This window comes from Pleurodeles waltl, chromosome 1_2 (genome assembly GCF_031143425.1).
Source record: "Pleurodeles waltl isolate 20211129_DDA chromosome 1_2, aPleWal1.hap1.20221129, whole genome shotgun sequence".
Lineage (NCBI taxonomy): Eukaryota > Metazoa > Chordata > Amphibia > Caudata > Salamandridae > Pleurodeles > Pleurodeles waltl.
Genome location: NC_090437.1, coordinates 1,078,719,063 through 1,078,861,992, shown reverse-complemented (window position 1 = coordinate 1,078,861,992; position 142,930 = coordinate 1,078,719,063).

The following is a 142,930-nucleotide window of genomic DNA, read 5'->3' as shown; positions in this document are numbered from 1 at the left end:
TTGGATGTGTCCACGTTGCGCTTTGGGGCATTCCCTGTCGCGGGCGCTAGGCCTACCCACACAAGTGAGGTATCATTTTTATCGGGAGACTTGGGGGAACGCTGGGTGGAAGGAAAATCGTGGCTCCTCTCAGATTCCAGAACTTTCTGCCACAGAAATGTGAGGAACATGTGTTTTTTAGCCAAATTTTGAGGTTTGCAAAGGATTCTGGGTAACAGAACCTGGTTCGAGCCACACAAGTCACCCCATCCTGGGTTCCCCTAGGTCTCTAGTTTTCAGAAATGCACAGGTTTGGTAGGTTTCCCTAGGTGGCGGCTGAGCTAGTGGCCAAAATCTACAGGTAAGCACTTTGCAAAAAACACCTCTGTTTTCTTTCAAAAATTTGGATGTGTCCACGTTGCGATTTGGGGCGTTTCCTGTCGCGGGCGCTAGGCCTACCCACACAAGTGAGGTATTATTTTTATCGGGAGACGTGGGGGAACGCTGGGTGGAAGGAAATTTGTGGCTCCTCTCAGATTCCACAACTTTCTGCCACAGAAATGTGAGGAACTTGTGTTTTTTTAGCCAAATTTTGAGGTTTGCAAAGGATTCTGGGTAACAGAACCTGGTCCGAGCCACACAAGTCACCCCATCTTGGATTCCCCTAGGTCTCTAGTTTTCAGAAATGCACAGGTTTGGTAGGTTTCCCTAGGTGCCGGCTGAGTTACAGGCCAAAATCTACAGGTAGGCACTTTGCAAAAAACACCTCTGTTTTCTTTCAAAAATTTGGATGTGTCCACGTTGCGCTTTGGGGCATTCCCTGTCGCAGGCGCTAGGCCTACCCACACAAGTGAGGTATCATTTTTATCGGGAGACTTGGGGGAACGCTGGGTGGAAGGACATTTGTGGCTCCTCTCAGATTCCAGAACTTTCTGACACAGAAATGTGAGGAACATGTGTTTTTTTAGCCACATTTTGAGGTTTGCAAAGGATTCTGGGTAACAGAACCTGGTCCGAGCCACACAAGTCACCCCATCCTGGGTTCCCCTAGGTCTCTAGTTTTCAGAAATGCACAGGTTTGGTAGGTTTCCCTAGGTGGCGGCTGAGCTAGTGGCCAAAATCTACATGTAAGCACTTTGCAAAAAACACCACTGTTTTCTTTCAAAAATTTGGATGTGTCCACGTTGCGCTTTGGGGTGTTTCCTGTCGCGGGCGCTAGGCCTACCCACACAAGTGAGGTATTATTTTTATCGGGTGACGTGGGGGAACGCTGGGTGGAAGGAAATTTGTAGCTCCTTTCAGATTCCAGAACTTTCTGCCACAGAAATGTGAGGAACATTTGTTTTTTTAGCCAAATTTTGAGGTTTGCAAAGGATTCTGGGTAACAGAACCTGGTCCGAGCCACACAAGTCACCCCATCCTGGATTCCCCATGGTCTCTAGTTTTCAGAAATGCACAGGTTTGGTAGGTTTCCATAGGTGCCGGCTGAGCTACAGGCCAAAATCTACAGGTAGGCACTTTGCAAAAAACACCTCTGTTTTCTTTAAAAAATGAGGATGTGTCCACGTTGCGCTTTGGGGGTGTTTCCTGTCGCGGGCGCTATGCCTACCCACACAAGTGAGATATCATTTTTATCGGGAGACTTGGGGGAACGCCGGGTGGAAGGAAATTTGTGGCTCCTCTCAGATTCCAGAACTTTCTGCCACAGACATGTGAGGAACATGTGTTTTTTAGCCAAATTTTGAGGTTTGCAAAGGATTCTGGGTAAGAGAACCTGGTCCGAGCCACACAAGTCACCCCATCTTGGATTCCCCTAGGTATCTAGTTTTCAGAAATGCACAGGATTGGAAGGTTTCCCTAGGTGCCGGCTGAGCTAGAGGCCAAAATCTACAGGTAGACACTTTGCAAAAAACACCTCTGTTTTCTTTCAAAAATTTGGATGTGTCCACGTTGCGCGTTGGGGCGTTTCCTGTTGCGGGCGCTAGGACTACCCACACAAGTGAGGTATCATTTTTATTGGGAGACGTGGGGGAACGCTGCTTGGAAGGAAATTTGTGGCTCCTCCCAGATTCCAGAACTTTCTGCCACAGAAATGTGAGGAACATGTGTTTTTTTAGCCAAATTTTGAGGTTTGCAAAGGATTCTGGGTAACAGAACCTGGTCCGAGCCACACAAGTCACCCCATCTTGGATTCCCCTAGGTCTCTAGTTTTCATAAATGCACAGGTTTGGTAGGTTTCCCTAGGTGCCGGCTGAGCTACAGGCCAAAATCTACAGGTAGGCACTTTGCAAAAAACACCTCTGTTTTCTTTCAAAAATTTTGATGTGTCCACGTTGCGCTTTGGGGCGTTTCCTGTTGTGGGCGCTAGGCTTACCCACACAAGTGAGGTATCATTTTTATCGGGAGACGTGGGGGAACGCTGGGTGGAAGGAAATTTGTGGCTCCTCTCAGATTCCAGAACTTTCTGCAACAGAAATGTGAGGAACATGTGTTTTTTTAGCCAAATTTTGAGGTTTGCAAAGGATTCTGGGTAACAGAACCTGGTCCGAGCCACACAAGTCACCCCATCCTGGGTTCCCCTAGGTCTCTAGTTTTCAGAAATGCACAGGTTTGGTAGGTTTCCCTAGGTGGCGGCTGAGCTAGTGGTCAAAATCTACAGGTAAGCACTTTGCAAAAAACACCACTGTTTTCTTTCAAAAATTTGGATGTGTCCACGTTGCGCTTTGGGGCGTTTCCTGTCGCGGGCGCTAGGCCTACCCACACAAGTGAGGTATTATTTTTATCTGGTGACTTGGGGGAACGCTGGGTGGAAGGAAATTTGTGGCTCCTCTCAGATTCCAGAACTTTCTGCCACAGAAATGTGAGGAACATGTGTTTTTTTAGCCAAATTTTGAGGTTTGCAAAGGATTCTAGGTAACAGAACCTGGTCCGAGCCACACAAGTCACCCCATCTTGGATTCCCCTAGGTCTGTAGTTTTCAGAAATGCACAGGTTTGGTAGGTTTCCCTAGGTGCCGGCTGAGCTACAGGCCAAAATCTACAGGTAGGCACTTTGCAAAAAACACCTCTGTTTTCTTTCAAAAATGTGGATGTGTCCACGTTGCGCTTTGGGGGTGTTTCCTGTCGCGGGCGCTAGGCCTACCCACACAAGTGAGATATCATTTTTATCGGGAGACGTGGGGGAACGCTGGGTGGAAGGAAATTTGTGGCTCCTCTCAGATTCCAGAACTTTCTGCCACAGAAATGTGAGGAACATGTGTTTTTTAGCCAAATTTTGAGGTTTACAAAGGATTCTGGGTAACAGAACCTGGTCCGAGCCACACAAGTCACCCCATCTTGGATTCCCCTAGGTCTCTAGTTTTCAGAAATGCACAGGTTTGGAAGGTTTCCCTAGGTGCCGGCTGAGCTACAGGCCAAAATCTACAGGTAGGCACTTTGCAAAAAACACCTCTGTTTTCTTTCAAAAATGTTGATGTGTCCACGTTGCGCTTTTGGCCGTTCCCTGTCGCGGGCGCTAGGCCTACCCACACAAGTGAGGTATCATTTTTATAGGGAGATGTGGGGGAACGCTGGGTGGAAGGAAATTTGTGGTTCCTCTCAGATTCCAGAACTTTCTGCCACAGAAATGTGAGGAACATGTGTTTTTTAGCCAAATTTTGAGGTTTGCAAAGGATTCTGGGTAACAGAACCTGGTCCGAGCCACACAAGTCACCCCATCTTGGATTCCTTATGGTCTCTAGTTTTCAGAAATGCACAGGTTTGGTAGGTTTCCCTAGGTGCCGGCTGAGCTACAGGCCAAAATCTACAGGAAGGCACTTTGCAAAAAACACCTCTGTTTTCTTTCAAAAATTTGGATGTGTCCACGTTGCGCTTTTGGGCGTTCCCTGTCGCGGGCGCTAGGCCTACCCACACAAGTGAGGTATCATTTTTATCGGGAGACGTGGGGGAACGCTGGGTGGAAGGACATTTGTGGTTCCTCTCAGATTCCAGAACTTTCTGCCACAGAAATGTGAGGAACATGTGTTTTTTTAGCCAAATTTTGAGGTTTGCAAAGGATTCTAGGTAACAGAACCTGGTCCGAGCCACACAAGTCACCCCATCTTGGATTCCCCATGGTCTCTAGTTTTCAGAAATTCACAGGTTTGGTAGGTTTCCCCAGGTGGCGGCTGAGCTAGAGGCCAAAATCTACAGGAAGGCACTTTGCAAAAAACACCTCTGTTTTCTTTCAAAAATTTGGATGTGTCCACGTTGCACTTTGGGGCGTTTCCTGTTGCGGGCGCTAGGACTACCCACACAAGTGAGGTATTATTTTTATCGGGTGACGTGGGGAAACGCTGGGTGGAAGGAAATTTGTAGCTCCTCTCAGATTCCAGAACTTTCTGCCACAGAAATGTGAGGAACATTTGTTTTTTTAGCCAAATTTTGAGGTTTGCAAAGGATTCTGGGTAACAGAACCTGGTCCGAGCCACACAAGTCACCCCATCCTGGATTCCCCATGGTCTCTAGTTTTCAGAAATGCACAGGTTTGGTAGGTTTCCGTAGGTGCCGGCTGAGCTACAGGCCAAAATCTACAGTTAGGCACTTTGCAAAAAACACCTCTGTTTTCTTTCAAAAATGTGGATGTGTCCACGTTGCGCTTTGGGGGTGCTTCCTGTCGCGGGCGCTAGGCCTACCCACACAAGTGAGATATCATTTTTATCGAGAGACTTGGGGGAACGCTGGGTGGAAGGAAATTTGTGGCTCCTCTCAGATTCCAGAACTTTCTGCCACAGAAATGTGAGGAACATGTGTTTTTTAGCCAAATTTTGAGGTTTGCAAAGGATTCTGGGTAACAGAACCTGGTCCGAGCCACACAAGTCACCCCATCTTGAATTCCCCTAGGTCTCTAGTTTTCAGAAATGCACAGGTTTGGAAGGTTTCCCTAGGTGCCGGCTGAGCTACAGGCCAAAATCTACAGGTAGGCACTTTGCAAAAAACACCTCTGTTTTCTTTCAAAAATTTGGATGTGTCCACGTTGCGCTTTTGGGCGTTCCCTGTCGCGGGCGCTAGGCCTACCCACACAAGTGAGGTATCATTTTTATCGGGAGACGTGGGGGAACGCTGGGTGGAAGGACATTTGTGGTTCCTCTCAGATTCCAGAACTTTCTGCCACAGAAATGTTAGGAACATGTGTTTTTTTAGCCAAATTTTGAGGTTTGCAAAGGATTCTGGGTAACAGAACCTGGTCCGAGCCACACAAGTCACCCCATCTTGGATTCCCCATGGTCTCTAGTTTTCAGAAATTCACAGGTTTGGTAGGTTTCCCCAGGTGGCGGCTGAGCTAGAGGCCAAAATCTACAGGAAGGCACTTTGCAAAAAACACCTCTGTTTTCTTTCAAAAATTTGGATGTGTCCACGTTGCACTTTGGGGCGTTTCCTGGTGCGGGCGCTAGGACTACCCACACAAGTGAGGTATTATTTTTATCGGGTGACGTGGGGGAACGCTGGGTGGAAGGAAATTTGTAGCTCCTCTCAGATTCCAGAACTTTCTTCCACAGAAATGTGAGGAACATTTGTTTTTTTAGCCAAATTTTGAGGTTTGCAAAGGATTCTGGGTAACAGAACCTGGTCCGAGCCACACAAGTCACCCATCCTGGATTCCCCATGGTCTCTAGTTTTCAGAAATGGACAGGTTTGGTAGGTTTCCGTAGGTGCCGGCTGAGCTACAGGCCAAAATCTACAGGTAGGCACTTTGCAAAAAACACCTCTGTTTTCTTTCAAAAATGTGGATGTGTCCACGTTGCGCTTTGGGGGTGTTTCCTGTCGCGGGCGCTAGGCCTACCCACACAAGTGAGATATCATTTTTATCGGGAGACTTGGGGGAACGCTGGGTGGAAGGAAATTTGTGGCTCCTCTCAGATTCCAGAACTTTCTGCCACAGAAATGTGAGGAACATGTGTTTTTTAGCCAAATTTTGAGGTTTGCAAAGGATTCTGGGTAACAGAACCTGGTCCGAGCCACACAAGTCACCCCATCTTGGATTCCCCTAGGTCTCTAGTTTTCAGAAATGCACAGGTTTGGAAGGTTTCCCTTGGTGCCGGCTGAGCTACAGGCCAAAATCTACAGGTAGGCACTTTGCAAAAAACACCTCTGTTTTCTTTCAAAAATTTGGATGTGTCCACGTTGCGCTTTTGGGCGTTCCCTGTCGCGGGCGCTAGGCCTACCCACACAAGTGAGGTATCATTTTTATCGGGAGACGTGGGGGAACGCTGGGTGGAAGGAAATTTGTGGTTCCTCTCAGATTCCAGAACTTTCTGCCACAGAAATGTGAGGAACATGTGTTTTTTAGCCAAATTTTGAGGTTTGCAAAGGATTCTGGGTAACAGAACCTGGTCCGAGCCACACAAGTCACCCCATCTTGGATTCCTTATGGTCTCTACTTTTCAGAAATGCACAGGTTTGGTAGGTTTCCCTAGGTGCTGGCTGAGCTACAGGCCAAAATCTACAGGAAGGCACTTTGCAAAAAACACCTCTGTTTTCTTTCAAAAATTTGGATGTGTCCACGTTGCGCTTTTGGGCATTCCCTGTCGCGAGCGCTAGGCCTACCCACACAAGTGAGGTATCATTTTTATCGGGAGACGTGGGGGAACGCTGGGTGGAAGGACATTTGTGGTTCCTCTCAGATTCCAGAACTTTCTGCCACAGAAATGTTAGGAACATGTGTTTTTTTAGCCAAATTTTGAGGTTTGCAAAGGATTCTGGGTAACAGAACCTGGTCCGAGCCACACAAGTCACCCCATCTTGGATTCCCCTAGGTCTCTAGTTTTCAGAAATGCACAGGTTTGGAAGGTTTCCCAAGGTGCCGGCTGAGCTACAGGCCAAAATCTACAGGTAGGCACTTTGCAAAAAACACCTCTGTTTTCTTCCAAAAATGTTGATGTGTCCATGTTGCGCTTTTGGGCGTTCCCTGTCGCGGGCGCTAGGCCTACCCACACAAGTGAGGTATCATTTTTATAGGGAGATGTGGGGGAACGCTGGGTGGAAGGAAATTTGTGGTTCCTCTCAGATTCCAGAACTTTCTGCCACAGAAATGTGAGGAACATGTGTTTTTTAGCCAAATTTTGAGGTTTGCAAAGGATTCTGGGTAATAGAACCTGGTCCGAGACACACAAGTCACCCCATCTTGGATTCCTTATGGTCTCTAGTTTTCAGAAATGCACAGGTTTGGTAGGTTTCCCTAGGTGCCGGCTGAGCTACAGGCCAAAATCTACAGGAAGTCACTTTGCAAAAAACACCTCTGTTTTCTTTCAAAAATTTGGATGTGTCCACGTTGCACTTTGGGGCGTTTCCTGTTGCGGGCGCTAGGACTACCCACACAAGTGAGGTATCATTTTTATTGGGAGACGTGGGGGAACGCTGCGTGGAAGGAAATTTGTGGCTCCTCCCAGATTCCAGAACTTTCTGCCACAGAAATGTGAGGAACATGTGTTTTTTTAGCCAAATTTTGAGGTTTGCAAAGGAATCTAGGTAACAGACCCTGGTCCGAGCCACACAAGTCACCCCATCTTGGATTCCCCTAGGTCTCTAGTTTTCATAAATGCACAGGTTTGGTAGGTTTCCCTAGGTGCCGTCTGAGCTACAGGCCAAAATCTACAGGTAGGCACTTTGCAAAAAACACCTCTGTTTTCTTTCAAAAATTTTGATGTGTCCACGTTGCGCTTTGGGGCGTTTCCTGTTGTGGGCGCTAGGCCTACCCACACAAGTGAGGTATCATTTTTATCGGGTGACGTGGGGGAACGCTGCGTGGAAGGAAATTTGTGGCTCCTCTCAGATTCCAGAACTTTCTGCCACAGAAATGTGAGGAACATGTGTTTTTTAGCCAAATTTTGAGGTTTGCAAAGGATTCTGGGTAACAGAACCTGGTCCGAGCCACACAAGTCACCCCATCTTGGATTCCCCTAGGTCTCTAGTTTTCAGAAATGCACAGGTTTGGTAGGTTTCCCTAGGTGCCGGCTGAGCTACAGGCCAAAATCTACAGGTAGGCACTTTGCAAAAAACACCTCTGTTTTCTTTCAAAAATGTGGATGTGTCCACGTTGCGCTTTGGGGGTGTTTCCTGTCGCGGGCGCTAGGCCTACCCACACAAGTGAGATATCATTTTTATCGGGAGACGTGGGGAAACGCTGGGTGGAAGGAAATTTGTGGCTCCTCTCAGATTCCAGAACTTTCTGCCACAGAAATGTGAGGAACATGTGTTTTTTAGCCAAATTTTGAGGTTTACAAAGGATTCTGGGTAACAGAACCTGGTCCGAGCCACACAAGTCACCCCATCTTGGATTCCCCTAGGTCTCTAGTTTTCAGAAATGCACAGGTTTGGAAGGTTTCCCTAGGTGCCGGCTGAGCTACAGGCCAAAATCTACAGGTAGGCACTTTGCAAAAAACACCTCTGTTTTCTTTCAAAAATGTTGATGTGTCCACGTTGCGCTTTTGGGCGTTCCCTGTCGCGGGCGCTAGGCCTACCCACACAAGTGAGGTATCATTTTTATAGGGAGATGTGGGGGAATGCTGGGTGGAAGGAAATTTGTGGTTCCTCTCAGATTCCAGAACTTTCTGCCACAGAAATGTGAGGAACATGTGTTTTTTAGCCAAATTTTGAGGTTTGCAAAGGATTCTGGGTAACAGAACCTGGTCCGAGCCACACAAGTCACCCCATATTGGATTCCTTATGGTCTCTAGTTTTCAGAAATGCACAGGTTTGGTAGGTTTCCCTAGGTGCCGGCTGAGCTACAGGCCAAAATCTACAGGAAGGCACTTTGCAAAAAACACCTCTGTTTTCTTTCAAAAATTTGGATGTGTCCACGTTGCGCTTTTGGGCGTTCCCTGTCGCGGGCGCTAGGCCTACCCACACAAGTGAGGTATCATTTTTATCGGGAGACGTGGGGGAACGCTGGGTGGAAGGACATTTGTGGTTCCTCTCAGATTTCAGAACTTTCTGCCACAGAAATGTTAGGAACATGTGTTTTGTTAGCCAAATTTTGAGGTTGCAAAGGATTCTGGGTAACAGAACCTGGTCCGAGCCACACAAGTCACCCCATCTTGGATTCCCCATGGTCTCTAGTTTTCAGAAATTCACAGGTTTGGTAGGTTTCCCCAGGTGGCGGCTGAGCTAGAGGCCAAAATCTACAGGAAGGCACTTTGCAAAAAACATCTCTGTTTTCTTTCAAAAATTTGGATGTGTCCACGTTGCACTTTGGGGCGTTTCCTGTTGCGGGCGCTAGGACTACCCACACAAGTGAGGTATTATTTTTATCGGGTGACGTGGGGGAACGCTGGGTGGAAGGAAATTTGTAGCTCCTCTCAGATTCCAGAACTTTCTGCCACAGAAATGTGAGGAACATTTGTTTTTTTAGCCAAATTTTGAGGTTTGCAAAGGATTCTGGGTAACAGAACCTGGTCCGAGCCACACAAGTCACCCCATCCTGGATTCCCCATGGTCTCTAGTTTTCAGAAATGCACAGGTTTGGTAGGTTTCCGTAGGTGCCGGCTGAGCTACAGGCCAAAATCTACAGGTAGGCACTTTGCAAAAAACACCTCTGTTTTCTTTCAAAAATGTGGATGTGTCCACGTTGCGCTTTGGGGGTGTTTCCTGTCGCGGGCGCTAGGCCTACCCACACAAGTGAGATATCATTTTTATCGGGAGACTTGGGGGAACGCTGGGTGGAAGGAAATTTGTGGCTCCTCTCAGATTCCAGAACTTTCTGCCACAGAAATGTGAGGAACATGTGTTTTTTAGCCAAATTTTGAGGTTTGCAAAGGATTCTGGGTAACAGAACCTGGTCCGAGCCACACAAGTCACCCCATCTTGGATTCCCCTAGGTCTCTAGTTTTCAGAAATGCACAGGTTTGGAAGGTTTCCCTAGGTGCCGGCTGAGCTACAGGCCAAAATCTACAGGTAGGCACTTTGCAAAAAACACCTCTGTTTTCTTTAAAAAATTTTGATGTGTCCACGTTGCGCTTTTGGGCGTTCTCTGTCGCGGGCGCTAGACCTACCCACACAAGTGAGATATCATTTTTATCGGGAGACGTGGGGGAACGCTGGGTGGAAGGAAATTTGTGGCTCCTCTCAGATTCTAGAACTTTCTGCCACAGAAATGTGAGGAACATGTGTGTTTTTAGCCAAATTTTGAGGTTTGCAAAGGATTCTGGGTAACAGAACCTGGTCCGAGCCACACAAGTCACCCCATCTTGGATTCCCCTAGGTCTCTAGTTTTCAGAAATGCACAGGTTTGGAAGGTTTCCCTAGGTGGCGGCTGAGCTACAGGCCAAAATCTACAGGTAGGCACTTTGCAAAAAACACCTCTGTTTTCTTTCAAAAAATTGGATGTGTCCACGTTGCGCTTTGGGGCGTTTCCTGTCGCGGGCGCTAGACCTACCCACACAAGTGAGATATCATTTTTATCGGGAGACGTGGGGGAACGCTGGGTGGAAGGAAATTTGTGGCTCCTCTCAGATTCTAGAACTTTCTGCCACAGAAATGTGAGGAACATGTGTGTTTTTAGCCAAATTTAGAGGTTTGCAAAGGATTCTGGGTAACAGAACCTGGTCCGAGCCACACAAGTCACCCCATCTTGGATTCCCCATGGTCTCTAGTTTTCAGAAATGCACAGGTTTGGTAGGTTTCCCTAGGTGGCGGCTGAGCTACAGGCCAAAATCTACAGGTAGGCACTTGGCAAAAAACACCTCTGTTTTCTTTCAAAAAATTGGATGTGTCCACGTTGCGCTTTGGGGCGTTTCCTGTCATGGGCGCTAGACCTACCCACACAAGTGAGATATCATTTTTATCGGGAGACGTGGGCGAAGGCAGGGTGGAAGGAAATTTGTGGCTCCTCTCAGATTCCAAAACTTTCTGCCACAGAAATGTGAGGAACATGTGTTTTTGTAGCCAAATTTTGAGGTTTGCAAAGGATTCTGGGTAACAGAACCTGGTCCGAGCCACACAAGTCACCCCATCTTGGATTCCCCTAGGTATCTCGTTTTCAGAAATGCACAGGTTTGGTAGGTTTCCCTAGGTGCCGGCTGAGCTACAGGCCAAAATCTACAGGTAGGCACTTTGCAAAAAACACCTCTGTTTTCTTTCAAAAATTTGGATGTGTCCACGTTGTGCTTTTGGGCGTTCCCTGTCGCGGGCGCTAGGCCTACCCACACAAGTGAGGTATCATTTTTATCGGGAGACGTGGGGGAACGCTGGGTGGAAGGAAATTTGTGGTTCCTCTCAGATTCCAGAACTTTCTGCCACAGAAATGTGAGGAACATGTGTTTTTTAGCCAAATTTTGAGGTTTGCAAAGGATTCTGGGTAACAGAACCTGGTCCGAGCCACACAAGTCACCCCATCCTGGATTCCCCATGGTCTCTAGTTTTCAGAAATGCACAGGTTTGGTAGGTTTCCGTAGGTGCCTGCTGAGCTACAGGCCAAAATCTACAGGTAGGCACTTTGCAAAAAACACCTGTTTTCTTTCAAAAATGTGGATGTGTCCACGTTGCGCTTTGGGGGTGTTTCCTGTCGCGGGCGCTAGGCCTACCCACACAAGTGAGATATCATTTTTATCGGGAGACTTGGGGGAACGCTGGGTGGAAGGAAATTTGTGGCTCCTCTCAGATTCCAGAACTTTCTGCCACAGAAATGTGAGGAACATGTGTTTTTTAGCCAAATTTTGAGATTTGCAAAGGATTCTGGGTAACAGAACCTGGTCCGAGCCACACAAGTCACCCCATCTTGGATTCCCCTAGGTCTCTAGTTTTCAGAAATGCACAGGTTTGGAAGGTTTCCCTAGGTGCCGGCTGAGCTACAGGCCAAAATCTACAGGTAGGCACTTTGCAAAAAACACCTCTGTTTTCTTTAAAAGATTTTGATGTGTCCACGTTGCGCTTTTGGGCGTTCCCTGTCGCGGGCGCTAGGCCTACCCACACAAGTGAGGTATCATTTTTATCGGGAGACGTGGGGGAACGCTGGGTGGAAGGAAATTTGTGGTTCCTCTCAGATTCCAGAACTTTCTGCCACAGAAATGTGAGGAACATGTGTTTTTTAGCCAAATTTTGAGGTTTGCAAAGGATTCTGGGTAACAGAACCTGGTCCGAGCCACACAAGTCACCCCATCTTGGATTCCTTATGGTCTCTAGTTTTCAGAAATGCACAGGTTTGGTAGGTTTCCCTAGGTGCCGGCTGAGCTACAGGCCAAAATCTACAGGAAGGCACTTTGCAAAAAACACCTCTGTTTTCTTTCAAAAATTTGGATGTGTCCACGTTGCGCTTTTGGGCGTTCCCTGTCGCGGGCGCTAGGCCTACCCACACAAGTGAGGTATCATTTTTATCGGGAGACGTGGGGGAACGCTGGGTGGAAAGACATTTGTGGTTCCTCTCAGATTCCAGAACTTTCTGCCACAGAAATGTTAGGAACATGTGTTTTTTTAGCCAAATTTTGAGGTTTGCAAAGGATTCTGGGTAACAGAACCTGGTCCGAGCCACACAAGTCACCCCATCTTGGATTCCCCATGGTCTCTAGTTTTCAGAAATTCACAGGTTTGGTAGGTTTCCCCAGGTGGCGGCTGAGCTAGAGGCCAAAATCTACAGGAAGGCACTTTGCAAAAAACACCTCTGTTTTCTTTCAAAAATTTGGATGTGTCCACGTTGCACTTTGGGGCGTTTCCTGTTGCGGGCGCTAGGACTACCCACACAAGTGAGGTATTATTTTTATCGGGTGATGTGGGGGAACGCTGGGTGGAAGGAAATTTGTAGCTCCTCTCAGATTCCAGAACTTTGTGCCACAGAAATGTGAGGAACATTTGTTTTTTTAGCCAAATTTTGAGGTTTGGAAAGGATTCTGGGTAACAGAACATGGTCCGAGCCACACAAGTCACCCCATCCTGGATTCCCCATGGTCTCTAGTTTTCAGAAATGCACAGGTTTGGTAGGTTTCCGTAGGTGCCGGCTGAGCTACAGGCCAAAATCTACAGGTAGGCACTTTGCTAAAAACACCTCTGTTTTCTTTCAAAAATGTGGATGTGTCCACGTTGCGCTTTGGGGGTGTTTCCTGTCGCGGGCGCTAGGCCTACCCACACAAGTGAGATATCATTTTTATCGGGAGACTTGGGGGAACGCTGGGTGAAGGAAATTTGTGGCTCCTCTCAGATTCCAGAACTTTCTGCCACAGAAATGTGAGGAACATGTGTTTTTTAGCCAAATTTTGAGGTTTGCAAAGGATTCTGGGTAACAGAACCTGGTCCGAGCCACACAAGTCACCCCATCTTGGATTCCCCTAGGTCTCTAGTTTTCAGAAATGCACAGGTTTGGAAGGTTTCCCTAGGTGCCGGCTGAGCTACAGGCCAAAATCTACAGGTAGGCACTTTGCAAAAAACACCTCTGTTTTCTTTAAAAAAAATTGATGTGTCCACGTTGCGCTTTTGGGCGTTCCCTGTCGCGGGCGCTAGGCCTACCGACACAAGTGAGGTATCATTTTTATCGGGAGACGTGGGGGAACCCTGGGTGGAAGGACATTTGTGGTTCCTCTCAGATTCCAGAACTTTCTGCCACAGAAATGTGAGGAACATGTGTTTTTTAGCCAAATTTTGAGGTTTGCAAAGGATTCTGGGTAACAGAACCTGGTCCGAGCCACACAAGTCACCCCATCTTGGATTCCCCATGGTCTCTAGTTTTCAGAAATTCACAGGTTTGGTAGGTTTCCCCAGGTGGCGGCTGAGCTAGAGGCCAAAATCTACAGGAAGGCACTTTGCAAAAAACACCTCTGTTTTCTTTCAAAAATTTGGATGTGTCCACGTTGCACTTTGGGGCGTTTCCTGTTGCGGGCGCTAGGACTACCCACACAAGTGAGGTATCATTTTTATCGAGAGACGTGGGGGAACGCTGCGTGGAAGGAAATTTGTGGCTCCTCCCAGATTCCAGAACTTTCTGCCACAGAAATGTGAGGAACATGTGTTTTTTTAGCCAAATTTTGAGGTTTGCAAAGGATTCTAGGTAACAGACCCTGGTGCGAGCCACACAAGTCACCCCATCTTGGATTCCCCTTGGTCTCTAGTTTTCATAAATGCACAGGTTTGGTAGGTTTCCCTAGGTGCCGTCTGAGCTACAGGCCAAAATCTACAGGTAGGCACTTTGCAAAAAACACCTCTGTTTTCTTTCAAAAATTTTGATGTGTCCACGTTACGCTTTGGGGCGTTTCCTGTTGTGGGCGCTAGGCCTACCCACACAAGTGAGGTATAATTTTTATCGGGAGACGTGGGGGAACGCTGGGTGGAAGGAAATTTGTGGCTCCTCTCAGATTCCAGAACTTTCTGCCACAGAAATGTGAGGAACATGTGTTTTTTTAGCCAAATTTTGAGGTTTGCAAAGGATTCTGGGTAACAGAACCTGGTCCGAGCCACACAAGTCACCCCATCCTGGGTTCCCCTAGGTCTCTAGTTTTCAGAAATGCACAGGTTTGGTAGGTTTCCCTAGGTGGCGGCTGAGCTAGTGGCCAAAATCTACAGGTAAGCACTTTGCAAAAAACACCACTGTTTTCTTTCAAAAATTTGGATGTGTCCACGCTGCGCTTTGGGGCGCTTCCTGTCGCGGGCGCTAGGCCTACCCACACAAGTGAGGTATTATTTTTATTGGGTGACGTGGGGGAGCGCTGGGTGGAAGGAAATTTGTGGCTCCTCTCAGATTCCAGAACTTTCTGCCACAGAAATGTGAGGAACATGTGTTTTTTTTGCCAAATTTTGAGGTTTGCAAAGGATTCTAGGTAACAGAACCTGGTCCGAGCCACACAAGTCACCCCATCTTGGATTCCCCTAGGTCTCTAGTTTTCAGAAATGCACAGGTTTGGTAGGTTTCCCTAGGTGCCGGCTGAGCTACAGGACAAAATCTACAGGTAGGCACTTTGCAAAAAACACCTCTGTTTTCTTTCAAAAATTTGGATGTGTCCACGTTGCGCTTTGGGGGTGTTTCCTGTCGCGGGCGCTAGGCCTACCCACACAAGTGAGGTATCATTTTTATCGGGATACTTGGGGGAACGCTGGGTGGAAGGAAATTTGTGGCTCCTCTCAGATTCCAGAACTTTCTGCCACAGAAATGTGAGGAACATGTGTTTTTTAGCCAAATTTTGAGGTTTGCAAAGGATTCTGGGTAACAGAACCTGGTCGGAGCCACACAAGTCACCCCATCTTGGATTCCCCTAGGTCTCTAGTTTTCAGAAATGCACAGGTTTGGAAGGTTTCCCTAGGTGCCGGCTGAGCTACAGGCCAAAATCTACAGGTAGGCACTTTGCAAAAAACACCTCTGTTTTCTTTCAAAAATTTGGATGTGTCCACGTTGCGCTTTGGGGCATTCCCTGTCGCGGGCGCTAGGCCTACCCACACAAGTGAGGTATCATTTTTATCGGGAGACTTGGGGGAACGCTGGGTGGAAGGAAAATCGTGGCTCCTCTCAGATTCCAGAACTTTCTGCCACAGAAATTTGAGGAACATGTGTTTTTTAGCCAAATTTTGAGGTTTGCAAAGGATTCTGGGTAACAGAACCTGGTTCGAGCCACACAAGTCACCCCATCCTGGGTTCCCCTAGGTCTCTAGTTTTCAGAAATGCACAGGTTTGGTAGGTTTCCCTAGGTGGCGGCTGAGCTAGTGGCCAAAATCTACAGGTAAGCACTTTGCAAAAAACACCTCTGTTTTCTTTCAAAAATTTGGATGTGTCCACGTTGCGATTTGGGGCGTTTCCTGTCGCGGGCGCTAGGCCTACCCACACAATTGAGGTATTATTTTTATCGGGAGACGTGGGGGAACGCTGGGTGGAAGGAAATTTGTGGCTCCTCTCAGATTCCACAACTTTCTGCCACAGAAATGTGAGGAACTTGTGTTTTTTTAGCCAAATTTTGAGGTTTGCAAAGGATTCTGGGTAACAGAACCTGGTCCGAGCCACACAAGTCACCCCACCTTGGATTCCCCTAGGTCTCTAGTTTTCAGAAATGCACAGGTTTGGTAGGTTTCCCTAGGTGCCGGCTGAGTTACAGGCCAAAATCTACAGGTAGGCACTTTGCAAAAAACACCTCTGTTTTCTTTCAAAAATTTGGATGTGTCCACGTTGCGCTTTGGGGCATTCCCTGTCGCAGGCGCTAGGCCTACCCACACAAGTGAGGTATCATTTTTATCGGGAGACTTGGGGGAACGCTGGGTGGAAGGACATTTGTGGCTCCTCTCAGATTCCAGAACTTTCTGACACAGAAATGTGAGGAACATGTGTTTTTTTAGCCACATTTTGAGGTTTGCAAAGGATTCTGGGTAACAGAACCTGGTCCGAGCCACACAAGTCACCCCATCCTGGGTTCCCCTAGGTCTCTAGTTTTCAGAAATGCACAGGTTTGGTAGGTTTCCCTAGGTGGCGGCTGAGCTAGTGGCCAAAATCTACAGGTAAGCACTTTGCAAAAAACACCACTGTTTTCTTTCAAAAATTTGGATGTGTCCACGTTGCGCTTTGGGGTGTTTCCTGTCGCGGGCGCTAGGCCTACCCACACAAGTGAGGTATTATTTTTATCGGGTGACGTGGGGGAACGCTGGGTGGAAGGAAATTTGTAGCTCCTCTCAGATTCCAGAACTTTCTGCCACAGAAATGTGAGGAACATTTGTTTTTTTAGCCAAATTTTGAGGTTTGCAAAGGATTCTGGGTAACAGAACCTGGTCCGAGCCACACAAGTCACCCCATCCTGGATTCCCCATGGTCTCTAGTTTTCAGAAATGCACAGGTTTGGTAGGTTTCCATAGGTGCCGGCTGAGCTACAGGCCAAAATCTACAGGTAGGCACTTTGCAAAAAACACCTCTGTTTTCTTTAAAAAATGTGGATGTGTCCACGTTGCGCTTTGGGGGTGTTTCCTGTCGCGGGCGCTATGCCTACCCACACAAGTGAGATATCATTTTTATCGGGAGACTTGGGGGAACGCCGGGTGGAAGGAAATTTGTGGCTCCTCTCAGATTCCAGAACTTTCTGCCACAGACATGTGAGGAACATGTGTTTTTTAGCCAAATTTTGAGGTTTGCAAAGGATTCTGGGTAAGAGAACCTGGTCCGAGCCACACAAGTCACCCCATCTTGGATTCCCCTAGGTATCTAGTTTTCAGAAATGCACAGGATTGGAAGGTTTCCCTAGGTGCCGGCTGAGCTAGAGGCCAAAATCTACAGGTAGACACTTTGCAAAAAACACCTCTGTTTTCTTTCAAAAATTTGGATGTGTCCACGTTGCGCGTTGGGGCGTTTCCTGTTGCGGGCGCTAGGACTACCCACACAAGTGAGGTATCATTTTTATTGGGAGACGTGGGGGAACGCTGCTTGGAAGGAAATTTGTGGCTCCTCCCAGATTCCAGAACTTTCTGCCACAGAAATGTGAGGAACATGTGTTTTTTTAGCCAAATTTTGAGGTTTGCAAAGGATTCTGGGTAACAGAACCTGGTCCGAGCCACACAAGTCACCCCATCTTGGATTCCCCTAGGTCTCTAGTTTTCAGAAATGCACAGGTTTGGAAGGTTTCCCTAGGTGCCGGCTGAGCTACAGGCCAAAATCTACAGGTAGGCACTTTGCAAAAAACACCTCTGTTTTCTTTAAAAGATTTTGATGTGTCCACGTTGCGCTTTTGGGCGTTCCCTGTCGCGGGCGCTAGGCCTACCCACACAAGTGAGGTATCATTTTTATCGGGAGACGTGGGGGAACGCTGGGTGGAAGGAAATTTGTGGTTCCTCTCAGATTCCAGAACTTTCTGCCACAGAAATGTGAGGAACATGTGTTTTTTAGCCAAATTTTGAGGTTTGCAAAGGATTCTGGGTAACAGAACCTGGTCCGAGCCACACAAGTCACCCCATCTTGGATTCCTTATGGTCTCTAGTTTTCATAAATGCACAGGTTTGGTAGGTTTCCCTAGGTGCCGGCTGAGCTACAGGCCAAAATCTACAGGTAGGCACTTTGCAAAAAACACCTCTGTTTTCTTTCAAAAATTTTGATGTGTCCACGTTGCGCTTTGGGGCGTTTCCTGTTGTGGGCGCTAGGCTTACCCACACAAGTGAGATATCATTTTTATCGGGAGACGTGGGGGAACGCTGGGTGGAAGGAAATTTGTGGCTCCTCTCAGATTCCAGAACTTTCTGCCACAGAAATGTGAGGAACATGTGTTTTTTTAGCCAAATTTTGAGGTTTGCAAAGGATTCTGGGTAACAGAACCTGGTCCGAGCCACACAAGTCACCCCATCCTGGGTTCCCCTAGGTCTCTAGTTTTCAGAAATGCACAGGTTTGGTAGGTTTCCCTAGGTGGCGGCTGAGCTAGTGGTCAAAATCTACAGGTAAGCACTTTGCAAAAAACACCACTGTTTTCTTTCAAAAATTTGGATGTGTCCACGTTGCGCTTTGGGGCGTTTCCTGTCGCGGGCGCTAGGCCTACCCACACAAGTGAGGTATTATTTTTATCTGGTGACGTGGGGGAACGCTGGGTGGAAGGAAATTTGTGGCTCCTCTCAGATTCCAGAACTTTCTGCCACAGAAATGTGAGGAACATGTGTTTTTTTAGCCAAATTTTGAGGTTTGCAAAGGATTCTAGGTAACAGAACCTGGTCCGAGCCACACAAGTCACCCCATCTTGGATTCCCCTAGGTCTCTAGTTTTCAGAAATGCACAGGTTTGGTAGGTTTCCCTAGGTGCCGGCTGAGCTACAGGCCAAAATCTACAGGTAGGCACTTTGCAAAAAACACCTCTGTTTTCTTTCAAAAATGTGGATGTGTCCACGTTGCGCTTTGGGGGTGTTTCCTGTCGCGGGCGCTAGGCCTACCCACACAAGTGAGATATCATTTTTATCGGGAGACGTGGGGGAACGCTGGGTGGAAGGAAATTTGTGGCTCCTCTCAGATTCCAGAACTTTCTGCCACAGAAATGTGAGGAACATGTGTTTTTTAGCCAAATTTTGAGGTTTACAAAGGATTCTGGGTAACAGAACCTGGTCCGAGCCACACAAGTCACCCCATCTTGGATTCCCCTAGGTCTCTAGTTTTCAGAAATGCACAGGTTTGGAAGGTTTCCCTAGGTGCCGGCTGAGCTACAGGCCAAAATCTACAGGTAGGCACTTTGCAAAAAACACCTCTGTTTTCTTTCAAAAATGTTGATGTGTCCACGTTGCGCTTTTGGCCGTTCCCTGTCGCGGGCGCTAGGCCTACCCACACAAGTGAGGTATCATTTTTATAGGGAGATGTGGGGGAACGCTGGGTGGAAGGAAATTTGTGGTTCCTCTCAGATTCCAGAATTTTCTGCCACAGAAATGTGAGGAACATGTGTTTTTTAGCCAAATTTTGAGGTTTGCAAAGGATTCTGGGTAACAGAACCTGGTCCGAGCCACACAAGTCACCCCATCTTGGATTCCTTATGGTCTCTAGTTTTCAGAAATGCACAGGTTTGGTAGGTTTCCCTAGGTGCCGGCTGAGCTACAGGCCAAAATCTACAGGAAGGCACTTTGCAAAAAACACCTCTGTTTTCTTTCAAAAATTTGGATGTGTCCACGTTGCGCTTTTGGGCGTTCCCTGTCGCGGGCGCTAGGCCTACCCACACAAGTGAGGTATCATTTTTATCGGGAGACGTGGGGGAACGCTGGGTGGAAGGACATTTGTGGTTCCTCTCAGATTCCAGAACTTTCTGCCACAGAAATGTTAGGAACATGTGTTTTTTTAGCCAAATTTTGAGGTTTGCAAAGGATTCTAGGTAACAGAACCTGGTCCGAGCCACACAAGTCACCCCATCTTGGATTCCCCATGGTCTCTAGTTTTCAGAAATTCACAGGTTTGGTAGGTTTCCCCAGGTGGCGGCTGAGCTAGAGGCCAAAATCTACAGGAAGGCACTTTGCAAAAAACACCTCTGTTTTCTTTAAAAAATTTGGATGTGTCCACGTTGCACTTTGGGGCGTTTCCTGTTGCGGGCGCTAGGACTACCCACACAAGTGAGGTATTATTTTTATCGGGTGACGTGGGGAAACGCTGGGTGGAAGGAAATTTGTAGCTCCTCTCAGATTCCAGAACTTTCTGCCACAGAAATGTGAGGAACATTTGTTTTTTTAGCCAAATTTTGAGGTTTGCAAAGGATTCTGGGTAACAGAACCTGGTCCGAGCCACACAAGTCACCCCATCCTGGATTCCCCATGGTCTCTAGTTTTCAGAAATGCACAGGTTTGGTAGGTTTCCGTAGGTGCCGGCTGAGCTACAGGCCAAAATCTACAGTTAGGCACTTTGCAAAAAACACCTCTGTTTTCTTTCAAAAATGTGGATGTGTCCACGTTGCGCTTTGGGGGTGCTTCCTGTCGCGGGCGCTAGGCCTACCCACACAAGTGAGATATCATTTTTATCGGGAGACTTGGGGGAACGCTGGGTGGAAGGAAATTTGTGGCTCCTCTCAGATTCCAGAACTTTCTGCCACAGAAATGTGAGGAACATGTGTTTTTTAGCCAAATTTTGAGGTTTGCAAAGGATTCTGGGTAACAGAACCTGGTCCGAGCCACACAAGTCACCCCATCTTGGATTCCCCTAGGTCTCTAGTTTTCAGAAATGCACAGGTTTGGAAGGTTTCCCTAGGTGCCGGCTGAGCTACAGGCCAAAATCTACAGGTAGGCACTTTGCAAAAAACACCTCTGTTTTCTTTAAAAAATTTTGATGTGTCCACGTTGCGCTTTTGGGCGTTCCCTGTCGCGGGCGCTAGGCCTACCCACACAAGTGAGGTATCATTTTTATCGGGAGACGTGGGGGAACGCTGGGTGGAAGGAAATTTGTGGTTCCTCTCAGATTCCAGAACTTTCTGCCACAGAAATGTGAGGAACATGTGTTTTTTAGCCAAATTTTGAGGTTTGCAAAGGATTCTGGGTAACAGAACCTGGTCCGAGCCACACAAGTCACCCCATCTTGGATTCCTTATGGTCTCTAGTTTTCAGAAATGCACAGGTTTGGTAGGTTTCCCTAGGTGCCGGCTGAGCTACAGGCCAAAATCTACAGGAAGGCACTTTGCAAAAAACACCTCTGTTTTCTTTAAAAAATTTGGATGTGTCCACGTTGCGCTTTTGGGCGTTCCCTGTCGCGGGCGAAAGGCCTACCCACACAAGTGAGGTATCATTTTTATCGGGAGACGTGGGGGAACGCTGGGTGGAAGGACATTTGTGGTTCCTCTCAGATTCCAGAACTTTCTGCCACAGAAATGTTAGGAACATGTGTTTTTTTAGCCAAATTTTGAGGTTTGCAAAGGATTCTGGGTAACAGAACCTGGTCCGAGCCACACAAGTCACCCCATCTTGGATTCCTTATGGTCTCTAGTTTTCAGAAATGCACAGGTTTGGTAGGTTTCCCTAGGTGCCGGCTGAGCTACAGGCCAAAATCTACAGGAAGGCACTTTGCAAAAAACACCTCTGTTTTCTTTCAAAAATTTGGATGTGTCCACGTTGCGCTTTTGGGCGTTCCCTGTCGCGGGCGCTAGGCCTACCCACACAAGTGAGGTATCATTTTTATCGGGAGACGTGGGGGAACGCTGGGTGGAAAGACATTTGTGGTTCCTCTCAGATTCCAGAACTTTCTGCCACAGAAATGTTAGGAACATGTGTTTTTTTAGCCAAATTTTGAGGTTTGCAAAGGATTCTGGGTAACAGAACCTGGTCCGAGCCACACAAGTCACCCCATCTTGGATTCCCCATGGTCTCTAGTTTTCAGAAATTCACAGGTTTGGTAGGTTTCCCCAGGTGGCGGCTGAGCTAGAGGCCAAAATCTACAGGAAGGCACTTTGCAAAAAACACCTCTGTTTTCTTTCAAAAATTTGGATGTGTCCACGTTGCACTTTGGGGCGTTTCCTGTTGCGGGCGCTAGGACTACCCACACAAGTGAGGTATTATTTTTATCGGGTGATGTGGGGGAACGCTGGGTGGAAGGAAATTTGTAGCTCCTCTCAGATTCCAGAACTTTGTGCCACAGAAATGTGAGGAACATTTGTTTTTTTAGCCAAATTTTGAGGTTTGGAAAGGATTCTGGGTAACAGAACATGGTCCGAGCCACACAAGTCACCCCATCCTGGATTCCCCATGGTCTCTAGTTTTCAGAAATGCACAGGTTTGGTAGGTTTCCGTAGGTGCCGGCTGAGCTACAGGCCAAAATCTACAGGTAGGCACTTTGCTAAAAACACCTCTGTTTTCTTTCAAAAATGTGGATGTGTCCACGTTGCGCTTTGGGGGTGTTTCCTGTCGCGGGCGCTAGGCCTACCCACACAAGTGAGATATCATTTTTATCGGGAGACTTGGGGGAACGCTGGGTGGAAGGAAATTTGTGGCTCCTCTCAGATTCCAGAACTTTCTGCCACAGAAATGTGAGGAACATGTGTTTTTTAGCCAAATTTTGAGGTTTGCAAAGGATTCTGGGTAACAGAACCTGGTCCGAGCCACACAAGTCACCCCATCTTGGATTCCCCTAGGTCTCTAGTTTTCAGAAATGCACAGGTTTGGAAGGTTTCCCTAGGTGCCGGCTGAGCTACAGGCCAAAATCTACAGGTAGGCACTTTGCAAAAAACACCTCTGTTTTCTTTAAAAAAAATTGATGTGTCCACGTTGCGCTTTTGGGCGTTCCCTGTCGCGGGCGCTAGGCCTACGGACACAAGTGAGGTATCATTTTTATCGGGAGACGTGGGGGAACCCTGGGTGGAAGGACATTTGTGGTTCCTCTCAGATTCCAGAACTTTCTGCCACAGAAATGTGAGGAACATGTGTTTTTTAGCCAAATTTTGAGGTTTGCAAAGGATTCTGGGTAACAGAACCTGGTCCGAGCCACACAAGTCACCCCATCTTGGATTCCCCATGGTCTCTAGTTTTCAGAAATTCACAGGTTTGGTAGGTTTCCCCAGGTGGCGGCTGAGCTAGAGGCCAAAATCTACAGGAAGGCACTTTGCAAAAAACACCTCTGTTTTCTTTCAAAAATTTGGATGTGTCCACGTTGCACTTTGGGGCGTTTCCTGTTGCGGGCGCTAGGACTACCCACACAAGTGAGGTATCATTTTTATCGAGAGACGTGGGGGAACGCTGCGTGGAAGGAAATTTGTGGCTCCTCCCAGATTCCAGAACTTTCTGCCACAGAAATGTGAGGAACATGTGTTTTTTTAGCCAAATTTTGAGGTTTGCAAAGGATTCTAGGTAACAGACCCTGGTGCGAGCCACACAAGTCACCCCATCTTGGATTCCCCTTGGTCTCTAGTTTTCATAAATGCACAGGTTTGGTAGGTTTCCCTAGGTGCCGTCTGAGCTACAGGCCAAAATCTACAGGTAGGCACTTTGCAAAAAACACCTCTGTTTTCTTTCAAAAATTTTGATGTGTCCACGTTACGCTTTGGGGCGTTTCCTGTTGTGGGCGCTAGGCCTACCCACACAAGTGAGGTATAATTTTTATCGGGAGACGTGGGGGAACGCTGGGTGGAAGGAAATTTGTGGCTCCTCTCAGATTCCAGAACTTTCTGCCACAGAAATGTGAGGAACATGTGTTTTTTTAGCCAAATTTTGAGGTTTGCAAAGGATTCTGGGTAACAGAACCTGGTCCGAGCCACACAAGTCACCCCATCCTGGGTTCCCCTAGGTCTCTAGTTTTCAGAAATGCACAGGTTTGGTAGGTTTCCCTAGGTGGCGGCTGAGCTAGTGGCCAAAATCTACAGGTAAGCACTTTGCAAAAAACACCACTGTTTTCTTTCAAAAATTTGGATGTGTCCACGCTGCGCTTTGGGGCGCTTCCTGTCGCGGGCGCTAGGCCTACCCACACAAGTGAGGTATTATTTTTATTGGGTGACGTGGGGGAGCGCTGGGTGGAAGGAAATTTGTGGCTCCTCTCAGATTCCAGAACTTTCTGCCACAGAAATGTGAGGAACATGTGTTTTTTTTGCCAAATTTTGAGGTTTGCAAAGGATTCTAGGTAACAGAACCTGGTCCGAGCCACACAAGTCACCCCATCTTGGATTCCCCTAGGTCTCTAGTTTTCAGAAATGCACAGGTTTGGTAGGTTTCCCTAGGTGCCGGCTGAGCTACAGGACAAAATCTACAGGTAGGCACTTTGCAAAAAACACCTCTGTTTTCTTTCAAAAATTTGGATGTGTCCACGTTGCGCTTTGGGGGTGTTTCCTGTCGCGGGCGCTAGGCCTACCCACACAAGTGAGGTATCATTTTTATCGGGATACTTGGGGGAACGCTGGGTGGAAGGAAATTTGTGGCTCCTCTCAGATTCCAGAACTTTCTGCCACAGAAATGTGAGGAACATGTGTTTTTTAGCCAAATTTTGAGGTTTGCAAAGGATTCTGGGTAACAGAACCTGGTCGGAGCCACACAAGTCACCCCATCTTGGATTCCCCTAGGTCTCTAGTTTTCAGAAATGCACAGGTTTGGAAGGTTTCCCTAGGTGCCGGCTGAGCTACAGGCCAAAATCTACAGGTAGGCACTTTGCAAAAAACACCTCTGTTTTCTTTCAAAAATTTGGATGTGTCCACGTTGCGCTTTGGGGCATTCCCTGTCGCGGGCGCTAGGCCTACCCACACAAGTGAGGTATCATTTTTATCGGGAGACTTGGGGGAACGCTGGGTGGAAGGAAAATCGTGGCTCCTCTCAGATTCCAGAACTTTCTGCCACAGAAATTTGAGGAACATGTGTTTTTTAGCCAAATTTTGAGGTTTGCAAAGGATTCTGGGTAACAGAACCTGGTTCGAGCCACACAAGTCACCCCATCCTGGGTTCCCCTAGGTCTCTAGTTTTCAGAAATGCACAGGTTTGGTAGGTTTCCCTAGGTGGCGGCTGAGCTAGTGGCCAAAATCTACAGGTAAGCACTTTGCAAAAAACACCTCTGTTTTCTTTCAAAAATTTGGATGTGTCCACGTTGCGATTTGGGGCGTTTCCTGTCGCGGGCGCTAGGCCTACCCACACAATTGAGGTATTATTTTTATCGGGAGACGTGGGGGAACGCTGGGTGGAAGGAAATTTGTGGCTCCTCTCAGATTCCACAACTTTCTGCCACAGAAATGTGAGGAACTTGTGTTTTTTTAGCCAAATTTTGAGGTTTGCAAAGGATTCTGGGTAACAGAACCTGGTCCGAGCCACACAAGTCACCCCACCTTGGATTCCCCTAGGTCTCTAGTTTTCAGAAATGCACAGGTTTGGTAGGTTTCCCTAGGTGCCGGCTGAGTTACAGGCCAAAATCTACAGGTAGGCACTTTGCAAAAAACACCTCTGTTTTCTTTCAAAAATTTGGATGTGTCCACGTTGCGCTTTGGGGCATTCCCTGTCGCAGGCGCTAGGCCTACCCACACAAGTGAGGTATCATTTTTATCGGGAGACTTGGGGGAACGCTGGGTGGAAGGACATTTGTGGCTCCTCTCAGATTCCAGAACTTTCTGACACAGAAATGTGAGGAACATGTGTTTTTTTAGCCACATTTTGAGGTTTGCAAAGGATTCTGGGTAACAGAACCTGGTCCGAGCCACACAAGTCACCCCATCCTGGGTTCCCCTAGGTCTCTAGTTTTCAGAAATGCACAGGTTTGGTAGGTTTCCCTAGGTGGCGGCTGAGCTAGTGGCCAAAATCTACAGGTAAGCACTTTGCAAAAAACACCACTGTTTTCTTTCAAAAATTTGGATGTGTCCACGTTGCGCTTTGGGGTGTTTCCTGTCGCGGGCGCTAGGCCTACCCACACAAGTGAGGTATTATTTTTATCGGGTGACGTGGGGGAACGCTGGGTGGAAGGAAATTTGTAGCTCCTCTCAGATTCCAGAACTTTCTGCCACAGAAATGTGAGGAACATTTGTTTTTTTAGCCAAATTTTGAGGTTTGCAAAGGATTCTGGGTAACAGAACCTGGTCCGAGCCACACAAGTCACCCCATCCTGGATTCCCCATGGTCTCTAGTTTTCAGAAATGCACAGGTTTGGTAGGTTTCCATAGGTGCCGGCTGAGCTACAGGCCAAAATCTACAGGTAGGCACTTTGCAAAAAACACCTCTGTTTTCTTTAAAAAATGTGGATGTGTCCACGTTGCGCTTTGGGGGTGTTTCCTGTCGCGGGCGCTATGCCTACCCACACAAGTGAGATATCATTTTTATCGGGAGACTTGGGGGAACGCCGGGTGGAAGGAAATTTGTGGCTCCTCTCAGATTCCAGAACTTTCTGCCACAGACATGTGAGGAACATGTGTTTTTTAGCCAAATTTTGAGGTTTGCAAAGGATTCTGGGTAAGAGAACCTGGTCCGAGCCACACAAGTCACCCCATCTTGGATTCCCCTAGGTATCTAGTTTTCAGAAATGCACAGGATTGGAAGGTTTCCCTAGGTGCCGGCTGAGCTAGAGGCCAAAATCTACAGGTAGACACTTTGCAAAAAACACCTCTGTTTTCTTTCAAAAATTTGGATGTGTCCACGTTGCGCGTTGGGGCGTTTCCTGTTGCGGGCGCTAGGACTACCCACACAAGTGAGGTATCATTTTTATTGGGAGACGTGGGGGAACGCTGCTTGGAAGGAAATTTGTGGCTCCTCCCAGATTCCAGAACTTTCTGCCACAGAAATGTGAGGAACATGTGTTTTTTTAGCCAAATTTTGAGGTTTGCAAAGGATTCTGGGTAACAGAACCTGGTCCGAGCCACACAAGTCACCCCATCTTGGATTCCCCTAGGTCTCTAGTTTTCAGAAATGCACAGGTTTGGAAGGTTTCCCTAGGTGCCGGCTGAGCTACAGGCCAAAATCTACAGGTAGGCACTTTGCAAAAAACACCTCTGTTTTCTTTAAAAGATTTTGATGTGTCCACGTTGCGCTTTTGGGCGTTCCCTGTCGCGGGCGCTAGGCCTACCCACACAAGTGAGGTATCATTTTTATCGGGAGACGTGGGGGAACGCTGGGTGGAAGGAAATTTGTGGTTCCTCTCAGATTCCAGAACTTTCTGCCACAGAAATGTGAGGAACATGTGTTTTTTAGCCAAATTTTGAGGTTTGCAAAGGATTCTGGGTAACAGAACCTGGTCCGAGCCACACAAGTCACCCCATCTTGGATTCCTTATGGTCTCTAGTTTTCATAAATGCACAGGTTTGGTAGGTTTCCCTAGGTGCCGGCTGAGCTACAGGCCAAAATCTACAGGTAGGCACTTTGCAAAAAACACCTCTGTTTTCTTTCAAAAATTTTGATGTGTCCACGTTGCGCTTTGGGGCGTTTCCTGTTGTGGGCGCTAGGCTTACCCACACAAGTGAGATATCATTTTTATCGGGAGACGTGGGGGAACGCTGGGTGGAAGGAAATTTGTGGCTCCTCTCAGATTCCAGAACTTTCTGCCACAGAAATGTGAGGAACATGTGTTTTTTTAGCCAAATTTTGAGGTTTGCAAAGGATTCTGGGTAACAGAACCTGGTCCGAGCCACACAAGTCACCCCATCCTGGGTTCCCCTAGGTCTCTAGTTTTCAGAAATGCACAGGTTTGGTAGGTTTCCCTAGGTGGCGGCTGAGCTAGTGGTCAAAATCTACAGGTAAGCACTTTGCAAAAAACACCACTGTTTTCTTTCAAAAATTTGGATGTGTCCACGTTGCGCTTTGGGGCGTTTCCTGTCGCGGGCGCTAGGCCTACCCACACAAGTGAGGTATTATTTTTATCTGGTGACGTGGGGGAACGCTGGGTGGAAGGAAATTTGTGGCTCCTCTCAGATTCCAGAACTTTCTGCCACAGAAATGTGAGGAACATGTGTTTTTTTAGCCAAATTTTGAGGTTTGCAAAGGATTCTAGGTAACAGAACCTGGTCCGAGCCACACAAGTCACCCCATCTTGGATTCCCCTAGGTCTCTAGTTTTCAGAAATGCACAGGTTTGGTAGGTTTCCCTAGGTGCCGGCTGAGCTACAGGCCAAAATCTACAGGTAGGCACTTTGCAAAAAACACCTCTGTTTTCTTTCAAAAATGTGGATGTGTCCACGTTGCGCTTTGGGGGTGTTTCCTGTCGCGGGCGCTAGGCCTACCCACACAAGTGAGATATCATTTTTATCGGGAGACGTGGGGGAACGCTGGGTGGAAGGAAATTTGTGGCTCCTCTCAGATTCCAGAACTTTCTGCCACAGAAATGTGAGGAACATGTGTTTTTTAGCCAAATTTTGAGGTTTACAAAGGATTCTGGGTAACAGAACCTGGTCCGAGCCACACAAGTCACCCCATCTTGGATTCCCCTAGGTCTCTAGTTTTCAGAAATGCACAGGTTTGGAAGGTTTCCCTAGGTGCCGGCTGAGCTACAGGCCAAAATCTACAGGTAGGCACTTTGCAAAAAACACCTCTGTTTTCTTTCAAAAATGTTGATGTGTCCACGTTGCGCTTTTGGCCGTTCCCTGTCGCGGGCGCTAGGCCTACCCACACAAGTGAGGTATCATTTTTATAGGGAGATGTGGGGGAACGCTGGGTGGAAGGAAATTTGTGGTTCCTCTCAGATTCCAGAATTTTCTGCCACAGAAATGTGAGGAACATGTGTTTTTTAGCCAAATTTTGAGGTTTGCAAAGGATTCTGGGTAACAGAACCTGGTCCGAGCCACACAAGTCACCCCATCTTGGATTCCTTATGGTCTCTAGTTTTCAGAAATGCACAGGTTTGGTAGGTTTCCCTAGGTGCCGGCTGAGCTACAGGCCAAAATCTACAGGAAGGCACTTTGCAAAAAACACCTCTGTTTTCTTTCAAAAATTTGGATGTGTCCACGTTGCGCTTTTGGGCGTTCCCTGTCGCGGGCGCTAGGCCTACCCACACAAGTGAGGTATCATTTTTATCGGGAGACGTGGGGGAACGCTGGGTGGAAGGACATTTGTGGTTCCTCTCAGATTCCAGAACTTTCTGCCACAGAAATGTTAGGAACATGTGTTTTTTTAGCCAAATTTTGAGGTTTGCAAAGGATTCTAGGTAACAGAACCTGGTCCGAGCCACACAAGTCACCCCATCTTGGATTCCCCATGGTCTCTAGTTTTCAGAAATTCACAGGTTTGGTAGGTTTCCCCAGGTGGCGGCTGAGCTAGAGGCCAAAATCTACAGGAAGGCACTTTGCAAAAAACACCTCTGTTTTCTTTCAAAAATTTGGATGTGTCCACGTTGCACTTTGGGGCGTTTCCTGTTGCGGGCGCTAGGACTACCCACACAAGTGAGGTATTATTTTTATCGGGTGACGTGGGGAAACGCTGGGTGGAAGGAAATTTGTAGCTCCTCTCAGATTCCAGAACTTTCTGCCACAGAAATGTGAGGAACATTTGTTTTTTTAGCCAAATTTTGAGGTTTGCAAAGGATTCTGGGTAACAGAACCTGGTCCGAGCCACACAAGTCACCCCATCCTGGATTCCCCATGGTCTCTAGTTTTCAGAAATGCACAGGTTTGGTAGGTTTCCGTAGGTGCCGGCTGAGCTACAGGCCAAAATCTACAGTTAGGCACTTTGCAAAAAACACCTCTGTTTTCTTTCAAAAATGTGGATGTGTCCACGTTGCGCTTTGGGGGTGCTTCCTGTCGCGGGCGCTAGGCCTACCCACACAAGTGAGATATCATTTTTATCGGGAGACTTGGGGGAACGCTGGGTGGAAGGAAATTTGTGGCTCCTCTCAGATTCCAGAACTTTCTGCCACAGAAATGTGAGGAACATGTGTTTTTTAGCCAAATTTTGAGGTTTGCAAAGGATTCTGGGTAACAGAACCTGGTCCGAGCCACACAAGTCACCCCATCTTGGATTCCCCTAGGTCTCTAGTTTTCAGAAATGCACAGGTTTGGAAGGTTTCCCTAGGTGCCGGCTGAGCTACAGGCCAAAATCTACAGGTAGGCACTTTGCAAAAAACACCTCTGTTTTCTTTAAAAAATTTTGATGTGTCCACGTTGCGCTTTTGGGCGTTCCCTGTCGCGGGCGCTAGGCCTACCCACACAAGTGAGGTATCATTTTTATCGGGAGACGTGGGGGAACGCTGGGTGGAAGGAAATTTGTGGTTCCTCTCAGATTCCAGAACTTTCTGCCACAGAAATGTGAGGAACATGTGTTTTTTAGCCAAATTTTGAGGTTTGCAAAGGATTCTGGGTAACAGAACCTGGTCCGAGCCACACAAGTCACCCCATCTTGGATTCCTTATGGTCTCTAGTTTTCAGAAATGCACAGGTTTGGTAGGTTTCCCTAGGTGCCGGCTGAGCTACAGGCCAAAATCTACAGGAAGGCACTTTGCAAAAAACACCTCTGTTTTCTTTAAAAAATTTGGATGTGTCCACGTTGCGCTTTTGGGCGTTCCCTGTCGCGGGCGAAAGGCCTACCCACACAAGTGAGGTATCATTTTTATCGGGAGACGTGGGGGAACGCTGGGTGGAAGGACATTTGTGGTTCCTCTCAGATTCCAGAACTTTCTGCCACAGAAATGTTAGGAACATGTGTTTTTTTAGCCAAATTTTGAGGTTTGCAAAGGATTCTGGGTAACAGAACCTGGTCCGAGCCACACAAGTCACCCCATCTTGGATTCCCCATGGTCTCTAGTTTTCAGAAATTCACAGGTTTGGTAGGTTTCCCCAGGTGGCGGCTGAGCTAGAAGCCAAAATCTACAGGAAGGCACTTTGCAAAAAAACACCTCTGTTTTCTTTCAAAAATTTGGATGTGTCCACGTTGCACTTTGGGGCGTTTCCTGTTGCGGGCGCTAGGACTACCCACACAAGTGAGGTATCATTTTTATTGGGAGACGTGGGGGAACGCTGCGTGAAAGGAAATTTGTGGCTCCTCCCAGATTCCAGAACTTTCTGCCACAGAAATGTGAGGAACATGTGTTTTTTTAGCCAAATTTTGAGGTTTGCAAAGGATTCTAGGTAACAGACCCTGGTCCGAGCCACACAAGTCACCCCATCTTGGATTCCCCTAGGTCTCTAGTTTTCATAAATGCACAGGTTTGGTAGGTTTCCCTAGGTGCCGTCTGAGCTACAGGCCAAAATCTACAGGTAGGCACTTTGCAAAAAACACCTCTGTTTTCTTTCAAAAATTTTGATGTGTCCACGTTGCGCTTTGGGGCGTTTCCTGTTGTGGGCGCTAGGCCTACCCACACAAGTGAGGTATCATTTTTATCGGGTGACGTGGGGGAACGCTGCGTGGAAGGACATTTGTGGTTCCTCTCAGATTCCAGAACTTTCTGCCACAGAAATGTTAGGAACATGTGTTTTTTTAGCCAAATTTTGAGGTTTGCAAAGGATTCTGGGTAACAGAACCTGGTCCGAGCCACACATGTCACCCCATCTTGGATTCCCCATGGTCTCTAGTTTTCAGAAATTCACAGGTTTGGTAGGTTTCCCCAGGTGGCGGCTGAGCTAGAGGCTAAAATCTACAGGAAGGCACTTTGCAAAAAACACCTCTGTTTTCTTTCAAAAATTTGGATGTGTCCACGTTGCACTTTGGGGCGTTTCCTGTTGCGGGCGCTAGGACTACCCACACAAGTGAGGTATCATTTTTATTGGGAGACGTGGGGGAACGCTGCGTGGAAGGAAATTTGTGGCTCCTCCCAGATTCCAGAACTTTCTGCCACAGAAATGTGAGGAACATGTGTTTTTTAGCCAAATTTTGAGGTTTGCAAAGGATTCTGGATAACAGAACCTGGTCCGAGCCACACAAGTCACCCATCTTGGATTCCCCTAGGTCTCTAGTTTTCAGAAATGCACAGGTTTGGAAGGTTTCCCTAGGTGCCGGCTGAGCTACAGGCCAAAATCTACAGGTAGGCACTTTGCAAAAAACACCTCTGTTTTCTTTAAAACATATTGATGTGTCCACGTTGCGCTTTTGGGCATTCCCTGTCGCGGGCGCTAGGCCTACCCACACAAGTGAGGTATCATTTTTATCGGGAGACGTGGGGGAACGCTGGGTGGAAGGAAATTTGTGGTTCCTCTCAGATTCCAGAACTTTCTGCCACAGAAATGTGAGGAACATGTGTTTTTTAGCCAAATTTTGAGGTTTGCAAAGGATTCTGGGTAACAGAACCTGGTCCGAGCCACACAAGTCACCCCATCTTGGATTCCTTATGGTCTCTAGTTTTCAGAAATGTACAGGTTTGGTAGGTTTCCCTAGGTGCCGGCTGAGCTACAGGCCAAAATCTACAGGAAGGCACTTTGCAAAAAACACCTCTGTTTTCTTTCAAAAATTTGGATGTGTCCACGTTGCGCTTTTGGGCGTTCCCTGTCGCGGGCGCTAGGCCTACCCACACAAGTGAGGTATCATTTTTATCGGGAGACGTGGGGGAACGCTGGGTGGAAGGACATTTGTGGTTCCTCTCAGATTCCAGAACTTTCTGCCACAGAAATGTTAGGAACATGTGTTTTTTTTAGCCAAATTTTGAGGTTTGCAAAGGATTCTGGGTAACAGAACCTGGTCCGAGCCACACAAGTCACCCCATCTTGGATTCCCCATGGTCTCTAGTTTTCAGAAATTCACAGGTTTGGTAGGTTTCCCCAGGTGGCGGCTGAGCTAGAGGCCAAAATCTACAGGAAGGCACTTTGCAAAAAACACCTCTGTTTTCTTCCAAAAATTTTGATGTGTCCACGTTGCACTTTGGGGCGTTTCCTGTTGCGGGCGCTAGGACTACCCACACAAGTGAGGTATTATTTTTATCGGGTGACGTGGGGGAACGCTGGGTGGAAGGAAATTTGTGGCTCCTCTCAGATTCCAGAACTTTCTGCCACAGAAATGTGAGGAACATGTGTTTTTTAGCCAAATTTTGAGGTTTGCAAAGGATTCTGGGTAACAGAACCTGGTCCGAGCCACACAAGTCACCCCATCTTGGATTCCCCTAGGTCTCTAGTTTTCAGAAATGCACAGGATTGGAAGGTTTCCCTAGGTGCCGGCTGAGCTAGAGGCCAAAATCTACAGGTAGACACTTTGCAAAAAACACCTCTGTTTTCTTTCAGAAATTTGGATGTGTCCACGTTGCGCGTTGGGGCGTTTCCTGTTGCGGGCGCTAGGACTACCCACACAAGTGAGGTATCATTTTTATTGGGAGACGTGGGGGAACGCTGCTTGGAAGGAAATTTGTGGCTCCTCCCAGATTCCAGAACTTTCTGCCACAGAAATATGAGGAACATGTGTTTTTTTAGCCAAATTTTGAGGTTTGCAAAGGATTCTGGGTAACAGAACCTGGTCCGAGCCACACAAGTCACCCCATCTTGGATTCCCCTAGGTCTCTAGTTTTCATAAATGCACAGGTTTGGTAGGTTTCCCTAGGTGCCGGCTGAGCTACAGGCCAAAATCTACAGGTAGGCACTTTGCAAAAAACACCTCTGTTTTCTTTCAAAAATTTTGATGTGTCCACGTTGCGCTTTGGGGCGTTTCCTGTTGTGGGCGCTAGGCTTACCCACACAAGTGAGGTATCATTTTTATCGGGAGACGTGGGGGAACGCTGGGTGGAAGGAAATTTGTGGCTCCTCTCAGATTCCAGAACTTTCTGCCACAGAAATGTGAGGAACATGTGTTTTTTTAGCCAAATTTTGAGGTTTGCAAAGGATTCTGGGTAACAGAACCTGGTCTGAGCCACACAAGTCACCCCATCCTGGGTTCCCCTAGGTCTCTAGTTTTCAGAAATGCACAGGTTTGGTAGGTTTCCCTAGGTGGCGGCTGAGCTAGTGGCCAAAATCTACAGGTAAGCACTTTGCAAAAAACACCACTGTTTTCTTTCAAAAATTTGGATGTGTCCACGTTGCGCTTTGGGGCGTTTCCTGTCGCGGGCGCTAGGCCTACCCACACAAGTGAGGTATTATTTTTATCTGGTGACGTGGGGGAACGCTGGGTGGAAGGAAATTTGTGGCTCCTCTCAGATTCCAGAACTTTCTGCCACAGAAATGTGAGGAACATGTGTTTTTTTAGCCAAATTTTGAGGTTTGCAAAGGATTCTAGGTAACAGAACCTGGTCCGAGCCACACAAGTCACCCCATCTTGGATTCCCCTAGGTCTCTAGTTTTCAGAAATGCACAGGTTTGGTAGGTTTCCCTAGGTGCCGGCTGAGCTACAGGCCAAAATCTACAGGAAGGCACTTTGCAAAAAACACCTCTGTTTTCTTTCAAAAATGTGGATGTGTCCACGTTGCGCTTTGGGGGTGTTTCCTGTCGCGGGCGCTAGGCCTACCCACACAAGTGAGATTTCATTTTTATCGGGAGACGTGGGGGAACGCTGGGTGGAAGGAAATTTGTTGCTCCTCTCAGATTCCAGAACTTTCTGCCACAGAAATGTGAGGAACATGTGTTTTTTAGCCAAATTTTGAGGTTTACAAAGGATTCTGGGTAACAGAACCTGGTCCGAGCCACACAAGTCACCCCATCTTGGATTCCCCTAGGTCTCTAGTTTTCAGAAATGCACAGGTTTGGAAGGTTTCCCTAGGTGCCGGCTGAGCTACAGGCCAAAATCTACAGGTAGGCACTTTGCAAAAAACACCTCTGTTTTCTTTCAAAAATGTTGATGTGTCCACGTTGCGCTTTTGGCCGTTCCCTGTCGCGGGCGCTAGGCCTACCCACACAAGTGAGGTATAATTTTTATAGGGAGATGTGGGGGAACGCTGGGTGGAAGGAAATTTGTGGTTCCTCTCAGATTCCAGAACTTTCTGCCACAGAAATGTGAGGAACATGTGTTTTTTAGCCAAATTTTGAGGTTTGCAAAGGATTCTGGGTAACAGAACCTGGTCCGAGCCACACAAGTCACCCCATCTTGGATTCCTTATGGTCTCTAGTTTTCAGAAATGCACAGGTTTGGTAGGTTTCCCTAGGTGCCGGCTGAGCTACAGGCCAAAATCTACAGGAAGGCATTTTGCAAAAAACACCTCTGTTTTCTTTCAAAAATTTGGATGTGTCCACGTTGCGCTTTTGAGCGTTCCCTGTCGCGGGCGCTAGGCCTACCCACACAAGTGAGGTATCATTTTTATCGGGAGACGTGGGGGAACGCTGGGTGGAAGGACATTTGTGGTTCCTCTCAGATTCCAGAACTTTCTGCCACAGAAATGTTAGGAACATGTATTTTTTTAGCCAAATTTTGAGGTTTGCAAAGGATTCTGGGTAACAGAACCTGGTCCGAGCCACACAAGTCACCCCATCTTGGATTCCCCATGGTCTCTAGTTTTCAGAAATTCACAGGTTTGGTAGGTTTCCCCAGGTGGCGGCTGAGCTACAGGCCAAAATCTACAGGAAGGCACTTTGCAAAAAACACCTCTGTTTTCTTTCAAAAATTTGGATGTGTCCACGTTGTACTTTGGGGCGTTTCCTGTTGCGGGCGCTAGGACTACCCACACAAGTGAGGTATTATTTTTATCGGGTGACGTGGGGGAATGCTGGGTGGAAGGAAATTTGTAGCTCCTCTCAGATTCCAGAACTTTCTGCCACAGAAATGTGAGGAACATTTGTTTTTTTAGCCAAATTTTGAGGTTTGCAAAGGATTCTGGGTAACAGAACCTGGTCCGAGCCACACAAGTCACCCCATCCTGGATTCCCCATGGTCTCTAGTTTTCAGAAATACACAGGTTTGGTAGGTTTCCGTAGGTGCCGGCTGAGCTACAGGCCAAAATCTACAGGTAGGCACTTTGCAAAAAACACCTCTGTTTTCTTTCAAAAATGTGGATGTGTCCACGTTGCGCTTTGGGGGTGTTTCCTGTCGCGGGCGCTAGGCCTACCCACACAAGTGAGATATCATTTTTATCGGGAGACTTGGGGGAACGCTGGGTGGAAGGTAATTTGTGGCTCCTCTCAGATTCCAGAACTTTCTGCCACAGAAATGTGAGGAACATGTGTTTTTTAGCCAAATTTTGAGGTTTGCAAAGGATTCTGGGTAACAGAACCTGGTCCGAGCCACACAAGTCACCCCATCTTGGATTCCCCTAGGTCTCTAGTTTTCAGAAATGCACAGGTTTGGAAGGTTTCCCTAGGTGCCGGCTGAGCTACAGGCCAAAATCTACAGGCAGGCATTTTGCAAAAAACACCTCTGTTTTCTTTCAAAAATTTGGATGTGTCCACGTTGCGCTTTTGGGCGTTCCCTGTCGCGGGCGCTAGGCCTACCCACACAAGTGAGGTATCATTTTTATCGGGAGACGTGGGGGAACGCTGGGTGGAAGGACATTTGTGGTTCCTCTCAGATTCCAGAACTTTCTGCCACAGAAATGTTAGGAACATGTGTTTTTTTAGCCAAATTTTGAGGTTTGCAAAGGATTCTGGGTAACAGAACCTGGTCCGAGCCACACAAGTCACCCCATCTTGGATTCCCCATGGTCTCTAGTTTTCAGAAATTCACAGGTTTGGTAGGTTTCCCCAGGTGGCGGCTGAGCTAGAGGCCAAAATCTACAGGAAGGCACTTTGCAAAAAACACCTCTGTTTTCTTCCAAAAATTTTGATGTGTCCACGTTGCACTTTGGGGCGTTTCCTGTTGCGGGCGCTAGGACTACCCACACAAGTGAGGTATTATTTTTATCGGGTGACGTGGGGGAACGCTGGGTGGATGGAAATTTGTGGCTCCTCTCAGATTCCAGAACTTTCTGCCACAGAAATGTGAGGAACATGTGTTTTTTAGTCAAATTTTGAGGTTTGCAAAGGATTCTGGGTAACAGAACCTGGTCCGAGCCACACAAGTCACCCCATCTTGGATTCCCCTAGGTCTCTAGTTTTCAGAAATGCACAGGATTGGAAGGTTTCCCTAGGTGCCGGCTGAGCTAGAGGCCAAAATCTACAGGTAGACACTTTGCAAAAAACACCTCTGTTTTCTTTCAGAAATTTGGATGTGTCCACGTTGCGCGTTGGGGCGTTTCCTGTTGCGGGCGCTAGGACTACCCACACAAGTGAGGTATCATTTTTATTGGGAGACGTGGGGGAACGCTGCTTGGAAGGAAATTTGTGGCTCCTCCCAGATTCCAGAACTTTCTGCCACAGAAATGTGAGGAACATGTGTTTTTTTAGCCAAATTTTGAGGTTTGCAAAGGATTCTGGGTAACAGAACCTGGTCCGAGCCACACAAGTCACCCCATCTTGGATTCCCCTAGGTCTCTAGTTTTCATAAATGCACAGGTTTGGTAGGTTTCCCTAGGTGCCGGCTGAGCTACAGGCCAAAATCTACAGGTAGGCACTTTGCAAAAAACACCTCTGTTTTCTTTCAAAAATTTTGATGTGTCCACGTTGCGCTTTGGGGCGTTTCCTGTTGTGGGCGCTAGGCTTACCCACACAAGTGAGGTATCATTTTTATCGGGAGACGTGGGGGAACGCTGGGTGGAAGGAAATTTGTGGCTCCTCTCAGATTCCAGAACTTTCTGCCACAGAAATGTGAGGAACATGTGTTTTTTTAGCCAAATTTTGAGGTTTGCAAAGGATTCTGGGTAACAGAACCTGGTCTGAGCCACACAAGTCACCCCATCCTGGGTTCCCCTAGGTCTCTAGTTTTCAGAAATGCACAGGTTTGGTAGGTTTCCCTAGGTGGCGGCTGAGCTAGTGGCCAAAATCTACAGGTAAGCACTTTGCAAAAAACACCACTGTTTTCTTTCAAAAATTTGGATGTGTCCACGTTGCGCTTTGGGGCGTTTCCTGTCGCGGGCGCTAGGCCTACCCACACAAGTGAGGTATTATTTTTATCTGGTGACGTGGGGGAACGCTGGGTGGAAGGAAATTTGTGGCTCCTCTCAGATTCCAGAACTTTCTGCCACAGAAATGTGAGGAACATGTGTTTTTTTAGCCAAATTTTGAGGTTTGCAAAGGATTCTAGGTAACAGAACCTGGTCCGAGCCACACAAGTCACCCCATCTTGGATTCCCCTAGGTCTCTAGTTTTCATAAATGCACAGGTTTGGTAGGTTTCCCTAGGTGCCGGCTGAGCTACAGGCCAAAATCTACAGGTAGGCACTTTGCAAAAAACACCTCTGTTTTCTTTCAAAAATGTGGATGTGTCCACTTTGCGCTTTGGGGGTGTTTCCTGTCGCGGGCGCTAGGCCTACCCACACAAGTGAGATTTCATTTTTATCGGGAGACGTGGGGGAACGCTGGGTGGAAGGAAATTTGTGGCTCCTCTCAGATTCCAGAACTTTCTGCCACAGAAATGTGAGGAACATGTGTTTTTTAGCCAAATTTTGAGGTTTACAAAGGATTCTGGGTAACAGAACCTGGTCCGAGCCACACAAGTCACCCCATCTTGGATTCCCCTAGGTCTCTAGTTTTCAGAAATGCACAGGTTTGGAAGGTTTCCCTAGGTGCCGGCTGAGCTACAGGCCAAAATCTACAGGTAGGCACTTTGCAAAAAACACCTCTGTTTTCTTTCAAAAATGTTGATGTGTCCACGTTGCGCTTTTGGCCGTTCCCTGTCGCGGGCGCTAGGCCTACCCACACAAGTGAGGTATCATTTTTATAGGGAGATGTGGGGGAACGCTGGGTGGAAGGAAATTTGTGGTTCCTCTCAGATTCCAGAACTTTCTGCCACAGAAATGTGAGGAACATGTGTTTTTTAGCCAAATTTTGAGGTTTGCAAAGGATTCTGGGTAACAGAACCTGGTCCGAGCCACACAAGTCACCCCATCTTGGATTCCTTATGGTCTCTAGTTTTCAGAAATGCACAGGTTTGGTAGGTTTCCCTAGGTGCCGGCTGAGCTACAGGCCAAAATCTACAGGAAGGCATTTTGCAAAAAACACCTCTGTTTTCTTTCAAAAATTTGGATGTGTCCACGTTGCGCTTTTGAGCGTTCCCTGTCGCGGGCGCTAGGCCTACCCACACAAGTGAGGTATCATTTTTATCGGGAGACGTGGGGGAACGCTGGGTGGAAGGACATTTGTGGTTCCTCTCAGATTCCAGAACTTTCTGCCACAGAAATGTTAGGAACATGTGTTTTTTTAGCCAAATTTTGAGGTTTGCAAAGGATTCTGGGTAACAGAACCTGGTCCGAGCCACACAAGTCACCCCATCTTGGATTCCCCATGGTCTCTAGTTTTCAGAAATTCGCAGGTTTGGTAGGTTTCCCCAGGTGGCGGCTGAGCAACAGGCCAAAATCTACAGTTAGGCACTTTGCAAAAAACACCTCTGTTTTCTTTCAAAAATTTGGATGTGTCCACGTTGCACTTTGGGGCGTTTCCTGTTGCGGGCGCTAGGACTACCCACACAAGTGAGGTATTATTTTTATCGGGTGACGTGGGGGAACGCTGGGTGGAAGGAAATTTGAAGCTCCTCTCAGATTCCAGAACTTTCTGCCACAGAAATGTGAGGAACATTTGTTTTTTTAGCCAAATTTTGAGGTTTGCAAAGGATTCTGGGTAACAGAACCTGGTCCGAGCCACACAAGTCACCCCATCCTGGATTCCCCATGGTCTCTAGTTTTCAGAAATGCACAGGTTTGGTAGGTTTCCGTAGGTGCCGGCTGAGCTACAGGCCAAAATCTACAGGTAGGCACTTTGCAAAAAACACCTCTGTTTTCTTTCAAAAATGTGGATGTGTCCACGTTGCGCTTTGGGGGTGTTTCCTGTCGCGGGCGCTAGGCCTACCCACACAAGTGAGATATCATTTTTATCGGGAGACTTGGGGGAACGCTGGGTGGAAGGAAATTTGTGGCTCCTCTCAGATTCCAGAACTTTCTGCCACAGAAATGTGAGGAACATGTGTTTTTTAGCCAAATTTTGAGGTTTGCAAAGGATTCTGGGTAACAGAACCTGGTCCGAGCCACACAAGTCACCCCATCTTGGATTCCCCTAGGTCTCTAGTTTTCAGAAATGCACAGGTTTGGAAGGTTTCCCTAGGTGCCGGCTGAGCTACAGGCCAAAATCTACAGGTAGGCACTTTGCAAAAAACACCTCTGTTTTCTTTAAAAAATGTTGATGTGTCCACGTTGCGCTTTTGGGCGTTCCCTGTCGCGGGCGCTAGGCCTACCCACACAAGTGAGGTATCATTTTTATCGGGAGACGTGGGGGAACGCTGGGTGGAAGGAAATTTGTGGTTCCTCTCAGATTCCAGAACTTTCTGCCACAGAAATGTGAGGAACATGTGTTTTTTAGCCAAATTTTGAGGTTTGCAAAGGATTCTGGGTAACAGAAACTGGTCCGAGCCACACAAGTCACCCCATCTTGGATTCCTTATGGTCTCTAGTTTTCAGAAATGCACAGGTTTGGTAGGTTTCCCTAGGTGCCGGCTGAGCTACAGGCCAAAATCTACAGGAAGGCACTTTGCAAAAAACACCTCTGTTTTCTTTCAAAAATTTGGATGTGTCCACGTTGCGCTTTTGGGCGTTCCCTGTCGCGGGCGCTAGGCCTACCCACACAAGTGAGGTATCATTTTTATCGGGAGACGTGGGGGAACGCTGGGTGGAAGGACATTTGTGGTTCCTCTCAGATTCCAGACCTTTCTGCCACAGAAATGTTAGGAACATGTGTTTTTTTAGCCAAATTTTGAGATTTGCAAAGGATTCTGGGTAACAGAACCTGGTCCGAGCCACACAAGTCACCCCATCTTGGATTCCCCATGGTCTCTAGTTTTCAGAAATTCACAGGTTTGGTAGGTTTCCCCAGGTGGCGGCTGAGCTAGAGGCCAAAATCTACAGGAAGGCACTTTGCAAAAAACACCTCTGTTTTCTTTCAAAAATTTGGATGTGTCCACGTTGCACTTTGGGGCGTTTCCTGTTGCGGGCGCTAGGACTACCCACACAAGTGAGGTATCATTTTTATTGGGAGACGTGGGGGAACGCTGCGTGGAAGGAAATTTGTGGCTCCTCCCAGATTCCAGAACTTTCTGCCACAGAAATGTGAGGAACATGTGTTTTTTTAGCCAAATTTTGAGGTTTGCAAAGGATTCTAGGTAACAGACCCTGGTCCGAGCCACACAAGTCACCCCATCTTGGATTCCCCTAGGTCTCTAGTTTTCATAAATGCACAGGTTTGGTAGGTTTCCCTAGGTGCCGTCTGAGCTACAGGCCAAAATCTACAGGTAGGCACTTTGCAAAAAACACCTCTGTTTTCTTTCAAAAATTTTTATGTGTCCACGTTGCGCTTTGGGGCGTTTCCTGTTGTGGGCGCTAGGCCTACCCACACAAGTGAGGTATCATTTTTATCGGGTGACGTGGGGGAACGCTGCGTGGAAGGAAATTTGTGGCTCCTCTCAGATTCCAGAACTTTCTGCCACAGAAATGTGAGGAACATGTGTTTTTTAGCCAAATTTTGAGGTTTGCAAAGATTCTGGGTAACAGAACCTGGTCCGAGCCACACAAGTCACCCCATCTTAGATTCCCCTAGGTCTCTAGTTTTCAGAAATGCACAGGTTTGGTAGGTTTCCCTAGGTGCCGGCTGAGCTACAGGCCAAAATCTACAGGTAGGCACTTTGCAAAAAACACCTCTGTTTTCTTTCAAAAATGTGGATGTGTCCACGTTGCGCTTTGGGGGTGTTTCCTGTCGCGGGCGCTAGGCCTACCCACACAAGTGAGATATCATTTTTATCGGGAGACGTGGGGGAACGCTGGGTGGAAGGAAATTTGTGGCTCCTCTCAGATTCCAGAACTTTCTGCCACAGAAATGTGAGGAACATGTGTTTTTTAGCCAAATTTTGAGGTTTACAAAGGATTCTGGGTAACAGAACCTGGTCCGAGCCACACAAGTCACCCCATCTTGGATTCCCCTAGGTCTCTAGTTTTCAGAAATGCACAGGTTTGGAAGGTTTCCCTAGGTGCCGGCTGAGCTACAGGCCAAAATCTACAGGTAGGCACTTTGCAAAAAACACCTCTGTTTTCTTTCAAAAATGTTGATGTGTCCACGTTGCGCTTTTGGCCGTTCCCTGTCGCGGGCGCTAGGCCTACCCACACAAGTGAGGTATAATTTTTATAGGGAGATGTGGGGGAACGCTGGGTGGAAGGAAATTTGTGGTTCCTCTCAGATTCCAGAACTTTCTGCCACAGAAATGTGAGGAACATGTGTTTTTTAGCCAAATTTTGAGGTTTGCAAAGGATTCTGGGTAACAGAACCTGGTCCGAGCCACACAAGTCACCCCATCTTGGATTCCTTATGGTCTCTAGTTTTCAGAAATGCACAGGTTTGGTAGGTTTCCCTAGGTGCCGGCTGAGCTACAGGCCAAAATCTACAGGAAGGCACTTTGCAAAAAACACCTCTGTTTTCTTTCAAAAATTTGGATGTGTCCACGTTGCGCTTTTGGGCGTACCCTGTCGCGGGCGCTAGGCCTACCCACACAAGTGAGGTATCATTTTTATCGGGAGACGTGGGTGAACGCTGGGTGGAAGGACATTTGTGGTTCCTCTCAGATTCCAGAACTTTCTGCCACAGAAATGTTAGGAACATGTGTTTTTTTAGCCAAATTTTGAGGTTTGCAAAGGATTCTGGGTAACAGAACCTGGTCCGAGCCACACAAGTCACCCCATCTTGGATTCCCCATGGTCTCTAGTTTTCAGAAATTCACAGGTTTGGTAGGTTTCCCCAGGTGGCGGCTGAGCTAGAGGCCAAAATCTACAGGAAGGCACTTTGCAAAAAACACCTCTGTTTTCTTTCAAAAATTTGGATGTGTCCACGTTGCACTTTGGGGCGTTTCCTGTTGCGGGCGCTAGGACTACCCACACAAGTGAGGTATTATTTTTATCGGGTGACGTGGGGGAACGCTGGGTGGAAGGAAATTTGTAGCTCCTCTCAGATTCCAGAACTTTCTGCCACAGAAATGTGAGGAACATGTGTTTTTTAGCCAAATTTTGAGGTTTGCAAAGGATTCTGGGTAACAGAACCTGGTCCGAGCCACACAAGTCACCCCATCTTGGATTCCCCTAGGTCTCTAGTTTTCAGAAATGCACAGGTTTGGAAGGTTTCCCTAGGTGCCGGCTGAGCTACAGGCCAAAATCTACAGGTAGGCACTTTGCAAAAAACACCTCTGTTTTCTTTAAAAAATTTTGATGTGTCCACGTTGCGCTTTTGGACGTTCCCTGTCGCTGGCGCTAGGCCTACCCACACAAGTGAGGTATCATTTTTATCGGGAGACGTGGGGGAACGCTGGGTGGAAGGAAATTTGTGGTTCCTCTCAGATTCCAGAACTTTCTGCCACAGAAATGTGAGGAACATGTGTTTTTTAGCCAAATTTTGAGGTTTGCAAAGGATTCTGGGTAACAGAACCTGGTCCGAGCCACACAAGTCACCCCATCTTGGATTCCTTATGGTCTCTAGTTTTCAGAAATGTACAGGTTTGGTAGGTTTCCCTAGGTGCCGGCTGAGCTACAGGCCAAAATCTACAGGAAGGCACTTTGCAAAAAACACCTCTGTTTTCTTTCAAAAATTTGGATGTGTCCACGTTGCGCTTTTGGGCGTTCCCTGTCGCGGGCGCTAGGCCTACCCACACAAGTGAGGTATCATTTTTATCGGGAGACGTGGGGGAACGCTGGGTGGAAGGACATTTGTGGTTCCTCTCAGATTCCAGAACTTTCTGCCACAGAAATGTTAGGAACATGTGTTTTTTTAGCCAAATTTTGAGGTTTGCAAAGGATTCTGGGTAACAGAACCTGGTCCGAGCCACACAAGTCACCCCATCTTGGATTCCCCATGGTCTCTAGTTTTCAGAAATTCACAGGTTTGGTAGGTTTCCCCAGGTGGCGACTGAGCTAGAGGCCAAAATCTACAGGAAGGCACTTTGCAAAAAACACCTCTGTTTTCTTTCAAAAATTTTTATGTGTCCACGTTGCACTTTGGGGCGTTTCCTGTTGCGGGCGCTAGGACTACCCACACAAGTGAGGTATTATTTTTATCGGGTGACGTGGGGGAACGCTGGGTGGAAGGAAATTTGTAGCTCCTCTCAGATTCCAGAACTTTCTGCCACAGAAATGTGAGGAACATTTGTTTTTTTAGCCAAATTTTGAGGTTTGCAAAGGATTCTGGGTAACAGAACCTGGTCCGAGCCACACAAGTCACCCCATCCTGGATTCCCCATGGTCTCTAGTTTTCAGAAATGCACAGGTTTGGTAGGTTTCCGTAGGTGCCGGCTGAGCTACAGGCCAAAATCTACAGGTAGGCACTTTGCAAAAAACACCTCTGTTTTCTTTCAAAAATGTGGATGTGTCCACGTTGCGCTTTGGGGGTGTTTCCTGTCGCGGGCGCTAGGCCTACCCACACAAGTGAGATATCATTTTTATCGGGAGACTTGGGGGAACGCTGGGTGGAAGGAAATTTGTGGCTCCTCTCAGATTCCAGAACTTTCTGCCACAGAAATGTGAGGAACATGTGTTTTTTAGCCAAATTTTGAGGTTTGCAAAGGATTCTGGGTAACAGAACCTGGTCCGAGCCACACAAGTCACCCCATCTTGGATTCCCCATGGTCTCTAGTTTTCAGAAATTCACAGGTTTGGTAGGTTTCCCCAGGTGGCGGCTGAGCTAGAGGCCAAAATCTACAGGAAGGCACTTTGCAAAAAACACCTCTGTTTTCTTTCAAAAATTTGGATGTGTCCACGTTGCACTTTGGGGCGTTTCCTGTTGCGGGCGCTAGGACTACCCACACAAGTGAGGTATTATTTTTATCGGGTGACGTGGGGGAACGCTGGGTGGAAGGAAATTTGTAGCTCCTCTCAGATTCCAGAACTTTCTGCCACAGAAATGTGAGGAACATGTGTTTTTTAGCCAAATTTTGAGGTTTGCAAAGGATTCTGGGTAACAGAACCTGGTCCGAGCCACACAAGTCACCCCATCTTGGATTCCCCTAGGTCTCTAGTTTTCAGAAATGCACAGGTTTGGAAGGTTTCCCTAGGTGCCGGCTGAGCTACAGGCCAAAATCTACAGGTAGGCACTTTGCAAAAAACACCTCTGTTTTCTTTAAAAAATTTTGATGTGTCCACGTTGCGCTTTTGGACGTTCCCTGTCGCTGGTGCTAGGCCTACCCACACAAGTGAGGTATCATTTTTATCGGGAGACGTGGGGGAACGCTGGGTGGAAGGAAATTTGTGGTTCCTCTCAGATTCCAGAACTTTCTGCCACAGAAATGTGAGGAACATGTGTTTTTTAGCCAAATTTTGAGGTTTGCAAAGGATTCTGGGTAACAGAACCTGGTCCGAGCCACACAAGTCACCCCATCTTGGATTCCTTATGGTCTCTAGTTTTCAGAAATGTACAGGTTTGGTAGGTTTCCCTAGGTGCCGGCTGAGCTACAGGCCAAAATCTACAGGAAGGCACTTTGCAAAAAACACCTCTGTTTTCTTTCAAAAATTTGGATGTGTCCACGTTGCGCTTTTGGGCGTTCCCTGTCGCGGGCGCTAGGCCTACCCACACAAGTGAGGTATCATTTTTATCGGGAGACGTGGGGGAACGCTGGGTGGAAGGACATTTGTGGTTCCTCTCAGATTCCAGAACTTTCTGCCACAGAAATGTTAGGAACATGTGTTTTTTTAGCCAAATTTTGAGGTTTGCAAAGGATTCTGGGTAACAGAACCTGGTCCGAGCCACACAAGTCACCCCATCTTGGATTCCCCATGGTCTCTAGTTTTCAGAAATTCACAGGTTTGGTAGGTTTCCCCAGGTGGCGACTGAGCTAGAGGCCAAAATCTACAGGAAGGCACTTTGCAAAAAACACCTCTGTTTTCTTTCAAAAATTTTGATGTGTCCACGTTGCACTTTGGGGCGTTTCCTGTTGCGGGCGCTAGGACTACCCACACAAGTGAGGTATTATTTTTATCGGGTGACGTGGGGGAACGCTGGGTGGAAGGAAATTTGTAGCTCCTCTCAGATTCCAGAACTTTCTGCCACAGAAATGTGAGGAACATTTGTTTTTTTAGCCAAATTTTGAGGTTTGCAAAGGATTCTGGGTAACAGAACCTGGTCCGAGCCACACAAGTCACCCCATCCTGGATTCCCCATGGTCTCTAGTTTTCAGAAATGCACAGGTTTGGTAGGTTTCCGTAGGTGCCGGCTGAGCTACAGGCCAAAATCTACAGGTAGGCACTTTGCAAAAAACACCTCTGTTTTCTTTCAAAAATGTGGATGTGTCCACGTTGCGCTTTGGGGGTGTTTCCTGTCGCGGGCGCTAGGCCTACCCACACAAGTGAGATATCATTTTTATCGGGAGACTTGGGGGAACGCTGGGTGGAAGGAAATTTGTGGCTCCTCTCAGATTCCAGAACTTTCTGCCACAGAAATGTGAGGAACATGTGTTTTTTAGCCAAATTTTGAGGTTTGCAAAGGATTCTGGGTAACAGAACCTGGTCCGAGCCACACAAGTCACCCCATCTTGGATTCCCCTAGGTCTCTAGTTTTCAGAAATGCACAGGTTTGGAAGGTTTCCCTAGGTGCCGGCTGAGCTACAGGCCAAAATCTACAGGTAGGCACTTTGCAAAAAACACCTCTGTTTTCTTTAAAAAATGTTGATGTGTCCACGTTGCGCTTTTGGGCGTTCCCTGTCGCGGGCGCTAGGCCTACCCACACAAGTGAGGTATCATTTTTATCGGGAGACGTGGGGGAACGCTGGGTGGAAGGAAATTTGTGGTTCCTCTCAGATTCCAGAACTTTCTGCCACAGAAATGTGAGGAACATGTGTTTTTTAGACAAATTTTGAGGTTTGCAAAGGATTCTGGGTAACAGAACCTGGTCCGAGCCACACAAGTCACCCCATCTTGGATTCCTTATGGTCTCTAGTTTTCAGAAATGCACAGGTTTGGTAGGTTTCCCTAGGTGCCGGCTGAGCTACAGGCCAAAATCTACAGGAAGGCACTTTGCAAAAAACACCTCTGTTTTCTTTCAAAAATTTGGATGTGTCCACGTTGCGCTTTTGGGCGTTCCCTGTCGCTGGCGCTAGGCCTACCCACACAAGTGAGGTATCATTTTTATCGGGAGACGTGGGGGAACGCTGGGTGGAAGGAAATTTGTGGTTCCTCTCAGATTCCAGAACTTTCTGCCACAGAAATGTGAGGAACATGTGTTTTTTAGCCAAATTTTGAGGTTTGCAAAGGATTCTGGGTAACAGAACCTGGTCCGAGCCACACAAGTCACCCCATCTTGGATTCCTTATGGTCTCTAGTTTTCAGAAATGTACAGGTTTGGTAGGTTTCCCTAGGTGCCGGCTGAGCTACAGGCCAAAATCTACAGGAAGGCACTTTGCAAAAAACACCTCTGTTTTCTTTCAAAAATTTGGATGTGTCCACGTTGCGCTTTTGGGCGTTCCCTGTCGCGGGCGCTAGGCCTACCCACACAAGTGAGGTATCATTTTTATCGGGAGACGTGGGGGAACGCTGGGTGGAAGGACATTTGTGGTTCCTCTCAGATTCCAGAACTTTCTGCCACAGAAATGTTAGGAACATGTGTTTTTTTAGCCAAATTTTGAGGTTTGCAAAGGATTCTGGGTAACAGAACCTGGTCCGAGCCACACAAGTCACCCCATCTTGGATTCCCCATGGTCTCTAGTTTTCAGAAATTCACAGGTTTGGTAGGTTTCCCCAGGTGGCGACTGAGCTAGAGGCCAAAATCTACAGGAAGGCACTTTGCAAAAAACACCTCTGTTTTCTTTCAAAAATTTTTATGTGTCCACGTTGCACTTTGGGGCGTTTCCTGTTGCGGGCGCTAGGACTACCCACACAAGTGAGGTATTATTTTTATCGGGTGACGTGGGGGAACGCTGGGTGGAAGGAAATTTGTAGCTCCTCTCAGATTCCAGAACTTTCTGCCACAGAAATGTGAGGAACATTTGTTTTTTTAGCCAAATTTTGAGGTTTGCAAAGGATTCTGGGTAACAGAACCTGGTCCGAGCCACACAAGTCACCCCATCCTGGATTCCCCATGGTCTCTAGTTTTCAGAAATGCACAGGTTTGGTAGGTTTCCGTAGGTGCCGGCTGAGCTACAGGCCAAAATCTACAGGTAGGCACTTTGCAAAAAACACCTCTGTTTTCTTTCAAAAATGTGGATGTGTCCACGTTGCGCTTTGGGGGTGTTTCCTGTCGCGGGCGCTAGGCCTACCCACACAAGTGAGATATCATTTTTATCGGGAGACTTGGGGGAACGCTGGGTGGAAGGAAATTTGTGGCTCCTCTCAGATTCCAGAACTTTCTGCCACAGAAATGTGAGGAACATGTGTTTTTTAGCCAAATTTTGAGGTTTGCAAAGGATTCTGGGTAACAGAACCTGGTCCGAGCCACACAAGTCACCCCATCTTGGATTCCCCATGGTCTCTAGTTTTCAGAAATTCACAGGTTTGGTAGGTTTCCCCAGGTGGCGGCTGAGCTAGAGGCCAAAATCTACAGGAAGGCACTTTGCAAAAAACACCTCTGTTTTCTTTCAAAAATTTGGATGTGTCCACGTTGCACTTTGGGGCGTTTCCTGTTGCGGGCGCTAGGACTACCCACACAAGTGAGGTATTATTTTTATCGGGTGACGTGGGGGAACGCTGGGTGGAAGGAAATTTGTAGCTCCTCTCAGATTCCAGAACTTTCTGCCACAGAAATGTGAGGAACATGTGTTTTTTAGCCAAATTTTGAGGTTTGCAAAGGATTCTGGGTAACAGAACCTGGTCCGAGCCACACAAGTCACCCCATCTTGGATTCCCCTAGGTCTCTAGTTTTCAGAAATGCACAGGTTTGGAAGGTTTCCCTAGGTGCCGGCTGAGCTACAGGCCAAAATCTACAGGTAGGCACTTTGCAAAAAACACCTCTGTTTTCTTTAAAAAATTTTGATGTGTCCACGTTGCGCTTTTGGACGTTCCCTGTCGCTGGTGCTAGGCCTACCCACACAAGTGAGGTATCATTTTTATCGGGAGACGTGGGGGAACGCTGGGTGGAAGGAAATTTGTGGTTCCTCTCAGATTCCAGAACTTTCTGCCACAGAAATGTGAGGAACATGTGTTTTTTAGCCAAATTTTGAGGTTTGCAAAGGATTCTGGGTAACAGAACCTGGTCCGAGCCACACAAGTCACCCCATCTTGGATTCCTTATGGTCTCTAGTTTTCAGAAATGTACAGGTTTGGTAGGTTTCCCTAGGTGCCGGCTGAGCTACAGGCCAAAATCTACAGGAAGGCACTTTGCAAAAAACACCTCTGTTTTCTTTCAAAAATTTGGATGTGTCCACGTTGCGCTTTTGGGCGTTCCCTGTCGCGGGCGCTAGGCCTACCCACACAAGTGAGGTATCATTTTTATCGGGAGACGTGGGGGAACGCTGGGTGGAAGGACATTTGTGGTTCCTCTCAGATTCCAGAACTTTCTGCCACAGAAATGTTAGGAACATGTGTTTTTTTAGCCAAATTTTGAGGTTTGCAAAGGATTCTGGGTAACAGAACCTGGTCCGAGCCACACAAGTCACCCCATCTTGGATTCCCCATGGTCTCTAGTTTTCAGAAATTCACAGGTTTGGTAGGTTTCCCCAGGTGGCGACTGAGCTAGAGGCCAAAATCTACAGGAAGGCACTTTGCAAAAAACACCTCTGTTTTCTTTCAAAAATTTTGATGTGTCCACGTTGCACTTTGGGGCGTTTCCTGTTGCGGGCGCTAGGACTACCCACACAAGTGAGGTATTATTTTTATCGGGTGACGTGGGGGAACGCTGGGTGGAAGGAAATTTGTAGCTCCTCTCAGATTCCAGAACTTTCTGCCACAGAAATGTGAGGAACATTTGTTTTTTTAGCCAAATTTTGAGGTTTGCAAAGGATTCTGGGTAACAGAACCTGGTCCGAGCCACACAAGTCACCCCATCCTGGATTCCCCATGGTCTCTAGTTTTCAGAAATGCACAGGTTTGGTAGGTTTCCGTAGGTGCCGGCTGAGCTACAGGCCAAAATCTACAGGTAGGCACTTTGCAAAAAACACCTCTGTTTTCTTTCAAAAATGTGGATGTGTCCACGTTGCGCTTTGGGGGTGTTTCCTGTCGCGGGCGCTAGGCCTACCCACACAAGTGAGATATCATTTTTATCGGGAGACTTGGGGGAACGCTGGGTGGAAGGAAATTTGTGGCTCCTCTCAGATTCCAGAACTTTCTGCCACAGAAATGTGAGGAACATGTGTTTTTTAGCCAAATTTTGAGGTTTGCAAAGGATTCTGGGTAACAGAACCTGGTCCGAGCCACACAAGTCACCCCATCTTGGATTCCCCTAGGTCTCTAGTTTTCAGAAATGCACAGGTTTGGAAGGTTTCCCTAGGTGCCGGCTGAGCTACAGGCCAAAATCTACAGGTAGGCACTTTGCAAAAAACACCTCTGTTTTCTTTAAAAAATGTTGATGTGTCCACGTTGCGCTTTTGGGCGTTCCCTGTCGCGGGCGCTAGGCCTACCCACACAAGTGAGGTATCATTTTTATCGGGAGACGTGGGGGAACGCTGGGTGGAAGGAAATTTGTGGTTCCTCTCAGATTCCAGAACTTTCTGCCACAGAAATGTGAGGAACATGTGTTTTTTAGACAAATTTTGAGGTTTGCAAAGGATTCTGGGTAACAGAACCTGGTCCGAGCCACACAAGTCACCCCATCTTGGATTCCTTATGGTCTCTAGTTTTCAGAAATGCACAGGTTTGGTAGGTTTCCCTAGGTGCCGGCTGAGCTACAGGCCAAAATCTACAGGAAGGCACTTTGCAAAAAACACCTCTGTTTTCTTTCAAAAATTTGGATGTGTCCACGTTGCGCTTTTGGGCGTTCCCTGTCGCGGGCGCTAGGCCTACCCACACAAGTGAGGTATCATTTTTATCGGGAGACGTGGGGGAACGCTGGGTGGAAGGACATTTGTGGTTCCTCTCAGATTCCAGACCTTTCTGCCACAGAAATGTTAGGAACATGTGTTTTTTTTAGCCAAATTTTGAGATTTGCAAAGGATTCTGGGTAACAGAACCTGGTCCGAGCCACACAAGTCACCCCATCTTGGATTCCCCATGGTCTCTAGTTTTCAGAAATTCACAGGTTTGGTAGGTTTCCCCAGGTGGCGGCTGAGCTAGAGGCCAAAATCTACAGGAAGGCACTTTGCAAAAAACACCTCTGTTTTCTATCAAAAATTTGGATGTGTCCACGTTGCACTTTGGGGCGTTTCCTGTTGCGGGCGCTAGGACTACCCACACAAGTGAGGTATCATTTTTATTGGGAGACGTGGGGGAACGCTGCGTGGAAGGAAATATGTGGCTCCTCCCAGATTCCAGAACTTTCTGCCACAGAAATGTGAGGAACATGTGTTTTTTTAGCCAAATTTTGAGGTTTGCAAAGGATTCTAGGTAACAGACCCTTGTCCGAGCCACACAAGTCACCCCATCTTGGATTCCCCTAGGTCTCTAGTTTTCATAAATGCACAGGTTTGGTAGGTTTCCCTAGGTGCCGTCTGAGCTACAGGCCAAAATCTACAGGTAGGCACTTTGCAAAAAACACCTCTGTTTTCTTTCAAAAATTTTGATGTGTCCACGTTGCGCTTTGGGGCGTTTCCTGTTGTGGGCGCTAGGCCTACCCACACAAGTGAGGTATCATTTTTATCGGGTGACGTGGGGGAACGCTGCGTGGAAGGAAATTTGTGGCTCCTCTCAGATTCCAGAACTTTCTGCCACAGAAATGTGAGGAACATGTGTTTTTTAGCCAAATTTTGAGGTTTGCAAAGATTCTGGGTAACAGAACCTGGTCCGAGCCACACAAGTCACCCCATCTTGGATTCCCCTAGGTCTCTAGTTTTCATAAATGCACAGGTTTGGTAGGTTTCCCTAGGTGCCGGCTGAGCTACAGGCCAAAATCTACAGGTAGGCACTTTGCAAAAAACACCTCTGTTTTCTTTCAAAAATGTGGATGTGTCCACGTTGTGCTTTGGGGGTGTTTCCTGTCACGGGCGCTAGGCCTACCCACACAAGTGAGATATCATTTTTATCGGGAGACGTGGGGGAGCGCTGGGTGGAAGGAAATTTGTGGCTCCTCTCAGATTCCAGAACTTTCTGCCACAGAAATGTGAGGAACATGTGTTTTTTAGCCAAATTTTGAGGTTTACAAAGGATTCTGGGTAACAGAACCTGGTCCGAGCCACACAAGTCACCCCATCTTGGATTCCCCTAGGTCTCTAGTTTTCAGAAATGCACAGGTTTGGAAGGTTTCCCTAGGTGCCGGCTGAGCTACAGGCCAAAATCTACAGGTAGGCACTTTGCAAAAAACACCTCTGTTTTCTTTCAAAAATGTTGATGTGTCCACATTGCGCTTTTGGCCGTTCCCTGTCGCGGGCGCTAGGCCTACCCACACAAGTGAGGTATAATTTTTATAGGGAGATGTGGGGGAACGCTGGGTGGAAGGAAATTTGTGGTTCCTCTCAGATTCCAGAACTTTCTGCCACAGAAATGTGAGGAACATGTGTTTTTTAGCCAAATTTTGAGGTTTGCAAAGGATTCTGGGTAACAGAACCTGGTCCGAGCCACACAAGTCACCCCATCTTGGATTCCTTATGGTCTCTAGTTTTCAGAAATGCACAGGTTTGGTAGGTTTCCATAGGTGCCGGCTGAGCTACAGGCCAAAATCTACAGGAAGGCACTTTGCAAAAAACACCTCTGTTTTCTTTCAAAAATTTGGATGTGTCCACGTTGCGCTTTTGGGCGTTCCCTGTCGCGGGCGCTAGGCCTACCCACACAAGTGAGGTATCATTTTTATCGGGAGACGTGGGAGAACGCTGGGTGGAAGGACATTTGTGGTTCCTCTCAGATTCCAGAACTTTCTGCCACAGAAATGTTAGGAACATGTGTTTTTTTAGCCAAATTTTGAGGTTTGCAAAGGATTCTGGGTAACAGAACCTGGTCCGAGCCACACAAGTCACCCCATCTTGGATTCCCCATGGTTTCTAGTTTTCAGAAATTCACAGGTTTGGTAGGTTTCCCCAGGTGGCGGCTGAGCTAGAGGCCAAAATCTACAGGAAGGCACTTTGCAAAAAACACCTCTGTTTTCTTTCAAAAATTTGGATGTGTCCACGTTGCACTTTGGGGCGTTTCCTGTTGCGGGCGCTAGGACTACCCACACAAGTGAGGTATTATTTTTATCGGGTGACGTGGGGGAACGCTGGGTGGAAGGAAATTTGTAGCTCCTCTCAGATTCCAGAACTTTCTGCCACAGAAATGTGAGGAACATGTGTTTTTTAGCCAAATTTTGAGGTTTGCAAAGGATTCTGGGTAACAGAACCTGGTCCGAGCCACACAAGTCACCCCATCTTGGATTCCCCTAGGTCTCTAGTTTTCCGAAATGCACAGGTTTGGAAGGTTTCCCTAGGTGCCGGCTGAGCTACAGGCCAAAATCTACAGGTAGGCACTTTGCAAAAAACACCTCTGTTTTCTTTAAAAAATTTTGATGTGTCCACGTTGCGCTTTTGGGCGTTCCCTGTCGCGGGCGCTAGGCCTACCCACACAAGTGAGGTATCATTTTTATCGGGAGACGTGGGGGAACGCTGGGTGGAAGGAAATTTGTGGTTCCTCTCAGATTCCAGAACTTTCTGCCACAGAAATGTGAGGAACATGTGTTTTTTAGCCAAATTTTGAGGTTTGCAAAGGATTCTGGGTAACAGAACCTGGTCCGAGCCACACAAGTCACCCCATCTTGGATTCCTTATGGTTTCTAGTTTTCAGAAATGTACAGGTTTGGTAGGTTTCCCTAGGTGCCGGCTGAGCTACAGGCCAAAATCTACAGGAAGGCACTTTGCAAAAAACACCTCTGTTTTCTTTCAAAAATTTGGATGTGTCCACGTTGCGCTTTTGGGCGTTCCCTGTCGCGGGCGCTAGGCCTACCCACACAAGTGAGGTATCATTTTTATCGGGAGACGTGGGGGAACGCTGGGTGGAAGGACATTTGTGGTTCCTCTCAGATTCCAGAACTTTCTGCCACAGAAATGTTAGGAACATGTGTTTTTTTAGCCAAATTTTGAGGTTTGCAAAGGATTCTGGGTAACAGAACCTGGTCCGAGCCACACAAGTCACCCCATCTTGGATTCCCCATGGTCTCTAGTTTTCAGAAATTCACAGGTTTGGTAGGTTTCCCCAGGTGGCGACTGAGCTAGAGGCCAAAATCTACAGGAAGGCACTTTGCAAAAAACACCTCTGTTTTCTTTCAAAAATTTTGATGTGTCCACGTTGCACTTTGGGGCGTTTCCTGTTGCGGGCGCTAGGACTACCCACACAAGTGAGGTATTATTTTTATCGGGTGACGTGGGGGAACGCTGGGTGGAAGGAAATTTGTAGCTCCTCTCAGATTCCAGAACTTTCTGCCACAGAAATGTGAGGAACATTTGTTTTTTTAGCCAAATTTTGAGGTTTGCAAAGGATTCTGGGTAACAGAACCTGGTCCGAGCCACACAAGTCACCCCATCCTAGATTCCCCATGGTCTCTAGTTTTCAGAAATGCACAGGTTTGGTAGGTTTCCGTAGGTGCCGGCTGAGCTACAGGCCAAAATCTACAGGTAGGCACTTTGCAAAAAACACCTCTGTTTTCTTTCAAAAATGTGGATGTGTCCACGTTGCGCTTTGGGGGTGTTTCCTGTCGCGGGCGCTAGGCCTACCCACACAAGTGAGATATCATTTTTATCGGGAGACTTGCGGGAACGCTGGGTGGAAGTAAATTTGTGGCTCCTCTCAGATTCCAGAACTTTCTGCCACAGAAATGTGAGGAACATGTGTTTTTTAGCCAAATTTTGAGGTTTGCAAAGGATTCTGGGTAACAGAACCTGGTCCGAGCCACACAAGTCACCCCATCTTGGATTCCCCTAGGTCTCTAGTTTTCAGAAATGCACAGGTTTGGAAGGTTTCCGTAGGTGCCGGCTGAGCTACAGGCCAAAATCTACAGGTAGGCACTTTGCAAAAAACACCTCTGTTTTCTTTAAAAAATTTTGATGTGTCCACGTTGCGCTTTTGGGCGTTCCCTGTCGCGGGCGCTAGGCCTACCCACACAAGTGAGGTATCATTTTTATCGGGAGACGTGGGGGAACGCTGGGTGGAAGGACATTTGTGGTTCCTCTCAGATTCCAGAACTTTCTGCCACAGAAATGTGAGGAACATGTGTTTTTTAGCCAAATTTTGAGGTTTGCAAAGGATTCTGGGTAACAGAACCTGGTCCGAGCCACACAAGTCACCCCATCTTGGATTCCTTATGGTCTCTAGTTTTCAGAAATGTACAGGTTTGGTAGGTTTCCCTAGGTGCCGGCTGAGCTACAGGCCAAAATCTACAGGTAGGCACTTTGCAAAAAACACCTCTGTTTTCTTTCAAAAATTTGGATGTGTCCACGTTGCGCTTTTGGGCGTTCCCTGTCGCGGGCGCTAGGCCTACCCACACAAGTGAGGAATCATTTTTATCGGGAGACGTGGGGGAACGCTGGGTGGAAGGACATTTGTGGTTCCTCTCAGATTCCAGAACTTTCTGCCACAGAAATGTTAGGAACATGTGTTTTTTGTAGCCAAATTTTGAGGTTTGCAAAGGATTCTGGGTAACAGAACCTGGTCCGAGCCACACAAGTCACCCCATCTTGGATTCCCCATGGTCTCTAGTTTTCAGAAATTCACAGGTTTGGTAGGTTTCCCCAGGTGGCGGCTGAGCTAGAGGCCAAAATCTACAGGAAGGCACTTTGCAAAAAACACCTCTGTTTTCTTTCAAAAATTTGGATGTGTCCACGTTGCACTTTGGGGCGTTTCCTGTTGCGGGCGCTAAAAATAACCACACAAGTGAGGTATCATTTTTATTGGGAGACGTGGCGGAACGCTGCGTGGAAGGAAATTTGTGGCTCCTCCCAGATTCCAGAACTTTCTGCCACAGAAATGTGAGGAACATGTGTTTTTTTAGCCAAATTTTGAGGTTTGCAAAGGATTCTAGGTAACAGACCCTGGTCCGAGCCACACAAGTCACCCCATCCTGGGTTCCCCTAGGTCTCTAGTTTTCAGAAATGCACAGGTTTGGTAGGTTTCCCTAGGTGGCGGCTGAGCTAGTGGCCAAAATCTACAGGTAAGCACTTTGCAAAAAAACCCACTGTTTTCTTTCAAAAATTTGGATGTGTCCACGCTGCGCTTTGGGGCGCTTCCTGTCGCGGGCGCTAGGCCTACCCACACAAGTGAAGTATTATTTTTATCGGGTGACGTGGGGGAACGCTGGGTGGAAGGAAATTTGTGGCTCCTCTCAGATTCCAGAACTTTCTGCCACAGAAATGTGAGGAACATGTGTTTTTTTAGCCAAATTTTGAGGTTTGCAAAGGATTCTAGGTAACAGAACCTGGTCCGAGCCACACAAGTCACCCCATCTTGGATTCCCCTAGGTCTCTAGTTTTCAGAAATGCACAGGTTTGGTAGGTTTCCCTAGGTGCCGGCTGAGCTACAGGCCAAAATCTACAGGTAGGCACTTTGCAAAAAACACCTCTGTTTTCTTTCAAAATTTGGATGTGTCCACGTTGCGCTTTGGGGGTGTTTCCTGTCGCGGGCGCTAGGCCTACCCACACAAGTGAGGTATCATTTTTATCGGGATACTTGGGGGAACGCTGGGTGGAAGGAAATTTGTGGCTCCTCTCAGATTCCAGAACTTTCTGCCACAGAAATGTGAGGAACATGTGTTTTTTAGCCAAATTTTGAGGTTTGCAAAGGATTCTGGGTAACAGAACCTGGTCCGAGCCACACAAGTCACCCCATCTTGGATTCCCCTAGGTCTCTAGTTTTCAGAAATGCACAGGTTTGGAAGGTTTCCCTAGGTGCCGGCTGAGCTACAGGCCAAAATCTACAGGTAGGCACTTTGCAAAAAACACCTCTGTTTTCTTTCAAAAATTTGGATGTGTCCACGTTGCGCTTTGGGGCATTCCCTGTCGCGGGCGCTAGGCCTACCCACACAAGTGAGGTATCATTTTTATCGGGAGACTTGGGGGAACGCTGGGTGGAAGGAAATTTGTGGCTCCTCTCAGATTCCAGAACTTTCTGCCACAGAAATGTGAGGAACATATGTTTTTTAGCCAAATTTTGAGGTTTGCAAAGGATTCTGGGTAACAGAACCTGGTTCGAGCCACACAAGTCACCCCATCCTGGGTTCCCCTAGGTCTCTAGTTTTCAGAAATGCACAGGTTTGGTAGGTTTCCCTAGGTGGCGGCTGAGCTAGTGGCCAAAATCTACAGGTAAGCACTTTGCAAAAAACACCTCTGTTTTCTTTCAAAAATTCGGATGTGTCCACGTTGCGATTTGGGGCGTTTCCTGTCGCGGGCGCTAGGCCTACCCACACAAGTGAGGTATTATTTTTATCGGGAGACGTGGGGGAACGCTGGGTGGAAGGAAATTTGTGGCTCCTCTCAGATTCCACAACTTTCTGCCACAGAAATGTGAGGAACTTGTGTTTTTTTAGCCAAATTTTGAGGTTTGCAAAGGATTCTGGGTAACAGAACCTGGTCCGAGCCACACAAGTCACCCATCTTGGATTCCCCTAGGTCTCTAGTTTTCAGAAATGCACAGGTTTGGTAGGTTTCCCTAGGTGCCGGCTGAGTTACAGGCCAAAATCTACAGGTAGGCACTTTGCAAAAAACACCTCTGTTTTCTTTCAAAAATTTGGATGTGTCCACGTTGCGCTTTGGGGCATTCCCTGTCGCGGGCGCTAGGCCTACCCACACAAGTGAGGTATCATTTTTATCGGGAGACTTGGGGGAACGCTGGGTGGAAGGACATTTGTGGCTCCTCTCAGATTCCAGAACTTTCTGCCACAGAAATGTGAGGAACATGTGTTTTTTAGCCAAATTTTGAGGTTTGCAAAGGATTCTGGGTAACAGAACCTGGTTCGAGCCACACAAGTCACCCCATCCTGGGTTCCCCTAGGTCTCTAGTTTTCAGAACTGCACAGGTTTGGTAGGTTTCCCTAGGTGGCGGCTGAGCTAGTGGCCAAAATCTACAGGTAAGCAATTTGCAAAAAACACCTCTGTTTTCTTTCAAAAATTTGGATGTGTCCACGTTGCGATTTGGGGCGTTTCCTGTCGCGGGCGCTAGGCCTACCCACACAAGTGAGGTATTATTTTTATCGGGAGACGTGGGGGAACGCTGGGTGGAAGGAAATTTGTGGCTCCTCTCAGATTCCACAACTTTCTGCCACAGAAATGTGAGGAACTTGTGTTTTTTTAGCCAAATTTTGAGGTTTGCAAAGGATTCTGGGTAACAGAACCTGGTCCGAGCCACACAAGTCACCCCATCTTGGATTCCCCTAGGTCTCTAGTTTTCAGAAATGCACAGGTTTGGTAGGTTTCCCTAGGTGCCGGCTGAGTTACAGGCCAAAATCTACAGGTAGGCACTTTGCAAAAAACACCTCTGTTTTCTTTCAAAAATTTGGATGTGTCCACGTTGCGCTTTGGGGCGGGCGCTAGGCCTACCGTGGCGGCTGAGCTAGTGACCAAAATCTACAGGTAAGCACTTTGCAAAAAACACCTCTGTTTTCTTTAAAAAATGTGGATGTGTCCACGTTGCGCTTTGGGGCGTTTCCTGTCGCGGGCGCTAGGCCTACCCACACAAGTGAGGTATCATTTTTATCGAGAGACGTGGGGGAACGCTGGGTGGAAGGAAATTTGTGGCTCCTCTCAGATTCCAGAACTTTCTGCCACAGAAATGTGAGGAACATGTGTTTTTTAGCCAAGTTTTGAGGTTTGCAAAGGATTCTGGGTAACAGAACCTGGTCCGAGCCACACAAGTCACCCCATCTTGGATTCCCCTAGGTCTCTAGTTTTCAGAAATGCACAGGTTTGGAAGGTTTCCCTAGGTGCCGGCTGAGCTACAGGCCAAAATCTACAGGTAGGCACTTTGCAAAAAACACCTCTGTTTTCTTTCAAAAATTTGGATGTGTCCACGTTGCGCTTTGGGGCATTCCCTGTCGCGGGCGCTTGGCCTACCCACACAAGTGAGGTATCATTTTTATCGGGAGACTTGGGGGAACGCTGGGTGGAAGGAAATTTGTGGCTCCTCTCAGATTCCAGAACTTTCTGCCACAGAAATGTGAGGAACATGTGTTTTTTAGCCAAATTTTGAGGTTTGCAAAGGATTCTGGGTAACAGAACCTGGTTCGAGCCACACAAGTCACCCCATCCTGGGTTCCCCTAGGTCTCTAGTTTTCAGAAATGCACAGGTTTGGTAGGTTTCCCTAGGTGGCGGCTGAGCTAGTGGCCAAAATCTACAGGTAAGCATTTTGCAAAAAACACCTCTGTTTTCTTTCAAAAATTTGGATGTGTCCACGTTGCGATTTGGGGCGTTTCCTGTCGCGGGCGCTAGGCCTACCCACACAAGTGAGGTATTATTTTTATCGGGAGACGTGGGGGAACGCTGGGTGGAAGGAAATTTGTGGCTCCTCTCAGATTCCACAACTTTCTGCCACAGAAATGTGAGGAACTTGTGTTTTTTTAGCCAAATTTTGAGGTTTGCAAAGGATTCTGGGTAACAGAACCTGGTCCGAGCCACACAAGTCACCCCATCTTCGATTCCCCTAGGTCTCTAGTTTTCAGAAATGCACAGGTTTGTTAGGTTTCCCTAGGTGCCGGCTGAGTTACAGGCCAAAATCTACAGGTAGGCACTTTGCAAAAAACACCTCTGTTTTCTATCAAAAATTTGGATGTGTCCACGTTGCGCTTTGGGGCATTCCCTGTCGCGGGTGCTAGGCCTACCCACACAAGTGAGGTATCATTTTTATCGGGAGACTTGGGGGAACGCTGGGTGGAAGGACATTTGTGGCTCCTCTCAGATTCCAGAACTTTCTGCCACAGAAATGTGAGGAACATGTGTTTTTTAGCCAAATTTTGAGGTTTGCAAAGGATTCTGGGTAACAGAACCTGGTTCGAGCCACACAAGTCACCCCATCCTGGGTTCCCCTAGGTCTCTAGTTTTCAGAAATGCACAGGTTTGGTAGGTTTCCCTAGGTGGCGGCTGAGCTAGTGGCCAAAATCTACAGGTAAGCACTTTGCAAAAAACACCTCTGTTTTCTTTAAAAAATTTGGATGTGTCCACGTTGCGATTTGGTGCGTTTCCTGTCGCGGGCGCTAGGCCTACCCACACAAGTGAGGTATTATTTTTATCGGGAGACGTGGGGGAACGCTGGGTGGAAGGAAATTTGTGGCTCCTCTCAGATTCCACAACTTTCTGCCACAGAAATGTGAGGAACTTGTGTTTTTTTAGCCAAATTTTGAGGTTTGCAAAGGATTCTGGGTAACAGAACCTGGTCCGAGCCACACAAGTCACCCCATCTTGGATTCCCCTAGGTCTCTAGTTTTCAGAAATGCACAGGTTTGGTAGGTTTCCCTAGGTGCCGGCTGAGTTACAGGCCAAAATCTACAGGTAGGCACTTTGCAAAAAACACCTCTGTTTTCTTTCAAAAATTTGGATGTGTCCACGTTGCGCTTTGGGGCATTCCCTGTCGCGGGCGCTAGGCCTACCCACACAAGTGAGGTATCATTTTTATCGGGAGACTTGGGGGAACGCTGGGTGGAAGGACATTTGTGGCTCCTCTCAGATTCCAGAACTTTCTGCCACAGAAATGTGAGGAACATGTGTTTTTTAGCCAAATTTTGAGGTTTGCAAAGGATTCTGGGTAACAGAACCTGGTTCGAGCCACACAAGTCACCCCATCCTGGGTTCCCCTAGGTCTCTAGTTTTCAGAAATGCGCAGGTTTGGTAGGTTTCCCTAGGTGGCGGCTGAGCTAGTGGCCAAAATCTACAGGTAAGCACTTTGCAAAAAACACCTCTGTTTTCTTTCAAAAATTTGGATGTGTCCACGTTGCGATTTGGGGCGTTTCCTGTCGCGGGCGCTAGGCCTACCCACACAAGTGAGGTATTATTTTTATCGGGAGACGTGGGGGAACGCTGGGTGGAAGGAAATTTGTGGCTCCTCTCAGATTCCACAACTTTCTGCCACAGAAATGTGAGGAACTTGTGTTTTTTTAGCCAAATTTTGAGGTTTGCAAAGGATTCTGGGTAACAGAACCTGGTCCGAGCCACACAAGTCACCCCATCTTGGATTCCCCTAGGTCTCTAGTTTTCAGAAATGCACAGGTTTGGTAGGTTTCCCTAGGTGCCGGCTGAGTTACAGGCCAAAATCTACAGGTAGGCACTTTGCAAAAAACACCTCTGTTTTCTTTCAAAAATTTGGATGTGTCCACGTTGCGCTTTGGGGCGGGCGCTAGGCCTACCGTGGCGGCTGAGCTAGTGACCAAAATCTACAGGTAAGCACTTTGCAAAAAACACCTCTGTTTTCTTTAAAAAATGTGGATGTGTCCACGTTGCGCTTTGGGGCGTTTCCTGTCGCGGGCGCTAGGCCTACCCACACAAGTGAGGTATCATTTTTATCGAGAGACGTGGGGGAACGCTGGGTGGAAGGAAATTTGTGGCTCCTCTCAGATTCCAGAACTTTCTGCCACAGAAATGTGAGGAACATGTGTTTTTTAGCCAAGTTTTGAGGTTTGCAAAGGATTCTGGGTAACAGAACCTGGTCCGAGCCACACAAGTCACCCCATCTTGGATTCCCCTAGGTCTCTAGTTTTCAGAAATGCACAGGTTTGGAAGGTTTCCCTAGGTGCCGGCTGAGCTACAGGCCAAAATCTACAGGTAGGCACTTTGCAAAAAACACCTCTGTTTTCTTTCAAAAATTTGGATGTGTCCACGTTGCGCTTTGGGGCATTCCCTGTCGCGGGCGCTTGGCCTACCCACACAAGTGAGGTATCATTTTTATCGGGAGACTTGGGGGAACGCTGGGTGGAAGGAAATTTGTGGCTCCTCTCAGATTCCAGAACTTTCTGCCACAGAAATGTGAGGAACATGTGTTTTTTAGCCAAATTTTGAGGTTTGCAAAGGATTCTGGGTAACAGAACCTGGTTCGAGCCACACAAGTCACCCAATCCTGGGTTCCCCTAGGTCTCTAGTTTTCAGAAATGCACAGGTTTGGTAGGTTTCCCTAGGTGGCGGCTGAGCTAGTGGCCAAAATCTACAGGTAAGCATTTTGCAAAAAACACCTCTGTTTTCTTTCAAAAATTTGGATGTGTCCACGTTGCGATTTGGGGCGTTTCCTGTCGCGGGCGCTAGGCCTACCCACACAAGTGAGGTATTATTTTTATCGGGAGACGTGGGGGAACGCTGGGTGGAAGGAAATTTGTGGCTCCTCTCAGATTCCACAACTTTCTGCCACAGAAATGTGAGGAACTTGTGTTTTTTTAGCCAAATTTTGAGGTTTGCAAAGGATTCTGGGTAACAGAACCTGGTCCGAGCCACACAAGTCACCCCATCTTCGATTCCCCTAGGTCTCTAGTTTTCAGAAATGCACAGGTTTGTTAGGTTTCCCTAGGTGCCGGCTGAGTTACAGGCCAAAATCTACAGGTAGGCACTTTGCAAAAAACACCTCTGTTTTCTATCAAAAATTTGGATGTGTCCACGTTGCGCTTTGGGGCATTCCCTGTCGCGGGTGCTAGGCCTACCCACACAAGTGAGGTATCATTTTTATCGGGAGACTTGGGGGAACGCTGGGTGGAAGGACATTTGTGGCTCCTCTCAGATTCCAGAACTTTCTGCCACAGAAATGTGAGGAACATGTGTTTTTTAGCCAAATTTTGAGGTTTGCAAAGGATTCTGGGTAACAGAACCTGGTTCGAGCCACACAAGTCACCCCATCCTGGGTTCCCCTAGGTCTCTAGTTTTCAGAAATGCACAGGTTTGGTAGGTTTCCCTAGGTGGCGGCTGAGCTAGTGGCCAAAATCTACAGGTAAGCACTTTGCAAAAAACACCTCTGTTTTCTTTAAAAAATTTGGATGTGTCCACGTTGCGATTTGGTGCGTTTCCTGTCGCGGGCGCTAGGCCTACCCACACAAGTGAGGTATTATTTTTATCGGGAGACGTGGGGGAACGCTGGGTGGAAGGAAATTTGTGGCTCCTCTCAGATTCCACAACTTTCTGCCACAGAAATGTGAGGAACTTGTGTTTTTTTAGCCAAATTTTGAGGTTTGCAAAGGATTCTGGGTAACAGAACCTGGTCCGAGCCACACAAGTCACCCCATCTTGGATTCCCCTAGGTCTCTAGTTTTCAGAAATGCACAGGTTTGGTAGGTTTCCCTAGGTGCCGGCTGAGTTACAGGCCAAAATCTACAGGTAGGCACTTTGCAAAAAACACCTCTGTTTTCTTTCAAAAATTTGGATGTGTCCACGTTGCGCTTTGGGGCATTCCCTGTCGCGGGCGCTAGGCCTACCCACACAAGTGAGGTATCATTTTTATCGGGAGACTTGGGGGAACGCTGGGTGGAAGGACATTTGTGGCTCCTCTCAGATTCCAGAACTTTCTGCCACAGAAATGTGAGGAACATGTGTTTTTTAGCCAAATTTTGAGGTTTGCAAAGGATTCTGGGTAACAGAACCTGGTTCGAGCCACACAAGTCACCCCATCCTGGGTTCCCCTAGGTCTCTAGTTTTCAGAAATGCGCAGGTTTGGTAGGTTTCCCTAGGTGGCGGCTGAGCTAGTGGCCAAAATCTACAGGTAAGCACTTTGCAAAAAACACCTCTGTTTTCTTTCAAAAATTTGGATGTGTCCACGTTGCGATTTGGGGCGTTTCCTGTCGCGGGCGCTAGGCCTACCCACACAAGTGAGGTATTATTTTTATCGGGAGACGTGGGGGAACGCTGGGTGGAAGGAAATTTGTGGCTCCTCTCAGATTCCACAACTTTCTGCCACAGAAATGTGAGGAACTTGTGTTTTTTTAGCCAAATTTTGAGGTTTGCAAAGGATTCTGGGTAACAGAACCTGGTCCGAGCCACACAAGTCACCCCATCTTGGATTCCCCTAGGTCTCTAGTTTTCAGAAATGCACAGGTTTGGTAGGTTTCCCTAGGTGCCGGCTGAGTTACAGGCCAAAATCTACAGGTAGGCACTTTGCAAAAAACACCTCTGTTTTCTTTCAAAAATTTGGATGTGTCCACGTTGCGCTTTGGGGCGGGCGCTAGGCCTACCGTGGCGGCTGAGCTAGTGGCCAAAATCTACAGGTAAGCACTTTGCAAAAAACACCTCTTTTTTCTTTAAAAAATGTGGATGTGTCCACGTTGCGCTTTGGGGCGTTTCCTGTCGCGGGCGCTAGGCCTACCCACACAAGTGAGGTATCATTTTTATCGAGAGACGTGGGGGAACGCTGGGTGGAAGGAAATTGGTGCTCCTCTCAGATTCCAGAACTTTCTGCCACAGAAATGTGAGGAACATGTGTTTTTTAGCCAAATTTTGAGGTTTGCAAAGGATTCTGGGTAACAGAACCTGGTCCGAGCCACACAAGTCACCCCATCTTGGATTCCCCTAGGTCTCTAGTTTTCAGAAATGCACAGGTTTGGAAGGTTTCCCTAGGTGCCGGCTGAGCTACAGGCCAAAATCTACAGGTAGGCACTTTGCAAAAAACACCTCTGTTTTCTTTCAAAAATTTGGATGTGTCCACGTTGCGCTTTGGGGCATTCCCTGTCGCGGGCGCTAGGCCTACCCACACAAGTGAGGTATAATTTTTATCGGGAGACTTGGGGGAACGCTGGGTGGAAGGAAATTTGTGGCTCCTCTCAGATTCCAGAACTTTCTGCCACAGAAATGTGAGGAACATGTGTTTTTTAGCCAAATTTTGAGGTTTGCAAAGGATTCTGGGTAACAGAACCTGGTTCGAGCCACACAAGTCACCCCATCCTGGGTTCCCCTAGGTCTCTAGTTTTCAGAAATGCACAGGTTTGGTAGGTTTCCCTAGGTGGCGGCTGAGCTAGTGGCCAAAATCTACAGGTAAGCACTTTGCAAAAAACACCTCTGTTTTCTTTCAAAAATTTGGATGTGTCCACGTTGCGATTTGGGGCGTTTCCTGTCGCGGGCGCTAGGCCTACCCACACAAGTGAGGTATTATTTTTATCGGGAGACGTGGGGGAACGCTGGGTGGAAGGAAATTTGTGGCTCCTCTCAGATTCCAGAACTTTCTGCCACAGAAATGTGAGGAACATGTGTTTTTTAGCCAAATTTTGAGGTTTGCAAAGGATTCTGGGTAACAGAACCTGGTCCGAGCCACACAAGTCACCCCATCTTGGATTCCCCTAGGTCTCTAGTTTTCAGAAATGCACAGGTTTGGAAGGTTTCCCTAGGTGCCGGCTGAGCTACAGGCCAAAATCTACAGGTAGGCACTTTGCAAAAAACACCTCTGTTTTCTTTCAAAAATTTGGATGTGTCCACGTTGCGCTTTGGGGCATTCCCTGTCGCGGGCGCTAGGCCTACCCACACAAGTGAGGTATAATTTTTATCGGGAGACTTGGGGGAACGCTGGGTGGAAGGAAATTTGTGGCTCCTCTCAGATTCCAGAACTTTCTGCCACAGAAATGTGAGGAACATGTGTTTTTTAGCCAAATTTTGAGGTTTGCAAAGGATTCTGGGTAACAGAACCTGGTTCGAGCCACACAAGTCACCCCATCCTGGGTTCCCCTAGGTCTCTAGTTTTCAGAAATGCACAGGTTTGGTAGGTTTCCCTAGGTGGCGGCTGAGCTAGTGGCCAAAATCTACATGTAAGCACTTTGCAAAAAACACCTCTGTTTTCTTTCAAAAATTTGGATGTGTCCACGTTGCGATTTGGGGCGTTTCCTGTCGCGGGCGCTAGGCCTACCCACACAAGTGAGGTATTATTTTTATCGGGAGACGTGGGGGAACGCTGGGTGGAAGGAAATTTGTGGCTCCTCTCAGATTCCACAACTTTCTGCCACAGAAATGTGAGGAACTTGTGTTTTTTTAGCCAAATTTTGAGGTTTGCAAAGGATTCTGGGTAACAGAACCTGGTCCGAGCCACACAAGTCACCCCATCTTGGATTCCCCTAGGTCTCTAGTTTTCAGAAATGCACAGGTTTGGTAGGTTTCCCTAGGTGCCGGCTGAGTTACAGGCCAAAATCTACAGGTAGGCACTTTGCAAAAAACACCTCTGTTTTCTTTCAAAAATTTGGATGTGTCCACGTTGCGCTTTGGGGCATTCCCTGTCGCGGGCGCTAGGCCTACCCACACAAGTGAGGTATCATTTTTATCGGGAGACTTGGGGGAACGCTGGGTGGAAGGACATTTGTGGCTCCTCTCAGATTCCAGAACTTTCTGCCACAGAAATGTGAGGAACATGTGTTTTTTAGCCAAATTTTGAGGTTTGCAAAGGATTCTGGGTAACAGAACCTGGTTCGAGCCACAAAAGTCACCCCATCCTGGGTTCCCCTAGGTCTCTAGTTTTCAGAAATGCACAGGTTTGGTAGGTTTCCCTAGGTGGCGGCTGAGCTAGTGGCCAAAATCTACAGGTAAGCACTTTGCAAAAAACACCTCTGTTTTCTTTCAAAAATTTGGATGTGTCCATGTTGCGATTTGGGGCGTTTCCTGTCGCGGGCGCTAGGCCTACCCACACAAGTGAGGTATTATTTTTATCGGGAGATGTGGGGGAACGCTGGGTGGAAGGAAATTTGTGGCTCCTCTCAGATTCCACAACTTTCTGCCACAGAAATGTGAGGAACTTGTGTTTTTTTAGCCAAATTTTGAGGTTTGCAAAGGATTCTGGGTAACAGAACCTGGTCCGAGCCACACAAGTCACCCCATCTTGGATTCCCCTAGGTCTCTAGTTTTCAGAAATGCACAGGTTTGGTAGGTTTCCCTAGGTGCCGGCTGAGTTACAGGCCAAAATCTACAGGTAGGCACTTTGCAAAAAACACCTCTGTTTTCTTTCAAAAATTTGGATGTGTCCACGTTGCGCTTTGGGGCGGGCGCTAGGCCTACCGTGGCGGCTGAGCTAGTGGCCAAAATCTACAGGTAAGCACTTTGCAAAAAACACCTCTGTTTTCTTTAAAAAATGTGGATGTGTCCACGTTGCGCTTTGGGGCGTTTCCTGTCGCGGGCGCTAGGCCTACCCACACAAGTGAGGTATCATTTTTATCGAGAGACGTGGGGGAACGCTGGGTGGAAGGAAATTTGTGGCTCCTCTCAGATTCCAGAACTTTCTGCCACAGAAATGTGAGGAACATGTGTTTTTTAGCCAAATTTTGAGGTTTGCAAAGGATTCTGGGTAACAGAACCTGGTCCGAGACACACAAGTCACCCCATCTTGGATTCCCCTAGGTCTCTAGTTTTCAGAAATGCACAGGTTTGGTAACTTTACAAAGGTGCCGGCTGAGTTACAGGCCAAAATCTACAGGTAGGCACTTTGCAAAAAACACCTCTGTTTTCTTTCAAAAATTTGGATGTGTCCACGTTGCGCTTTGGGGCGTTCCCTGTCACGGGCGCTAGGCCTACCCACACAAGTGAGGTATCATTTTTATCGAGAGACGTGGGGGAACGCTGGGTGGAAGGAAATTTGTGGCTCCTCTCAGATTCCAGAACTTTCTGCCACAGAAATGTGAGGAACATGTTTATTTATAGCCAAATTTTGAGGTTTGCAAAGGATTCTGGGTAACAGAACCTGGTCCGAGCCACACATGTCACCCCATCTTGGATTCCCCTAGGTCTCTAGTTTTCAGAAATGCACAGGTTTGGTAGGTTTCCCTAGGTGCCAGCTGAGCTACAGGCCAAAATCTACAGGTAGGCACTTTGCAAAAAACACCTCTGTTTTCTTTCAAAAATTTGGATGTGTCCACGATGCGCTTTGGGGCGATTCCTGTTGCGGGCGCTAGGCCTATCCACACAATTGAGATATTGTTTTTATCGGGTGACGTGGAGGAACGCTGGGTGGAAGGAAATTTGTGGCTCCTCTCAGATTCCAGAACTTTCTGCCACAGAAATGTGAGGAACATCTGTTTTTTTAGCCAAATTTTGAGGTTTGCAAAGGATTCTGGGTAACAGAACCTGGTTCGAGCCACACAAGTCACCCCATCCTGGGTTCCCCTAGGTCTCTAGTTTTCAGAAATGCACAGGTTTGGTAGGTTTCCCTAGGTGGCGGCTGAGCTAGTGGCCAAAATCTACAGGTAAGCACTTTGCAAAAAACACCTCTGTTTTCTTTCAAAAATTTGGATGTGTCCACGTTGCGATTTGGGGCGTTTCCTGTCGCGGGCGCTAGGCCTACCCACACAAGTGAGGTATTATTTTTATCGGGAGACGTGGGGGAACGCTGGGTGGAAGGAAATTTGTGGCTCCTCTCAGATTCCAGAACTTTCTGCCACAGAAATGTGAGGAACATGTGTTTTTTAGCCAAATTTTGAGGTTTGCAAAGGATTCTGGGTAACAGAACCTGGTCCGAGCCACACAAGTCACCCCATCTTGGATTCCCCTAGGTCTCTAGTTTTCAGAAATGCACAGGTTTGGAAGGTTTCCCTAGGTGCCGGCTGAGCTACAGGCCAAAATCTACAGGTAGGCACTTTGCAAAAAACACCTCTGTTTTCTTTCAAAAATTTGGATGTGTCCACGTTGCGCTTTGGGGCATTCCCTGTCGCGGGCGCTAGGCCTACCCACACAAGTGAGGTATAATTTTTATCGGGAGACTTGGGGGAACGCTGGGTGGAAGGAAATTTGTGGCTCCTCTCAGATTCCAGAACTTTCTGCCACAGAAATGTGAGGAACATGTGTTTTTTAGCCAAATTTTGAGGTTTGCAAAGGATTCTGGGTAACAGAACCTGGTTCGAGCCACACAAGTCACCCCATCCTGGGTTCCCCTAGGTCTCTAGTTTTCAGAAATGCACAGGTTTGGTAGGTTTCCCTAGGTGGCGGCTGAGCTAGTGGCCAAAATCTACATGTAAGCACTTTGCAAAAAACACCTCTGTTTTCTTTCAAAAATTTGGATGTGTCCACGTTGCGATTTGGGGCGTTTCCTGTCGCGGGCGCTAGGCCTACCCACACAAGTGAGGTATTATTTTTATCGGGAGACGTGGGGGAACGCTGGGTGGAAGGAAATTTGTGGCTCCTCTCAGATTCCACAACTTTCTGCCACAGAAATGTGAGGAACTTGTGTTTTTTTAGCCAAATTTTGAGGTTTGCAAAGGATTCTGGGTAACAGAACCTGGTCCGAGCCACACAAGTCACCCCATCTTGGATTCCCCTAGGTCTCTAGTTTTCAGAAATGCACAGGTTTGGTAGGTTTCCCTAGGTGCCGGCTGAGTTACAGGCCAAAATCTACAGGTAGGCACTTTGCAAAAAACACCTCTGTTTTCTTTCAAAAATTTGGATGTGTCCACGTTGCGCTTTGGGGCATTCCCTGTCGCGGGCGCTAGGCCTACCCACACAAGTGAGGTATCATTTTTATCGGGAGACTTGGGGGAACGCTGGGTGGAAGGACATTTGTGGCTCCTCTCAGATTCCAGAACTTTCTGCCACAGAAATGTGAGGAACATGTGTTTTTTAGCCAAATTTTGAGGTTTGCAAAGGATTCTGGGTAACAGAACCTGGTTCGAGCCACACAAGTCACCCCATCCTGGGTTCCCCTAGGTCTCTAGTTTTCAGAAATGCACAGGTTTGGTAGGTTTCCCTAGGTGGCGGCTGAGCTAGTGGCCAAAATCTACAGGTAAGCACTTTGCAAAAAACACCTCTGTTTTCTTTCAAAAATTTGGATGTGTCCATGTTGCGATTTGGGGCGTTTCCTGTCGCGGGCGCTAGGCCTACCCACACAAGTGAGGTATTATTTTTATCGGGAGATGTGGGGGAACGCTGGGTGGAAGGAAATTTGTGGCTCCTCTCAGATTCCACAACTTTCTGCCACAGAAATGTGAGGAACTTGTGTTTTTTTAGCCAAATTTTGAGGTTTGCAAAGGATTCTGGGTAACAGAACCTGGTCCGAGCCACACAAGTCACCCCATCTTGGATTCCCCTAGGTCTCTAGTTTTCAGAAATGCACAGGTTTGGTAGGTTTCCCTAGGTGCCGGCTGAGTTACAGGCCAAAATCTACAGGTAGGCACTTTGCAAAAAACACCTCTGTTTTCTTTCAAAAATTTGGATGTGTCCACGTTGCGCTTTGGGGCGGGCGCTAGGCCTACCGTGGCGGCTGAGCTAGTGGCCAAAATCTACAGGTAAGCACTTTGCAAAAAACACCTCTGTTTTCTTTAAAAAATGTGGATGTGTCCACGTTGCGCTTTGGGGCGTTTCCTGTCGCGGGCGCTAGGCCTACCCACACAAGTGAGGTATCATTTTTATCGAGAGACGTGGGGGAACGCTGGGTGGAAGGAAATTTGTGGCTCCTCTCAGATTCCAGAACTTTCTGCCACAGAAATGTGAGGAACATGTGTTTTTTAGCCAAATTTTGAGGTTTGCAAAGGATTCTGGGTAACAGAACCTGGTCCGAGCCACACAAGTCACCCCATCTTGGATTCCCCTAGGTCTCTAGTTTTCAGAAATGCACAGGTTTGTTAACTTTACAAAGGTGCCGGCTGAGTTACAGGCCAAAATCTACAGGTAGGCACTTTGCAAAAAACACCTCTGTTTTCTTTCAAAAATTTGGATGTGTCCACGTTGCGCTTTGGGGCGTTCCCTGTCACGGGCGCTAGGCCTACCCACACAAGTGAGGTATAATTTTTATCGGGAGACGTGGGGGAACGCTGGGTGGAAGGAAATTTGTGGCTCCTCCCAGATTCCAGAACTTTCTGCCACAGAAATGTGAGGAACATGTTTTTTTTTAGCCAAATTTTGAGGTTTGCAAAGGATTCTGGGTAACAGAACCTGGTCCGAGCCACACATGTCACCCCATCTTGGATTCCCCTAGGTCTCTAGTTTTCAGAAATGCACAGGTTTGGTAGGTTTCCCTAGGTGCCAGCTGAGCTACAGGCCAAAATCTACAGGTAGGCACTTTGCAAAAAACACCTCTGTTTTCTTTCAAAAATTTGGATGTGTCCACGATGCGCTTTGGGGCGATTCCTGTTGCGGGCGCTAGGCCTATCCACACAATTGAGATATTGTTTTTATCGGGTGACGTGGAGGAACGCTGGGTGGAAGGAAATTTGTGGCTCCTCTCAGATTCCAGAACTTTCTGCCACAGAAATGTGAGGAACATCTGTTTTTTTAGCCAAATTTTGAGGTTTGCAAAGGATTCTGGGTAACAGAACCTGGTCCGAGCCACACAAGTCACCCCATCTTGGATTCCCCTAGGTCTCTAGTTTTCAGAAATGCACAGGTTTGGTATGTTTCCCCAGGTGGCGGCTGAGCTAGAGGCCAAAATCTACAGGTAGGCAATTTGCAAAAAACACCTCTGTTTTCTTTCAAAAATTTGGATGTGTCCACGTTGCGCTTTGGGGCGTTTCCTGTTGCGGGCGCTAGGCCTACCAACACAAGTGAGGTATCATTTTTATCGGGTGACTTGGGGGAACGCTGCGTGGAAGGAAATATGTGGCTCCTCCCAGATTCCAGAACTTTCTACCACAGAAATGTGAGGAACATGTGTTTTTTTAGCCAAATTTTGAGGTTTGCAAAGGATTCTAGGTAACAGAACCTGGTCCGAGCCACACAAGTCACCCCATCTTGGATTCCCCTAGGTCTCTAGTTTACAAAAATGCACAGGTTTGGTAGGTTTCCCTAGGTGCCGGCTGAGCTACAGGCCAAAATCTACAGGTAGGCAATTTGCAAAAAACACCTCTGTTTTCTTTCAAAAATTTGGATGTGTCCACGTTGCGCTTTGGGGCATTCCCTGTCGCGGGCACTAGGCCTACCCACACAAGTGAGGTATCATTTTTATCGGGTGACGTGGGGGAACGCTGCGTGGAAGGAAATTTGTGGCTCCTCTCAGATTCCAGAACTTTCTGCCACAGAAATGTGAGGAACATGTGTTTTTTAGCCAAATTTTGAGGTTTGCAAAGGATTCTGGGTAACAGAACCTGGTCCGAGCCACACAAGTCACCCCATCTTGGATACCCCTAGGTCTCTAGTTTTCAGAAATGCACAGGTTTGGTAGGTTTCCATAGGTGGCGGCTGAGCTAGTGGCCAAAATCTACAGGTAAGCACTTTGCAAAAAACACCTCTGTTTTCTTTCAAAAATCTGGATGTGTCCACGTTGCGCTTTGGGGCGTTTCCTGTCGCGGGCGCTAGGCCTACCGACACAAGTGAGGTATTATTTTTATCGGGAGACGTGGGGGAACGCTGGGTGGAAGGAAATTTGTGGCTCCTCTCAGATTCCACAACCTTCTGCCACAGAAATGTGAGGAACATGTGTTTTTTTAGCCAAATTTTGAGGTTTGCAAAGGATTCTGGGTAACAGAACCTGGTCCGAGCCACACAAGTCACCCCATCTTGGATTCCCCTAGGTCTCTAGTTTTCAGAAATGCACAGGTTTGGTAGGTTTCCCTAGGTGCCGGCTGAGTTACAGGCTAAAATCTACAGGTAGGCACTTTGCAAAAAACACCTCTGTTTTCTTTCAAAAATTTGGATGTGTCCACGTTGCGCTTTGGGGCGGGCGCTAGGCCTACCGTGGCTTCTGAGCTAGTGGCCAAAATCTACAGGTAAGCACTTTGCAAAAAACACCTCTGTTTTCTTTCAAAAATTTTGATGTGTCCACGTTGCGCTTTGGGGCGTTTCCTGTCGCGGGCGCTAGGCCTACCCACACAAGTGAGGTATTATTTTTATCAGGAGACGTGGAGGAACGCTGGGTGGAAGGAAATTTGTGGCTTCTCTCAGATTCCACAACTTTCTGCCACAGAAATGTGAGGAACATGTGTTTTTTTAGCCAAATTTTGAGGTTTGCAAAAGATTCTGGGTAACAGAACCTGGTCCGAGCCACACAAGTCACCCCATCTTGGATTCCCCTAGGTCTCTAGTTTTCAGAAATGCACAGGTTTGGTAGGTTTCCCTAGGTGCCGGCTGAGTTACAGGCCAAAATCTACAGGTAGGCACTTTGCAAAAAACACCTCTGTTTTCTTTCAAAAATTTGGATGTGTCCACGTTGCGCTTTGGGGCATTCCCTGTCGCGGGCGCTAGGCCTACCCACACAAGTGAGGTATAATTTTTATCGGGAGACTTGGGGGAACGCTGGGTGGAAGGAAATTTGTGGCTCCTCTCAGATTCCAGAACTTTCTGCCACAGAAATGTGAGGAACATGTGTTTTTTAGCCAAATTTTGAGGTTTGCAAAGGATTCTGGGTAACAGAACCTGGTTCGAGCCACACAAGTCACCCCATCCTGGGTTCCCCTAGGTCTCTAGCTTTCAGAAATGCACAGGTTTGGTAGGTTTCCCTAGGTGGCGGCTGAGCTAGTGGCCAAAATCTACATGTAAGCACTTTGCAAAAAACACCTCTGTTTTCTTTCAAAAATTTGGATGTGTCCACGTTGCGATTTGGGGCGTTTCCTGTCGCGGGCGCTAGGCCTACCCACACAAGTGAGGTATTATTTTTATCGGGAGACGTGGGGGAACGCTGGGTGGAAGGAAATTTGTGGCTCCTCTCAGATTCCACAACTTTCTGCCACAGAAATGTGAGGAACTTGTGTTTTTTTAGCCAAATTTTGAGGTTTGCAAAGGATTCTGGGTAACAGAACCTGGTCCGAGCCACACAAGTCACCCCATCTTGGATTCCCCTAGGTCTCTAGTTTTCAGAAATGCACAGGTTTGGTAGGTTTCCCTAGGTGCCGGCTGAGTTACAGGCCAAAATCTACAGGTAGGCACTTTGCAAAAAACACCTCTGTTTTCTTTCAAAAATTTGGATGTGTCCACGTTGCGCTTTGGGGCATTCCCTGTCGCGGGCGCTAGGCCTACCCACACAAGTGAGGTATCATTTTTATCGGGAGACTTGGGGGAACGCTGGGTGGAAGGACATTTGTGGCTCCTCTCAGATTCCAGAACTTTCTGCCACAGAAATGTGAGGAACATGTGTTTTTTAGCCAAATTTTGAGGTTTGCAAAGGATTCTGGGTAACAGAACCTGGTTCGAGCCACACAAGTCACCCCATCCTGGGTTCCCCTAGGTCTCTAGTTTTCAGAAATGCACAGGTTTGGTAGGTTTCCCTAGGTGGCGGCTGAGCTAGTGGCCAAAATCTACAGGTAAGCACTTTGCAAAAAACACCTCTGTTTTCTTTCAAAAATTTGGATGTGTCCATGTTGCGATTTGGGGCGTTTCCTGTCGCGGGCGCTAGGCCTACCCACACAAGTGAGGTATTATTTTTATCGGGAGATGTGGGGGAACGCTGGGTGGAAGGAAATTTGTGGCTCCTCTCAGATTCCACAACTTTCTGCCACAGAAATGTGAGGAACTTGTGTTTTTTTAGCCAAATTTTGAGGTTTGCAAAGGATTCTGGGTAACAGAACCTGGTCCGAGCCACACAAGTCACCCCATCTTGGATTCCCCTAGGTCTCTAGTTTTCAGAAATGCACAGGTTTGGTAGGTTTCCCTAGGTGCCGGCTGAGTTACAGGCCAAAATCTACAGGTAGGCACTTTGCAAAAAACACCTCTGTTTTCTTTCAAAAATTTGGATGTGTCCACGTTGCGCTTTGGGGCGGGCGCTAGGCCTACCGTGGCGGCTGAGCTAGTGGCCAAAATCTACAGGTAAGCACTTTGCAAAAAACACCTCTGTTTTCTTTAAAAAATGTGGATGTGTCCACGTTGCGCTTTGGGGCGTTTCCTGTCGCGGGCGCTAGGCCTACCCACACAAGTGAGGTATCATTTTTATCGAGAGACGTGGGGGAACGCTGGGTGGAAGGAAATTTGTGGCTCCTCTCAGATTCCAGAACTTTCTGCCACAGAAATGTGAGGAACATGTGTTTTTTAGCCAAATTTTGAGGTTTGCAAAGGATTCTGGGTAACAGAACCTGGTCCGAGCCACACAAGTCACCCCATCTTGGATTCCCCTAGGTCTCTAGTTTTCAGAAATGCACAGGTTTGGTAACTTTACAAAGGTGCCGGCTGAGTTACAGGCCAAAATCTACAGGTAGGCACTTTGCAAAAAACACCTCTGTTTTCTTTCAAAAATTTGGATGTGTCCACGTTGCGCTTTGGGGCGTTCCCTGTCACGGGCGCTAGGCCTACCCACACAAGTGAGGTATAATTTTTATCGGGAGACGTGGGGGAACGCTGGGTGGAAGGAAATTTGTGGCTCCTCCCAGATTCCAGAACTTTCTGCCACAGAAATGTGAGGAACATGTTTTTTTTTAGCCAAATTTTGAGGTTTGCAAAGGATTCTGGGTAACAGAACCTGGTCCGAGCCACACATGTCACCCCATCTTGGATTCCCCTAGGTCTCTAGTTTTCAGAAATGCACAGGTTTGGTAGGTTTCCCTAGGTGCCAGCTGAGCTACAGGCCAAAATCTACAGGTAGGCACTTTGCAAAAAACACCTCTGTTTTCTTTCAAAAATTTGGATGTGTCCACGATGCGCTTTGGGGCGATTCCTGTTGCGGGCGCTAGGCCTATCCACACAATTGAGATATTGTTTTTATCGGGTGACGTGGAGGAACGCTGGGTGGAAGGAAATTTGTGGCTCCTCTCAGATTCCAGAACTTTCTGCCACAGAAATGTGAGGAACATCTGTTTTTTTAGCCAAATTTTGAGGTTTGCAAAGGATTCTGGGTAACAGAACCTGGTCCGAGCCACACAAGTCACCCCATCTTGGATTCCCCTAGGTCTCTAGTTTTCAGAAATGCACAGGTTTGGTATGTTTCCCCAGGTGGCGGCTGAGCTAGAGGCCAAAATCTACAGGTAGGCAATTTGCAAAAAACACCTCTGTTTTCTTTCAAAAATTTGGATGTGTCCACGTTGCGCTTTGGGGCGTTTCCTGTTGCGGGCGCTAGGCCTACCAACACAAGTGAGGTATCATTTTTATCGGGTGACGTGGGGGAACGCTGCGTGGAAGGAAATATGTGGCTCCTCCCAGATTCCAGAACTTTCTACCACAGAAATGTGAGGAACATGTGTTTTTTTAGCCAAATTTTGAGGTTTGCAAAGGATTCTAGGTAACAGAACCTGGTCCGAGCCACACAAGTCACCCCATCTTGGATTCCCCTAGGTCTCTAGTTTACAAAAATGCACAGGTTTGGTAGGTTTCCCTAGGTGCCGGCTGAGCTACAGGCCAAAATCTACAGGTAGGCAATTTGCAAAAAACACCTCTGTTTTCTTTCAAAAATTTGGATGTGTCCACGTTGCGCTTTGGGGCATTCCCTGTCGCGGGCACTAGGCCTACCCACACAAGTGAGGTATCATTTTTATCGGGTGACGTGGGGGAACGCTGCGTGGAAGGAAATTTGTGGCTCCTCTCAGATTCCAGAACTTTCTGCCACAGAAATGTGAGGAACATGTGTTTTTTAGCCAAATTTTGAGGTTTGCAAAGGATTCTGGGTAACAGAACCTGGTCCGAGCCACACAAGTCACCCCATCTTGGATACCCCTAGGTCTCTAGTTTTCAGAAATGCACAGGTTTGGTAGGTTTCCATAGGTGGCGGCTGAGCTAGTGGCCAAAATCTACAGGTAAGCACTTTGCAAAAAACACCTCTGTTTTCTTTCAAAAATCTGGATGTGTCCACGTTGCGCTTTGGGGCGTTTCCTGTCGCGGGCGCTAGGCCTACCGACACAAGTGAGGTATTATTTTTATCGGGAGACGTGGGGGAACGCTGGGTGGAAGGAAATTTGTGGCTCCTCTCAGATTCCACAACCTTCTGCCACAGAAATGTGAGGAACATGTGTTTTTTTAGCCAAATTTTGAGGTTTGCAAAGGATTCTGGGTAACAGAACCTGGTCCGAGCCACACAAGTCACCCCATCTTGGATTCCCCTAGGTCTCTAGTTTTCAGAAATGCACAGGTTTGGTAGGTTTCCCTAGGTGCCGGCTGAGTTACAGGCTAAAATCTACAGGTAGGCACTTTGCAAAAAACACCTCTGTTTTCTTTCAAAAATTTGGATGTGTCCACGTTGCGCTTTGGGGCGGGCGCTAGGCCTACCGTGGCTTCTGAGCTAGTGGCCAAAATCTACAGGTAAGCACTTTGCAAAAAACACCTCTGTTTTCTTTCAAAAATTTTGATGTGTCCACGTTGCGCTTTGGGGCGTTTCCTGTCGCGGGCGCTAGGCCTACCCACACAAGTGAGGTATTATTTTTATCGGGAGACGTGGAGGAACGCTGGGTGGAAGGAAATTTGTGGCTTCTCTCAGATTCCACAACTTTCTGCCACAGAAATGTGAGGAACATGTGTTTTTTTAGCCAAATTTTGAGGTTTGCAAAAGATTCTGGGTAACAGAACCTGGTCCGAGCCACACAAGTCACCCCATCTTGGATTCCCCTAGGTCTCTAGTTTTCAGAAATGCACAGGTTTGGTAGGTTTCCCTAGGTGCCGGCTGAGTTACAGGCCAAAATCTACAGGTAGGCACTTTGCAAAAAACACCTCTGTTTTCTTTCAAAAATTTGGATGTGTCCACGTTGCGCTTTGGGGCGATTCCTGTTGCGGGCGCTAGGCCTATCCACACAATTGAGATATCATTTTTATCGGGTGACGTGGGGGAACGCTGGGTGGAAGGAAATTTGTGGCTCCTCTCAGATTCCAGAACTTTCTGCCACAGAAATGTGAGGAACATCTGTTTTTTTAGCCAAATTTTGAGGTTTGCAAAGGATTCTGGGTAACAGAAACTGGTCTGAGCCACACAAGTCACCACATCTTGGATTCCCCTAGGTCTCTAGTTTTCAGAAATGCACAGGTTTGGTAGGTTTCCCCAGGTGGCGGCTGAGCTAGAGGCCAAAATCTACAGGTAGGCAATTTGCAAAAAACACCTCTGTTTTCTTTAAAAAATTTGGATGTGTCCACGATGCGCTTTGGGGCGTTTCCTGTTGCGGGCGCTAGGCCTACCAACACAAGTGAGGTATCATTTTTATCGGGTGACGTGGGGGAACGCTGCGTGGAAGGAAATTTGTGGCTCCTCCCAGATTCCAGAACTTTCTGCCACAGAAATGTGAGGAACATGTGTTTTTTTAGCCAAATTTTGAGGTTTGCAAAGGATTCTAGGTAACAGAACCTGGTCCGAGCCACACAAGTCACCCCATCTTGGATTCCCCTAGGTCTCTAGTTTTCAGAAATGCACAGGTTTGGTAGGTTTCCCTAGGTGCCGGCTGAGCTACAGGCCAAAATCTACAGGTAGGCACTTTGCAAAAAACACCTCTGTTTTCTTTCAAAAATTTGGATGTGTCCACGTTGCGCTTTGGGGTGTTTCCTGTCGCGGGCACTAGGCCTACCCACACAAGTGAGGTATCATTTTTATCGGGTGACGTGGGGGAACGCTGCGTGGAAGGAAATTTGTGGCTCCTCTCAGATTCCAGATCTTTCTGCCACAGAAATGTGAGGAACATGTGTTTTTTAGCCAAATTTTGAGGTTTGCAAAGGATTCTGGGTAACAGAACCTGGTCCGAGCCACACAAGTCACCCCATCTTGGATTCCCCTAGGTCTCTAGTTTTCAGAAATGCACAGGTTTGGTAGGTTTCCATAGGTGGCGGCTGAGCTAGTGGCCAAAATCTACAGGTAAGCACTTTGCAAAAAACACCTCTGTTTTCTTTCAAAAATTTGGATGTGTCCACGTTGCGCTTTGGGGCGTTTCCTGTCGCGGGCGCTAGGCCTACCCACACAAGTGAGGTATTATTTTTATCGGGAGACGTGGGGGAACGCTGGGTGGAAGGAAATTTGTGGCTCCTCTCAGATTCCACAACTTTCTGCCACAGAAATGTGAGGAACATGTGTTTTTTTAGCCAAATTTTGAGGTTTGCAAAGGATTCTGGGTAACAGAACCTGGTCCGAGCCACACAAGTCACCCCATCTTGGATTCCCCTAGGTCTCTAGTTTTCAGAAATGCACAGGTTTGGTAGGTTTCCCTAGGTGCCGGCTGAGTTACAGGCCAAAATCTACAGGTAGGCACTTTGCAAAAAACACCTCTGTTTTCTTTCAAAAATTTGGATGTGTCCACGTTGCGCTTTTGGGCGTTCACTGTCACGGGCGCTAGGCCTACCCACACAAGTGAGGTATAATTTTTATCGGGAGACGTGGGGGAACGCTGGGTGGAAGGAAATTTGTGGCTCCTCCCAGATTCCAGAACTTTCTGCCACAGAAATGTGAGGAACATGTTTTTTTTTAGCCAAATTTTGAGGTTTGCAAAGGATTCTGGGTAACAGAACCTGGTCCGAGCCACACAAGTCACCCCATCTTGGATTCCCCTATGTCTCTAGTTTTCAGAAATGCACAGGTTTGGTAGGTTTCCCTAGGTGCCTGCTGAGCTACAGGCCAAAATCTACAGGTAGGCACTTTGCAAAAAACACCTCTGTTTTCTTTCAAAAATTTGGATGTGTCCACGTTGCGCTTTGGGGCGATTCCTGTTGCGGGCGCTAGGCCTATCCACACAATTGAGATATCATTTTTATCGGGTGACGTGGGGGAACGCTGGGTGGAAGGAAATTTGTGGCTCCTCTCAGATTCCAGAACTTTCTGCCACAGAAATGTGAGGAACATCTCTTTTTTTAGCCAAATTTTGAGGTTTGCAAAGGATTCTGGGTAACAGAACCTGGTCTGAGCCACACAAGTCACCACATCTTGGATTCCCCTAGGTCTCTAGTTTTCAGAAATGCACAGGTTTGGTAGGTTTCCCCAGGTGGCGGCTGAGCTAGAGGCCAAAATCTACAGGTAGGCAATTTGCAAAAAACACCTCTGTTTTCTTTAAAAAATTTGGATGTGTCCATGATGCGCTTTGGGGCGTTTCCTGTTGCGGGCGCTAGGCCTACCAACACAAGTGAGGTATCATTTTTATCGGGTGACGTGGGGGAACGCTGCGTGGAAGGAAATTTGTGGCTCCTCCCAGATTCCAGAACTTTCTGCCACAGAAATGTGAGGAACATGTGTTTTTTTAGCCAAATTTTGAGGTTTGCAAAGGATTCTAGGTAACAGAACCTGGTCCGAGCCACACAAGTCACCCCATCTTGGATTCCCCTAGGTCTCTAGTTTTCAGAAATGCACAGGTTTGGTAGGTTTCCCTAGGTGCCGGCTGAGCTACAGGCCAAAATCTACAGGTAGGCACTTTGCAAAAAACACCTCTGTTTTCTTTCAAAAATTTGGATGTGTCCACGTTGCGCTTTGGGGTGTTTCCTGTCGCGGGCACTAGGCCTACCCACACAAGTGAGGTATCATTTTTATCGGGTGACGTGGGGGAACGCTGCGTGGAAGGAAATTTGTGGCTCCTCTCAGATTCCAGAACTTTCTGCCACAGAAATGTGAGGAACATGTGTTTTTTAGCCAAATTTTGAGGTTTGCAAAGGATTCTGGGTAACAGAACCTGGTCCGAGCCACACAAGTCACCCCATCTTGGATTCCCCTAGGTCTCTAGTTTTCAGAAATGCACAGGTTTGGTAGGTTTCCATAGGTGGCGGCTGAGCTAGTGGCCAAAATCTACAGGTAAGCACTTTGCAAAAAACACCTCTGTTTTCTTTCAAAAATTTGGATGTGTCCACGTTGCGCTTTGGGGCGTTTCCTGTCGCGGGCGCTAGGCCTACCCACACAAGTGAGGTATTATTTTTATCGGGAGACGTGGGGGAACGCTGGGTGGAAGGAAATTTGTGGCTCCTCTCAGATTCCACAACTTTCTGCCACAGAAATGTGAAGAACATGTGTTTTTTTAGCCAAATTTTGAGGTTTGCAAAGGATTCTGGGTAACAGAACCTGGTCCGAGCCACACAAGTCACCCCATCTTGGATTCCCCTAGGTCTCTAGTTTTCAGAAATGCACAGGTTTGGTAGGTTTCCCTAGGTGCCGGCTGAGTTACAGGCCAAAATCTACAGGTAGGCACTTTGCAAAAAACACCTCTGTTTTCTTTCAAAAATTTGGATGTGTCCACGTTGCGCTTTGGGGCGGGCGCTAGGCCTACCGTGGCGGCTGAGGTAATGGCCAAAATCTACAGGTAAGCACTTTGCAAAAAACACCTCTGTTTTCTTTCAAAAATTTTGATGTGTCCACCTTGCGCTTTGGGGCGTTTCCTGTCGCTGGCGCTACGCCTACCCACACAAGTGAGGTATTATTTTTATCGGGAGACGTGGAGGAACGCTGGGTGGAAGGAAATTTGTGGCTTCTCTCAGATTCCACAACTTTCTGCCACAGAAATGTGAGGAACATGTGTTTTTTTAGCCAAATTTTGAGGTTTGCAAAAGATTCTGGGTAACAGAACCTGGTCCGAGCCACACAAGTCACCCCATCTTGGATTCCCCTAGGTCTCTAGTTTTCAGAAATGCACAGGTTTGGTAGGTTCCCCTAGGTGCCGGCTGAGTTACAGGCCAACATCTACAGGTAGGCACTTTGCAAAAAACACCTCTGTTTTCTTTCAAAAATTTGGATATGTCCACGTTGCGCTTTTGGGCGTTCCCTGTCACGGGCGCTAGGCCTACCCACACAAGTGAGGTATAATTTTTATCGGGAGACGTGGGGGAACGCTGGGTGGAAGGAAATTTGTGGCTCCTAACAGATTCCAGAACTTTCTGCCACAGAAATGTGAGGATCATGTTTTTTTTAGCCAAATTTTGAGGTTTGCAAAGGATTCTGGGTAACAGAACCTGGTCCGAGCCACACAAGTCACCCCATCTTGGATTCCCCTAGGTCTCTAGTTTTCAGAAATGCACAGGTTTGGTAGGTTTCCCTAGGTGCCAGCTGAGCTACAGGCCAAAATCTACAGGTAGGCACTTTGCAAAAAACACCTCTGTTTTCTTTCAAAAATTTGGATGTGTCCACGTTGCGCTTTGGGGCGATTCCTGTTGCGGGCGCTAGGCCTATTCACACAATTGAGATATCATTTTTATCGGGTGACGTGGGGGAACGCTGGGTGGAAGGAAATTTGTGGCTCCTCTCAGATTCCAGAACTTTCTGCCACAGAAATGTGAGGAACATCTGTTTTTTTAGCCAAACTTTGAGGTTTGCAAAGGATTCTGGGTAACAGAACCTGGTCCGAGCCACACAAGTCACCCCATCTTGGATTCCCCTAGGTCTCTAGTTTTCAGAAATGCACAGGTTTGGTAGGTTTCCCCAGGTGGCGGCTGAGCTAGAGTCCAAAATCTACAGGCAGGCAATTTGCAAAAAACACCTCTGTTTTCTTTCAAAGATTTGGATGTGTCCACGTTGCGCTTTGGGGCGTTTCCTGTTGCGGGCGCTAGGCCTACCAACACAAGTGAGGTATCATTTTTATCGGGTGACGTGGGGGAACGCTGCGTGGAAGGACATTTGTGGCTCCTCCCAGATTCCAGAACTTTCTGCCACAGAAATGTGAGGAACATGTGTTTTTTTAGACAAATTTTGAGGTTTGCAAAGGATTCTAGGTAACAGAACCTGGTCTGAGCCACACAAGTCACCCCATCTTGGATTCCCCTAGGTCTCTAGTTTTCAGAAATGCACAGGTTTGGTAGGTTTCCCTAGGTGCCGGCTGAGCTACAGGCCAAAATCTACAGGTAGGCACTTTGCAAAAAACACCTCTGTTTTCTTTCAAAAATTTGGATGTGTCCACGTTGCGCTTTGGGGTGTTTCCTGTCGCGGGCACTAGGCCTACCCACACAAGTGAGGTATCATTTTTATCGGGTGACGTGGGGGAACGCTGCGTGGAAGGAAATTTGTGGCTCCTCTCAGATTCCAGAACTTTCTGCCACAGAAATGTGAGGAACATGTGTTTTTTAGCCAAATTTTGAGGTTTGCAAAGGATTCTGGGTAACAGAACCTGGTCCGAGCCACACAAGTCACCCCATCTTGGATTCCCCTAGGTCTCTAGTTTTCAGAAATGCACAGGTTTGGTAGGTTTCCATAGGTGCGGCTGAGCTAGTGGCCAAAATCTACAGGTAAGCACTTTGCAAAAAACACCTCTGTTTTCTTTCAAAAATTTGGATGTGTCCACGTTGCGCTTTGGGGCGTTTCCTGTCGCGGGCGCTAGGCCTACCCACACAAGTGAGGTATTATTTTTATCGGGAGACGTGGGGGAACGCTGGGTGGAAGGAAATTTGTGGCTCCTCTCAGATTCCACAACTTTCTGCCACAGAAATGTGAGGAACATGTGTTTTTTAGCCAAATTTTGAGGTTTGCAAAGGATTCTGGGTAACAGAACCTGGTCCGAGCCACACAAGTCACCCCATCTTGGATTCCCCTAGGTCTCTAGTTTTCAGAAATGCACAGGTTTGGTAACTTTACAAAGGTGCCGGCTGAGTTACAGGCCAAAATCTACAGGTAGGCACTTTGCAAAAAACACCTCTGTTTTCTTTCAAAAATTTGGATGTGTCCACGTTGCGCTTTGGGGCGTTCCCTGTCACGGGCGCTAGGCCTACCCACACAAGTGAGGTATAATTTTTATCGGGAGACGTGGGGGAACGCTGGGTGGAAGGAAATTTGTGGCTCCTCCCAGATTCCAGAACTTTCTGCCACAGAAATGTGAGGAACATGTTTTTTTTTAGCCAAATTTTGAGGTTTGCAAAGGATTCTGGGTAACAGAACCTGGTCCGAGCCACACATGTCACCCCATCTTGGATTCCCCTAGGTCTCTAGTTTTCAGAAATGCACAGGTTTGGTAGGTTTCCCTAGGTGCCAGCTGAGCTACAGGCCAAAATCTACAGGTAGGCACTTTGCAAAAAACACCTCTGTTTTCTTTCAAAAATTTGGATGTGTCCACGATGCGCTTTGGGGCGATTCCTGTTGCGGGCGCTAGGCCTATCCACACAATTGAGATATTGTTTTTATCGGGTGACGTGGAGGAACGCTGGGTGGAAGGAAATTTGTGGCTCCTCTCAGATTCCAGAACTTTCTGCCACAGAAATGTGAGGAACATCTGTTTTTTTAGCCAAATTTTGAGGTTTGCAAAGGATTCTGGGTAACAGAACCTGGTCCGAGCCACACAAGTCACCCCATCTTGGATTCCCCTAGGTCTCTAGTTTTCAGAAATGCACAGGTTTGGTATGTTTCCCCAGGTGGCGGCTGAGCTAGAGGCCAAAATCTACAGGTAGGCAATTTGCAAAAAACACCTCTGTTTTCTTTCAAAAATTTGGATGTGTCCACGTTGCGCTTTGGGGCGTTTCCTGTTGCGGGCGCTAGGCCTACCAACACAAGTGAGGTATCATTTTTATCGGGTGACGTGGGGGAACGCTGCGTGGAAGGAAATATGTGGCTCCTCCCAGATTCCAGAACTTTCTACCACAGAAATGTGAGGAACATGTGTTTTTTTAGCCAAATTTGGAGGTTTGCAAAGGATTCTAGGTAACAGAACCTGGTCCGAGCCACACAAGTCACCCCATCTTGGATTCCCCTAGGTCTCTAGTTTACAAAAATGCACAGGTTTGGTAGGTTTCCCTAGGTGCCGGCTGAGCTACAGGCCAAAATCTACAGGTAGGCAATTTGCAAAAAACACCTCTGTTTTCTTTCAAAAATTTGGATGTGTCCACGTTGCGCTTTGGGGCATTCCCTGTCGCGGGCACTAGGCCTACCCACACAAGTGAGGTATCATTTTTATCGGGTGACGTGGGGGAACGCTGCGTGGAAGGAAATTTGTGGCTCCTCTCAGATTCCAGAACTTTCTGCCACAGAAATGTGAGGAACATGTGTTTTTTAGCCAAATTTTGAGGTTTGCAAAGGATTCTGGGTAACAGAACCTGGTCCGAGCCACACAAGTCACCCCATCTTGGATACCCCTAGGTCTCTAGTTTTCAGAAATGCACAGGTTTGGTAGGTTTCCATAGGTGGCGGCTGAGCTAGTGGCCAAAATCTACAGGTAAGCACTTTGCAAAAAACACCTCTGTTTTCTTTCAAAAATCTGGATGTGTCCACGTTGCGCTTTGGGGCGTTTCCTGTCGCGGGCGCTAGGCCTACCGACACAAGTGAGGTATTATTTTTATCGGGAGACGTGGGGGAACGCTGGGTGGAAGGAAATTTGTGGCTCCTCTCAGATTCCACAACCTTCTGCCACAGAAATGTGAGGAACATGTGTTTTTTTAGCCAAATTTTGAGGTTTGCAAAGGATTCTGGGTAACAGAACCTGGTCCGAGCCACACAAGTCACCCCATCTTGGATTCCCCTAGGTCTCTAGTTTTCAGAAATGCACAGGTTTGGTAGGTTTCCCTAGGTGCCGGCTGAGTTACAGGCTAAAATCTACAGGTAGGCACTTTGCAAAAAACACCTCTGTTTTCTTTCAAAAATTTGGATGTGTCCACGTTGCGCTTTGGGGCGGGCGCTAGGCCTACCGTGGCTTCTGAGCTAGTGGCCAAAATCTACAGGTAAGCACTTTGCAAAAAACACCTCTGTTTTCTTTCAAAAATTTTGATGTGTCCACGTTGCGCTTTGGGGCGTTTCCTGTCGCGGGCGCTAGGCCTACCCACACAAGTGAGGTATTATTTTTATCGGGAGACGTGGAGGAACGCTGGGTGGAAGGAAATTTGTGGCTTCTCTCAGATTCCACAACTTTCTGCCACAGAAATGTGAGGAACATGTGTTTTTTTAGCCAAATTTTGAGGTTTGCAAAAGATTCTGGGTAACAGAACCTGGTCCGAGCCACACAAGTCACCCCATCTTGGATTCCCCTAGGTCTCTAGTTTTCAGAAATGCACAGGTTTGGTAGGTTTCCCTAGGTGCCGGCTGAGTTACAGGCCAAAATCTACAGGTAGGCACTTTGCAAAAAACACCTCTGTTTTCTTTCAAAAATTTGGATGTGTCCACGTTGCGCTTTGGGGCGATTCCTGTTGCGGGCGCTAGGCCTATCCACACAATTGAGATATCATTTTTATCGGGTGACGTGGGGGAACGCTGGGTGGAAGGAAATTTGTGGCTCCTCTCAGATTCCAGAACTTTCTGCCACAGAAATGTGAGGAACATCTGTTTTTTTAGCCAAATTTTGAGGTTTGCAAAGGATTCTGGGTAACAGAAACTGGTCTGAGCCACACAAGTCACCACATCTTGGATTCCCCTAGGTCTCTAGTTTTCAGAAATGCACAGGTTTGGTAGGTTTCCCCAGGTGGCGGCTGAGCTAGAGGCCAAAATCTACAGGTAGGCAATTTGCAAAAAACACCTCTGTTTTCTTTAAAAAATTTGGATGTGTCCACGATGCGCTTTGGGGCGTTTCCTGTTGCGGGCGCTAGGCCTACCAACACAAGTGAGGTATCATTTTTATCGGGTGACGTGGGGGAACGCTGCGTGGAAGGAAATTTGTGGCTCCTCCCAGATTCCAGAACTTTCTGCCACAGAAATGTGAGGAACATGTGTTTTTTTAGCCAAATTTTGAGGTTTGCAAAGGATTCTAGGTAACAGAACCTGGTCCGAGCCACACAAGTCACCCCATCTTGGATTCCCCTAGGTCTCTAGTTTTCAGAAATGCACAGGTTTGGTAGGTTTCCCTAGGTGCCGGCTGAGCTACAGGCCAAAATCTACAGGTAGGCACTTTGCAAAAAACACCTCTGTTTTCTTTCAAAAATTTGGATGTGTCCACGTTGCGCTTTGGGGTGTTTCCTGTCGCGGGCACTAGGCCTACCCACACAAGTGAGGTATCATTTTTATCGGGTGACGTGGGGGAACGCTGCGTGGAAGGAAATTTGTGGCTCCTCTCAGATTCCAGATCTTTCTGCCACAGAAATGTGAGGAACATGTGTTTTTTAGCCAAATTTTGAGGTTTGCAAAGGATTCTGGGTAACAGAACCTGGTCCGAGCCACACAAGTCACCCCATCTTGGATTCCCCTAGGTCTCTAGTTTTCAGAAATGCACAGGTTTGGTAGGTTTCCATAGGTGGCGGCTGAGCTAGTGGCCAAAATCTACAGGTAAGCACTTTGCAAAAAAACACCTCTGTTTTCTTTCAAAAATTTGGATGTGTCCACGTTGCGCTTTGGGGCGTTTCCTGTCGCGGGCGCTAGGCCTACCCACACAAGTGAGGTATTATTTTTATCGGGAGACGTGGGGGAACGCTGGGTGGAAGGAAATTAGTGGCTCCTCTCAGATTCCACAACTTTCTGCCACAGAAATGTGAGGAACATGTGTTTTTTTAGCCAAATTTTGAGGTTTGCAAAGGATTCTGGGTAACAGAACCTGGTCCGAGCCACACAAGTTACCCCATCTTGGATTCCCCTAGGTCTCTAGTTTTCAGAAATGCACAGGTTTGGTAGGTTTCCCTAGGTGCCGGCTGAGTTACAGGCCAAAATCTACAGGTAGGCACTTTGCAAAAAACACCTCTGTTTTCTTTCAAAAATTTGGATGTGTCCACGTTGCGCTTTTGGGCGTTCACTGTCACGGGCGCTAGGCCTACCCACACAAGTGAGGTATAATTTTTATCGGGAGACGTGGGGGAACGCTGGGTGGAAGGAAATTTGTGGCTCCTCCCAGATTCCAGAACTTTCTGCCACAGAAATGTGAGGAACATGTTTTTTTTTAGCCAAATTTTGAGGTTTGCAAAGGATTCTGGGTAACAGAACCTGGTCCGAGCCACACAAGTCACCCCATCTTGGATTCCCCTAGGTCTCTAGTTTTCAGAAATGCACAGGTTTGGTAGGTTTCCCTAGGTGCCTGCTGAGCTACAGGCCAAAATCTACAGGTAGGCACTTTGCAAAAAACACCTCTGTTTTCTTTCAAAAATTTGGATGTGTCCACGTTGCGCTTTGGGGCGATTCCTGTTGCGGGCGCTAGGCCTATCCACACAATTGAGATATCATTTTTATCGGGTGACGTGGGGGAACGCTGGGTGGAAGGAAATTTGTGGCTCCTCTCAGATTCCAGAACTTTCTGCCACAGAAATGTGAGGAACATCTCTTTTTTTAGCCAAATTTTGAGGTTTGCAAAGGATTCTGGGTAACAGAACCTGGTCTGAGCCACACAAGTCACCACATCTTGGATTCCCCTAGGTCTCTAGTTTTCAGAAATGCACAGGTTTGGTAGGTTTCCCCAGGTGGCGGCTGAGCTAGAGGCCAAAATCTACAGGTAGGCAATTTGCAAAAAACACCTCTGTTTTCTTTAAAAAATTTGGATGTGTCCATGATGCGCTTTGGGGCGTTTCCTGTTGCGGGCGCTAGGCCTACCAACACAAGTGAGGTATCATTTTTATCGGGTGACGTGGGGGAACGCTGCGTGGAAGGAAATTTGTGGCTCCTCCCAGATTCCAGAACTTTCTGCCACAGAAATGTGAGGAACATGTGTTTTTTTAGCCAAATTTTGAGGTTTGCAAAGGATTCTAGGTAACAGAACCTGGTCCGAGCCACACAAGTCACCCCATCTTGGATTCCCCTAGGTCTCTAGTTTTCAGAAATGCACAGGTTTGGTAGGTTTCCCTAGGTGCCGGCTGAGCTACAGGCCAAAATCTACAGGTAGGCACTTTGCAAAAAACACCTCTGTTTTCTTTCAAAAATTTGGATGTGTCCACGTTGCGCTTTGGGGTGTTTCCTGTCGCGGGCACTAGGCCTACCCACACAAGTGAGGTATCATTTTTATCAGGTGACGTGGGGGAACGCTGCGTGGAAGGAAATTTGTGGCTCCTCTCAGATTCCAGAACTTTCTGCCACAGAAATGTGAGGAACATGTGTTTTTTAGCCAAATTTTGAGGTTTGCAAAGGATTCTGGGTAACAGAACCTGGTCCGAGCCACACAAGTCACCCCATCTTGGATTCCCCTAGGTCTCTAGTTTTCAGAAATGCACAGGTTTGGTAGGTTTCCATAGGTGGCGGCTGAGCTAGTGGCCAAAATCTACAGGTAAGCACTTTGCAAAAAACACCTCTGTTTTCTTTCAAAAATTTGGATGTGTCCACGTTGCGCTTTGGGGCGTTTCCTGTCGCGGGCGCTAGGCCTACCCACACAAGTGAGGTATTATTTTTATCGGGAGACGTGGGGGAACGCTGGGTGGAAGGAAATTTGTGGCTCCTCTCAGATTCCACAACTTTCTGCCACAGAAATGTGAGGAACATGTGTTTTTTTAGCCAAATTTTGAGGTTTGCAAAGGATTCTGGGTAACAGAACCTGGTCCGAGCCACACAAGTCACCCCATCTTGGATTCCCCTAGGTCTCTAGTTTTCAGAAATGCACAGGTTTGGTAGGTTTCCCTAGGTGCCGGCTGAGTTACAGGCCAAAATCTACAGGTAGGCACTTTGCAAAAAACACCTCTGTTTTCTTTCAAAAATTTGGATGTGTCCACGTTGCGCTTTGGGGCGGGCGCTAGGCCTACCGTGGCGGCTGAGGTAATGGCCAAAATCTACAGGTAAGCACTTTGCAAAAAACACCTCTGTTTTCTTTCAAAAATTTTGATGTGTCCACCTTGCGCTTTGGGGCGTTTCCTGTCGCTGGCGCTACGCCTACCCACACAAGTGAGGTATTATTTTTATCGGGAGACGTGGAGGAACGCTGGGTGGAAGGAAATTTGTGGCTTCTCTCAGATTCCACAACTTTCTGCCACAGAAATGTGAGGAACATGTGTTTTTTTAGCCAAATTTTGAGGTTTGCAAAAGATTCTGGGTAACAGAACCTGGTCCGAGCCACACAAGTCACCCCATCTTGGATTCCCCTAGGTCTCTAGTTTTCAGAAATGCACAGGTTTGGTAGGTTCCCCTAGGTGCCGGCTGAGTTACAGGCCAACATCTACAGGTAGGCACTTTGCAAAAAACACCTCTGTTTTCTTTCAAAAATTTGGATATGTCCACGTTGCGCTTTTGGGCGATCCCTGTCACGGGCGCTAGGCCTACCCACACAAGTGAGGTATAATTTTTATCGGGAGACGTGGGGGAACGCTGGGTGGAAGGAAATTTGTGGCTCCTAACAGATTCCAGAACTTTCTGCCACAGAAATGTGAGGATCATGTTTTTTTTAGCCAAATTTTGAGGTTTGCAAAGGATTCTGGGTAACAGAACCTGGTCCGAGCCACACAAGTCACCCCATCTTGGATTCCCCTAGGTCTCTAGTTTTCAGAAATGCACAGGTTTGGTAGGTTTCCCTAGGTGCCAGCTGAGCTACAGGCCAAAATCTACAGGTAGGCACTTTGCAAAAAACACCTCTGTTTTCTTTCAAAAATTTGGATGTGTCCACGTTGCGCTTTGGGGCGATTCCTGTTGCGGGCGCTAGGCCTATTCACACAATTGAGATATCATTTTTATCGGGTGACGTGGGGGAACGCTGGGTGGAAGGAAATTTGTGGCTCCTCTCAGATTCCAGAACTTTCTGCCACAGAAATGTGAGGAACATCTGTTTTTTTAGCCAAACTTTGAGGTTTGCAAAGGATTCTGGGTAACAGAACCTGGTCCGAGCCACACAAGTCACCCCATCTTGGATTCCCCTAGGTCTCTAGTTTTCAGAAATGCACAGGTTTGGTAGGTTTCCCCAGGTGGCGGCTGAGCTAGAGTCCAAAATCTACAGGTAGGCAATTTGCAAAAAACACCTCTGTTTTCTTTCAAAGATTTGGATGTGTCCACGTTGCGCTTTGGGGCGTTTCCTGTTGCGGGCGCTAGGCCTACCAACACAAGTGAGGTATCATTTTTATCGGGTGACGTGGGGGAACGCTGCGTGGAAGGACATTTGTGGCTCCTCCCAGATTCCAGAACTTTCTGCCACAGAAATGTGAGGAACATGTGTTTTTTTAGACAAATTTTGAGGTTTGCAAAGGATTCTAGGTAACAGAACCTGGTCTGAGCCACACAAGTCACCCCATCTTGGATTCCCCTAGGTCTCTAGTTTTCAGAAATGCACAGGTTTGGTAGGTTTCCCTAGGTGCCGGCTGAGCTACAGGCCAAAATCTACAGGTAGGCACTTTGCAAAAAACACCTCTGTTTTCTTTCAAAAATTTGGATGTGTCCACGTTGCGCTTTGGGGTGTTTCCTGTCGCGGGCACTAGGCCTACCCACACAAGTGAGGTATCATTTTTATCGGGTGACGTGGGGGAACGCTGCGTGGAAGGAAATTTGTGGCTCCTCTCAGATTCCAGAACTTTCTGCCACAGAAATGTGAGGAACATGTGTTTTTTAGCCAAATTTTGAGGTTTGCAAAGGATTCTGGGTAACAGAACCTGGTCCGAGCCACACAAGTCACCCCATCTTGGATTCCCCTAGGTCTCTAGTTTTCAGAAATGCACAGGTTTGGTAGGTTTCCATAGGTGCGGCTGAGCTAGTGGCCAAAATCTACAGGTAAGCACTTTGCAAAAAACACCTCTGTTTTCTTTCAAAAATTTGGATGTGTCCACGTTGCGCTTTGGGGCGTTTCCTGTCGCGGGCGCTAGGCCTACCCACACAAGTGAGGTATTATTTTTATCGGGAGACGTGGGGGAACGCTGGGTGGAAGGAAATTTGTGGCTCCTCTCAGATTCCACAACTTTCTGCCACAGAAATGTGAGGAACATGTGTTTTTTTAGCCAAATTTTGAGGTTTGCAAAGGATTCTGGGTAACAGAACCTGGTCCGAGCCACACAAGTCACCCCATCTTGGATTCCCCTAGGTCTCTAGTTTTCAGAAATGCACAGGTTTGGTAGGTTTCCCTAGGTGCCGGCTGAGTTACAGGCCAAAATCTACAGGTAGGCACTTTGCAAAAAACACCTCTGTTTTCTTTCAAAAATTTGGATGTGTCCACGTTGCGCTTTGGGGCGGGCGCTAGGCCTACCGTGGCGGCTGAGCTAGTGGCCAAAATCTACAGGTAAGCAATTTGCAAAAAACACCTCTGTTTTCTTTCAAAAATCTGGATGTGTCCACGTTGCGCTTTGGGGCGTTTCCTGTTGCGGGCGCTAGGCCTACCAACACAAGTGAGGTATCATTTTTATCGGGTGACGTGGGGGAACGCTGCGTGGAAGGAAATTTGTGGCTCCTCTCAGATTCCAGAACTTTCTGCCACAGAAATGTGAGAAACATGTGTTTTTTTAGCCAAATTTTGAGGTTTGCAAAGGATTCTAGGTAACAGAACCTGGTCCGAGCCACACAAGTCACCCCATCTTGGATTCCCCTAGGTCTCTAGTTTTCAGAAATGCACAGGTTTGGTAGGTTTCCCTAGGTGCCGGCTGAGCTACAGGCCAAAATCTACAGGTAGGCACTTTGCAAAAAACACCTCTGTTTTCTTTAAAAAATTTGGATGTGTCCACGTTGCGCTTTGGGGTGTTTCCTGTCGCGGGCACTAGGCCTACCCACACAAGTGAGGTATCATTTTTATCGGGTGACTTGGGGGAACGCTGCGTGGAAGGACATTTGTGGCTCCTCTCAGATTCCAGAACTTTCTGCCACAGAAATGTGAGGAACATGTGTTTTTTAGCCAAATTTTGAGGTTTGCAAAGGATTCTGGGTAACAGAACCTGGTCCGAGCCACACAAGTCACCCCATCTTGGATTCCCCTAGGTCTCTAGTTTTCAGAAATGCACAGGTTTGGTAGGTTTCCATAGGTGGCGGCTGAGCTAGTGGCCAAAATCTACAGGTAAGCACTTTGCAAAAAACACCTCTGTTTTCTTTCAAAAATTTGGATGTGTCCACGTTGCGCTTTGGGGCGTTTCCTGTCGCGGGCGCTAGGCCTACCCACACAAGTGAGGTATTATTTTTATCGGGAGACGTGGGGGAACGCTGGGTGGAAGGAAATTTGTGGCTTCTCTCAGATTCCACAACTTTCTGCCACAGAAATGTGAGGAACATGTGTTTTTTTAGCCAAATTTTGAGGTTTGCAAAGGATTCTGGGTAACAGAACCTGGTCCGAGCCACACAAGTCACCCCATCTTGGATTCCCCTAGGTCTCTAGTTTTCAGAAATGCACAGGTTTGGTAGGTTTCCCTAGGTGCCGGCTGAGTTACAGGCCAAAATCTACAGGTAGGCACTTTGCAAAAAACACCTCTGTTTTCTTTCAAAAATTTGGATGTGTCCACGTTGCGCTTTATGGCGGGCGCTAGGCCTACTGTGGCGGCTGAGCTAGTGGCCAAAATCTACAGGTAAGCAATTTGCAAAAAACACCTCTGTTTTCTTTCAAAAATCTGGATGTGTCCACGTTGCGCTTTGGGGCGTTTCCTGTTGCGGGCGCTAGGCCTACCAACACAAGTGAGGTATCATTTTTATCGGGTGACGTGGGGGAACGCTGCGTGGAAGGAAATTTGTGGCTCCTCCCAGATTCCAGAACTTTCTGCCACAGAAATGTGAGGAACATGTGTTTTTTTAGCCAAATTTTGAGGTTTGCAAAGGATTCTAGGTAACAGAACCTGGTCCGAGCCACAAAAGTCACCCCATCTTAGATTCCCCTAGGTCTCTAGTTTTCAGAAATGCACAGGTTTGGTAGGTTTCCCTAGGTGCCGGCTGAGCTACAGGCCAAAATCTACAGGTAGGCCCTTTGCAAAAAACACCTCTGTTTTCTTTCAAAAATTTGGATGTGTCCACGTTGCACTTTGGGGTGTTTCCTGTCGCGGGCACTAGGCCTACCCACACAAGTGAGGTATCATTTTTATCGGGTGACGTGGGGGAACGCTGCGTGGAAGGAAATTTGTGGCTCCTCCCAGATTCCAGAACTTTCTGCCACAGAAATGTGAGGAACATGTGTTTTTTAGCCAAATTTTGAGGTTTGCAAAGGATTCTGGGTAACAGAACCTGGTCCGAGCCACACAAGTCACCCCATCTTGGATTCCCCTAGGTCTCTAGTTTTCAGAAATGCACAGGTTTGGTAGGTTTCCATAGGTGGCGGCTGAGCTAGTGGCCAAAATCTACAGGTAAGCACTTTGCAAAAAACACCTCTGTTTTCTTTCAAAAATTTGGATGTGTCCACGTTGCGCTTTGGGGCGTTTCCTGTCGCGGGCGCTAGGCCTACCCACACAAGTGAGGTATTATTTTTATCGGGAGACGTGGGGGAACGCTGGGTGGAAGGAAATTTGTGGCTCCTCTCAGATTCCACAACTTTCTGCCACAGAAATGTGAGGAACATGTGTTTTTTTAGCCAAATTTTGAGGTTTGCAAAGGATTCTGGGTAACAGAACCTGGTCCGAGCCACACAAGTCACCCCATCTTGGATTCCCCTAGGTCTCTAGTTTTCAGAAATGCACAGGTTTGGTAGGTTTCCCTATGTGCCGGCTGAGTTACAGGCCAAAATCTACAGGTAGGCACTTTGCAAAAAACACCTCTGTTTTCTTTAAAAAATTTGGATGTGTCCACGTTGCGCTTTGGGGCGGGCGCTAGGCCTACCGTGGCGGCTGAGCTAGTGGCCAAAATCTACAGGTAAGCACTTTGCAAAAAACACCTCTGTTTTCTTTCAAAAATTTGGATGTGTCCACGTTGCGCTTTGGGGCGTTCCCTGTCACGGGCACTAGGCCTACCCACACAAGTGAGGTATCATTTTTATCGAGAGACGTGGGGGAACGCTGGGTGGAAGGAAATTTGTGGCTCCTCTCAGATTCCAGAACTTTCTGCCACAGAAATGTGAGGAACATGTGTTTTTTAGCCAAATTTTGAGGTTTGCAAAGGATTCTGGGTAACAGAACCTGGTCCGAGCCACACAAGTCACCCCATCTTGGATTTCCCTAGGTCTCTAGTTTTCAGAAATGCACAGGTTTGGTAGGTTTACAAAGGTGCCGGCTGAGTTACAGGCAAAAATCTACAGGTAGGCACTTTGCAAAAAACACCTCTGTTTTCTTTCAAAAATTTGAATGTGTCCACGTTGCGCTTTGGGGCGGGCGCTAGGCCTACCGTGGCGGCTGAGCTAGTGGCCAAAATCTACAGGTAAGTACTTTGCAAAAAACACCTCTTTTTTCTTTCAAAAATTTGGATGTGTCCACGTTGCGCTTTGGGGCGTTTCCTGTCGCGGGCGCTAGGCCTACCAACACAAGTGAGGTATCATTTTTATCGAGAGACGTGGGGGAACGCTGGGTGGAAGGAAATTTGTGGCTCCTCTCAGATTCCAGAACTTTCTGCCACAGAAATGTGAGGAACATGTGTTTTTTTAGCCAAATTTTGAGGTTTGCAAAGGAATCTGGGTAACAGAACCTGGTCCGAGCCACACAAGTCACCCCATCTTGGATTCCCCTAGGTCTCTAGTTTTCAGAAATGCACAGGTTTGGTAGGTTTACAAAGGTGCCGGCTGAGTTACAGGCCAAAATCTACAGGTAGGCACTTTGCAAAAAACACCTCTGTTTTCTTTCAAAAATTTGGATGTGTCCACGTTGCGCTTTGGGGCGTTCCCTGTCGCGGGCGCTAGGCCTACCCACACAAGTGAGGTATCATTTTTATCGGGAGACATGGGGGAACGCTGGGTGGAAGGAAATTTGTGGCTCCTCCCAGATTCCAGAACTTTCTGCCACAGAAATGTGAGGAACATGTTTTTTTTTAGCCAAATTTTGAGGTTTGCAAAGGATTCTGGGTAACAGAATCTGGTCCGAGCCACACAAGTCACCCCATCTTGGATTCCCCTAGGTCTCTAGTTTTCAGAAATGCACAGGTTTGGTAGGTTTCCCTAGGTGCCAGCTGAGCTACAGGCCAAAATCTACAGGTAAGCACTTTGCAAAAAACACCTCTGTTTTCTTTCAAAAATTTGGATGTGTCCACGTTGCGCTTTGGGGCGATTCCTGTTGCAGGCGCTAGGCCTATCCACACAATAGAGGTATCATTTTTATCGGGAGACGTGCGGGAACGCTGGGTGGAAGGAAATTTGTGGCTCCTCTCAGATTCCAGAACTTTCTGCCACAGAAATGTGAGGAACATCTGTTTTTTTAGCCAAATTTTGAGGTTTGCAAAGTATTCTGGGTAACAGAACCTGGTCCGAGCCACACAAGTCACCCCATCTTGGATTCCCATCGGTCTCTAGTTTTCAGAAATGCACAGGTTTGGTAGGTTTCCCCAGGTGGCGGCTGAGCTAGAGGCCAAAATCTACAGGTAGGCACTTTGCAAAAAAACACCTCTGTTTTCTTTCAAAAATTTGGATGTGTCCACGTTGCGCTTTGGAGTGTTTCCTGTCGCGGGCGCTAGGCCTACCCACACAAGTGAGGTATCATTTTTATCGGGAGACTTGGGGGAACGCTGGGTGGAAGGAAATTTGTGGCTCCTCTCAGATTCCAGAACTTTCTGCCACAGAAATGTGAGGAACATGTGTTTTTTAGCCAAATTTTGAGGTTTGCAAAGGATTCTGGGTAACAGAACCTGGTCCGAGCCACACAAGTCACCCCATCTTGGATTCCCCTAGGTCTCTAGTTTTCAGAAATGCACAGGTTTGGTAGGTTTCCATAGGTGGCGGCTGAGCTAGTGGCCAAAATCTACAGGTAAGCACTTTGCAAGAAACACCTCTGTTTTCTTTAAAAAATTTGGATGTGTCCACGTTGCGCTTTGGGGCGTTTCCTGTCGCGGGCGCTAGGCCTACCCACACAAGTGATTTATTATTTTTATCGGGAGACGTGGGGGAACGCTGGGTGGAAGGAAATTTGTGGCTCCTCTCAGATTCCACAACTTTCTGCCACAGAAATGTGAGGAACATGTGTTTTTTTAGCCAAATTTTGAGGTTTGCAAAGGATTCTGGGTAACAGAACCTGGTCCGAGCCACACAAGTCACCCCATATTGGATTCCCCTAGGTCTCTAGTTTTCAGAAATGCACAGGTTTGGTAGGTTTCTCTAGGTGTCGGCTGAGTTACAGGCCAAAATCTACAGGTAGGCACTTTGCAAAAAACACCTCTGTTTTCTTTCAAAAATGTGGATGTGTCCACGTTGCGCTTTGGGGCGGGCGCTAGGCCTACCGTGGCGGCTGAGCTAGTAGCCAAAATCTACAGGTAAGCACTTTGCAAAAAACACCTCTATTTTCTTTCAAAAATTTGGATGTGTCCACGTTGCGCTTTGGGGCGTTTCCTGTCGCGGGCGCTAGGCCTACCCACACAAGTGAGGTATCATTTTTATCGAGAGACGTGGGGGAACGCTGGGTGGAAGGAAATTTCTGGCTCCTCTCAGATTCCAGAACTTTCTGCCACAGAAATGTGAGGAACATGTGTTTTTTAAGCCAAATTTTGAGGTTTGCAAAGGATTCTGGGTAACAGAACCTGGTCCGAGCCACACAAGTCACCCCATCTTGGATTCCCCTAGGTCTCTAGTTTTCAGAAATGCACAGGTTTGGTAGGTTTACAAAGGTGCCGGCTGAGTTACAGGCCAAAATCTACAGGTAGGCACTTTGCAAAAAACACCTCTGTTTTCTTTCAAAAATTTGGATGTGTCCACGTTGCGCTTTGGGGCGTTCCCTGTCGCGGGCGCTAGGCCTACCCACACAAGTGAGATATCATTTTTATCGGGAGACGTGGGGGAACGCTGGGTGGAAGGAAATTTGTGGCTCCTCTCAGATTCCAGAACTTTCTGCCACAGAAATGTGAGGAACATGTGTTTTTTTAGCCAAATTTTGAGGTTTGCAAAGGATTCTGGGTAACAGAACCTGGTCCGAGCCACACAAGTCACCCCATCTTGGATTCCCCATGGTCTTTAGTTTTCAGAAATGCACAGTTTTGGTAGGTTTCCCTAGGTGCCAGCTGAGTTACAGGCCAAAATCTACAGGTAGGCACTTTGCAAAAAACACCTCTGTTTTCTTTAAAAAATTTGGATGTGTCCTCGTTGCGCTTTGGCGCGTTCCCTGCCGCGGGCGCTAGGCCTACCCACACAAGTGAGGTATCATTTTTATCGGGAGACGTGGGGGAACGCTGGGTGGAAGGAAATTTGTGGCTCCTCCCAGATTCCAGAACTTTCTGCCACAGAAATGTGAGGAACATGTTTTTTTTTAGCCCAATTTTGAGGTTTGCAAAGGATTCTGGGTAACAGAACCTGGTATGAGCCACACAAGTCACCCCATCTTGGATTCCCCTAGGTCTCTAGTTTTCAGAAATGCACAGGTTTGGTAAGTTTCCCTAGGTGCCAGCTGAGCTACAGGCCAAAATCTACAGGTAGTCACTTTGCAAAAAACACCTCTGTTTTCTTTCAAAAATTTGGATATGTCCACGTTGCGCTTTGGGGCGATTCCTGTTGTGGGCGCTAGGCCTATCCACACAATTGAGGTATCATTTTTAGCGGGAGACGTGGGGGAACGCTGGGTGGAAGGAAATTTGTGGCTTCTCTCAGATTCCAGAACTTTCTGCCACAGAAATGTGAGGAACATCTGTTTTTTTAGCCAAATTTTGAGGTTTGCAAAGGATTCTGGGTAACAGAACCTGGTCCGAGCCACACAAGTCACCCCATCTTGAATTCCCATAGGTCTCTAGTTTTCAGAAATGCACAGGTTTGGTAGGTTTCCCCAGGTGGCGGCTGAGCTAGAGGCCAAAATCTACAGGTAGGCAATTTACAAAAAACACCTCTGTTTTCTTTCAAAAATTTGGATGTGTCCACGTTGCGCTTTGGGGCGTTTCCTGTTGCGGGCGCTAGGCCTACCCACACAAGTGAGGTATCATTTTTATCGGGTGACGTGGGGGAACGCTGCGTGGAAGAAAATTTGTGGCTCCTCCCAGATTCCAGAACTTTCTGTCACAGAAATGTGAGGAACATGTGTTTTTTTAGCCAAATTTTGAGGTTTGCAAAGGATTCTAGGTAACAGAACCTGGTCCGAGCCACACAAGTCGCCCCATCTTGGATTCCCCTAGGTCTCTAGTTTTCAGAAATGCACAGGTTTGGTAGGTTTCCCTAGGTGCCGGCTGAGTTACAGGCCAAAATCCTCAGGTAGGCACTTTGCAAAAAACACCTCTGTTTTCTTTCAAAAATTTGCATGTGTCCACGTTGCGCTTTGGGGCGGGCGCTAGTCCGACCGTGGCGGCTGAGCTAGTGGCCAAAATCTACAGGTAAGCACTTTGAAAAAAACACCTCTGTTTTCTTTCAAAAATTTGGATGTGTCCACGTTGCGCTTTGGGGAGTTTCCTGTCGCGGGCGCTAGGTCTACCCACACAAGTGAGGTATCATTTTTATCGAGAGACGTGGGGGAACGCTGGGTGGAAGGAAATTTGTGGCTCCTCTCAGATTCCAGAACTTTCTGCCACAGAAATGTGAGGAACATCTGTTTTTTTAGCCAAATTTTGAGGTTTGCAAAGGATTCTGGGTAACAGAACCTGGTCCGAGCCACACAAGTCACCCCATCTTGAATTCCCATAGGTCTCTAGTTTTCAGAAATGCACAGGTTTGGTAGGTTTCCCCAGGTGGCGGCTGAGCTAGAGGCCAAAATCTACAGGTAGGCAATTTGCAAAAAACACCTCTGTTTTCTTTAAAAAATTTGGATGTGTCCACGTTGCGCTTTGGGGCGTTTCCTGTTGCGGGCGCTAGGCCTACCCACACAAGTGAGGTATCATTTTTATCGGGTGACGTGGGGGAACGCTGCGTGGAAGGAAATTTGTGGCTCCTCCCAGATTCCAGAACTTTCTGTCACAGAAATGTGAGGAACATGTGTTTTTTTAGCCAAATTTTGAGGTTTGCAAAGGATTCTAGGTAACAGAACCTGGTCCGAGCCACACAAGTCACCCCATCTTGGATTCCCCTAGGTCTCTAGTTTTCAGAAATGCACAGGTTTGGTAGGTTTCCCTAGGTGCCGGCTGAGTTACAGGCCAAAATCTACAGGTAGGCACTTTGCAAAAAACACCTCTGTTTTCTTTCAAAAATTTGCATGTGTCCACGTTGCGCTTTGGGGCGGGCGCTAGTCCGACCGTAGCGGCTGAGCTAGTGGCCAAAATCTACAGGTAAGCACTTTGCAAAAAACACCTCTGTTTTCTTTCAAAAATTTGGATGTGTCCACGTTGCGCTTTGGGGCGTTTCCTGTCGCGGGCGCTAGGTCTACCCACACAAGTGAGGTATCATTTTTATCGAGAGACGTGGGGGAACGCTGGGTGGAAGGAAATTTGTGGCTCCTCTCAGATTCCAGAACTTTCTGCCACAGAAATGTGAGGAACATGTGTTTTTTAGCCAAATTTTGAGGTATGCAAAGGATTCTGGGTAACAGAACCTGGTCCGAGCCACACAAGTCACCCCAGCTTGGATTCCCCTAGGTCTCTAGTTTTCAGAAATGCACAGGTTTGGTAGGTTTACAAAGGTGCCGGCTGAGTTACAGGCCAAAATCTACAGGTAGGCACTTTGCAAAAAACACCTCTGTTTTCTTTCAAAAATTTGGATGTGTCCACGTTGCGCTTTGGGGCGTTCCCTGTTGCGGGCGCTAGGCCTACCCACACAAGTGAGATATAATTTTTATCGGGAGACGTGGGGGAACGCTGGGTGGAAGGAAATTTGTGGTTCCTCTCAGATTCCAGAACTTTCTGCCACAGAAATGTGAGGAACATGTGTTTTTTTTGCCAAATTTTGAGGTTTGCAAAGGATTCTGGGTAACAGAACCTGGTCTGAGCCACACAAGTCACCCCATCCTGGATTCCCCATGGTCTCTAGTTTTCAGAAATGCACAGGTTTGGTAGGTTTCCCCAGGTGGCGGCTGAGCTAGAGGCCAAAATCTAGAGGTAGGCACTTTGCAAAAAAACACCTCTGTTTTCTTTCAAAAATTTGGATGTGTCCACGTTGCGCTTTGGGGCGTTCCCTGTCGCGGGCGCTAGGCCTACCCACACAAGTGAGGTATCATTTTTATCGGAGACGTGGGGGAACGCTGGTTGGAAGGAAATTTGTGGCTCCTCTCAGATTCCAGAACTTTCTGCCACAGAAATGTGAGGAACATGTGTTTTTTCGCCAAATTTTGAGGTTTGCAAAGGATTCTGGGGAACAGAACCTGGTCCGAGCCACACAAGTCACTCCATCCTGGGTTCCCCTAGGTCTCTAGTTTTCAGAAATGCACAGGTTTGGTAGGTTTCCCTAGGTGGCGGCTGAGCTAGTGGCCAAAATCTACAGGTAAGCACTTTGCAAAAAACACCTCTGTTTTCTTTCAAAAATTTGGATGTGTCCACGTTGCGCTTTGGGGCGTTTCCTGTCACGGGCGCTAGGCCTACCCACACAAGTGAGGTATTATTTTTATTGGGTGACGTGGGGGAACGCTGGGTGGAAGGAAATTTGTGGCTCCTCTCAGATTCCACAACTTTCTGCCACAGAAATGTGAGGAACATGTGTTTTTTTAGCCAAATTTTGAGGTTTGCAAAGGATTCTGGGTAACAGAACCTGGTCCGAGCCACACAAGTCACCCCATCTTGGATTCCCCATGGTCTCTAGTTTTCAGAAATGCACAGGTTTGGTAGGTTTCCCTAGGTGCCAGCTGAGTTACAGGCCAAAATCTACAGGTAGGCACTTTGCAAAAAACACCTCTGTTTTCTTTCAAAAATTTGGATGTGTCCACGTTGCGCTTTGGGGCGTTCCCTGTCGCGGGCGCTAGGCCTACCCACACAAGTGAGGTATCATTTTTATCGGGAGACGTGGGGGAACGCTGGGTGGAAGGAAATTTGTGGCTCCTCCCAGATTCCAGAACTTTCTGCCACAGAAATGTGAGGAACATGTTTTTTTTAGCCACATTTTGAGGTTTGCAAAGGATTCTGGGAAACAGAACCTGGTCCGAGCCACACAAGTCACCCCATCTTGGATTCCCCTAGGTCTCTAGTTTTCAGAAATGCACAGGTTTGGTAGGTTTCCCTAGGTGCCAGCTGAGCTACAGGCCAAAATCTACAGGTAGGCACTTTGCAAAAAACACCTCTGTTTTCTTTCAAAAATTTGGATGTGTCCACGTTGCGCTTTGGGGCGTTTCCTGTCGCGGGCGCTAGGCCTACCCACACAAGTGAGGTATAATTTTTATCGAGAGACGTGGGGGAACGCTGGGTGGAAGGAAATTTGTGGCTCCTCTCAGATTCCAGAACTTTCTGCCACAGAAATGTGAGGAACATGTGTTTTTTTAGCCAAATTTTGAGGTTTGCAAAGGATTCTGGGTAACAGAACCTGGTCCGAGCCACACAAGTCACCCCATCTTGGATTCCCCTAGGTCTCTAGTTTTCAGAAATGCACAGGTTTGGTAGGTTTACAAAGGTGCCGGCTGAGTTACAGGCCAAAATCTACAGGTAGGCACTTTGCAAAAAACACCTCTGTTTTCTTTCAAAAATTTGGATGTGTCCACGTTGCGCTTTGGGGTGTTCCCTGTCACGGGCGCTAGGCCTACCCACACAAGTGAGGTATAATTTTTATCGGGAGACGTGGGGGAACGCTGGGTGGAAGGAAATTTGTGGCTACTCCCAGATTCCAGAACTTTCTGCCACAGAAATGTGAGGAACATGTTTTTTTTTAGCCAAATTTTGAGGTTTGCAAAGGATTCTGAGTAACAGAACCTGGTCCGAGCCACACAAGTCACCCCATCTTGGATTCCCCTAGGTCTCTAGTTTTCAGAAATGCACAGGTTTGGTAGGTTTCCCTAGGTGCCAGCTGAGCTACAGGCCAAAATCTACAGGTAGGCACTTTGCAAAAAACACCTCTGTTTTCTTTCAAAAATTTGGATGTGTCCACGTTGCGCTTTGGGGCGATTCCTGTTGCTGGCGCTAGGCCTATCCACACAATTGAGATATCATTTTTATCGGGTGACGTGGGGGAACGCTGGGAGGAAGGAAATTTGTGGCTCCTCTCAGATTCCAGAACTTTCTGCCACAGAAATGTGAGGAACATCTGTTTTTTTAGCCAAATTTTGAGGTTTGCAAAGGATTCTGGGTAACAGAACCTGGTCCGAGCCACACAAGTCACCCCATCTTGGATTCCCCATGGTCTCTAGTTTTCAGAAATGCACATGTTTGGTAGGTTTCCTTAGGTGGTGGCTGAGCTACAGGCCAAAATCTACAGGTAGGCACTTTGCAAAAAACACCTCTGTTTTCTTTCAAAAAATTGGATGTGTCCACGTTGCGCTTTGTGGCGTTTCGTGTCGCGGGCGCTAGACCTACCCACACAAGTGAGATTTCATTTTTATCGGGATACGTGGGGGAACGCTGGGTGGAAGGAAATTTGTGGCTCCTCTCAGATTCCAGAACTTTCTGCCACAGAAATGTGAGGAACATGTGTTTTTTAGCCAAATTTTGAGGTTTGCAAAGGATTCTGGGTAACAGAACCCGGTCCGAGCCACACAAGTCACCCCATCTTGGATTCCCCTAGGTCTCTAGTTTTCAGAAATGCACAGGTTTGGTAGGTTTCCCCAGGTGGCGGCTGAGCTAGAGGCCAAAATCTAAAGGTAGGCAATTTGCAAAAAACACCTCTGTTTTCTTTCAAAAATTTGGATGTGTCCACGTTGCGCTTTGGGGCGTTCCCTGTCGCGGGCGCTAGGCCTACCCACACAAGTGAGGTATCATTTTTATCGGGAGACGTGGGGGAACGCTGGTTGGAAGGAAATTTGTGGCTCCTCTCAGATTCCAGAACTTTCTGCCACAGAAATGTGAGGAACATGTGTTTTTTCGCCAAATTTTGAGGTTTGCAAAGGATTCTGGGGAACAGAACCTGGTCCGAGCCACACAAGTCACCCCATCCTGGGTTCCCCTAGGTCTCTAGTTTTCAGAAATGCACAGGTTTGGTAGGTTTCCCTAGGTGGCGGCTGAGCTAGTGGCCAAAATCTACAGGTAAGCACTTTGCAAAAAACACCTCTGTTTTCTTTCAGAAATTTGGATGTGTCCACGTTGCGCTTTGGGGCGTTTCCTGTCACGGGCGCTAGGCCTACCCACACAAGTGAGGTATTATTTTTATCGGGTGACGTGGGGGAACGCTGGGTGGAAGGAAATTTGTGGCTCCTCTCAGATTCCACAACTTTCTGCCACAGAAATGGGAGGAACATGTGTTTTTTTAGCCAAATTTTGAGGTTTGCAAAGGATTCTGGGTAACAGAACCTGGTCCGAGCCACACAAGTCACCCCATCTTGGATTCCCCATGGTCTCTAGTTTTCAGAAATGCACAGGTTTGGTAGGTTTCCCTAGGTGCCAGCTGAGTTACAGGCCAAAATCTACAGGTAGGCACTTTGCAAAAAACACCTCTGTTTTCTTTCAAAAATGTGGATGTGTCCACGTTGCGCTTTGGGGCGTTCCCTGTCGCGGGCGCTAGGCCTACCCACACAAGTGAGGTATCATTTTTATCGGGAGACGTGGAGGAACGCTGGGTGGAAGGAAATTTGTGGCTCCTCCCAGATTCCAGAACTTTCTGCCACAGAAATGTGAGGAACATGTTTTTTTTAGCCAAATTTTGAGGTTTGCAAAGGATTCTGGGAAACAGAACCTGGTCCGAGCCACACAAGTCACCCCATCTTGGATTCCCCTAGGTCTCTAGTTTTCAGAAATGCACAGGTTTGGTAGGTTTCCCTAGGTGCCAGCTGAGCTACAGGCCAAAATCTACAGGTAGGCACTTTGCAAAAAACACCTCTGTTTTCTTTCAAAAATTTGGATGTGTCCACGTTGCGCTTTGGGGCGTTTCCTGTCGCGGGCGCTAGGCCTACCCACACAAGTGAGGTATAATTTTTATCGAGAGACGTGGGGGAACGCTGGGTGGAAGGAAATTTGTGGCTCCTCTCAGATTCCACAACTTTCTGCCACAGAAATGTGAGGAACATGTGTTTTTTTAGCCAAATTTTGAGGTTTGCAAAGGATTCTGGGTAACAGAACCTGGTCCGAGCCACACAAGTCACCCCATCTTGGATTCCCCTAGGTCTCTAGTTTTCAGAAATGCACAGGTTTGGTAGGTTTACAAAGGTGCCGGCTGAGTTACAGGCCAAAATCTACAGGTAGGCACTTTGCAAAAAACACCTCTGTTTTCTTTCAAAAATTTGGATGTGTCCACGTTGCGCTTTGGGGCGTTCCCTGTCACGGGCGCTAGGCCTACCCACACAAGTGAGGTATCATTTTTATCGGGAGACGTGGGGGAACGCTGGGTGGAAGGAAATTTGTGGCTCCTCCCAGATTCCAGAACTTTCTGCCACAGAAATGTGAGGAACATGTTTTTTTTTAGCCAAATTTTGAGGTTTGCAAAGGATTCTGAGTAACAGAACCTGGTCCGAGCCACACAAGTCACCCCATCTTGGATTCCCCTAGGTCTCTAGTTTTCAGAAATGCACAGGTTTGGTAGGTTTCCCTAGGTGCCAGCAGAGCTACAGGCCAAAATCTACAGGTAGGCACTTTGCAAAAAACACCTCTGTTTTCTTTCAAAAATTTGGATGTGTCCACGTTGCGCTTTGGGGCGATTCCTGTTGCTGGCGCTAGGCCTATCCACACAATTGAGATATCATTTTTATCGGGTGACGTGGGGGAACGCTGGGTGGAAGGAAATTTGTGGCTCCTCTCAGATTCCAGAACTTTCTGCCACAGAAATGTGAGGAACATCTGTTTTTTTAGCCAAATTTTGAGGTTTGCAAAGGATTCTGGGTAACAGAACCTGGTCCGAGCCACACAAGTCACCCCATCTTGGATTCCCCATGGTCTCTAGTTTTCAGAAATGCACAGGTTTGGTAGGTTTCCCTAGGTGGTGGCTGAGCTACAGGCCAAAATCTACAGGTAGGCACTTTGCAAAAAACACCTCTGTGTTCTTTCAAAAAATTGGATGTGTCCACGTTGCGCTTTGGGGTGTTTCGTGTCGCGGGCGCTAGACCTACCCACACAAGTGAGATTTCATTTTTATCGGGATACGTGGGGGAACGCTGGGTGGAAGGAAATTTGTGGCTCCTCTCAGATTCCAGAACTTTCTGCCACAGAAATGTGAGGAACATGTGTTTTTTAGCCAAATTTTGAGGTTTGCAAAGGATTCTGGGTAACAGAACCCGGTCCGAGCCACACAAGTCACCCCATCTTGGATTCCCCTAGGTCTCTAGTTTTCAGAAATGCACAGGTTTGGTAGGTTTCCATAGGTGGCGGCTGAGCTAGTGGCCAAAATCTACAGGTAAGCACTTTGCAAAAAAACACCTCTGTTTTCTTTCAAAAATATGGATGTGTCCACGTTGCGCTTTGGGGCGTTTCCTGTCACGGGCGCTAGGCCTACCCACACAAGTGAGGTATTATTTTTATCAGGTGACGTGGGGGAACGCTGGGTGGAAGGAAATTTGTGGCTCCTCTCAGATTCCACAACTTTCTGCCACAGAAATGTGAGGAACATGTGTTTTTTTAGCCAAATTTTGAGGTTTGCAAAGGATTCTGGGTAACAGAACCTGGTCCGAGCCACACAAGTCACCCCATCTTGGATTCCCCATGGTCTCTAGTTTTCAGAAATGCACAGGTTTGGTAGGTTTCCCTAGGTGCCAGCTGAGTTACAGGCCAAAATCTACAGGTAGGCACTTTGCAAAAAACACCTCTGTTTTCTTTCAAAAATTTGGATGTGTCCACGTTGCGCTTTGGGGCGTTCCCTGTCGCGGGCGCTAGGCCTACCCACACAAGTGAGGTATCATTTTTATCGGGAGACGTGGGGGAACGCTGGGTGGAAGGAAATTTGTGGCTCCTCCCAGATTCCAGAACTTTCTGCCACAGAAATGTGAGGAACATGTTTTTTTTAGCCAAATTTTGAGGTTTGCAAAGGATTCTGGGAAACAGAACCTGGTCCGAGCCACACAAGTCACCCCATCTTGGATTCCCCTAGGTCTCTAGTTTTCAGAAATGCACAGGTTTGGTAGGTTTCCCTAGGTGCCAGCTGAGCTACAGGCCAAAATCTACAGGTAGGCACTTTGCAAAAAACACCTCTGTTTTCTTTCAAAAATTTGGATGTGTCCACGTTGCGCTTTGGGGCGATTCCTGTCGCGGGCGCTAGGCCTATCCACACAATTGAGGTATAATTTTTATCGGGTGACGTGGGGGAACGCTGGGTGGAAGGAAATTTGTGGCTCCTCTCAGATTCCAGAACTTTCTGCCACAGAAATGTGAGGAACATGTGTTTTTTTAGCCAAATCTTGAGGTTTGCAAAGGATTCTGGGTAACAGAACCTGGTCCGAGCCACACAAGTCACCCCATCTTGGATTCCCCATGGTCTCTAGTTTTCAGAAATGCACAGGTTTGGTAGGTTTCCCTAGGTGGTGGCTGAGCTACAGGCCAAAATCTACAGGTAGGCACTTTGCAAAAAACACCTCTGTTTTCTTTCAAAAAATTGGATGTGTCCACGTTGCGCTTTGGGGCGTTTCGTGTCGCGGGCGCTAGACCTACCCACACAAGTGAGATTTCATTTTTATCGGGATACGTGGGGGAACGCTGGGTGGAAGGAAATTTGTGGCTCCTCTCAGATTCCAGGACTTTCTGCCACAGAAATGTGAGGAACATGTTTTTTTTTAGCCAAATTTTGAGGTTTGCAAAGGATTCTGGGTAACAGAACCTGGTCGGAGCCACACAAGTCACCCCATCTTGGATTCCCCATGGTCTCTAGTTTTCAGAAATGCACAGGTTTGGTAGGTTTCCCTAGGTGGTGGCTGAGCTACAGGCCAAAATCTACAGGTAGGCACTTTGCAAAAAACACCTCTGTGTTCTTTCAAAAAATTGGATGTGTCCACGTTGCGCTTTGGGGCGTTTCGTGTCGCGGGCGCTAGACCTATCCACACAATTGAGATTTCATTTTTATCGGGATACGTGGGGGAACGCTGGGTGGAAGGAAATTTGTGGCTCCTCTCAGATTCCAGAACTTTCTGCCACAGAAATGTGAGGAACATCTGTTTTTTTAGCCAAATTTTGAGGTTTGCAAAGGTTTCTGGGTAACAGAACCTGGTCCGAGCCACACAAGTCACCCCATCTTGGATTCCCCATGGTCTCTAGTTTTCAGAAATGCACAGGTTTGGTAGGTTTCCCTAGGTGGTGGCTGAGCTACAGGCCAAAATCTACAGGTAGGCACTTTGCAAAAAACACCTCTGTTTTCTTTCAAAAAATTGGATGTGTCCACGTTGCGCTTTGGGGCGTTTCGTGTCGCGGGCGCTAGACCTACCCACACAAGTGAGATTTCATTTTTATCGGGATACGTGGGGGAACGCTGGGTGGAAGGAAATTTGTGGCTCCTCTCAGATTCCAGAACTTTCTGCCACAGAAATGTGAGGAACATGTGTTTTTTAGCCAAATTTTGAGGTTTGCAAAGGATTCTGGGTAACAGAACCCGGTCCGAACAACACAAGTCACCCCATCTTGGATTCCCCTAGGTCTCTAGTTTTCAGAAATGCACAGGTTTGGTAGGTTTCCCCAGGTGGCGGCTGAGCTAGAGGCCAAAATCTACAGGTAGGCAATTTGCAAAAAACACCTCTGTTTTCTTTCAAAAATTTGGATGTGTCCACGTTGCGCTTTGGGGCGTTCCCTGTCGCGGGCGCTAGGCCTACCCACACAAGTGAGGTATCATTTTTATCGGGAGACGTGGGGGAACGCTGGTTGGAAGGAAATTTGTGGCTCCTCTCAGATTCCAGAACTTTCTGCCACAGAAATGTGAGGAACATGTGTTTTTTCGCCAAATTTTGAGGTTTGCAAAGGATTCTGGGGAACAGAACCTGGTCCGAGCCACACAAGTCACCCCATCCTGGGTTCCCCTAGGTCTCTAGTTTTCAGAAATGCACAGGTTTGGTAGGTTTCCCTAGGTGGCGGCTGAGCTAGTGGCCAAAATCTACAGGTAAGCACTTTTCAAAAAACACCTCTGTTTTCTTTCAAAAATTTGGATGTGTCCACGTTGCGCTTTGGGGCGTTTCCTGTCACGGGCGATAGGCCTACCCACACAAGTGAGGTATTATTTTTATCGGGTGACGTGGGGGAATGCTGGGTGGAAGGAAATTTGTGGCTCCTCTCAGATTCCACAACTTTCTGCCACAGAAATGTGAGGAACATGTGTTTTTTTAGCCAAATTTTGAGGTTTGCAAAGGATTCTGGGTAACAGAACCTGGTCCGAGCCACACAAGTCACCCCATCTTGGATTCCCCATGGTCTCTAGTTTTCAGAAATGCACAGGTTTGGTAGGTTTCCCTAGGTGCCAGCTGAGTTACAGGCCAAAATCTACAGGTAGGCAATTTGCAAAAAACACCTCTGTTTTCTTTCAAAAATTTGGATGTGTCCACGTTGCGCTTTGGGGCGTTCCCTGTCGCGGGCGCTAGGCCTACCCACACAAGTGAGGTATCATTTTTATCGGGAGACGTGGGGGAACGCTGGGTGGAAGGAAATTTGTGGCTCCTCCCAGATTCCAGAACTTTCTGCCACAGAAATGTGAGGAACATGTTTTTTTTAGCCAAATTTTGAGGTTTGCAAAGGATTCTGGGAAACAGAACCTGGTCCGAGCCACACAAGTCACCCCATCTTGAATTCCCCTAGGTCTCTAGTTTTCAGAAATGCACAGGTTTGGTAGGTTTCCCTAGGTGCCAGCTGAGCTACAGGCCAAAATCTACAGGTAGGCACTTTGCAAAAAACACCTCTGTTTTCTTTCAAAAATTTGGATGTGCCACGTTGCGCTTCGGGGCGTTTCCTGTCGCGGGCGCTAGGCCTACCCACACAAGTGAGGTATAATTTTTATCGAGAGACGTGGGGGAACGCTGGGTGGAAGGAAATTTGTGGCTCCTCTCAGATTCCAGAACTTTCTGCCACAGAAATGTGAGGAACATGTGTTTTTTTAGCCAAATTTTGAGGTTTGCAAAGGATTCTGGGTAACAGAACCTGGTCCGAGCCACACAAGTCACCCCATCTTGGATTCCCCTAGGTCTCTAGTTTTCAGAAATGCACAGGTTTGGTAGGTTTACAAAGGTGCCGGCTGAGTTACAGGCCAAAATCTACAGGTAGGCACTTTGCAAAAAACACCTCTGTTTTCTTTCAAAAATTTGGATGTGTCCACGTTGCGCTTTGGGGCGTTCCCTGTCACGGGCGCTAGGCCTACCCACACAAGTGAGGTATCATTTTTATCGGGAGACGTGGGGGAACGCTGGGTGGAAGGAAATTTGTGGCTCCTCCCAGATTCCAGAACTTTCTGCCACAGAAATGTGAGGAACATGTTTTTTTTTAGCCAAATTTTGAGGTTTGCAAAGGATTCTGAGTAACAGAACCTGGTCCGAGCCACACAAGTCACCCCATCTTGGATTCCCCTAGGTCTCTAGTTTTCAGAAATGCACAGGTTTGGTAGGTTTCCCTAGGTGCCAGCAGAGCTACAGGCCAAAATCTACAGGTAGGCACTTTGCAAAAAACACCTCTGTTTTCTTACAAAAATTTGGATGTGTCCACGTTGCGCTTTGGGGCGATTCCTGTTGCTGGCGCTAGGCCTATCCACACAATTGAGATATCATTTTTATCGGGTGACGTGGGGGAACGCTGGGTGGAAGGAAATTTGTGGCTCCTCTCAGATTCCAGAACTTTCTGCCGCAGAAATGTGAGGAACATCTGTTTTTTTAGCCAAATTTTGAGGTTTGCAAAGGATTCTGGGTAACAGAACCTGGTCCGAGCCACACAAGTCACCCCATCTTGGATTCCCCATGGTCTCTAGTTTTCAGAAATGCACAGGTTTGGTAGGTTTCCCTAGGTGGTGGCTGAGCTACAGGCCAAAATCTACAGGTAGGAGGAGGTGTCGCCATCATCTTCAAAGACTCCATCAGCGTCACCACCTCCACCGAAGACCCCCCCTCGCCGCTGAACACCTGCATTTTCAGATTCGCACCGACCCAAGGACCACCCTCAGAGGATCCCTCGTCTACCGTCCTCCCGGACCTCGCGCCTCTTTCAGCGACGCCATCGCCGACTTCATCTCCCCGCACGCCCTCGCCTCACCGGACTACATCCTCCTAGGCGACCTCAACTTCCATCTGGAACAAAACAACGACCCCAACACCACCACCCTGCTCGACAACCTCGCCAACCTCGGCCTCAAACAACTGGTGAACACCGCCACCCACATCGCCGGACACACGCTCGACCCTATCTTCTCCGCCAGCAAACACGTCTTCTTCAGCCACACCTCTGCCCTACACTGGACCGACCACAGCTGCGTCCACTTCACATTCCGACGCGAGACCTCCCACCTCCGCACTCAACCCATCCCTCGTCGACAGTGGAACAAGATCCCTGAAGAGCAACTCTTCTCCGCTCTCGCCGCCAACCAACCCACCCTCACCACCGACCCCAACGACGCAGCTCTCAACCTCACAAACTGGATCTCCAACTGCGCTGACAACCTTGCTCCCCTCAAACGCACGCATCGACAGACCAACACCAAAAAACCTCTCTGGTTCTCTGACACCCTCAAAGAATCAAAGAAAACTTGTCGTGCCCTTGAGAAGGCCTGGCGCAAGGACCACACCGCTGACAACATGACCGCCCTCAAGAACGCTACACGCGAACACCACCACCTGATCCGCACTGCCAAAAGGAACTTTTTCACCGACAGACTAGACAAAAACAGCCACAACAGCAGAGAACTCTTCAGCATCGTCAAAGAGTTCTCCAACCCCAGCGCCAGCGCCAACGCCGTCACGCCCTCACAGGATTTGTGCGAATCCCTCGCCACTTTCTTCCATCGCAAGATCAGCGACCTCCACGACAGCTTCGGACACCAGACCCAACCATACACCACTGAACCCGCTTCCCCGGACATCACCCTCAACAACTGGACCCACATCAACACGGAAGAAACCAAATCCATCATGAACTCTATCCACTCCGGCGCCCCTTCGGACCCCTGCCCGCACTTCATCTTTAACAAAGCCGACGACATCATCGCCCCGCACCTCCAGACCGTCATCAACTCTTCTTTTTCTTCTGCTACCTTCCCCGAATGCTGGAAGCACGCTGAAGTCAACGCCCTACTAAAGAAACCTACGGCTGACCCAAGCGACCTGAAAAACTTCCGCCCCATCTCTCTTCTACCTTTCCCAGCCAAGGTAATAGAAAAGACCGTCAACAAACAGCTGACCACCTTCCTGGAAGACAACAACCTGCTCGACCCTTCACAAACCGGATTCCGAACCAACCACAGCACGGAAACCGCCCTCATCTCAGTCACAGACGACATCAGAACCCTGATGGACAACGGTGAAACAGTCGCCCTCATTCTCCTCGACCTCTCGGCTGCCTTTGACACCGTCTGTCACCGCACCCTAATCACCCGCCTACGCTCCACCGGGATCCAAGGCCAGGCCCTGGACTGGATCGCCTCCTTCCTCGCTAACCGCTCCCAAAGAGTTTACCTCCCTCCGTTTCGCTCAGAACCCACCAAGATCATCTGCGGCGTACCTCAAGGCTCATCGCTCAGCCCGACACTCTTCAATGTCTACATGAGCCCCCTCGCCAACATCGTACGCAAGCACGACATCATCATCACCTCCTACGCCGACGACACCCAACTTGTACTCTCCCTCACCAAGGACCCCGCCAGCGCCAAGACCAACCTACAAGAGGGTATGAAGGACGTCGCAGATTGGATGAGGCTCAGCCGCCTAAAGCTGAACTCTGAAAAAACGGAAGTCCTCATCCTCGGCAACACCCCGTCCGCCTGGGACGACTCCTGGTGGCCCACGGCCCTCGGCACCGCACCGACCCCCGCAGACCACGCCCGCAACCTCGGCTTCATCTTGGACCCTCTTCTCACCATGACCAAGCAAGTCAACGCCGTGTCCTCCGCCTGCTTCCTCACTCTCCGCATGCTCCGCAAGATCTTCCGCTGGATCCCCGCCGACACCAGAAAAACCGTGACCCACGCCCTTGTCACGAGTCGCCTGGACTACGGCAATACCCTCTACGCCGGGACCACCGCCAAACTCCAAAACCGCCTGCAACGCATCCAAAACGCCTCGGCCCGCCTCATCCTCGACGTACCCCGCAACAGCCACATCTCCGCACACCTGAGACACCAGCATTGGCTCCCAGTCAGCAAAAGGATCACCTTCCGTCTTCTCACCCACGCACACAAAGCCCTCCACAACAAGGGACCGGAATACCTCAACAGACGCCTCAGCTTCTACGTCCCCACCCGCCCCCTCTGCTCCGCTGGCCTCGCACTTGCTGCCGTCCCTCGCACCCGCCGCTCCACGGCGGGTGGGAGATCTTTCTCCTTCCTGGCGGCCAAGACCTGGAACTCCCTCCCCACCAGCCTCAGGACCACCCAGGACCACTCCGCTTTCCGGAGACTCCTAAAGACTTGGCTGTTCGAGCAGCGATAACCCCCCCTTTCCCCCCTAGCGCCTTGAGACCCGCACGGGTGAGTAGCGCGCTTTATAAATGTTAATGATTTGATTTGATTTGATTTGATTTGATTTGATTTGATTTGATTTGATTTGATTTGATTAGGTAGGCACTTTGCAAAAAACACCTCTGTGTTCTTTAAAAAAATTGGATGTGTCCACGTTGCGCTTTGGGGCGTTTCGTGTCGCGGGCGCTAGACCTACCCACACAAGTGAGATTTCATTTTTATCGGGATACGTGGGGGAACGCTGGGTGGAAGGAAATTTGTGGCTCCTCTCAGATTCCAGAACTTTCTGCCACAGAAATGTGAGGAACATGTGTTTTTTAGCCAAATTTTGAGGTTTGCAAAGGATTCTGGGTAACAGAACCCGGTCCGAGCCACACAAGTCACCCCATCTTGGATTCCCCTAGGTCTCTAGTTTTCAGAAATGCACAGGTTTGGTAGGTTTCCATAGGTGGCGGCTGAGCTAGTGGCCAAAATCTACAGGTAAGCACTTTGCAAAAAAACACCTCTGTTTTCTTTCAAAAATTTGGATGTGTCCACGTTGCGCTTTGGGGCGTTTCCTGTCACGGGCGCTAGGCCTACCCACACAAGTGAGGTATTATTTTTATCGGGTGACGTGGGGGAACGCTGAGTGGAAGGAAATTTGTGGCTCCTCTCAGATTCCACAACTTTCTGCCACAGAAATGTGAGGAACATGTGTTTTTTTAGCCAAATTTTGAGGTTTGCAAAGGATTCTGGGTAACAGAACCTGGTCCGAGCCACACAAGTCACCCCATCTTGGATTCCCCATGGTCTCTAGTTTTCAGAAATGCACAGGTTTGGTAGGTTTCCCTAGGTGCCAGCTGAGTTACAGGCCAAAATCTACAGGTAGGCACTTTGCAAAAAACACCTCTGTTTTCTTTCAAAAATTTGGATGTGTCCACGTTGCGCTTTGGGGCGTTCCCTGTCGCGGGCGCTAGGCCTACCCACACAAGTGAGGTATCATTTTTATCGGGAGACGTGGGGGAACGCTGGGTGGAAGGAAATTTGTGGCTCCTCCCAGATTCCAGAACTTTCTGCCACAGAAATGTGAGGAACATGTTTTTTTTTAGCCAAATTTTGAGGTTTGCAAAGGATTCTGAGTAACAGAACCTGGTCTGAGCCACACAAGTCACCCCATCTTGGATTCCCCTAGGTCTCTAGTTTTCAGAAATGCACAGGTTTGGTAGGTTTCCCTAGGTGCCAGCTGAGCTACAGGCCAAAATCTACAGGTAGGCACTTTGCAAAAAACACCTCTGTTTTCTTTCAAAAATTTGGATGTGTCCACGTTGCGCTTTGGGGCGATTCCTGTTGCTGGCGCTAGGCCTATCCACACAATTGAGATATCATTTTTATCAGGTGACGTGGGGGAACGCTGGGTGGAAGGAAATTTGTGGCTCCTCTCAGATTCCAGAACTTTCTGCCACAGAAATGTGAGGAACATCTGTTTTTTTAGCCAAATTTTGAGGTTTGCAAAGGATTCTGGGTAACAGAACCTGGTCCGAGCCACACAAGTCACCCCATCTTGGATTCCCCATGGTCTCTAGTTTTCAGAAATGCACAGGTTTGGTAGGTTTCCCTAGGTGGTGGCTGAGCTACAGGCCAAAATCTACAGGTAGGCACTTTGCAAAAAACACCTCTGTTTTCTTTCAAAAAATTGGATGTGTCCACGTTGCGCTTTGGGGCGTTTCGTGTCGCGGGCGCTAGACCTACCCACACAAGTGAGATTTCATTTTTATCGGGATACGTGGGGGAACGCTGGGTGGAAGGAAATTTGTGGCTCCTCTCAGATTCCAGAACTTTCTGCCACAGAAATGTGAGTAACATGTGTTTTTTAGCCAAATTTTGAGGTTTGCAAAGGATTCTGGGTAACAGAACCCGGTCCGAGCCACACAAGTCACCCCATCTTGGATTCCCCTAGGTCTCTAGTTTTCAGAAATGCACAGGTTTGGTAGGTTTCCCCAGGTGGCGGCTGAGCTAGAGGCCAAAATCTACAGGTAGGCAATTTGCAAAAAACACCTCTGTTTTCTTTCAAAAATTTGGATGTGTCCACGTTGAGCTTTGGGGCGTTCCCTGTCGCGGGCGCTAGGCCTACCCACACAAGTGAGGTATCATTTTTATCGGGAGACGTGGGGGAACGCTGGTTGGAAGGAAATTTGTGGCTCCTCTCAGATTCCAGAACTTTCTGCCACAGAAATGTGAGGAACATGTGTTTTTTCGCCAAATTTTGAGGTTTGCAAAGGATTCTGGGGAACAGAACCTGGTCCGAGCCACACAAGTCACCCCATCCTGGGTTCCCCTAGGTCTCTAGTTTTCAGAAATGCACAGGTTTGGTAGGTTTCCCTAGGTGGCGGCTGAGCTATTGGCCAAAATCTACAGGTAAGCACTTTGCAAAAAACACCTCTGTTTTCTTTCAAAAATTTGGATGTGTCCACATTGCGCTTTGGGGCGTTTCCTGTCACGGGCGCTAGGCCTACCCACACAAGTGAGGTATTATTTTTATCGGGTGACGTGGGGGAATGCTGGGTGGAAGGAAATTTGTGGCTCCTCTCAGATTCCACAACTTTCTGCCACAGAAATGTGAGGAACATGTGTTTTTTTAGCCAAATTTTGAGGTTTGCAAAGGATTCTGGGTAACAGAACCTGGTCCGAGCCACACAAGTCAACCCATCTTGGATTCCCCATGGTCTCTAGTTTTCAGAAATGCACAGGTTTGGTAGGTTTCCGTAGGTGCCAGCTGAGTTACAGGCCAAAATCTACAGGTAGGCACTTTGCAAAAAACACCTCTGTTTTCTTTCAAAAATTTGGATGTGTCCACGTTGCGCTTTGGGGCGTTCCCTGTTGCGGGCGCTAGGCCTACCCACACAAGTGAGGTATCATTTTTATCGGGAGACGTGGGGGAACGCTGGGTGGAAGGAAATTTGTGGCTCCTCCCAGATTCCAGATTTTTCTGCCACAGAAATGTGTGGAACATGTTTTTTTTAGCCAAATTTTGAGGTTTGCAAAGGATTCTGGGAAACAGAACCTGGTCCGAGCCACACAAGTCACCCCATCTTGGATTCCCCTAGGTCTCTAGTTTTCAGAAATGCACAGGTTTGGTAGGTTTCCCTAGGTGCCAGCTGAGCTACAGGCCAAAATCTACAGGTAGGCACTTTGCAAAAAACACCTCTGTTTTCTTTCAAAAATTTGGATGTGTCCACGTTGCGCTTTGGGGCGTTTCCTGTCGCGGGCGCTAGGCCTACCCACACAAGTGAGGTATAATTTTTATCGAGAGACGTGGGGGAACGCTGGGTGGAAGGAAATTTGTGGCTCCTCTCAGATTCCAGAACTTTCTGCCACAGAAATGTGAGGAACATGTGTTTTTTTAGCCAAATTTTGAGGTTTGCAAAGGATTCTGGGTAACAGAACCTGGTCCGAGCCACACAAGTCACCCCATCTTGGATTCCCCTAGGTCTCTAGTTTTCAGAAATGCACAGGTTTGGTAGGTTTACAAAGGTGCCGGCTGAGTTACAGGCCAAAATCTACAGGTAGGCACTTTGCAAAAAACACCTCTGTTTTCTTTCAAAAATTTGGATGTGTCCACGTTGCGCTTTGGGGCGTTCCCTGTCACGGGCGCTAGGCCTACCCACACAAGTGAGGTATAATTTTTATCGGGAGACGTGGGGGAACGCTGGGTGGAAGGAAATTTGTGGCTCCTCCCAGATTCCAGAACTTTCTGCCACAGAAATGTGAGGAACATGTTTTTTTTTAGCCAAATTTTGAGGTTTGCAAAGGATTCTGAGTAACAGAACCTGGTCCGAGCCACACAAGTCACCCCATCTTGGATTCCCCATGGTCTCTACTTTTCAGAAATGCACAGGTTTGGTAGGTTTCCTTAGGTGCCAGCTGCGCTACAGGCGAAAATCTACAGGTAGGCACTTTGCAAAAAACACCTCTGTTTTCTTTCAAAAATTTGGATGTGTCCACGTTGCGCTTTGGGGCGATTCCTGTTGCTGGCGCTAGGCCTATCCACACAATTGAGATATCATTTTTATCGGGTGACGTGGGGGAACGCTGGGTGGAAGGAAATTTGTGGCTCCTCTCAGATTCCAGAACTTTCTGCCACAGAAATGTGAGGAACATCTGTTTTTTTAGCCAAATTTTGAGGTTTGCAAAGGATTCTGGGTAACAGAACCTGGTCCGAGCCACACAAGTCACCCCATCTTGGATTCCCCATGGTCTTTAGTTTTCAGAAATGCACAGGTTTGGTAGGTTTCCCTAGGTGGTGGCTGAGCTACAGGCCAAAATCTACAGGTAGGCACTTTGCAAAAAACACCTCTGTTTTCTTTCAAAAAATTGGATGTGTCCACGTTGCGCTTTGGGGCGTTTCGTGTCGCGGGCGCTAGACCTACCCACACAAGTGAGATTTCATTTTTATCGGGATACGTGGGGGAACGCTGGGTGGAAGGAAATTTGTGGCTCCTCTCAGATTCCAGAACTTTCTGCCACAGAAATGTGAGGAACATGTGTTTTTTAGCCAAATTTTGAGGTTTGCAAAGGATTCTGGGTAACAGAACCCGGTCGGAGCCACACAAGTCACCCCATCTTGGATTCCCCTAGGTCTCTAGTTTTCAGAAATGCACAGGTTTGGTAGGTTTCCATAGGTGGTGGCTGAGCTAGTGGCCAAAATCTACAGGTAAGCACTTTGCAAAAAACACCTCTGTTTTCTTTCAAAAATTTGGATGTGTCCACGTTGCGCTTTGGGGCGTTCCCTGTCGCGGGCGCTAGGCCTACCCACACAAGTGAGGTATCATTTTTATCGGGAGACGTGGGGGAACGCTGGTTGGAAGGAAATTTGTGGCTCCTCTCAGATTCCAGAACTTTCTGCCACAGAAATGTGAGGAACATGTGTTTTTTCGCCAAATTTTGAGGTTTGCAAAGGATTCTGGGGAACAGAACCTGGTCCGAGCCACACAAGTCACCCCATCCTGGGTTCCCCTAGGTCTCTAGTTTTCAGAAATGCACAGGTTTGGTAGGTTTCCCTAGGTGGCGGCTGAGCTAGTGGCCAAAATCTACAGGTAAGCACTTTGCAAAAAACACCTCTGTTTTCTTTCAAAAATTTGGATGTGTCCACGTTGCGCTTTGGGGCGTTTCCTGTCACGGGCGCTAGGCCTACCCACACAAGTGAGGTATTATTTTTATCGGGTGACGTGGGGGAATGCTGGGTGGAAGGAAATTTGTGGCTCCTCTCAGATTCCACAACTTTCTGCCACAGAAATGTGAGGAACATGTGTTTTTTTAGCCAAATTTTTAGGTTTGCAAAGGATTCTGGGTAACAGAACCTGGTCCGAGCCACACAAGTCACCCCATCTTGGATTCCCCATGGTCTCTAGTTTTCAGAAATGCACAGGTTTGGTAGGTTTCCCTAGGTGCCAGCTGAGTTACATGCCAAAACCTACAGGTAGGCACTTTGCAAAAAACACCTCTGTTTTCTTTCAAAAATTTGGATGTGTCCACGTTGCGCTTTGGGGCGTTCCCTGTCGCGGGCGCTAGGCCTACCCACACAAGTGAGGTATAATTTTTATCGGGAGACGTGGGGGAACGCTGGGTGGAAGGAAATTTGTGGCTCCTCCCAGATTCCAGAACTTTCTGCCACAGAAATGTGAGGAACATGTTTTTTTTTAGCCAAATTTTGAGGTTTGCAAAGGATTCTGAGTAACAGAACCTGGTCCGAGCCACACAAGTCACCCCATCTTGGATTCCCCATGGTCTCTAGTTTTCAGAAATGCACAGGTTTGGTAGGTTTCCTTAGGTGCCAGCTGAGCTACAGGCCAAAATCTACAGGTAGGCACTTTGCAAAAAACACCTCTGTTTTCTTTCAAAAATTTGGATGTGTCCACGTTGCGCTTTGGGGCGATTCCTGTTGCTGGCGCTAGGCCTATCCACACAATTGAGATATCATTTTTATCGGGTGACGTGGGGGAACGCTGGGTGGAAGGAAATTTGTGGCTCCTCTCAGATTCCAGAACTTTCTGCCACAGAAATGTGAGGAACATCTGTTTTTTTAGCCAAATTTTGAGGTTTGCAAAGGATTCTGGGTAACAGAACCTGGTCCGAGCCACACAAGTCACCCCATCTTGGATTCCCCATGGTCTCTAGTTTTCAGAAATGCACAGGTTTGGTAGGTTTCCCTAGGTGGTGGCTGAGCTACAGGCCAAAATCTACAGGTAGGCACTTTGCAAAAAACACCTCTGTTTTCTTTCAAAAAATTGGATGTGTCCACGTTGCGCTTTGGGGCGTTTCGTGTCGCGGGCGCTAGACCTACCCACACAAGTGAGATTTGATTTTTATCGGGATACGTGGGGGAACGCTGGGTGGAAGGAAATTTGTGGCTCCTCTCAGATTCCAGAACTTTCTGCCACAGAAATGTGAGGAACATGTGTTTTTTAGCCAAATTTTGAGGTTTGCAAAGGATTCTGGGTAACAGAACCCGGTCCGAGCCACACAAGTCACCCCATCTTGGATTCCCCTAGGTCTCTAGTTTTCAGAAATGCACAGGTTTGGTAGGTTTCCCTAGGTGCCAGCTGAGTTACAGGCCAAAATCTACAGGTAGGCACTTTGAAAAAAACACCTCTGTTTTCTTTCAAAAATTTGGATGTGTCCACGTTGCGCTTTGGGGCGATTCCTGTTGCTGGCGCTAGGCCTATCCAAACAATTGAGATATCATTTTTATCGGGTGACGTGGGGGAACGCTGGGTGGAAGGAAATTTGTGGCTCCTCTCAGATTCCAGAACTTTCTGCCACAGAAATGTGAGGAACATCTGTTTTTTTAGCCAAATTTTGAGGTTTGCAAAGGATTCTGGGTAACAGAACCTGGTCCGAGCCACACAAGTCACCCCATCTTGGATTCCCCATGGTCTTTAGTTTTCAGAAATGCACAGGTTTGGTAGGTTTCCCTAGGTGGTGGCTGAGCTACAGGCCAAAATCTACAGGTAGGCACTTTGCAAAAAACACCTCTGTTTTCTTTCAAAAAATTGGATGTGTCCACGTTGCGCTTTGGGGCGTTTCGTGTCGCGGGCGCTAGACCTACCCACACAAGTGAGATTTCATTTTTATCGGGATACGTGGGGGAACGCTGGGTGGAAGGAAATTTGTGGCTCCTCTCAGATTCCAGAACTTTCTGCCACAGAAATGTGAGGAACATGTGTTTTTTAGCCAAATTTTGAGGTTTGCAAAGGATTCTGGGTAACAGAACCCGGTCGGAGCCACACAAGTCACCCCATCTTGGATTCCCCTAGGTCTCTAGTTTTCAGAAATGCACAGGTTTGGTAGGTTTCCATAGGTGGTGGCTGAGCTAGTGGCCAAAATCTACAGGTAAGCACTTTGCAAAAAACACCTCTGTTTTCTTTCAAAAATTTGGATGTGTCCACGTTGCGCTTTGGGGCGTTCCCTGTCGCGGGCGCTAGGCCTACCCACACAAGTGAGGTATCATTTTTATCGGGAGACGTGGGGGAACGCTGGTTGGAAGGAAATTTGTGGCTCCTCTCAGATTCCAGAACTTTCTGCCACAGAAATGTGAGGAACATGTGTTTTTTCGCCAAATTTTGAGGTTTGCAAAGGATTCTGGGGAACAGAACCTGGTCCGAGCCACACAAGTCACCCCATCCTGGGTTCCCCTAGGTCTCTAGTTTTCAGAAATGCACAGGTTTGGTAGGTTTCCCTAGGTGGCGGCTGAGCTAGTGGCCAAAATCTACAGGTAAGCACTTTGCAAAAAACACCTCTGTTTTCTTTCAAAAATTTGGATGTGTCCACGTTGCGCTTTGGGGCGTTTCCTGTCACGGGCGCTAGGCCTACCCACACAAGTGAGGTATTATTTTTATCGGGTGACGTGGGGGAATGCTGGGTGGAAGGAAATTTGTGGCTCCTCTCAGATTCCACAACTTTCTGCCACAGAAATGTGAGGAACATGTGTTTTTTTAGCCAAATTTTTAGGTTTGCAAAGGATTCTGGGTAACAGAACCTGGTCCGAGCCACACAAGTCACCCCATCTTGGATTCCCCATGGTCTCTAGTTTTCAGAAATGCACAGGTTTGGTAGGTTTCCCTAGGTGCCAGCTGAGTTACATGCCAAAACCTACAGGTAGGCACTTTGCAAAAAACACCTCTGTTTTCTTTCAAAAATTTTGATGTGTCCACGTTGCGCTTTGGGGCGTTCCCTGTCGCGGGCGCTAGGCCTACCCACACAAGTGAGGTATAATTTTTATCGGGAGACGTGGGGGAACGCTGGGTGGAAGGAAATTTGTGGCTCCTCCCAGATTCCAGAACTTTCTGCCACAGAAATGTGAGGAACATGTTTTTTTTTAGCCAAATTTTGAGGTTTGCAAAGGATTCTGAGTAACAGAACCTGGTCCGAGCCACACAAGTCACCCCATCTTGGATTCCCCATGGTCTCTAGTTTTCAGAAATGCACAGGTTTGGTAGGTTTCCTTAGGTGCCAGCTGAGCTACAGGCCAAAATCTACAGGTAGGCACTTTGCAAAAAACACCTCTGTTTTCTTTCAAAAATTTGGATGTGTCCACGTTGCGCTTTGGGGCGATTCCTGTTGCTGGCGCTAGGCCTATCCACACAATTGAGATATCATTTTTATCGGGTGACGTGGGGGAACGCTGGGTGGAAGGAAATTTGTGGCTCCTCTCAGATTCCAGAACTTTCTGCCACAGAAATGTGAGGAACATCTGTTTTTTTAGCCAAATTTTGAGGTTTGCAAAGGATTCTGGGTAACAGAACCTGGTCCGAGCCACACAAGTCACCCCATCTTGGATTCCCCATGGTCTCTAGTTTTCAGAAATGCACAGGTTTGGTAGGTTTCCCTAGGTGGTGGCTGAGCTACAGGCCAAAATCTACAGGTAGGCACTTTGCAAAAAACACCTCTGTTTTCTTTCAAAAAATTGGATGTGTCCACGTTGCGCTTTGGGGCGTTTCGTGTCGCGGGCGCTAGACATACCCACACAAGTGAGATTTCATTTTTATCGGGATACGTGGGGGAACGCTGGGTGGAAGGAAATTTGTGGCTCCTCTCAGATTCCAGAACTTTCTGCCACAGAAATGTGAGGAACATGTGTTTTTTAGCCAAATTTTGAGGTTTGCAAAGGATTCTAGGTAACAGAACCCGGTCCGAGCCACACAAGTCACCCCATCTTGGATTCCCCTAGGTCTCTAGTTTTCAGAAATGCACAGGTTTGGTAGGTTTCCATAGGTGGCGGCTGAGCTAGTGGCCAAAATCTACAGGTAAGCACTTTGCAAAAAACACCTCTGTTTTCTTTCAAAAATGTGGATGTGTCCACGTTGCGCTTTGGGGCGTTTCCTGTCGCGGGCGCTAGGCCTACCCACAAAAGTGAGGTATTATTTTTATCGGGAGACGTGGGGGAACGCTGGGTGGAAGGAAATTTGTGGCTCCTCTCAGATTCCACAACTTTCTGCCACAGAAATGTGAGGAACATCTGTTTTTTTAGCCAAATTTTGAGGTTTGCAAAGGATTCTGGGTAACAGAACCTGGTCCGAGCCACACAAGTCACCCCATATTGGATTCCCCTAGGTCTCTAGTTTTCAGAAATGCACAGGTTTGGTAGGTTTCCCTAGGTGCCGGCTGAGTTACAGGCCAAAATCTACAGGTAGGCACTTTGCAAAAAACACCTCTGTTTTCTTTCAAAAATGTGGATGTGTCCACGTTGCGCTTTGGGGCGGGCGCTAGGCCTACCGTGGCGGCTGAGCTAGTGGCCAAAATCTACAGGTAAGCACTTTGCAAAAAACACCTGTTTTCTTTCAAAAATTTGGATGTGTCCACGTTGCGCTTTGGGGCGTTTCCTGTCGTGGGCGCTAGGCCTACCCACACAAGTGAGGTATAATTTTTATCGAGAGACGTGGGGGAACGCTGGGTGGAAGGAAATTTGTGGCTCCTCTCAGATTACAGAACTTTCTGCCACAGAAATGTGAGGAACATGTGTTTTTTTAGCCAAATTTTGAGGTTTGCAAAGGATTCTGGGTAACAGAACCTTGTCCGAGCCACACAAGTCACCCCATCTTGGATTCCCCTAGGTCTCTAGTTTTCAGAAATGCACAGGTTTGGTAGGTTTACAAAGGTGCCAGCTGAGTTACAGGCCAAAATCTACAGGTAGGCACTTTGCAAAAAACACCTCTGTTTTCTTTCAAAAATTTGGATGTGTCCACGTTGCGCTTTGGGGCGTTCCCTGTCGCGGGCGCTAGGCCTACCCACACAAGTGAGATATCATTTTTATCGGGAGACGTGGGGGAACGCTGGGTGGAAGGAAATTTGTGGTTCCTCTCAGATTCCAGAACTTTCTGACACAGAAATGTGAGGAACATGTGTTTTTTTAGCCAAATTTTGAGGTTTGCAAAGGATTCTGGGTAACAGAACCTGGTCCGAGCCACACAAGTCACCCCATCCTGGATTCCCCATGGTCTCTAGGTCTCAGAAATGCACAGGTTTGGTAGGTTTCCCCAGGTGGCGGCTGAGCTAGAGGCCAAAATCTACAGGTAGGCACTTTGCAAAAAAACACCTCTGTTTTCTTTCAAAAATTTGGATGTGTCCACGTTGCGCTTTGGGGCGTTCCCTGTCGCGGGTGCTAGGCCTACCCACACAAGTGAGGTATCATTTTTATCGGGAGACGTGGGGGAACGCTGGTTGGAAGGAAATTTGTGGCTCCTCTCAGATTCCAGAACTTTCTGCCACAGAAATGTGAGGAACATGTGTTTTTTAGCCAAATTTTGAGGTTTGAAAAGGATTCTGGGGAACAGAACCTGGTCCGAGCCACACAAGTCACCCCATCCTGGGTTCCCCTAGGTCTCTAGTTTTCAGAAATGCACAGGTTTGGTAGGTTTCCCTAGGTGGCGGCTGAGCTAGTGGCCAAAATCTACAGGTAAGCACTTTGCAAAAAACACCTCTGTTTTCTTTCAAAAATTTGGATGTGTCCACGTTGCGCTTTGGGGCGTTTCCTGTCACAGGCGCTAGGCCTACCCACACAAGTGAGGTATTATTTTTATCGGGTGACGTGGGGGAACGCTGGGTGGAAGGAAATTTGTGGCTCCTCTCAGATTCCACAACTTTCTGCCACAGAAATGTGAGGAACATGTGTTTTTTTAGCCAAATTTTGAGGTTTGCAAAGGATTCTGGGTAACAGAACCTGGTCCGAACCACACAAGTCACCCCATCTTGGATTCCCCATGGTCTCTAGTTTTCAGAAATGCACAGTTTTGGTACTTTTCCCTAGGTGCCAGCTGAGTTACAGGCCAAAATCTACAGGTAGGCACTTTGCAAAAAACACCTCTGTTTTCTTTCAAAAATTTGGATGTGTCCACGTTGCGCTTTGGGGCGTTCCCTGTCGCGGGCGCTAGGCCTACCCACACAAGTGAGGTATCATTTTTATCGGGAGACGTGGGGGAACGCTGGGTGGAAGGAAATTTGTGGCTCCTCCCAGATTCCAGAACTTTCTGCCACAGAAATGTGAGAAACATGTTTTTTTTTAGCCAAATTTTGAGGTTTGCAAAGGATTCTGGGTAACAGAACCTGGTCCGAGCCACACAAGTCACCCCATCTTGGATTCCCCATGGTCTCTAGTTTTCAGAAATGCACAGGTTTGGTAGGTTTCCCTAGGTGCCAACTGAGCTACAGGCTAAAATCTACAGGTAGGCACTTTGCAAAAAACACCTCTGTTTTCTTTCAAAAATTTGGATGTGTCCACGTTGCGCTTTGGGGCGATTCCTGTTGCTGGCGCTATGCCTATCCACACAATTGAGATATCATTTTTATCGGGTGACGTGGGGGAACGCTGGGTGGAAGGAAATTTGTGGCTCCTCTCAGATTCCAGAACTTTCTGCCACAGAAATGTGAGGAACATCTGTTTTTATAGCCAAATTTTGAGGTTTGCAAAGGATTCTGGGTAACAGAACCTGGTCCGAGCCACACAAGTCACCCCATCTTGGATTCCCCATGGTCTCTAGTTTTCAGAAATGCACAGGTTTGGTAGGTTTCCTTAGGTGGTGGCTGAGCTACAGGCCAAAATCTACAGGTAGGCACTTTGCAAAAAACACCTCTGTTTTCTTTCAAAAAATTGGATGTGTCCACGTTGCGCTTTGGGGCGTTTCGTGTCGCGGGCGCTAGACCTACCCACACAAGTGAGATTTCATTTTTATCGGGATACGTGGGGGAACGCTGGGTGGAAGGAAATTTGTGGCTCCTCTCAGATTCCAGAACTTTCTGCCACAGAAATGTGAGGAACATGTGTTTTTTAGCCAAATTTTGAGGTTTGCAAAGGATTCTGGGTAACAGAACCCGGTCCGAGCCACACAAGTCACCCCATCTTGGATTCCCCTAGGTCTCTAGTTTTCAGAAATGCACAGGTTTGGTAGGCTTCCCCAGGTGGCGGCTGAGCTAAAGGCCAAAATCTAAAGGTAGGCAATTTGCAAAAAACACCTCTGGTTTCTTTCAAAAATTTGGATGTGTCCACGTTGCGCTTTGGGGCGTTCCCTGTCGCGGGCGCTAGGCCTACCCACACAAGTGAGGTATCATTTTTATCGGGAGACGTGGGGGAACGCTGGTTGGAAGGAAATTTGTGGCTCCTCTCAGATTCCAGAACTTTCTGCCACAGAAATGTGAGGAACATGTGTTTTTTCTCCAAATTTTGAGGTTTGCAAAGGATTCTGGGGAACAGAACCTGGTCCGAGCCACACAAGTCACCCCATCTTGGATTCCCCATGGTCTCTAGTTTTCAGAAATGCACAGGTTTGGTAGGTTTCCCTAGGTACCAGCTGAGTTACAGGCCAAAATCTACAGGTAGGCACTTTGCAAAAAACACCTCTGTTTTCTTTCAAAAATTTGGATGTGTCCACGTTGCGCTTTGGGGCGTTCCCTGTCGCGGGCGCTAGGCCTACCCACACAAGTGAGGTATCATTTTTATCGGGAGAGGTGGGGGAACGCTGGGTGGAAGGAAATTTGTGGCTCCTCCCAGATTCCAGAACTTTCTGCCACAGAAATGTGAGGAACATGTTTTTTTTAGCCACATTTTGAGGTTTGCAAAGGATTCTGGGTAACAGAACCTGGTCCGAGCCACACAAGTCACCCCATCTTGGATTCCCCTAGGTCTCTAGTTTTCAGAAATGCACAGGTTTGGTAGGTTTACAAAGGTGCCGGCTGAGTTACAGGCCAAAATCTACAGGTAGGCACTTTGCAAAAAACACCTCTGTTTTCTTTAAAAAATTTGGATGTGTCCACGTTGCGCTTTGGGGCGTTCCCTGTCACGGGCGCTAGGCCTACCCACACAAGTGAGGTATAATTTTTATCGGGAGACGTGGGGGAACGCTGGGTGGAAGGAAATTTGTGGCTCCTCCCAGATTCCAGAACTTTCTGCCACAGAAATGTGAGGAACATGTTTTTTTTTAGCCAAATTTTGAGGTTTGCAAAGGATTCTGAGTAACAGAACCTGGTCCGAGCCACACAAGTCACCCCATCTTGGATTCCCCTAGGTCTCTAGTTTTCAGAAATGCACAGGTTTGGTAGGTTTCCCTCGGTGCCAGCTGAGCTACAGGCCAAAATCTACAGGTAGGCACTTTGCAAAAAACACCTCTGTTTTCTTTCAAAAATTTGGATGTGTCCACGTTGCGCTTTGGGGCGATTCCTGTTGCTGGCGCTAGGCCTATCCACACAATTGAGATATCATTTTTATCGGGTGACGTGGGGGAACGCTTGGTGGAAGGAAATTTGTGGCTCCTCTCAGATTCCAGAACTTTCTGCCACAGAAATGTGAGGAACATCTGTTTTTTTAGCCAAATTTTGAGGTTTGCAAAGGATTCTGGGTAACAGAACCTGGTCCGAGCCACACAAGTCACCCCATCTTGGATTCCCCATGGTCTCTAGTTTTCAGAAATGCACAGGTTTGGTAGGTTTCCCTAGGTGGTGGCTGAGCTACAGGCCAAAATCTACAGGTAGGCACTTTGCAAAAAACACCTCTGTTTTCTTTCAAAAAATTGGATGTGTCCACGTTGCGCTTTGGGGCGTTTCGTGTCGCGGGCGCAAGACCTACCCACACAAGTGAGATTTCATTTTTATCGGGATACGTGGGGGAACGCTGGTTGGAAGGAAATTTGTGGCTCCTCTCAGATTCCAGAACTTTCTGCCACAGAAATGTGAGGAACATGTGTTTTTTCGCCAAATTTTGAGGTTTGCAAAGGATTCTGGGGAACAGAACCTGGTCCGAGCCACACAAGTCACCCCATCCTGGGTTCCCCTAGGTCTCTAGTTTTCAGAAATGCACAGGTTTGGTAGGTTTCCCTAGGTGGCGGCTGAGCTAGTGGCCAAAATCTACAGGTAAGCACTTTGCAAAAAACACCTCTGTTTTCTTTAAAAAATTTGGATGTGTCCACGTTGCGCTTTGGCGCATTTCCTGTCACAGGCGCTAGGCCTACCCACACAAGTGAGGTATTATTTTTATCGGGTGACGTGGGGGAATGCTGGGTGGAAGGAAATTTGTGGCTCCTCTCAGATTCCACAACTTTCTGCCACAGAAATGTGAGGAACATGTGTTTTTTTAGCCAAATTTTGAGGTTTGCAAAGGATTCTGGGTAACAGAACCTGGTCCGAGCCACACAAGTCACCCCATCTTGGATTCCCCATGGTCTCTAGTTTTCAGAAATGCACAGGTTTGGTAGGTTTCCCTAGGTGCCAGCTGAGTTACAGGCCAAAATCTACAGGTAGGCACTTTGCAAAAAACACCTCTGTTTTCTTTCAAAAATTTGGATGTGTCCACGTTGCGCTTTGGGGCGTTCCCTGTCGCGGGCGCTAGGCCTACCCACACAAGTGAGGTATCATTTTTATCGGGAGACGTGGGGGAACGCTGGGTGGAAGGAAATTTGTGGCTCCTCCCAGATTCCAGAACTTTCTGCCACAGAAATGTGAGGAACATGTTTTTTTTAGCCAAATTTTGAGGTTTGCAAAGGATTCTGGGAAACAGAACCTGGTCCGAGCCACACAAGTCACCCCATCTTGGATTCCCCTAGGTCTCTAGTTTTCAGAAATGCACAGGTTTGGTAGGTTTCCCTAGGTGCCAGCTGAGCTACAGGCCAAAATCTACAGGTAGGCACTTTGCAAAAAACACCTCTGTTTTCTTTCAAAAATTTGGATGTGTCCACGTTGCGCTTTGGGGCGTTTCCTGTCGCGGGCGCTAGGCCTACCCACACAAGTGAGGTATAATTTTTATCGAGAGACGTGGGGGAACGCTGGGTGGAAGGAAATTTGTGGCTCCTCTCAGATTCCAGAACTTTCTGCCACAGAAATGTGAGGAACATGTGTTTTTTTAGCCAAATTTTGAGGTTTGCAAAGGATTCTGGGTAACAGAACCTGGTCCGAGCCACACAAGTCACCCCATCTTGGATTCCCCTAGGTCTCTAGTTTTCAGAAATGCACAGGTTTGGTAGGTTTACAAAGGTGCCGGCTGAGTTACAGGCCAAAATCTACAGGTAGGCACTTTGCAAAAAACACCTCTGTTTTCTTTCAAAAATGTGGATGTGTCCACGTTGCGCTTTGGGGCGTTCCCTGTCACGGGCGCTAGGCCTACCCACACAAGTGAGGTATCATTTTTATCGGGAGACGTGGGGGAACGCTGGGTGGAAGGAAATTTGTGGCTCCTCCCAGATTCCAGAACTTTCTGCCACAGAAATGTGAGGAACATGTTTTTTTTTAGCCAAATTTTGAGGTTTGCAAAGGATTCTGAGTATTAGAACCTGGTCCGAGCCACACAAGTCACCCCATCTTGGATTCCCCATGGTCTCTAGTTTTCAGAAATGCACAGGTTTGGTAGGTTTCCCTAGGTGCCAGCTGAGCTACAGGCCAAAATCTACAGGTAGGCACTTTGCAAAAAACACCTCTGTTTTCTTTCAAAAATTTGGATGTTTCCACGTTGCGCTTTGGGGCGATTCCTGTTGCTGGCGCTAGGCCTATCCACACAATTGAGATATCATTTTTATCGGGTGACGTGGGGGAACGCTGGGTGGAAGGAAATTTGTGGCTCCTCTCAGATTCCAGAACTTTCTGCCACAGAAATGTGAGGAACATCTGTTTTTTTAGCCAAATTTTGAGGTTTGCAAAGGATTCTGGGTAACAGAACCTGGTCCGAGCCACACAAGTCACCCCATCTTGGATTCCCCATGGTCTCTAGTTTTCAGAAATGCACAGGTTTGGTAGGTTTCCCTAGGTAGTGGCTGAGCTACAGGCCAAAATCTACAGGTAGGCACTTTGCAAAAAACACCTCTGTTTTCTTTCAAAAAATTGGATGTGTCCACGTTGCGCTTTGGGGCGTTTCGTGTCGCCGGCGCTAGACCTACCCACACAAGTGAGATTTCATTTTTATCGGGATACGTGGGGGAACGCTGGGTGGAAGGAAATTTGTGGCTCCTCTCAGATTCCAGAACTTTCTGCCACAGAAATGTGAGGAACATGTGTTTTTTAGCCAAATTTTGAGGTTTGCAAAGGATTCTGGGTAACAGAACCCGGTCCGAGCCACACAAGTCACCCCATCTTGGATTCCCCTAGGTCTCTAGTTTTCAGAAATGCACAGGTTTGGTAGGTTTCCATAGGTGGCGGCTGAGCTAGTGGCCAAAATCTACAGGTAAGCACTTTGCAAAAAACACCTCTGTTTTCTTTCAAAAATGTGGATGTGTCCACGTTGCGCTTTGGGGCGTTTCCTGTCGCGGGCGCTAGGCCTACCCACACAAGTGAGGTATTATTTTTATCGGGAGACGTGGGGGAACGCTGGGTGGAAGGAAATTTGTGGCTCCTCTCAGATTCCAGAACTTTCTGCCACAGAAATGTGAGGAACATGTGTTTTTTTAGCCAAATTTTGAGGTTTGCAAAGGATTCTGGGTAACAGAACCTGGTCCGAGCCACACAAGTCACCCCATCTTGGATTCCCCTAGGTCTCTAGTTTTCAGAAATGCACAGGTTTGGTAGGTTTACAAAGGTGCCGGCTGAGTTACAGGCCAAAATCTACAGGTAGGCACTTTGCAAAAAACACCTCTGTTTTCTTTCAAAAATGTGGATGTGTCCACGTTGCGCTTTGGGGCGTTCCCTGTCACGGGCGCTAGGCCTACCCACACAAGTGAGGTATCATTTTTATCGGGAGACGTGGGGGAACGCTGGGTGGAAGGAAATTTGTGGCTCCTCCCAGATTCCAGAACTTTCTGCCACAGAAATGTGAGGAACATGTTTTTTTTTAGCCAAATTTTGAGGTTTGCAAAGGATTCTGAGTATTAGAACCTGGTCCGAGCCACACAAGTCACCCCATCTTGGATTCCCCATGGTCTCTAGTTTTCAGAAATGCACAGGTTTGGTAGGTTTCCCTAGGTGCCAGCTGAGCTACAGGCCAAAATCTACAGGTAGGCACTTTGCAAAAAACACCTCTGTTTTCTTTCAAAAATTTGGATGTTTCCACGTTGCGCTTTGGGGCGATTCCTGTTGCTGGCGCTAGGCCTATCCACACAATTGAGATATCATTTTTATCGGGTGACGTGGGGGAACGCTGGGTGGAAGGAAATTTGTGGCTCCTCTCAGATTCCAGAACTTTCTGCCACAGAAATGTGAGGAACATCTGTTTTTTTAGCCAAATTTTGAGGTTTGCAAAGGATTCTGGGTAACAGAACCTGGTCCGAGCCACACAAGTCACCCCATCTTGGATTCCCCATGGTCTCTAGTTTTCAGAAATGCACAGGTTTGGTAGGTTTCCCTAGGTAGTGGCTGAGCTACAGGCCAAAATCTACAGGTAGGCACTTTGCAAAAAACACCTCTGTTTTCTTTCAAAAAATTGGATGTGTCCACGTTGCGCTTTGGGGCGTTTCGTGTCGCCGGCGCTAGACCTACCCACACAAGTGAGATTTCATTTTTATCGGGATACGTGGGGGAACGCTGGGTGGAAGGAAATTTGTGGCTCCTCTCAGATTCCAGAACTTTCTGCCACAGAAATGTGAGGAACATGTGTTTTTTAGCCAAATTTTGAGGTTTGCAAAGGATTCTGGGTAACAGAACCCGGTCCGAGCCACACAAGTCACCCCATCTTGGATTCCCCTAGGTCTCTAGTTTTCAGAAATGCACAGGTTTGGTAGGTTTCCATAGGTGGCGGCTGAGCTAGTGGCCAAAATCTACAGGTAAGCACTTTGCAAAAAACACCTCTGTTTTCTTTCAAAAATGTGGATGTGTCCACGTTGCGCTTTGGGGCGTTTCCTGTCGCGGGCGCTAGGCCTACCCACACAAGTGAGGTATTATTTTTATCGGGAGACGTGGGGGAACGCTGGGTGGAAGGAAATTTGTGGCTCCTCTCAGATTCCACAACTTTCTGCCACAGAAATGTGAGGAACATGTATTTTTTTAGCCAAATTTTGAGGTTTGCAAAGGATTCTGGGTAACAGAACCTGGTCCGAGCCACACAAGTCACCCCATATTGGATTCCCCTAGGTCTCTAGTTTTCAGAAATGCACAGGTTTGGTAGGTTTCCCTAGGTGCCGGCTGAGTTACAGGCCAAAATCTACAGGTAGGCACTTTGCAAAAAACACCTCTGTTTTCTTTCAAAAATGTGGATGTGTCCACGTTGCGCTTTGGGGCGGGCGCTAGGCCTACCGTGGCGGCTGAGCTAGTGGCCAAAATCTACAGGTAAGCACTTTGCAAAAAACACCTGTTTTCTTTCAGAAATTTGGATGTGTCCACGTTGCGCTTTGGGGCGTTTCCTGTCGTGGGCGCTAGGCCTACCCACACAAGTGAGGTATAATTTTTATCGAGAGACGTGGGGGAACGCTGGGTGGAAGGAAATTTGTGGCTCCTCTCAGATTCCAGAACTTTCTGCCACAGAAATGTGAGGAACATGTGTTTTTTGAGCCAAATTTTGAGGTTTGCAAAGGATTCTGGGTAACAGAACCTGGTCCAAGCCACACAAGTCACCCCATCTTGGATTCCCCTAGGTCTCTAGTTTTCAGAAATGCACAGGTTTGGTAGGTTTACAAAGGTGCCGGCTGAGTTACAGGCCAAAATCTACAGGTAGGCACTTTGCAAAAAACACCTCTGTTTTCTTTCAAAAATTTGGATGTGTCCACGTTGCGCTTTGGGGCGTTCCCTGTTGCGGGCGCTAGGCCTACCCACACAAGTGAGATATCATTTTTATCGGGAGACGTGGGGGAACGCTGGGTGGAAGGAAATTTGTGGTTCCTCTCAGATTCCAGAACTTTCTGACACAGAAATGTGAGGAACATGTGTTTTTTTAGCCAAATTTTGAGGTTTGCAAAGGATTCTGGGTAACAGAACCTGGTCCGAGCCACACAAGTCACCCCATCCTGGATTCCCCATGGTCTCTAGTTCTCAGAAATGCACAGGTTTGGTAGGTTTCCCCAGGTGGCGGCTGAGCTAGAGGCCAAAATCTACAGGTAGGCACTTTGCAAAAAAACACCTCTGTTTTCTTTCAAAAATTTGGATGTGTCCACGTTGCGCTTTGGGGCGTTCCCTGTCGCGGGTGCTAGGCCTACCCACACAAGTGAGGTATCATTTTTATCGGGAGACGTGGGGGAACGCTGGTTGGAAGGAAATTTGTGGCTCCTCTCAGATTCCAGAACTTTCTGCCACAGAAATGTGAGGAACATGTGTTTTTTAGCCAAATTTTGAGGTTTGAAAAGGATTCTGGGGAACAGAACCTGGTCGAGCCACACAAGTCACCCCATCCTGGGTTTGCCTAGGTCTCTAGTTTTCAGAAATGCACAGGTTTGGTAGGTTTCCCTAGGTGGCGGCTGAGCTAGTGGCCAAAATCTACAGGTAAGCACTTTGCAAAAAACACCTCTGTTTTCTTTAAAAAATTTTGATGTGTCCACGTTGCGCTTTGGGGCGTTTCCTGTCACAGGCGCTAGGCCTACACACACAAGTGAGGTATCATTTTTATCGGGAGACGTGGGGGAACGCTGGGTGGAAGGAAATTTGTGGCTCCTCTCAGATTCCACAACTTTCTGCAACAGAAATGTGAGGAACATGTGTTTTTTTAGCCAAATTTTGAGGTTTGCAAAGGATTCTGGGTAACAGAACCTGGTCCGAGCCACACAAGTCACCCAATCTTGGATTCCCCATGGTCTCTAGTTTTCAGAAATGCACAGTTTTGGTACTTTTCCCTAGGTGCCAGCTGAGTTACAGGCCAAAATCTACAGGTAGGCACTTTGCAAAAAACACCTCTGTTTTCTTTCAAAAATTTGGATGTGTCCACGTTGCGCTTTGGGGCGTTCCCTGTCGCGGGCGCTAGGCCTACCCACACAAGTGAGGTATCATTTTTATCGGGAGACGTGGGGGAACGCTGGGTGGAAGGAAATTTGTGGCTCCTCCCAGATTCCAGAACTTTCTGCCACAGAAATGTTAGAAACATTTTTTTTTTAGCCAAATTTTGAGGTTTGCAAAGGATTCTGGGTAACAGAACCTGGTCCGAGCCACACAAGTCACCCAATCTTGGATTCCCCTAGGTCTCTAGTTTTCAGAAATGCACAGGTTTGGTAGGTTTCCCTAGGTGCCAGCTGAGCTACAGGCCAAAATCTACAGGTAGGCACTTTGCAAAAAACACCTCTGTTTTCTTTCAAAAATTTGGATGTGTCCACGTTGCGCTTTGGGGCGATTCCTGTTGCGGGCGCTAGGCCTATCCACACAAGTGAGATTTCATTTTTATCGGAATACGTGGGGGAACGCTGGGTGGAAGGAAATTTGTGGCTCCTCTCAGATTCCAGAACTTTCTGCCACAGAAATGTGAGGAACAAGTGTGTTTTTAGCCACATTTTGAGGTTTGCAAAGGATTCTGGGTAACAGAACCTGGTCCGAGCCACACAAGTCACCCCATCTTGGATTCCCCTAGGTCTCTAGTTTTCAGAAATGCACAGGTTTGGTAGGTTTCCATAGGTGGCGGCTGAGCTAGTGGCCAAAATCTACAGGTAAGCACTTTGCAAAAAACATCTCTGTTTTCTTTCAAACATTTGGATGTGTCCACGTTGCGCTTTGGGGCGTTTCCTGTCGCGGGCGCTAGGCCTACCCACACAAGTGAGGTATTATTTTTATCGGGAGACGTGGGGGAACGCTGGGTGGAAGGAAATTTGTGGCTCCTCTCAGATTCCAGAACTTTCTGCCACAGAAATGTGAGGAACATGTGTTTTTTTAGCCAAATTTTGAGGTTTGCAAAGGATTCTGGGTAACAGAACCTGGTCCGAGCCACACAAGTCACCCCATCTTGGATTCCCCTTGGTCTCTAGTTTTCAGAAATGCACAGGTTTGGTAGGTTTCCCTAGGTGCCGGCTGAGTTACAGGGCAAAATCTACAGGTAGGCACTTTGCAAAAAACACCTCTGTTTTCTTTCAAAAATTTGGATGTGTCCACGTTGCGCTTTGGGGCGGGCGCTAGGCCTACCGTGGCGGCTGAGCTAGTGGCCAAAATCTACAGGTAAGCACTTTGCAAAAAACACCTCTGTTTTCTTTCAAAAATTTGGATGTGTCCACGTTGCGCTTTGGGGCGTTTCCTGTCGCGGGCGCTAGGCCTACCCACACAAGTGAGGTATTATTTGTATCGGGAGACGTGGAGGAACGCTGGGTGGAAGGAAATTTGTGGCTCCTCTCAGATTCCACAACTTTCTCCCACAGAAATGTGAGGAACATGTGTTTTTTTAGCCAAATTTTCAGGTTTGCAAAAGATTCTGGGTAACAGAACCTGGTCCGAGCCACACAAGTCACCCCATCTTGGATTCCCCTAGGTCTCTAGTTTTCAGAAATGCACAGGTTTGGTAGGTTTCCCTAGGTGCCGGCTGAGTTACAGGCCAAAATCTACAGGTAGGCACTTTGCAAAAAACACCTCTGTTTTCTTTAAAAAATTTGGATGTGTCCACGTTGCGCTTTCGGGCGGCCGCTAGGCCTACCGTGGCGGCTGAGCTAGTGGCCAAAATCTACAGGTAAGCACTTTGCAAAAAACACCTCTGTTTTCTTTCAAAAATTTGGATGTGTCCACGTTGCGCTTTGGGGCATTTCCTGTCGTGGGCGCTAGGCCTACCCACACAAGTGAGGTATTATTTTTATCGAGAGACGTGGGGGAACGCTGGGTGAAAGGAAATTTGTGGCTCCTCTCAGATTCCACAACTTTCTGCCACAGAAATGTGAGGAACATGTGTTTTTTAGCCAAATTTTGAGGTTTGCAAAGGATTCTGGGTAACAGAACCTGGTCCGAGCCACACAAGTCACCCCATCTTGGATTCCCCTAGGTCTCTAGTTTTCAGAAATGCACAGGTGTGGTAGGTTTCCCTAGGTGCCGGCTGAGCTACAGGCCAAAATCTACAGGTAGGCACTTTGCAAAAAACACCTCTGTTTTCTTTCAAAAATTTGGATGTGTCCACGTTGCGCTTTGGGGTGTTTCCTGTTGCGGGCGCTAGGTCTACCCACACAAGTGAGGTATCATTTTTATCGGGAGACTTGGGGGAACGCTGGGTGGAAGGAAATTTGTGGCTCCTCTCAGATTCCAGAACTTTCTGCCACAGAAATGTGAGGAACATTTGTTTTTTAGCCAAATTTTGAGGTTTGCAAAGGATTCTGGGTAACAGAACCTGGTCCGAGCCACACAAGTCACCCCATCTTGGATTCCCCTAGGTCTCTAGTTTTCAGAAATGCACAGGTTTGGTAGGTTTCCATAGGTGGCGGCTGAGCTAGTGGCCAAAATCTACAGATAAGCACTTTGCAAAAAACACCTCTGTTTTCTTTCAAAAATGTGGATGTGTCCACGTTGCGCTTTGGGGCGTTTCCTGTCGCGGGCGCTAAGCCTACCCACACAAGTGAGGTATTATTTTTATCGGGAGACGTGGGGGAACGCTGGGTGGAAGGAAATTTGTGGCTCCTCTCAGATTCCACAACTTTCTGCCACAGAAATGTGAGGAACATGTGTTGTTTTAGCCAAATTTTGAGGTTTGCAAAGGATTCTGGGTAACAGAACCTGGTCCGAGCCACACAAGTCACCCCATATTGGATTCCCCTAGGTCTCTAGTTTTCAGAAATGCACAGGTTTGGTAGGATTCCCTAGGTGCCGGCTGAGTTACAGGCCAAAATCTACAGGTAGGCACTTTGCAAAAAACACCTCTGTTTTCTTTCAAAAATGTGGATGTGTCCACGTTGCGCTTTGGGGCGGGCGCTAGGCCTACCGTGGCGGCTGAGCTAGTGGCCAAAATCTACAGGTAAGCACTTTGCAAAAAACACCTGTTTTCTTTCAAAAATTTGGATGTGTCCACGTTGCGCTTTGGGGCGTTTCCTGTCGTGGGCGCTAGGCCTACCCCCACAAGTGAGGTATAATTTTTATCGAGAGACGTGGGGGAACGCTGGGTGGAAGGAAATTTGTGGCTCCTCTCAGATTCCAGAACTTTCTGCCACAGAAATGTGAGGAACATGTGTTTTTTTAGCCAAATTTTGAGGTTTGCAAAGGATTCTGGGTAACAGAACCTGGTCCGAGCCACACAAGTCACCCCATCTTGGATTCCCCTAGGTCTCTAGTTTTCAGAAATGCACAGGTTTGGTAGGTTTACAAAGGTGCCGGCTGAGTTACAGGCCAAAATCTACAGGTAGGCACTTTGCAAAAAACACCTCTGTTTTCTTTCAAAAATTTGGATGTGTCCACGTTGCGCTTTGGGGCTTCCCTGTCGCGGGCGCTAGGCCTACCCACACAAGTGAGACATCATTTTTATCGGGAGACGTGGGGGAACGCTGGGTGGAAGGAAATTTGTGGTTCCTCTCAGATTCCAGAACTTTCTGACACAGAAATGTGAGGAACATGTGTTTTTTTAGCCAAATTTTGAGGTTTGCAAAGGATTCTGGGTAACAGAACCTGGTCCGAGCCACACAAGTCACCCCATCCTGGATTCCCCATGGTCTCTAGTTCTCAGAAATGCACAGGTTTGGTAGGTTTCCCCAGGTGGCGGCTGAGCTAGAGGCCAAAATCTACAGGTAGGCACTTTGCAAAAAAACACCTCTGTTTTCTTTCAAAAATTTGGATGTGTCCACGTTGCGCTTTGGGGCGTTCCCTGTCGCGGGTGCAAGCCTACCCACACAAGTGAGGTATCATTTTTATCGGGAGACGTGGGGGAACGCTGGTTGGAAGGAAATTTGTGGCTCCTCTCAGATTCCAGAACTTTCTGCCACAGAAATGTGAGGAACATGTGTTTTTTAGCCAAATTTTGAGGTTTGAAAAGGATTCTGGGGAACAGAACCTGGTCCGAGCCACACAAGTCACCCCATCCTGGGTTCCCCTAGGTCTCTAGTTTTCAGAAATGCACAGGTTTGGTAGGTTTCCCTAGGTGGCGGCTGAGCTAGTGGCCAAAATCTACAGGTCAGCACTTTGCAAAAAACACCTCTGTTTTCTTTCAAAAATTTGGATGTGTCCACGTTGCGCTTTGTGGCGTTTCCTGTCACAGGCGCTAGGCCTACCCACACAAGTGAGGTATTATTTTTATCGGGTGACGTGGGGGAACGCTGGGTGGAAGGAAATTTGTGGCTCCTCTCAAATTCCACAACTTTCTGCCACAGAAATGTGAGGAACATGTGTTTTTTTAGCCAAATTTTGAGGTTTGCAAAGGATTCTGGGTAACAGAACCTGGTCCGAGCCACACAAGTCACCCCATCTTGGATTCCCCATGGTCTCTAGTTTTCAGAAATGCACAGTTTTGGTACTTTTCCCTAGGTGCCAGCTGAGTTACAGGCCAAAATCTACAGGTAGGCACTTTGCAAAAAACACCTCTGTTTTCTTTCAAAAATTTGGATGTGTCCACGTTGCGCTTTGGGGCGTTCCCTGTCGCGGGCGCTAGGCCTACCCACACAAGTGAGGTATCATTTTTATCGGGAGACGTGGGGGAACGCTGGGTGGAAGGAAATTTGTGGCTCCTCCCAGATTCCAGAACTTTCTGCCACAGAAATGTGAGAAACATGTTTTTTTTTAGCCAAATTTTGAGGTTTGCAAAGGATTCTGGGTAACAGAACCTGGTCCGAGCCACACAAGTCACCCAATCTTGGATTCCCCTATGTCTCTAGTTTTCAGAAATGCACAGGTTTGGTAGGTTTCCCTAGGTGCCAGCTGAGCTACAGTCCAAAATCTACAGGTAGGCACTTTGCAAAAAACACCTCTGTTTTCTTTCAAAAATTTGGATGTGTCCACGTTGCGCTTTGGGGCGATTCCTGTTGCGGGCGCTAGGCCTATCCACACAAGTGAGATTTCATTTTTATCGGAATACGTGGGGGAACGCTGGGTGGAAGGAAATTTGTGGCTCCTCTCAGATTCCAGAACTTTCTGCCACAGAAATGTGAGGAACAAGTGTGTTTTTAGCCAAATTTTGAGGTTTGCAAAGGATTCTGGGTAACAGAACCTGGTCCGAGCCACACAAGTCACCCCATCTTGGATTCCCCTAGGTCTCTAGTTTTCAGAAATGCACAGGTTTGGTAGGTTTCCATAGGTGGCGGCTGAGCTAGTGGCCAAAATCTACAGGTAAGCACTTTGCAAAAAACACCTCTGTTTTCTTTCAAACATTTGGATGTGTCCACGTTGCGCTTTGGGGCGTTTCCTGTCCCGGGCGCTAGGCCTACCCACACAAGTGAGGTATTATTTTTATCGGGAGACGTGGGGGAACGCTGGGTGGAAGGAAATTTGTGGCTCCTCTCAGATTCCAGAACTTTCTGCCACAGAAATGTGAGGAACATGTGTTTTTTTAGCCAAATTTTGAGGTTTGCAAAGGATTCTGGGTAACAGAACCTGGTCCGAGCCACACAAGTCACCCCATCTTGGATTCCCCTAGGTCTCTAGTTTTCAGAAATGCACAGGTTTGGTAGGTTTCCCTAGGTGCCGGCTGAGTTACAGGGCAAAATCTACAGGTAGGCACTTTGCAAAAAACACCTCTGTTTTCTTTCAAAAATTTGGATGTGTCCACGTTGCGCTTTGGGGCGGGCGCTAGGCCTACCGTGGCGGCTGAGCTAGTGGCCAAAATCTAAAGGTAAGCACTTTGCAAAAAACACCTCTGTTTTCTTTCAAAAATTTGGATGTGTCCACGTTGCGCTTTGGGGCGTTTCCTGTCGCGGGCGCTAGGCCTACCCACACAAGTGAGGTATTATTTGTATCGGGAGACGTGGAGGAACGCTGGGTGGAAGGAAATTTGTGGCTCCTCTCAGATTCCACAACTTTCTCCCACAGAAATGTGAGGAACATGTGTTTTTTTAGCCAAATTTTCAGGTTTGCAAAAGATTCTGGGTAACAGAACCTGGTCCGAGCCACACAAGTCACCCCATCTTGGATTCCCCTAGGTCTCTAGTTTTCAGACATGCACAGGTTTGGTAGGTTTCCCTAGGTGCCGGCTGAGTTACAGGCCAAAATCTACAGGTAGGCACTTTGCAAAAAACACCTCTGTTTTCTTTAAAAAATTTGGATGTGTCCACGTTGCGCTTTCGGGCGGCCGCTAGGCCTACCGTGGCGGCTGAGCTAGTGGCCAAAATCTACAGGTAAGCACTTTGCAAAAAACACCTCTGTTTTCTTTCAAAAATTTGGATGTGTCCACGTTGCGCTTTGGGGCATTTCCTGTCGCGGGCGCTAGGCCTACCCACACAAGTGAGGTATTATTTTTATCGAGAGACGTGGGGGAACGCTGGGTGAAAGGAAATTTGTGGCTCCTCTCAGATTCCACAACTTTCTGCCACAGAAATGTGAGGAACATGTGTTTTTTAGCCAAATTTTGAGGTTTGCAAAGGATTCTGGGTAACAGAACCTGGTCCGAGCCACACAAGTCACCCCATCTTGGATTCCCCTAGGTCTCTAGTTTTCAGAAATGCACAGGTTTGGTAGGTTTCCCTAGGTGCCGGCTGAGCTACAGGCCAAAATCTACAGGTAGGCACTTTGCAAAAAACACCTCTGTTTTCTTTCAAAAATTTGGATGTGTCCACGTTGCGCTTTGGGGTGTTTCCTGTTGCGGGCGCTAGGTCTACCCACACAAGTGAGGTATCATTTTTATCGGGAGACTTGGGGGAACGCTGGGTGGAAGGAAATTTGTGGCTCCTCTCAGATTCCAGAACTTTCTGCCACAGAAATGTGAGGAACATGTGTTTTTTAGCCAAATTTTAAGGTTTGCAAAGGATTCTGGGTAACAGAACCTGGTCCGAGCCACACAAGTCACCCCATCTTGGATTCCCCTAGGTCTCTAGTTTTCAGAAATGCACAGGTTTGGTAGGTTTCCATAGGTGGCGGCTGAGCTAGTGGCCAAAATCTACAGATAAGCACTTTGCAAAAAACACCTCTGTTTTCTTTCAAAAATTTGGATGTGTCCACGTTGCGCTTTGGGGCGTTTCCTGTCGCGGGCGCTAGGCCTACCCACACAAGTGAGGTATTATTTTTATCGGGACACGTGGGGGAACGCTGGGTGGAAGGAAATTTGTGGCTCCTCTCAGATTCCAGAACTTTCTGCCACAGAAATGTGAGGAACATGTGTTTTTTTAGCCAAATTTTGAGGTTTGCAAAGGATTCTGGGTAACAGAACCTGGTCCGAGCCACACAAGTCACCTCATCTTGGATTCCCCTAGGTCTCTAGTTTTCAGAAATGCACAGGTTTGGTAGGTTTACAAAGGTGCCAGCTGAGTTACAGGCCAAAATCTACAGGTAGGCACTTTGCAAAAAACACCTCTGTTTTCTTTCAAAAATTTGGATGTGTCCACGTTGCGCTTTGGGGCGTTCCCTGTCGTGGGCGCTAGGCCTACCCACACAAGTGAGATATCATTTTTATCGGGAGACGTGGGGGAACGCTGGGTGGAAGGAAATTTATGGTTCCTCTCAGATTCCAGAACTTTCTGCCACAGAAATGTGAGGAACATGTGTTTTTTAGCCAAATTTTGAGGTTTGCAAAGGATTCTGGGGAACAGAACCTGGTCCGAGCCACACAATTCACCCCATCCTGGGTTCCCCTAGGTCTCTAGTTTTCAGAAATGCACAGGTTTGGTAGGTTTCCCTAGGTGGCGGCTGAGCTAGTGGCCAAAATCTACAGGTAAGCACTTTGCAAAAAACACCTCTGTTTTCTTTCAAAAATTTGGATGTGTCCACGTTGCGCTTTGGGGCGTTTCCTGTCACGGGCGCTAGGCCTACCCACACAAGTGAGGTATTATTTTTATCGGGTGACGTGGGGGAACGCTGGGTGGAAGGAAATTTGTGGCTCCTCTCAGATTCCACAACTTTCTGCCACAGAAATGTGAGGAACATGTGTTTTTTTAGCCAAATTTTGAGGTTTGCAAAGGATTCTGGGTAACAGAACCTGGTCCGAGCCACACAAGTCACCCCATCTTGGATTCCCCATGGTCTCTAGTTTTCAGAAATGCACAGGTTTGGTAGGTTTCCCTAGGTGCCAGCTGAGTTACAGGCCAAAATCTACAGGTAGGCACTTTGCAAAAAACACCTCTGTTTTCTTTCAAAAATTTGGATGTGTCCACGTTGCGCTTTGGGGCGTTCCCTGTCGCGGGCGCTAGGCCTACCCACACAAGTGAGGTATCTTTTTTATCGGGAGATGTGGGGGAACGCTGGGTGGAAGGAAATTTGTGGCTCCTCCCAGATTCCAGAACTTTCTGCCACAGAAATGTGAGGAACATGTTTTTTTTTAGCCAAATTTTGAGGTTTGCAAAGGATTCTGGGTAACAGAACCTGGTCCGAGCCACACAAGTCACCCCATCTTGGATTCCCCTAGGTCTCTAGTTTTCAGAAATGCACAGGTTTGGTAGGTTTCCCTAGGTGCCAGCTGAGCTACAGGCCAAAATCTACAGGTAGGCACTTTGCAAAAAACACCTCTGTTTTCTTTCAAAAATTTGGATGTGTCCACGTTGCGCTTTGGGGCGTTCCTTGTCGCGGGCGCTAGGCCTACCCACACAAGTGAGGTATCATTTTTATCGGGAGACGTGGGGGAATGCTGGTTGGAAGGAAATTTGTGGCTCCTCTCAGATTCCAGAACTTTCTGCCACAGAAATGTGAGGAACATGTGTTTTTTAGCCAAATTTTGAGGTTTGCAAAGGATTCTGGGGAACAGAACCTGGTCCGAGCCACACAAGTCACCCCATCCTGGGTTCCCCTAGGTCTCTAGTTTTCAGAAATGCACAGGTTTGGTAGGTTTCCCTAGGTGGCGGCTGAGCTAGTGGCCAAAATCTACAGGTAAGCACTTTGCAAAAAACACCTCTGTTTTCTTTCAAAAATTTGGATGTGTCCACGTTGCGCTTTGGGGCGTTTCCTGTCACGGGCGCTAGGCCTACCCACACAAGTGAGGTATTATTTTTATCGGGTGACGTGGGGGAACGCTGGGTGGAAGGAAATTTGTGGCTCCTCTCAGATTCCACAACTTTCTGCCACAGAAATGTGAGGAACATGTGTTTTTTTAGCCAAATTTTGAGGATTGCAAAGGATTCTGGGTAACAGAACCTGGTCCGAGCCACACAAGTCACCCCATCTTGGATTCCCCATGGTCTCTAGTTTTCAGAAATGCACAGGTTTGGTAGGTTTCCCTAGGTGCCAGCTGAGTTACAGGCCAAAATCTACAGGTAGGCACTTTGCAAAAAACACCTCTGTTTTCTTTCAAAAATTTGGATGTGTCCATGTTGCGCTTTGGGGCGTTCCCTGTCGCGGGCGCTAGGCCTTCCCACACAAGTGAGGTATCATTTTTATCGGGAGACGTGGGGGAACGCTGGGTGGAAGGAAATTTGTGGCTCCTCTCAGATTCCAGAACTTTCTGCCACAGAAATGTGAGGAACATGTGTTTTTTAGCCAAATTTTGAGGTTTGCAAAGGATTCTGGGTAACAGAACCCGGTCCGAGCCACACAAGTCACCCCATCTTGGATTCCCCTAGGTCTCTAGTTTTCAGAAATGCACAGGTTTGGTAGGTTTCCATAGGTGGCGGCTGAGCTAGTGGCCAAAATCTACAGGTAAGCACTTTGCAAAAAAACACCTCTGTTTTCTTTCAAAAATTTGGATGTGTCCACGTTGCGCTTTGGGGCGTTCCCTGTCGCGGGCGCTAGGCCTACCCACACAAGTGAGGTATCATTTTTATCGGGAGACGTGGGGGAATGCTGGGTGGAAGGAAATTTGTTGCTCCTCCCAGATTCCAGAACTTTCTGCCACAGAAATGTGAGGAACATGTTTTTTTTTAGCCAAATTTTGAGGTTTGCAAAGGATTCTGGGTAACAGAACCTGGTCCGAGCCACACAGGTCA